General features: G+C 33.8%; 6 protein-coding genes across 9 annotated transcripts; 3 read left to right on the top strand and 3 right to left on the bottom strand.

Moving 5' to 3' along the window:
• Window positions 1–9,970: 9,970 nt before the first annotated feature.
• On the top strand, window positions 9,971–11,150 carry LOC133194394 (E3 ubiquitin-protein ligase arc-1-like). Its single transcript, XM_061330357.1, has 2 exons — window positions 9,971–10,936; window positions 11,118–11,150. The coding sequence occupies exons 1-2, from the start codon at window positions 9,971–9,973 to the stop codon at window positions 11,148–11,150; spliced, it is 999 nt and encodes a 332-aa protein (XP_061186341.1).
• LOC133195516 (uncharacterized) lies at window positions 11,022–12,587 on the top strand. Its single transcript, XM_061331378.1, has one exon. The coding sequence runs from the start codon at window positions 11,231–11,233 to the stop codon at window positions 11,810–11,812; it is 582 nt and encodes a 193-aa protein (XP_061187362.1). The 5' UTR covers window positions 11,022–11,230; the 3' UTR covers window positions 11,813–12,587.
• Window positions 12,588–16,003: 3,416 nt separating this feature from the next.
• On the bottom strand, window positions 16,004–22,341 carry LOC133194391 (uncharacterized). The gene is made up of 3 exons (XM_061330353.1): window positions 22,301–22,341; window positions 20,725–22,210; window positions 16,004–16,048 (listed from the first exon to the last, which is right to left on the bottom strand). The coding sequence occupies exons 1-3, from the start codon at window positions 22,339–22,341 to the stop codon at window positions 16,004–16,006; spliced, it is 1,572 nt and encodes a 523-aa protein (XP_061186337.1).
• Window positions 22,342–30,506: 8,165 nt separating this feature from the next.
• LOC133195512 (inositol 1,4,5-trisphosphate receptor type 1-like) lies at window positions 30,507–68,308 on the bottom strand. Its single transcript, XM_061331374.1, has 13 exons — window positions 68,264–68,308; window positions 36,607–36,711; window positions 35,759–35,951; window positions 35,003–35,125; window positions 34,562–34,737; window positions 34,115–34,279; window positions 33,476–33,668; window positions 33,155–33,241; window positions 32,872–32,999; window positions 32,600–32,765; window positions 32,241–32,401; window positions 31,650–31,811; window positions 30,507–30,789 (listed from the first exon to the last, which is right to left on the bottom strand). Exons 3-13 carry the CDS (start codon window positions 35,928–35,930, stop codon window positions 30,724–30,726), a joined length of 1,599 nt encoding a protein of 532 aa, XP_061187358.1. The 5' UTR covers window positions 35,931–35,951; window positions 36,607–36,711; window positions 68,264–68,308; the 3' UTR covers window positions 30,507–30,723.
• Window positions 57,949–123,250, bottom strand: LOC133195509 (inositol 1,4,5-trisphosphate receptor type 1-like). Of its 4 annotated transcripts, none has more exons than XM_061331369.1 (60): window positions 123,047–123,250; window positions 118,704–118,774; window positions 114,543–114,667; window positions 112,530–112,616; window positions 110,355–110,513; window positions 110,127–110,225; window positions 108,923–109,006; window positions 107,921–108,067; window positions 107,616–107,711; window positions 107,195–107,352; window positions 106,876–106,975; window positions 105,790–105,950; window positions 105,395–105,548; window positions 104,963–105,115; window positions 101,425–101,597; window positions 101,058–101,177; window positions 99,181–99,408; window positions 98,423–98,518; window positions 97,960–98,115; window positions 96,616–96,766; window positions 94,126–94,276; window positions 93,755–93,864; window positions 93,005–93,101; window positions 90,401–90,452; window positions 89,576–89,741; window positions 88,171–88,329; window positions 87,919–87,984; window positions 87,678–87,770; window positions 87,411–87,554; window positions 86,694–86,819; window positions 86,028–86,228; window positions 83,989–84,240; window positions 83,573–83,698; window positions 83,199–83,327; window positions 79,918–80,038; window positions 79,563–79,738; window positions 79,262–79,398; window positions 78,657–78,768; window positions 77,839–77,880; window positions 76,125–76,274; window positions 75,673–75,813; window positions 75,024–75,210; window positions 72,089–72,327; window positions 71,444–71,647; window positions 70,801–70,911; window positions 70,422–70,517; window positions 69,276–69,335; window positions 68,497–68,616; window positions 67,848–67,952; window positions 67,000–67,192; window positions 66,252–66,374; window positions 65,800–65,975; window positions 65,355–65,519; window positions 64,815–65,007; window positions 64,501–64,587; window positions 64,234–64,361; window positions 63,968–64,133; window positions 63,598–63,758; window positions 63,039–63,200; window positions 57,949–60,334 (listed from the first exon to the last, which is right to left on the bottom strand). In XM_061331369.1, exons 1-60 carry the CDS (start codon window positions 123,127–123,129, stop codon window positions 60,269–60,271), a joined length of 8,094 nt encoding a protein of 2,697 aa, XP_061187353.1. In that variant the 5' UTR covers window positions 123,130–123,250; the 3' UTR covers window positions 57,949–60,268. The 4 variants fall into 4 exon arrangements, with proteins under 4 accessions (XP_061187353.1, XP_061187352.1, XP_061187354.1 ...); XM_061331368.1 differs by lacking the exon at window positions 93,005–93,101 and adding an exon at window positions 91,323–91,425; XM_061331370.1 differs by lacking the exons at window positions 69,276–69,335; window positions 93,005–93,101 and adding an exon at window positions 91,323–91,425.
• LOC133194371 (uncharacterized) lies at window positions 102,626–104,378 on the top strand. Its single transcript, XM_061330339.1, has one exon. It carries the CDS (start codon window positions 102,627–102,629, stop codon window positions 104,376–104,378), a length of 1,752 nt encoding a protein of 583 aa, XP_061186323.1. The 5' UTR covers window position 102,626.
• Window positions 123,251–144,179: the final 20,929 nt, after the last annotated feature.

Here is a 144,179-nt window from a genome sequence, read left to right as displayed (position 1 = left end):
AATGTAGTGTGAAATAGTCCAGATACAAGTATACGAACATGTATCAGTTTGTATGTAACTCAAAGAACTCAGAAAACAGTTGCTATTAAGGGAATCGTCGAACTCAATATTGTTAGATTTCAGTTATCTGTTTTAATTTGAATACATGCATTTCAAGAAAGTCTGTGTATTTTTAAAATATTTGTTTAAATTAGTTAACTAATGAGTTTACATGTAATCCTCATGAAAATGGTTTTCACGTATGCTTTTTCAGATCGAAAAGGGGGGGGGGGGGTGGTGAATTTTGTGAGGTTTCTCATTTTTCCACTGGAAAGGTTGTATATGCTTACAGAAATTGAAGAAAAAAAAATTCAAAAGTATTGAGTTCCTTTGGAAGTTATTGTACAGTACATTGGAAGTTATTGTACGGCTAAGCTCCGCCCCCTAGAAGTTATAGAACGTTGGAATTCAGCCAAAGGTTTTCTATCTGATTTAAAGTATGGCTAACATCAAAAGGAAAAGTACCGCACCATGACACAATGAAATATATAGTCTAAGTTTTATTTATCATTATTGTATCACGAATCCGTGTTTTCTTCCTTTACTGGTAGTAGTTCATTAATTCTTGATACACCAAGGGGGTGGAGCATCCAAATGTACAATAACTTCCAATATCAGGAAGTTATTGTACAGAAAAAGTACAAAACTGTACAATAACTTCTTACCACATCACAGGAAGCCCCACCTCCTTTTGAATAAATTAAATCAATTTTAAAAACATTTTTATTACTTCTTGTAACATTAAACTGAACTTTGTTTGCCCGTAAATGTTTTTACATTTCACGTACTTTATTTTAGCAAGTCTTCATTCTTAAAAATTGAAAATTTTATGTTTTCCTCACCCTGTGGCATAATCGGCTCAGCTTGCTTAATCGCCCTCCCAAACCCGCGCTTCATTTTGCTGTCAAGAATTTTCCGGAATTCACTAAACATTGGGTCATTACAAAATGTTTTTGTCGAAGATGTTTTTATTTCCGAGGTGGCGCAATATCCCACACGATATGAGGTAGAGAGATCGGGGAGGGTATTCAATGCCATCTTTTCTCAGAGTTTCCACAATAAAACGCCCCAAGTAGAAATTCAACTGCTCTGCCGTCATTAAATGTAAGAGTGGTATTTCATCAACGGAATATACCATTACGTTTCTCCCACCATTCCTCGAAGACCTTGAGAGCCCACGTGGTATTTTTCTTGGTGTTAGCATTCTCGTTCGACGCAATCAATTTTTAAATTTCATCATCCGTCACCGGTTTTCCAAACCGTTCACCATTATCACCGGGTTCCGATTTCATTGGTCGAGGCTTTGGATCGGAAATATCAGCTACTGGGTCCACTGTATCTAGGTTGAAAGAACCAACTCGATACCAATTTCACTGTCTATATTTTCGGCACGATTTAAATTCAGCTTTTCACACAGACCCTCGGATATGGCATCGCAAACTCGTCACCGCCCCCTTGATTATCCATGATACACTCGATAAAATGTACTTTAACTATAACATAAATACCAGACGCTCGTAGCGATTGTGTAAATATCTTACATACTCCATTAATGTATTTCTTGTAAAATCCTTTCTATAGATTCGTAAATTTAAAAATCGCTCACGAATATGAAAAAAAAAGAGATATACTAAAAAACAATTAAGTGAGAATACTAGTATTCGATAGTTTTAGATCTTTATTTCAGAACTTTAATAAAATATGTTATCAATAAGGAAATATTTTATCGACGCAATAAAAAATAACATTTTTATTTTTTTGGAGCACTTTCGAAAATTAATTCACAATCACAAACAGCCATCTTCAATTTGAAACACTCGTAAACACGGAATGAATTATTAAAAATTATCACCAGAACATTTTAGCTATCAGTGTTGCACATTAATGAGAGGAATATCAGCGACATTTTCAAGTGTTCAAAATTATTTAAAAATATACATTTTCCAGCAAATGTATAGCTACATTTATAGTCTAAATTTGGCTGGAAAAACTCGTCGACCAACCCCCCCCCCCCTCCAATGAATTGCAATTTATACGCAAACCTACCTCTTATAGACTCCTATAAGGCGATGGAGAACGAAAGTATTTTTACATGTTCTTTTTTTTTGTTTCTTTCTTTTTTTAATTAGGTTTGAGAAATACATTATTGTTTGGACTAAATATCTGTTATTTAATTTTTATATATATTTTTTTTAAAGAAACGGAGAATCCCGAACCTTCAAATGTTTCCCCGTCTGGTTTGAAAAGGCGGATATAAGTTTTATTTTAAGTGAATATGTATCGAAGAACTGTGCTCGCCCCAGCGCGGTTGCACTGTCAACATAATACTTCTTCCAATACAACAGGCAATTTAAATTCAAAATAATTCTGATGAATTTCAAACGTTGCTTAGCGCTTCCCAGTACTTTCAGTACTTTGATTTTCTAAAGAATTTACATTTTAATATACTATATCTAAATAGGCTAAGAAGGTTTTAACTTTTTCTAACTTATCTAAAATATGAATTTACCTTAAACTTTACTGGCACCGACCAACACCGACTTTTGCTTTATTTTTCTGGAGGAGATCTGACGACGCCGCTTCGAGTTTGCTGCTTTTATACTGTGACGCAGTGATGCTGCGACTACGTCATATGTAAAATGTAAAACTCCAAAAACAATACTTTTATCAATAAACTAGGATAAACCAACCTACTAATAATACTCCAAAAGATCTATTTTATATAACTATAATTTTATAATTATTTTAAGCTTATTATTTCTAGAGTTATATATCCCGAAACTACTCGTCTGCCAATATTCCGGATATATTCATCTCTACCATACAGTTTCCGCAATTACTGAATCCCATGCATTTCCAGTTATCATATAACGACCGGTAATAAATAAATCTTTTGATGCTAAGTTCTACAAGACATTTTAATTTTAAGAGACACTCTTCTAGAATAGAGAGAAGTGGAAATATATACTACAGGTAAACGTAATCCGCGTAATCAAAATGAAACACTGATATATGTTGTTCCAAGTGTAAACATGCATCTTTAGTTCTATAACGAAAACATAACTATGAAACATACATTCTAAACAACACTAAAGGTTTGTTATGCAGGCGCAACACATTATACATTTGGAATAATATGTTTGAATTTTGAATAGAGACGAATATACATTTCCCCAACAATTTATTTGTACATTCAAGTACAAATACGTCCTGCCCCATACGGAAATATTTTTAACAAACTACTAATAAAACATCAACAAACTACCAACAAACTATACTTTTATGATTTGTTAAAGTAGTTTGATAGTATAGCATTTAATGAAACACTAACAAAGCACTGTTTCTAAAAATAACTAAAGTGGTTTGTTGGTCTTTCATTTCTGCTGATTGTGATTTCTTTATAGTTTGTTAGACTTGGTATCTTGCAACAGTGTTTTCTTAGTATAGCATTTGCATCTAACCACATGGGAAATTACTTTACAGACATGTTTAGGGTTGAATTATCTAGAGTTGTAAAAGTTTCCAAGAACAGCTTATCTCTTTACATCCAGTGTTAGACTATTTGCGCCAATTTTCAAACAACCAGCAGGTCAGAAACAAAGGAATTGGGGAAGGGACATACAAATTGTTAGTATATATTAGGTTCCTGATTGGAGAATAAGCAGCAACAATATATTAAAGCATGGATGTGGATACAGAAGAGGTATTTATTGCATGACATTAAGTTCTTTTTTACCTCAAATAAGGGTGGACTACAGTAAACTTCATTGAATGTGGATATTTGTGTTTTTATTGTGTTTTTATTTATTTTCAGACTGACTTATAATCCCTATACTAGCTTAGATAAGTTTAGTACTGGAATAAATGATGAATACTTGAAAATTAGACAAGAAAAGATCTTACAGAGTAAACGTTGTAATAAGGCGAGAAAAAAGAAGATATTGCAGCATTTAATTTCTATGCCAAATGGAGCAGGGAATATTTAAATATATGTCAGCTAAAATACAATTACATGAAAAACATCTTTTTTGTGAAAAATTCTATGAAGATGTGATTGGAGAATACGGTAAGTGGCCGTTGAGTTGAGAATTACATCTCCGAAACTAAAGGAACTTGGTGTTTAATGTTGGAATGTTGCACCTGCATTGACTAAACTTGTTGATCCTGGAATTTAAAATACTCTGTAACAGGAAGCGTTGAACATTTCAAAATGTGACTTGTTTAGATGTTTTTAAAGACTTGTGGATTTGTTGAGAAAATTCAAATTTAGTGTTTTGTTGATGATTTGTTATCAGTGATTTGTTAGTATTTTGTTAGAGTGGTTTGTTAGTAGTTTGTTGAGATGATTTGTTAGTATTTTGTTAGAGTGGTTTGTTAGTAGTTTGTTAGAGTGGTTTGTTAGTAGTTTGTTAGAGTGATTTGTTAGTAGTTTGTTGATATGGTTTGTTAGTAGTTTGTTGATGTAGTTTGTTCATGGTTTGTTATAGTAGTTTGTTAGCTCATTTGCATGTGATTTGCTATACTATTAAACTACTTTCAAAACATAGTGGTTTGTTAGTAATTTAATTCGTTATAGTAGTTTGTTTGCCCCTTTTTTCCGTATGGGGCACTTTAATGTCTTCTGAGTTCATTCAACTGAAATTTGTATGAAATGTGTTTTTGATGTACCGATAATTTAAACCCACTTGAATACATACCCATTTTTTTTTTAAATAAATAATTGCCGTGAACTTATAATAATGTGACAATTAATCAGAGATACACTAAAGAGACATTCCTTAGGTAATACCTCAAAATACGTCGCAGCAGGAGTTTATCGTTTTCTTTTAGATAAAATTCTAATGTAATGAATTGAAGCCCATTTCAAGCAGGAGTCACTGCTCTTATTCATAAGCCCTTTGTTATGTTTCATTTCATTCTAATATAATTTTTTTTTTATGCTTGTAATTGTTGTAAATATTAGTGAAAATTTCAATGACAACGTATTACGATCTCTACTACACTCAGTTTAACATATCTGTCATTCACATTTTACTCTCATAACCATCAGCAAAAAGAAACCAATTCAAACTTATGAATCCTTATGAATAGTAATGTGTTCAAAGATTGAATATGCTCTAGAACTGAAATACAAATTCACGGAGCATTCTTACATTAAAACAAGCTTATTATTCCGATATTTGGTAATATTAAAGTTTAAAAGGTTTGTATCACTATTGATTCTCTTTTTTAATACTTAATTCAGAAGTGAACGCAGCAAAGAATTTTTAAATGATTCGTTTTTAGCTCACCTGAGCTGAAAGCTCAAGTGAGCTTTTCTGATCACCTGTTTTCCGTTGTCCATCCGTCTGTCCGTCTGTAAACTTTTCACATTTTCAACTTCTTCTCAAGAACCACTAGGCCAATTTTAACCAAATTTGGTACAAAGTATCCTTGGGTAAAGGGGACTGCAAATGTAAAAATAAAGCGCTAAGTCCCCTTACAAGGGGAGATAATCAAGAAAAGACAAAAATAGGGCGGGTCATTAAAAAATCTTCTTCTCAAGAACCATTGGGCCAGAAAAGCTGAAACCTATTTGGAAGCATCCTGGGGTAGTGTAGATTATAAATTGTTCAAATCATGACCCCGGGGGTAGGGCGGGGCCACAATAGGGAATCCAAGTTTTACATTGAAATATATAAGAAAAACCTTTAAAAATCTTCTTTTCAAGAACCACTGGGCCAGAAAAGCTGAAACTTATATGGAAGCATCCTAGGGTAGTGTAGAATATAAATTGTTCAAATCATGACCCCCTGGGGGTAGGGCGGGGCCACAATAGGGAATCCAAATTTTACATTGAAATATATAGGAAAAATCTTAAAAAATCTTCTTCTCGAGAATCAGTGGGCCAGAAATACTGAAACTTATATGGAAGCATCCTGGGGTAGTGTAGATTCTAAATTGTTCAAATCATGACCCCCTGGGGGTAGGGCGGGGCCACAATAGGGAATTCAAGTTTTACATTGAAATATATAAGAAAAATCTTTAAAAATCTTCTCAAGAACCACTGGGCAAGAAAAGCTGAAACTTATACAGAAGCATCCTGGGGTAGTGTAGATTATAAATTGTTCAAATCATGACCCCGGGGGTAGGGCGGGGCCACAATAGGGAATCCAAGTTTTACATTGAAATATATAAGAAAAATCTTTAAAAATCTTCTCAAGAACCACTGGGCAAGAAAAGCTGAAACTTATACAGAAGCATCCTGGGGTAGTGAAGATTATAAATTGTTCAAATCATGACCCCGGGGGGTAGGGCGGGGCCACAATAGGGAATCCAATTTTTACATTGAAATATATAAGAAAAATCTTTACAAATCTTAACTTGACCTACACACAAGCATTTGGAAAAGGACAAAATAGTATCTACACTACCTCAGGATGCTTCCATATAGGTTTCAGCTTTTCTGGCCCAGTGGTTCTTGAGAATTCTCAAGAACCACTGGGCCAGAAAAGCTGAAACCTATATGGAAGCATCCTGAGGTAGTGTAGATTCTAAATTGTTCAAATCATGACCCGGGGGGTAGGGCGGTTCCACAATAGGGAATCCAACTTTTACATTGAAATATATAAGAAAAATCTTTAAAAATCTTCTTCTCAAGAATCACTGGGCCAGAAAAACTGAAACATATATGGAAGCATCCTGGGGTAGTGTAGATTCTAAATTGTTCAAATCATGACCCCGGGGTGTAGGGCAGAGCCCCAATAGGGAATCCAAGTTAAACATTGAAATATAGAAGAAAAATCTTTTAAAATCTTCTTCTCAAGAACCACTGGGCCAGAAAAGCTGAAACTTAAGTGGGAGCAACCATTGTTCAAATCATGACCCCGGGGGTAGGGCGGGGCCACAATAGGGAATCCAAGTTTTACGTTGAAATATATAAGAAAAATCTTTAAAAATCTTCTTTTCAAGAACCACTGGACCAATCAAGCTGAAACTTATTTGGAAGCATCCTGAGGTAGTGTAGATATTCTAAATTGTTCAAATCATGACCCCGGGGGGTAGGGCGGTTCCACAATAGGGAATCCAACTTTTACATTGAAATATATAAGAAAAATCTTTAAAAATCTTCTTCTCAAGAACAACTTGGCCAGAAAAACTGAAACTTATATGGAAGCATCCTGGGGTATGGTAGATTATAAATTCTTCAAATCATGACCCCCGGGGGTAGGGCAGGGCCACAGTAGGGAATCAAAGTTTTACTTTGAAATACATAAGAAAAATCTTTAAAAATCTTCTTCTCAAGAACCACTGGGCCAGAAAAGCTGAAACTTCTATGGAAGCATCCTGGGGTAGTGTAGATTATAAATTGTTCAAATCATGACCCCCGGGGGTAAGGCGGGGCCACAATAGGGAAGCCAAGTTTTACATTGAAATATATAAGAAAAATCTTCTTCTCAAGAACAACTTGGCCAGAAAAACTGAAACTTATATGGAAGCATCCTGGGGTAGTGTAGATTCTAAAATGTTCAAATCATGACCCCCGGGGGTAGGGCGGAGCCCCAATAGGGAATCCATTACGTCGCGGGTTCAAATCCCACTGTGGGACGTGTAGACCGGTCCTTTGGATGAGACCGTATAAACCGAGGTCCCGTGTCGCAGTAGGTGCTGGCACGAAAAAGATCCCTCACTGCTCAATGGCCGTAAGTGCCGAGTATAGGACAAAATTTGCAGCTCTCCACCGGCAAGTGGTGGCGTCTCCATATGAGTGAAAAATTCTCTAGAGGGACATTAAACAACATACAAACAAACATTTGGTGATGCATACATCTCCTTAGCTAATGCTCCCTAGTCCTTTATTTTCATGTTTATGATTCTTAATTTTAACATGATGAATGAGATCTATCACTGTTCATTATCTTCAGCTTCTTCATTTATTCAAATTGGACTAGGGTTAGGTAAAATACTTAATGGACAAAGATATTCATAGGAAAATCATGGTCCACATGGGCAGTAAAAGGCCACAAAAAAGATCAAATGTGAATACTGAACATATCCGTAAAATTTTCTCAGAATTTTTTGCTAAAATTATTTCCCCGGGAGTTGGGGTGGGGCTATTAAAGTTTTACAGAAGATGTAGGAAATAAAATAACATTAATAAACATATTCAGCACATATACACTTTGGTCATATTGTCAGTTTAAGCTTCAATATCTGCGTTTAGTGTGCATTCAAATTAGTTCAAGTAACCTCTCTAGACTAGGATGTGGCAACAATACTTTTTTGTTCCTCTTCACGCATTTCTGCACATATGGCAGTACAATCAAAGGCAAGGCAAGGATTCACACAATCATAAATAACATGCAAGGCTTTAAAAAGCCATGTCTCACTTTCAAGGAAATAATACAGTAAATAAATTTTATCATGATTTAAAGTATGAAAGGGCGTAATAAACTAAAATCTATGTAGTTTTTGGAGATATAGTTCTCCAAAAATCTGTTCTCCAATTGCGCCCCGTTGTTAGCAGACCTATTTTTGTATTTTGTATGAGACAGAACCTATGCACTTCTAATTTAGAAGAAGAAACACTTAAACTCGACATTTAGATATATCGACGACGTTTTATCAATTAAAAATAGTTATTTCCATTCATATGTAGACTCTATATATCCCTCTGAACTTGAAATAAAAGATACCAAAGAGTCTGACACATCTGTTTCATGTTTGGATATTTTACTAGAAAAAAAACATTAATGGAAACCTAACAACAAAGTTTTATGGTAAACTTGACGACTTTTCTATCGTCAACTTCCTTTATTTATGAAGCAATATACCCTTAACACCTGCATATGGAGTTTGTGTCTACCAGTTGATTCGATAGGCAACAGCATGCTCTACGCACGAACAATTTTCAAAACGAGGTATTGAAAAACAAGATATGAAACAAGGATATCAACAGTCTCATTCAAGGTCAGCATTTCACAAATACTATGGTTGACACAATGACCTTGTCAGCAAATACAATCTATCATTAAGTCGAATTTTGATTAACGTTTTTCATACTAATTGTTAGACCATTATTTACATTGACTTGTCTACGGATTTTACCGTTTGCCCGATCACATGGTGGATGACACGGGTTGACAGGAGATGCTTGTTCTTTATCTCCAAATTTCACTCGATATATCCTATCGACTTTTAGGAAATCTAGGACAATCCATTTTGCATTTTGAAAAACTTTACTTCCTACAACAAAATCAAATAGAAACTATGAAAACCCGAAGGACTCAGATGTTTACTTATATTAATGTCTATTTTTTAAAAAAAAAATATGCGATATAGTTTTTTAATTCAATATAAACTGAGTCATTTTTATGACAAGTAAGTAAAATATTCACCATGTTTGCACCATATGATAAATGTAATCTAAATATGATAAGGATTGAAAAATTTAAAATCAGTGAAGGAAAATATATGCATAGTAATACAAGTTTCACATTATGTCCGCAATTTCTTTTCAATCGAAATGTTAAATAATGACAGTTACAAAATCAAAGTACACGTGTTATAATTTGTTATTGTGTGAACACGAAAGAAAAGGCAAAAAGTTGTTGCAAAAGCGCAAGATAAAACCTAGTAAAGAAAATCATAAGAGAATTCTAAAGAACAGCAAGGTTGTATTCGGTATGAATCAAATATCATTTGAGTATTATGCAGACATATTTAAACATCTTCCTTTAAAGAGCAGCAGTGCTATGAAAATCCCCATCAGATATCTCACAAACTCTCATACTGTAAATTAACTTTCAGATAATTAATTCCATGATTTTTTTTATGTAAAGTGAGATTATATTGATAGACCTAGCATCATGTATATTTTTGAAAGGATTAATATGATATTTATTTACTTTCAGAGGATTGTGTTCCTAAGGACTAACCCTGACTAAACACAATGTTCATGATAATCGTCAGCACTCAGTTTAAAATACGACAGTGTTCTCAATGTCAGGGTGACACAGAATTCTACTGTGACAAGTGTAAGCATGACCTGTGTCTACAGTGTAAAGAGAGACATGTTACAAATTTTCCAACCAAATATCATAAAGTGGTTTTCTATAAGGCCCACCGTAGTGAAAAGAGCTTAATAAAACAATGTAAAATGCGTCAGTGTTTTCAATGTCAGGGGGACACAGAATTCTACTGTAACACGTGTAAACATGACCTGTGTCTACAGTGTAAAGATAGACATGTTATAGATCTAAGTACGAAACACCATGATATTGTGATTTACCTTGAAAAATATGAAAATATCCTAAAACAAGAGAAGTGTGTAAGACATCCAGACAGAATCTATGAAACGTATTGTCAATCATGTGAACTTTCACTCTGTTCCCAATGTAAAGAACACAGAAAACACCAAATACAGGACATTAGAACAGCCTATAAAACAAACCGTCAACAACACAGAGACTATTTCCACAATATAAGAAGTGAAACTCTTTATAACAGTTGCTTTTTCCTGGCAGGAATCAAAACTGATATGAAAGCTTGTAGATCAGAAATCTCTAACCGTCGTTCGGAGATATTATCAAAAGCCCAGAGACTAAAGGATCTCATTGACACCGTGGTGGTTGATATTATAGTCGGATTAAGAAAGTATATGTTGCATAGATTGCAAAACCAGAAGAGGAAAATGAAGAGACATCTGGTCAACATAGAGAACTATGAACATAGATCTAAGTGGTCAGGAATCAGACAGATAAAAATCCTCTTATTCGTAAAGAAAACCCTTGATCCTAAGATAAAAGACAACCTTAATCTAACACAACACGTCTTCCTCTCTCTGAGTAAGGAAATCAACACGGAGGATGTGATGAAGTTAGGTGAGATTCAAATAATACAGAAAGGTATAAGACAGGTAAGGAATGAATCTGTGCTGAAACTGATGTCTACACCTATGTTACACAAAACTGTAACCGTGGCAGATGTTAAGAATGTTATACACTTTTCATTTGTGACATCCGACCATTTTTGGATCAACGACAATAACAGTCTCATCTTGACAAATACAGAAGGTGAAACTGAACATCATCTAACAGATAGCAGTAGTCTTTGGGGAATACACACAGTGAGCATTTCCTGTGATCTTATTTATATCGATAAGGAAAACAACATAAGCAAGCTATCTAAAGATAAGGAAACAAAGTCTATAATGATGAAGAAAACCGATCCATGGATACCATACTGTATCTACTGCTCCCCCTCCAGTGGAGATCTACTAGTCGGGATGTATAGATTTGATACAAAGATAGGCAAGGTAACACGGCATAACGGCGTGGGACAACACATTCAGACAATACAATACAGCAAAACAAGTCAAGGACTGTATAGTAGACCTAACTACATCACAGAGAACCGCAATGGAGATGTTATTGTGTCTAACATTATTGGCATTTTTCATGGTGATGTAGTGGTGACAGACCACAGAGGAACATATCGCTTCTCTTACACAGGACCTCCATCAGGATCAGAACTATGCCCATACGGAATCTGCACAGACGCGCTGTCGCACATCCTTGTGTGTGATTATAACACCGACACAATACAGTTGATCGATAAAGACGGTCAATTCCTGACACTGATACTGACAGAACTACAGGGGATACACAGACCAGGGAGCCTGAGTTATGATGACAAAACTCACGCTCTCTGGGTAGGATCATTGAACAGCAAAAAAATGCGTGTATACAGATACATAGAGAGGCAGAACTATCCGACCTGTTGTTCTAATTAGTTTATACAATGCATGTACAAATTAACAAAAATATCTGAAAGGTATTATAATTAATGGTAGAGAACATCATTTGCCAGGTCATTCTAATTAATTAATTGCATACAGTTTCAAATCAAGTCAACTGAATTAATATTTCTAACATGCACAAACAGGAGGGAAAAGAACAAATGTGAAAGCATCCACAAACCCTTACAATACAAGAATTCAAAACATACAATTGGAGAAAAAATCTCGATGCTTTTAGATAACTTATCAATTTGAGACTGGCTTGAACAAGTTATAACTTTTTTCATGCTAATAATACCCCCATTAGGTTTGGATGCATACAGGTTAGAGATACTTGATAAATATTTACATGATGTTAAAATTATATGATGGAACTGATTCATCTCTTTGCTGCAAGATGTTTACGGATGCGAAAGTTTGGACAAGCGCAGTTGTTTTTATTTCTGGGTATCATCAAAAATCTTTACATACCTTACTCCTCCTAACCAACCCGCAAGAGACACAGTCTACAGGCTGCAGTGTCGTATGTTACTTGCATTTCCATCTACATATTGCTTTTATTTAGGGGAATTGCAGAATAGATGCAATCATATTTTGTTTCTTTGAAGCTCTTAAAGAACTAATTCTTAATGATTACTTTGGTACTTCTATTATGACAGGGAATTGTGGTAGTGAAGGAATTTCGGAAGATTTTCTTGATGAAGACTGTTCAGATTTCATCTCGAATTTCCCCTGTTCTTTCATGTAAGTCTGTAAAGCTCGCTGTGCTAGATGCCAATATTGTAATGCTAATTTAACATTGCACATAACTTGAGTATTTCTTTTTCAATTGATATAAAATTGCTTAATAAATCTTGTAAGCATCTTATGTTTGAGAGCAATAACAGATTGAATGAATATGGATAAAAACGGTAATCATGCTCATTGAAACAATACAAATCAGGAGCAAAGCAAACACATTCCTCTAAAAAATCAGAGGTGGGATCAATTGCCATGGAAAAATAACCATCCCCTGTTGCCGGTCACATACACCGTGTGCTCCATGTCAAGACCGGGTAATCGGAAAAATCCCAGGACAATTTAGTGTGAAAATAATCGCATTACAGTTAGTTTGTATTTGCTGACACAGTTATTGATACGGTCAGAGTATCTCATGAAAATGTTATTTTTCAGAGGGCATAACAGGAGTAATTTCCTAAGGAAATTTTAAAGGTCGCAGATCAATTTCGTATGTATTTATAGAATCAAAGACTTCTCATAAAAGCGTATTAAGGGAACTTTTTTCATCTGAATTACAAAAAGTTGGTAAAAACAAAGACTCTCTTTGAATTTGAAATCGTATCGTTAATGGTAAGGTAGAGTACTTGATATCGTTTGAAGGTTGGCCAAGTAATATAATATGTGGCGCAACTCAGGCAATCGGGCAATATCAAAGACCAAAATCACAGCAGAAACATCGACATGAACATTTAAGCAATAATAAGCAGTGATTTTTCTTTGCATATTATCCTTAAAATAAGGCTAATCATTTTAAGCGTCTATTAAAAACACCAAATAAGTTAGATAGGGATTGAAAAGTGGATTTGTTTGAAGCAAAACTTTCTACCAGTAAATCTTTGAAAAATCGAACACCATTGTACGTCTATACCAATATGTGCAGAGGGTCAATCGTGGACGGCGAGAAAAAAAAAAAAAAACTGGAGCCCAAATCGCCTTGGGATGCAATATTCGAAGTGGGGCAATATACGCCTGTGGAAATAAAATATATATGCGATCGATCAACATTTATATAACTACCAAAGAGGGTGTTCAAACTTTTAAAATAATTTTAAAAATATTTTAAAAATAAACCAAAATTTTCAACATGTATTTTTGAATATTATACAAGGCATATGTAAGGCGGTTGTGGGTATATAGGAGGAAGTCATTGTAATTAATTATTAACAAATCTCTTAAGAATTATTCGTTGAGCTGTAGGTTTTGGCCCTGTTAAAAGAAATAACTTACGACTAAGATACAAAATGTGTTTTTGCGAAATATTTTTGTCTTTAGATGTATTTTCAAAATATGCGTGTATTTTAATTTGGAAAGAGAGTGTAGGTAGCAATTTTAATAAATGTTGAAAACAGCTGAAAATGTTGATCTTTGTTGCAAGTTTTTTTGTAAAATAGGTTCCTTAACTCTAGGTTCTGGAAGAAATGGGATTGAGAAAAAATAGCAACTAAATGTGCACAAGTTTCAAAATCTCTATCAGACTTGAAGTTCAGACCTGCAAAACATAATTATGTGAGAATGTTGTTCCAGACTTCCGCACACAAGTGCAATAAACCCACGGTGTTCTTAATTATTGAAATGTACATACTTGAATAGGGCAAAATACAGAGCCCTGTAAACACCAGTTGTGTGATCTGGTACCTCGTAGGGGTACGTATCCTCTTTTGATCGGTCAGAAGGACCGTGAGTCATAAGTGTTAAGGATGTAAACGGAATCATTCTAGATCAAATGGTGAAAAAAATGACTTAACAATTGTGGGGAAATGTTAGTCAAAATATAACCCAACGATAATTTGTTGACTTTAAAGGAGACGGTTGAAAACCCTGTAACAACAAACTATTTCTCAGCAGCCTGCCTCCGTTTGAAACTGGTCGGTCTAAGAACAAGCTCTTGAATATTGAGAATACTTGGAGACTTAAACTACATATAAACAGGTTAGCGGAATATTACTACATTATTAAGTAAGGTGGAGTATGGGAAAGATGATGTTACCCCAATTGTCATAGAATTTAGTCGTAAGTTGCCTTTTAACGTTTATCGTCAGTAAAATATCCAAGTGGGAAGCAATTAAGGCAGACCTCTATTATGACACCTATCTCGAGTTTAAGGGGTATATTGAGTTGAAAAAAGAACAAAAACTAAACTATTGATTACTGGTCAATCGTTCTCATCGTAAAAACTCTATGGATATATAAAACTAATAAAAACTGATAAGTTTTCTTATGAACTTTAAGTAACTACAAAGATTTCAACAACCTCGTTTAAAGTCAGCATTTCGTAAATTCTATGGTCGTAATAATGACCTTGTAAGCAAATATAATCTTTCATTGAGTCGTATTTTGGCTGACTTGTTTCATACCAATCGTTAGCCTTTTTTTTATTACTGATTTTGACTACGGAATATCTCATTTACCTGATCAATACATAGGGCTCACGGCGAGGGTAACCGGTCAACAGGGGATGCTTACTCCTTCAAGGCATCTGATCCAACCTCTGGAATTTCCAGGGGTCAGTATTTATGCCTTCTTCAAAGATTAATATACTTGATTTTTTTTTTTTTGATCGATCACTGTCACATATTGATATTAAAATTAATATATGAAAATAATTTAAATCCTACAAAGAGTGAATTCTAGTGAGAGTTTTGGGAATAAGATAATTTTTAGAATGAATGAATATTAAGATAATCAATAGTAATCAACCTTAAATGTCTATTAGAACTATAGAAATTAGGGACAGATGAAACACAGACCTCTATAAACATCAGAAATGGAATCAGATGCCACGGAGGAGTAAGCTTCCACTGTCAATCGGTCACATCCGCCACGTTCCCTTTGTGATGATCAGGTAAACAGAAAAATCCGTAGACAATTCGGTGTGAAAATAATGGCTTGACAATTTTTAATAAAGAAACATCCTTCAACATTAGACCTAACGACAGCCTTTTTTTCTAACATGGTCATAGTATCAATCATAGAACAAAATGTTTAATCGTTGATATCCCTGTATCATCAACTTGTTTGTCAGTAGCCTGTGGTGTTTCAAAAAATATTTGTACGCATAAGACGTTATTTAGCATTAATTAAACTGTTAGACATGAACCCTATATGCAAGTAAAATGGTATGTTGCTGTACAAATAAAGGAAACTGATGACGTTAAAGCTGAAGTTATCACGTTAATTATATCCTTTTTTAGTTTGGCTTTTTTTCTAGTAAAATATCCGAATATGCAGCAGTTGTGCCAAACTTTGTGGTGTCCTTCATGCCGAGTTCAATGCTATACATCGAAACAACGTATACATGAAAATCATTCGTTAATTGATAAAACGTTATTAAACGCAATGACAAGAGAGTTTCATGTGGAGGTTATTCAATAAATTCTGGTTCGTTAGAATACAGCAAAGGTCTACTTATGAGGGGACACAATCAGTTTCGATGGGAATTCCTGTGAAATCCTACAAGAAAAACATATATGGTCAATGAGAAACTCAAGCATTTTGATAACAACTTTAGGGTACTAATGTAGATTCAGAATGGTTGATGACCAATGACTAGGTAAGAAAACTTGCGAGTTCCATTCTTATTCACAAAAGGAGTTGTCTATAAAGTGTTTAAAAGTCACAAGTTTTAACACTATTGATTCCGGTAATATTTTTTTTTATTTCAAATTTTCTTATTTTTTTAAATTGCTTTTATTTTTAAGCATCCAAAATTGATTTAAACCACTTCCTGGATATGTTGTTTCATCAAAAGCACTGTTGGGGTTTCTCCTTCATTGTTCATTGTTGTTCATATTTTCGTGAGGAGTTAAAGGTCTGGTTGGGCAGAACATTTGTTTGATCCCGATATGTATCTCTGTAATATTTTTTTGGAATATGAAGACAACGAATAGTAATCATGCTCATATGTCAATTTAAATAATGCAATTCAGGAGCAGAGCAAATTAAAAACATCAGAGGTGGGATCAGGTGCCATGGAGGTGTACGCATCCCCTGTCGATCGTATACACTCCTTGTCGTGATCGGAAAAATGGAAAAATCCGTAGACAATTCAGTGTGTAAATAATTGCCTAAAAATCTGTAAGAAAAGCATCAATCAGCATTCGACTTAAGATCAGACGATACGTTCCTCAAATATCTGTTTTGTATACCTTCGAATTACCTGGTATGTGGAAAATTTTCAAAATTTTAATTACCTTCTGATTTCTAAACTGGTTTCTTATTGTCTTTAAAAAAATGAAACACCAAAAAATGTTTTATTGGCTAATTAAGTTTTTTCCAAAAAGATTTTATAGGAAAAGCATCCTCTTGTATCTTGCACAAATGCCTGGTAAGGTACCTCAATTTTTTGCGAGTAAACATGTTGAAGTAGCAATACTTCAACGACAAAATCTTAGAAAAAATTATACATTATTGAGGAACGTATCGTCTGTCCTTAATGACAGATTGTATTTGCCGATAAGATCATGATATTGATATAGGACTTGCGAAAGGATTACTTTAAACGATACTTTGTATCATCAATAGTGAAGAGTAAAGAAAGGGGCTAGGTAGAACATTCACTGGAACGCACAATGTATCTTTGTTTTTAGGGATTTTTATGAAGTTTCGGAATCCAATATAGATATGGTAATTCAAATCCATTTTGGTTGTTGGGAATATTAAGAATGTTCTCTCTCTATTTCTCTAGAAATTTGAATATGTGTTTGATATCAGTGTACAATAATTACAGCGATGTCAGTATGCAATTAAATAGATTTCTCGGTAAATATTGTGAGGGCCCCAACAAATTATAACAGATTTAATTTGTTCATTTCAGCAAATAGAAGACGAACGAAATATGCTTTGAGACCTAAATAAGAGACTACCTTTTAACTTAAAGTTTTTTTTTAATAATTGTATTCACAAGTACACTTGCAGCTGGTAAATTGTAATATATTCAACTGGTCAATCGAGGTCAAATCAAGATAAAAACATAACCATCAAAATGGAAGCAACAAGATTGTTTTGAGTACTGTATAGGGGATTAATTTCACGGGTTGTAATTTTCATGTTTTTCTCTCCTCTGACATGATCGCGGTTTGATGAATTCGCGGAATTGGTATAAATTTAAAGTTACTTCCCTTGTCTGTATCCAGTTTAGCAAGAATGACATTCGCTATCGTCATGTATTAACTTCATAAACAATACACGGGGATGTTTAAATAAAGTGATTAGATTTGGTAATCAATTTATAATTGATCAAAACAATTGCCGTTTAACGTCTTTGACTATAAACATTTATAACTATATATATAATTATTATATTTACTATATTAAAGTTTATTGAAAAATTATTCACTGTTTCTTGAATTCACCGATTTATTAACACCGTGAATATAGCGAATATTTACACCGCGAGTTATTTTCCCCCTATACAGTATCTATATCTCTTTTAAACGATATCATTCAGGCAACTAAATTAAAATTCTTTACGGGCTGCTAGCTTAAAATGACGTCGTCAAAGGCAATCGCGCGCGGTTCCAGAAGATGTAATATGGTTTTGAATATGATGTGTCCCCAACAGAGATGAAAAAAATATAGAAGTGACACCATACACTAGAACGGTAGTAGTGAAGTTGTTTATAAATGACATAAGGGAGTCGAGAGCAGATTCACATTTGCATCGAATATAGTTAAGTGGAAAACTATTTATAAAATTCAGACTGTGAGGAAAGTTCTGGGTACGATCAAAGTCAAAACTACATTCTCTGCTTCTTACAATGAAATACGACCAACTTGGATCTGATGAAGAAATGAAGACACTGCTTAATTTAACTGGTCCCTGGGCCAAGAGGGGTTTGCCATTTGAAAATCTATGAGATGCCTAAGAGATATTGTGGAATCATTAGATTTCGTTGTGGCACAATATTCGTGGAATTCGTGGGTACCCTTCATCCACTAATTTTCATCCTCGACGAAGTAATGTACAAGGGGTTCAAAGTCATATTTTCCTTTTGTAGATATGATTAAATAAACGAAATTACGTCCCCACGAACCGATAAAATTCAAGCAATCCACAAAAATTGGTCACCACGAATTTTTATGATTCCACAGTACATGTTGAGCAAAAGAAATCATTACGTTATAAGATACGTGCAATACGCTTGCTTACGTGAGTTGACTTACACTTGCGTGAATTCTTCAATTTTACTTTATTTTTTTATTACATGTTTTATCATGAAAAATGATATTCATGATCATTGGCTATAGATTTTTAATATAAGATGACAAGAAAAGAACGTTAAATTAGCAAAGAGAAATTATATTGTTAACCCTATCTACAACATTTTAGAACAACCCTCGTACACTTACATTTATAGCAAAATAGAAGCCTTTCTAAGGAGGAAATTCTTCAAAATCATAGGTCAGTTTTAAATATTTTTTTAATATTCCCAACAATCTAAATGAATTTGAATTACCATACCTATACTGGATTCCAAACATCCACAAAATTAATACTTACAGATAAAGATACATAGCGGGTTCCAGTAAATGTTCTACCAATCCTCTTTCTTTAGTCCTCACTAAAATATTTACTGTAATGAAGGGGAAAATTCAGGAGTACTGTAACAACAATATATTATATAAGTGGTGTAAATCAGATGTGGATATTTAAAATCTCCAAGAAGCTTTTAGAAAATTTGAAATCGCAAATTTTTACCAAATTAATAACATCAAAACGTACGACTTTTCAACACTTTATACAACCATTCCATACGATAAATTGAAGTCCAGGCTTTTTGACATCATATACAGCTGCTTTTTTGATAAAAATAAAACTCGTACAAATACTTACATGTACCTTGTCATTGGTCATTTGCAAAATTATTTTGTTAAAACATTCTGATTGTACACACAAGTACTCTGAAGTTGATATTAAAAAGTTGCTTGAGTTTCTGATTGACAATATCTATGTAGTTTTTGAATATTAAGTCTTTCAACAATCTGGTGGATTTCGATCCCATGGGTAAAAAATGCGCCCTGATTTTAGCAGACCTATTTTTATATTAATATGAAACAGGATTTATTCGAAATCTTATACATGAGAAGAAAAAAATACTTGCTGTGGCCTTCAACTCGACATTTCGATATACCGACGACATATTATCTATTAACAATGGTTACTTCAATTCATATGTCTATCCGATGTATCCCAGTGAGCTTGGAATAAAAGATACCACAGAGTCTGACACAACAGTTTCATATATGGATATTTTACTAGAAAAAGACGTTAATGGAAACCTAACAACAAAGCTTTATGATAAACGTGACGACTTCAACTTTTCAATCGTCAACTTCCCTTACTTACGTAGCAATATACCCTTGTCACCTGCAAGTGGGGTTTATGTCTCTCAGTTCTCGTACTAAAAAAATTCTAAAATGAGGCAAGCTATTGATAAACAAGTTGATGAATCAATGATATCAACAGTCTCGTTCGAAGTAATTATTTTGCAAGTTCTATTGTCGATACAATGCCCTTTTTGCAAATACAATCAATCATGAAGTCAAATGCTGAGTGACAATTTTCATACTAATTGTTAATTAAGCCATTACATACACTTTGAATTATCTACGGACCTTTCCGTTTTTCCCGATCATGTAAAGGAACACACCCTTTACAGTTATAGACGTTTCTATATCTTCCACCTATTTCGTAGTGATACTTAATAATTTATAACATATACATATTTTGAATTATGTTTATAATTAAGAGTGAAGTAATTACATTGTAATATTAATATTTGTAAATGTTTAATAATTATATATATTATATATATCAAATATATGTATGCATGTGTATATGTATTTTTTTTAGCTTTATATAATCAATATACCGATCAAATAGTCTTGTTTGAGTGCATGTATCTAATCAACTATTTACAATTACCTAACAAATTGTCTTTCCTTATAATGTATTTATATAAACAAAATCTGTTTTCATAATAGGATCCAACCAAGAGAAGATGGGTTTTGTCATCATAACACAGGCCGCATGGTACGTCGATACCTTGTTGTCGAGTCAATATTGTTTTCAAAAAGTTACCATATTTGTCAATCATCTGTACTGTTTTGGTGTTATGATCACATACCATAATGTTTAAAAGCACGTCTGTACAGATTCCATGTGGTCGTAGTCCTGATCCTGTTGGGGGTCCTGTGTAGGAGAAAAGATATTTTCCTCCACGCCCTGTCACTACTACAGCACCTTGATGATAATCGATAAAGTCAGACACAATAACATCTCCATTGCGGTTCTCTGTGATGTAGATAGGACAACTATACAATTTCTGACCCGATTTTTTGTGTCCTATTGTCTGTATGGGTTGTCCTTTGTAATTATAACGTGTTAGCATGCCTTTACCTTTACTTTTATCAGTATTCCACATCATGACCAATATGTCTCCATTGGACTGGGAGCAGTAGACACACTGCGGTTGCCATGAATTTGTTTTCTCTATCAGTGTTTTACTTGTACTGCTATCTTTAGATAGTCTTTTAATGTTACCGCCCCTATCTATATAAATAAGATCACCAGCTATGTTCACGGAGTGTGCTCCGTTACTCCATGTATAACTCCATATATCTGCCATATAATGTAATGTGTCACCTGCTGTGTTTGTTAAGATGAGTTTATGATAATCATTGATCCAGACTAAGTTTGGGGTCACACAGGAAATGTGTGTTACCCCATTAACACCGGGCACTGTGACAGATCTGTGTAATACAGAAGCTGACGTCAGATTCAGCAGATCTTCATTTCTTACTTGTCTTCTTCCTCTCTCTAGGATTTTGATTTCACTTATCAATTTTATCATATCCTCCGTGTTGCTTTTCTCAGTCGAGAAGGATAGGTTGTGTTGTGCACGACTAGAGATGCCCTCGATCTTAGAGAAAAGGGCTTTCTTTTGGTATAAGAGGAATTTTACCGCTCTGTTTGCTGACTGTTCAGATATGTGTACATAGTTCTCTATGCTGGCAAGGTATCTGCTGATTTTTCTATTTTGTTCTGGTAATTTATTCATGCTATATCTTGTACATCTGATTTTTACATCACAAACCACAGTGTCAATGACGTCCTTAAGTCTTTGGGCTTTTCTTAACACCTTTGATTTAAGGCTGGAGATTTGTGTGTAACATGTTTTTATATCAGCTTTTATTCCTGTCATGAGAAAAAGATTGTTATAGAGAATCTCACTTCTGATGTTGTGAATGATTCCTCTGTGTTGTTGACGTTTTAATTTATAGGCTATTCTTATGTCCATAAGTTCATGTATGCGTTCTATACAACGGAAACATAGTGGTTCTTCACAAGATGTACAGAAAATTTCATAAATTTTTTCTGAATGTTTCACACAGTTCTCTTGTATTGGGATGTATTCGAATTTCTCACGGTAAATCACAACGTCATGGCATTTGGTGTGTAGATCAAAAACATGTCTTTCCTTACACTGTAGACACAGGTCATAATTACACGTGTTACAGTAAAATTCTGTGTTCCCATTGCATTGAAAACACCGTCGTATTTTTAACTGTTTGCTGAATTTTTCCATGGCGTGTAGAATGAAAGCTGTTAGCCTAAAATGATGAAACAAGATATTAAGCACACAGTGCATGATGCACATGGATGTGGAGGGTGAATGATCTTTACGTACAAAATCTGCTTACGGGGGGCGACTAGGGTTTCCATTGCGCAATACTTCACGCATCATAGTAAAATGAAGCGTATTTACTCTTTTAAAGCAACTATTTTCACATAATTAATAAAATTTAACAAAATTAAGATATTCAAGGTTAAAAAAATCTAATAATAGTTTTATATAACTGATTTTTAAAAAGATTTTTCATCCGATCAGTAGATTGACGTCGTAATAGTGTGTTTATGACGTTATGATAAACAGAAGTTCGTTAAGAGGGGGTCATAAAAATGTTATAAAAGAAAAAGTACAAGATATAAGCTCTTGAAATTTAAGAGTTGAGATTCTCACAATCATTTTTGTTATTTTTGTATAAATCCTTTTTTATCTTTCATATTTTGTACTACTCCATAGAAACAGGAAAATTGCAAATTGTTCAGGACTTATTATGTGAAAAAAATTTAAATGGGCAAAGAAAATATGAAATAGTTAAATTTGTTTCTGTTCATACACCAATATCTCTATTCAAAACATTTTACTATACGAAGATTGCGTTTCAATGTTTATGTAAAAAAAAGCCGAGGTCATTGATGAAAGTAAGTTGTTTGCACACATGCTAAAGGTCACAGCAGAAATAAGAATGGGAAAAAACCCAACCCATTTAGGCTTTATCAGTAGGAGGTAGCGAATCTCTCTCTCTTTCTCTCAGTTCTCTTACGATTTGTTTATATACTGAAACGCAACAAAAAAAACCCATCTTATTTTCACACAAATGCACTTAAACATACATTTTCTATCAAAGCTCACTTTGATCTAAATAATAAGCAAAAATGTTGAGACTTACCTGTAAACTTAATCTAATCCAAATATCGGAATAACACTTTAAACTTGTGGAATTTTACAATGCTATATGCATCTGTATTATAGAACACGATTCAAAACGATCTTTGTATTCAAAATAGCTTTTTTTAAAGGATAGTTACGAAAGTACCCTGAGAATTACAAAACTTATACATTAAGCAGAGTAAAGACCGCGATATCTTGGTATTGGATAGTTTACTGCTAATATTCACACTGACAAGAATTCTTACTGATAATAAACAAAAGAATACATAGACATAACGGCATTGACATAGCCACAAGTGTAATAGAGCGTTAAATTTAAAAATATATACTGAGATCAATAACTATTCTTTCTCTTTATCTATTAAATCTTTTCTATTGAAATATACAAATACATTTAAATGGTGACCTTGATACTTTGTCAGAATGAATAAAAATTATATGATGGATTTCGAAATCTCTGTTTAAATGTAGATCAGTAAAATGAACTCTATCCCTATGTCTTCGGTTATTCAGAGGGCATAGGGGATTATTGAGAATTAAATAGATTATATCGTAACTTTGTACTGGTTCAAGCTGACAAAGCATGAAACAATACAGTTTTAATGGATTTGTGAATGTTGTAAGGCTCATTATTAGGTTTTATTTTACACAGAAGAACTCTAAAATTGATATGTCATCATATGTCAGTTTTGAATATTTTTTATATTCCAAACAACCAAAATGAATTTGAATTACCATATCTATATCAGATTCCGAAGCTTCATAAAAATCCTTACAAACAAAGATACATAGCGGGTTCCAGTAAATGTTCAACCAAGGTTTTTTCTTTACTCCTCACTAAGATATTAACAGACGTGAAGGAGAAACTTCAAGAGTACTGTGCAACAATATATTCGAGAAGTGGTGTAAATCAGATGTGGATACTTAAAAATTCCAAGGAACTTTTGGAAAATTTGAAATCACAAGAATTTACCAAAATCAACAGCTTAAAAACTTACGACTTTTCAACTTTATACACAACCAATCCCCACGATAAATTAAAGTCCAGGATTTTTGATATCATCGACAGCTGTTTTCTTTTTCTTTTTTTCAATAAAAATGGAACTCGTAAATATACTTACCTTGTCACTGGTCATTCGCAAAATTATTTTGTTAAAAACATTCTGATTGTACACACAAATACTCTGAAGTTGACATTAAAAATATGCTTGAGTTTCTGATTGACAATATCTATGTGGTTTTTGGAGACCAGGTCTTCCAACAATCTATTGGAATTTCCATGGGTACCAATTGCGCCCCGTTATTAGCAGACCTTTTTTGTATTCATATGAAGCAGAATTTGTCCAAAATTTTGTACGTGAAAAGAAGAAAACACTTGCTGTGGCCTTCAACTCGACATTTAGGTATATCGACGACGTATTGTCTGTTAACAATGGTTATTTCAATTCTTATGTCGATACGATATATCCCGGTGAGCTTAAGATAAAAGATACTACAGAGTCTGACACATCTGTTTCATATTTGGATATTTTACTTGAAAAAAGACGTTAATGGTAATCTAACAACCAAGCTTTATGATAAACGTGATGACTTTAACTTTTCAATCGTCATTTTCCCTTACTTATGCAGCAATATACCTTCATCACCTGCATACGGGGTTTATATCTCTCAGTTGATTCGATACACAAAAGCATGCTCTACGTATGTGCAATTTCTAAAACGAGGTAAATTATTGACAAACAAGTTGATGAAACAAGAACATAGCAGTCTCGTTTAAAGTCATCATTTCGTAAGTTCTATGGTCGATACAATGACCTTGTCAGCAAATACAATATATCATTGAGTCAAATGCTGACTGACGTTTTTCATACTAATTGTAAGGCCATTATTTACACACTGAATTGTCGACGGATTTTCCGTTATTTCCCGATCACGACAAGGAGCACACGGCGGTTGTGACCGGTTGGCAGGGGATACTCACTCCTCCATGGCACCTGATCCCACCTCTGATGTTTTGGAGGTCCGTGTTTGCTCTGCTCCTATTTTGTATTGTTTTATGGACTTTTGAGCTTGAATACTGTTCGTTATCTCCATATATTTCATGAACAGATTCCTGAGTTTTTCGTTGGCAATACCCATGTATATAGTAAATATGGATTTTATAAAAAGATAAATAGAACATATTTTAAAGTAAATAGACGAGCAATTTCGCTCAATCAATTAAAAAAAAACCCATAAAACAGTTAATATGGCTTACTTAGTTTTCCTTTAAATTCTGATGATGTCTCGTATTCTGTAATAAAGAAAAAAAATAACTGAATTAATATTCTTATGTAACTGCTACACCTGTATAGCAGATCCTTCTTATTCTATAAATATTGTCTGTAAATCTGGAGAAGTACTATTTTCTATATTCTGTACAGCCAGTAACGGAACACTTCTTTATAAATGGAGATCTGACATATAGGGCCGGGATTGGTTTTAGTCTTTACAAAATGATTGTCGATTTCCGTTACGGACAATGACTTTAGGGTACATACATGTACAAGTACAAAATTCTTTTTTTCATAAATCATTTCATTCAGTATGTAGAGATTGGAGGAACCTTTTCATAGACATTAATTATGAAGCATGATATTGCCAATGCATTTTGAGTATAATAACTCAAAAAAATAAATATTTTTCTTTACTTTTCATTCTTCATAATGGTAATGTCTATAATCTGAACTCTTTTCTTGATGTGTATTTATTTAACAACACATTTTTATGAATAAATTATATACTGTTAAAAAAGAGACGAATAATAGGAAGAATACCCTGAAAAATAAAAATAGTTTTGTCATACATGCTTTTAAGATGGATATGATTTGTTTGAGTAAAATGCATTAATTTTTTAATGCTATTGTTAACTTGAGAACCATTCTACAAAACTCACAGAAAAAAAGACGTAATTTAGCAAAATTTAAAATCTGGTCTTTTAACACGTGCATTTTCTTCCGTTAGTTTGTAATCCACATCCGTCATACATTACTAAAGGTCAAACAAAAGCCGGGGTTCTCGGTTTTTTTAATCTGGTTTTCTAAAAATGGACGCTATTTAAAAATGTTGCATCTGAATGATGCATATTGCAAAAGGGAACTGGGTGACTGGAAGTCAGTTTGCCAGGCTACAATTGCAAGAGGTTTTGATATTGCACAAAGCACCATATCTAACCTATAAAACAGACACCAGCAGCATGGTATAAGAAATGATCGCGAGAAATATAGCAGACCATGCATGACATCAGCAACACGGGATCCCTTCAGTGGTTTGCAGAATTTTCATCAACATTCCACAATGATGTCGTCTACACTATTAGCTATCCCTGAACTACACAGAATATCAAACAACACTGTTTGCAATTGAATACGGTACACTGGAATTAAAGCCATATGACTTATTCATGCCAATGTTCTGACCCCACAACACCGCAAATATCGACTTCAAAGGTCTCAGACTAATAGAATATGGTCACAACACCGCTGAACAGTTTGGTTTAGCTACTAGTCCAAAATATTTATTGCAAAGCCTGAAGTAAGAGACCGAGTGCATAAGCTACGTAATGCACGTTTTAAAGAAAACTGCCTTCTAATTCGGTTTTTTAAAGATATGGTGAACTTGTTCACATTAAAATGCGTGACATTAAGTTTCACCATTCAGGTTCGCATGTTTAAATAAGAGTTGAAAAATGCAAAATCGATATTCTCACACAAGGTAATATTGTTGTTATATCGTGAACAAGTAATAAACCCTGTCCAGTTTCTTATCTGAAAAATATGTATATCAACTGCTGGTCTTGCTTTTCAGTTTAATGAGTTTATTTTTACAGCGATAACCTTTTTTAAAAAGGACAATGTTTACAAGTTATGTAAATCAAGTAAACCTTTGACCTAAACTTCTTTCAGACGCTCTTAAAAGTGTTAAAGAGTACGGTTTACCTAGTTTGATAAGTGTGTGTATGTGTGTGTGTGTGGGGGGGGGGGGGGGGGGCAACTGCAGCAGTTAACAACAATATTCCATATAAACTTTTTAAGGCTCATGGCAGGTGGCGTTCACAGAGAGTGAAAGACGGATATGTTTTAGATAGTTTAAACAATAAACTCCCTGTTACTTTGAATCTTGGATTCTGATTTCTTTAATTTCTTTTCCTGGTTAAAATATTCAAAACCTTCCTTGTTCTATATGTGTTCTGTTGTTTATTCTCCAAGATACCTTGAATAGAAATATTTTATGTTCGGATGAGTGAAAAGAAGGAGAACATAAGATCCACTTTTCTCAGTTTGGTTGACTTATTTTATTTTATTTATTTTTTTCCCTATGACCCCTGCTTTTCTAGTAAAGTGCTTTAACCACTGTGCTATCAACAGTCCATATATTCTTAATGCTACAATTTACATTTTTTTTTACAACTCTACACACACACACACACACACACACATACACACACACACACATATATATATATATATATATATATATATATATATATATATATATATATATATATATATATATATATATATATATATATTAGGGATGGCAATCGATTACAGAATTGCTAATCGGTTAACCGCAAGGCGTTCCGACCGATTAACCGGTTAATCGTATCAAAATGCACGTTTTGTTGACAATTGTTTTTCAAGTAGCTCTGTCCATATACACAAACAGACCCAAATAAGTCGATAGAAGTTAAAACAGTCGGTTAGTCTTGATTTTGGATCAGAAAAATACGGGTACATATTTTTTTATTTAAATTTCAGTAGCAAGAAAAAATTGAGAAAACCCTGAAATCTTTGCTAATTTTCCAGAGCAGATGTCACAAAAGTTCTTTCTGCATTTTCACTATGATAATCAAAACGACATGTGAACTCTAAAGCCCTTAATTTACAATGTTCGTTTAATAATTAAATTGGATTGAAAACTGAAAACGACAAACACACCAATTCACAGTGCTCAATGATTCAATTATTATCATTAAAGAATTACAGGACAGTCGGGGGTAACGACATGGTGTTTTCACGGTAATTAACACTACATAAACTGACCAATTACGCTACGGTCTCCATCTGGAGATTCATAATTACATGTACGTCCAAATTAGATCTGTTAAATCCCAAATGATCATCCTTTGTGCAGAGATTTCTTTTTTTTAAATAATTTTTTTTTAAAAATGTGTTCAATTCAACAAATATTTTATTTTTTCCGATTAACCGGTTACAGATTTTCTAATCGATTGCCATCGTTCCGACCGAGTAATCGGTTAACCGGTTACAAATTGCCATCCCTAATATATATATATATATATATATATATATATATATATATATATATATATATATATATATATATATATATAAAACAACAGCAAAAAGGTGGAAATGCATTTAATGGTGTTTTCTGACATAACGAAAATCATGACATCAGAGATACTTCGACCAGATCTAACAATACACTCACATTTACAGTTGGGGAAGGGGGGGGGGGGCAGGAAATATGAAACAGAGAAGAAATTACGATGTTAATTAATATATTAACATAAATGCTTTTTGATCGCAATCTAAACAATCTAAAATCATACATTGGAAGTATTTATATCAAACAAAATCAGGTCCTGCATTTAAATTGGTTAAATCAGTTACTGAATGTGTACATAAATTGGCGTATTAAAAATTTAGCGCAAACACCGGGTATGGAGTTGTTGGCGAAATCATGAATTAGCGCTATACATATCCGTGCCGTATATTGTATTTATGATTTCTTAGCGGATTCATGAATTAGCGCATCGTTGTCTGCGCCAAAGCCGCTAAATTATGAAGCCCGCTTTTTTAAGTACACATACCGTATTCAAATCAAAATACTTTCTGTACATGAAATGCCATTTCTTTGTTTATATTCATCAGAAGAAACACCTAAATGCAACTAATTTCCATCATATTAAAAGGAATATGTGGATATTGTTTTAGAACAAACATAATTTAAAACTCTTACATTTGTATTAAGTTAATTACAAAACATCCTTCAGAAGAAAATTACAATAAAATCTCTTAACTTGTAGATAAACAGTTACAATAATTCTCGGAAAAAAATCCTTAATCTAATGACAATACAGAAATGTATAGACTTCATTATATAATAGTCAACATAAATACTTAAATATAAATGTATATAAACTGATATTCTTATAACCTCTATCACAGACTAATTACAGTTTGTTTCTTAAGCACTTCATTTGCCTGACACACTGTGTTAAAGAAAGTCTATTTCAGTTGTTAACAAAATTAAATGTAGGCACACAAAAATGTTTATTTCATTCATCAGAAATTACAAATAAGTACATGTACATATTAAATGCTTTTTTTAACATTGGAATACTAAATAGAACCAGGGCAGCTTAGCCTATGTTTTAATTCTACATGCATATTATATAGAAAGAATAACTTGTGTAAGTGTCACATAAATGATGTATAATTTTTAATTATACAAGAAACATACTAATTATGTTAAGTGACTTTCATTCTTATACAAAAGTCTTCTAAACTAAGTAAAATTCTGTTTCTACACCTTATGTAACTGGCACTGGAAATATGCGCATGTCAACATTTATAGGATTTAAAGGAAAATTCACTGAAAGCAAACTTTTGGAGAACATAAAGGTTTTACATATGTATGTGTATGTTAACTAAATCATGCAAATATCATCGATAATTATTGATGATTAATGGCTTTAGATCCTGATCTGACCAGGCACCTATATTTCTTACATCCTATATATAGATAAATATCTGAGAGGTGATCTAAGGAATTTGCCAGGAACAAAGACTTATAAAACAATGCTGTGTGTGTTACCTCAAAGTATGATCATGGATAACATGCATGTCTACGAGCATTAGATCTGTAATGATTTTTTTAAAGCATATTAAATTAATCTATGTGTTCTATACCTTGTAATAAAAAGAATCTGTTAATGGAATGGACAAAAGGACATTTTTATGAGTTTTTTGAAATACCCAAAGTACTTTACACTATAAAATTAAAGAAAAACCCAAAATATATGCTGTGCTTTGAATTATTATTCATAAGTTGCTGGTTTTCTTAGAAAAATTACCTAGTTAGTAAATATAAAAGGCCTGCATGCTGCTGTCAAAAAGCTGCCATTTCTCTGTTTCATTGCACTACATGCATTTTTTGGCAAATTTCAATGAATGTAAGAATTCATTACTACAGTCAACATGGTCAAGTTTTCATAGTAAATATCAAAAAATATTTCATCACATGATATAATCACTTCTTCTTAATCTGAAAAAAATTAAAAACAAAGTGAAAGTCTCAGTTTGATTATAAATATAACAAATATTACCAATTTACAATTACAAAATGTTCACTGAATTCACAAATGAAATGGTTACATCTAACATGAAATGACAAGGTAAAGGGTCTATGATGGTGGTGGTATCTGAATTCAGATCTCTTGATATGCTTAAGAGTTGCTACTCAAAGCACCGATTGGCAAGTTCTATATGTTCAATGTGGCAGTTGTGAAATCAATTCAAAACCACCATGTGTCAAGTTCTACATGTTCAATGTAGCAGATGTCAAAAACTTTGTTCTTTTCTTCTGTTTAATCTGTTTTTTCATCTACAAAAATAAATAGTGTTATGATGTTTTATAAATCATGTACAAGTATGAACAGGAAGCTCTTTTTTGATCTGATCCAAAAGGCTCAAGTGAGCTTTTCTGACAGAAAATGTGTCCTCTGTGAACTTTTTCCATTTTCGACTTCTTCTCAAGAATCATTATGCCAAACTTTACAAAATCATCCTTAGGTGAAGGGGATTTAAGTTTCTTTTAATTAATTGAAGGGCCACCCTTCTTTCAAGGTGAGATAATTAAGAATTATTCTTTTAAAAATCTTCTCAATAACCAAGCTGGGCCAGAGAAGAAGAACTTATGTGAAATCTTCAGCACATAGTATAAGATTCAAGTTTGCTCAAATCATTACTCCTGGGGCTATGGAGAGGCTTAAACAGGCGAAAAGAGTTTGACATTAGAATATATAGCAAAAATCAAGAACAGCAAAGTCATGATTAGTCATATTTATGAGGAGCATCCTCAGATAGATGAAAGATGAAACTTACATGTATGTAGAATCTTTATTACATAGTGAAGATTAAAGATTGTTTCAATCATGACCCCAAGAAATAGGAAAATATAGGAAGAATCTTTAAAAATCATCTTCTCAACAACAGAAAAGACATGATTCAGAATATATTATTTAGTCATTTTATATGGAAACATCCTAAGGAAGTATAGATTCAAGTTTCTTCAAATCAAGACCCCTCGTTGTAGAGTTGGGCCACAATAGGTGATCAAAGTCACCTGTTTAGATAGGTTCTTGACCCAGTCGATGTGTATCATTTTGACCACTTACCTGTTTCTTTAAGTCGGTTAGTTGTTTAGATAGAATTTTTGACCAGTCTGTAACATTGACCACTAACCTGTTCCTTTAAGTCGGTCAGCTGTTTAGACAGATTCTTGACCAGTCGGTTTGTAGCATCCAGCTGGGCCTGTAGATTTCGGTAATCACTCTGTTCCCCCTCGCTGTCTTCAGCCGTCAGAGACATCGCTCGCATTCTGGGGAACCAGTCCAAATTTTTCTCCTACAGGCAAATCAAAAACACTAATGCATTATGTCCTCTCAATGAAAATTATTAGGAACAGATGATCCAGTAAATCTATTATATATATAAATATAATATATTACATTTATTACTATAAATGACGGAAATGTATTTTTGAACATTACTGTATATAATTTTATGCATTTCTTAGCCTTCTCATTTTTGTGTGTGTATATTTGCAAGACATTAGGCTTTATATTTGAATTTGTCTTATTGACAAAGGTGCTAAAAAGAATACACAGCCAAATATAGTATGTTTACATTATATCCAAGACAAGGACAAGATATTTAAGTTAAATTGAAATCAAGTTTTCCTAAATTCAATTAGTTTCTAGAGAAATTCAGTTGTAAACTTAAGAGATCCTTGGACAATTTGCTTAGACCATCTGATACGTAATGAGTGATTACCTTGACCATCTGGTACACGTAGCTCTCTGGTCCAGTAAATTCTGTATGATCCTTGACCTTGTCAAGGACAATGAAGTTTAGGTAATGCCACATATTGTGTTCCTTTGATTTGTGTTCATCAAAAGAAACCGATTTGTTGTCAAAATTGCTTCGATTTAGTCCTGAAAAAAAAATACCAGTAGAACTTACTTTTTGTATCCATGTTTGGAATATTAAATAAATATACTAGTAAATGGTTTATTAAAGACTTTTATCATCAATTGCAAAAGTCAAGACTTGAAAACTTCCAGTATATTTGAAATGAAATTACAATATACATATATATATGCATAAGAACTAAAATTAAACTGAAAACTTACCACAAATGAAACAAGTATTTTTGAGAATTTCATCTTTTTGCTGCTTTTCACTCCTGAGATCAGCAAACGTGTCGATGATGACACCAAAAATGAGGTTAAGGACGATAATGATGACGATGAAGAAGAAGAGAAGATCATAGACATCTCGGGCCACAAACAGGTTCTCCTACAATATAGTCAGAAGTTATTTAATTTTTACTTTTCAGTACATTTTAATGATATTAGCAGTACTTAACATTATTTGAGGATAGGATTTCTATGTGTATAAATACCCTGATGTCAGGTTTTCTGAGCAGGTCACCGATCCCCCCGCCGTTCCTGAGGCCATGGTTCAGGGAGGTCAGGATACACATAATCAGGGAATCACACACTCTCTGTTTACCATCTTCTGTTGTGTCAGCTGCCAAAAAAATTAGGAATGATGATAATTTTTTTCTTCTACATGCTATAATGGTGACAATTTTCAATGGGTGTCTTGTCAATCTACGGGAAGGGTATAATTATTTTTTGGCAAAAATTTTTTTTTGAATATTTCTGTGACATACTGACACCCACCTGACACATCCTGAGATGATCTGACACCCCCTGTTACAGCACTACAGTTCTGACTGTCACATGTACCATTATCTGTATCATTCACTGCTAAAAACAACAAAACATAAAGAGGTGATAGAGATAAACATGGGTGCTATTGTTCATTCATTACAGGAAAATTACTCGCTAAAAATTCCATTTACCGGTAATAAGAATTCAAAATGTAAGACACTATTCCTAGACTTTATAAATGTAAATGTATGCCTTAATTGTGACTGTAAAACCCATGTTGGATATAGAGAAAACAGACATGAATTTTACAAATTTTGAAACTTTTGATACCTTCCCCTATGAGTTGTGGTATGGGGTCAACCTCCAACAGGAAGTCATCCTGGAAACAGATGTAGCCAATGATGGAGAATAGATAGATAATGATGACTGCCAGAACTGATGTCAGGATGATTGAGCGGCCATTCTTAGTCACCGATTTAATCACATTCCATAACGTCTCCTCTCTGTTGATCACATCCAGTAACTATAACAGTAAACAAATACAAACTGTAACTATACAATACAGACTTCAAAAAAAAATTCTGAGCCACAAGTCAGTAGGGCATTACGCTGCAAACTGTACATAAGAGAAAATCACCTTATTTAATGTTGCATGTTTCATATATTTACAAAAGAGTAAAAAATTCAAATTCTTCTAATACTACTACAGAAATACAGTGTATTTTGATTTTCTGATATATATTACTCTTTTCTAAATTAACTATATATTTGTTATGATAAATTTCAATGACTTTATTGTATTTTATATATATATATATATATATATATATATATATATATATATATATATATATATATATATATATATATATATATATATATATATATATATATATATATATATATATATATATATATATATTATATATATATATATATATCAGTTTCCTTGTGATATTTAAGCCTTACCAATATACTATAGAAGAATTCGTGAACACACAGTCCTAAGATACAAAACACTAAATAGATGATGTGGTACATGAATCTGAAGTCTGTTAGCACCTGTCGGGGGAGCTTAGTGAACGTCCCTTGATTTCCCATCATACTTATCAAAAATATACCTTTGTTTATCAACTGTTAAAAAAAATTCACATACCTTTATTAACTATCAAAAATAATGGTGGTGATTTATTTACACAAGAAATTATCCTAAGATGCATAAATTTATGTCTCAATGTCTGGAATGCTTAAATCATGAAAAATTTAAGAAAATATCTATTTTAAACCTTTTCCTCACTCTCATCCAATATTTCAAAAATTTAGGTTAACATCTGCCATTTGAAACACAGAAGGTTATATTACAAATTATAAACTTTAAGATGACTTCAAGTCAGACATCATCAGATAAATACTTACATTAATAGCGCCTAATAACCACAGTGTAGTGTCAAGTCCCACAGAGAAAATAAACCGGAAAATCGTGGAAATAAAAATCGTCCTAATGGCTGCTGGATTAACGCCCACCATGGTCACCAGAGCCAGGGAACCAAACATGGCAGTCCAGATCAAACCAGAAAGCTTAGGGTCCAGTTCTGCAGAATTAAGTGAAAGAAAATTGTTAAGACTTCAACACATATAATTCTTTATACTTCCATGAACTTTTTTTAATTTATGGAAAATGAATTAATCATTTCTCTTAGGGAAAAATAATTGTAGACTTAATTTCTTAGAAATTCCTGTTTTGGTATAAATGACAATCATTGCAAATTTTCATCTGTTACTGTCAGTAATTTAAAATAAATAAAATTTTCTGTTCTAATTCTGCAGCTGAATTATTGAGACCTTTCTAGTACCCACCTTTCTTGACCTCTGTAAATGGGTAGAAGAACGCCACTAAGAAGTTGAGGAGCACAGCAAACTGGAAGGTGATGCTGCTCCATAAAGACATGTGACTACTGAACCACGACAGGTAGGGGTTAGCTAAATATAGAAAAGACGTGCTAAATTAGGACTGTTAAGGGTAAGCTATACAAAAATTAACAGTACAGTACGACAAAATTTGTATAGATAAGGGTTTGATAAATTATACATTTGACCTCTGAATTAAGACAGGTAAGGGCCATGAAAACAAAAGTTGTACGCTGACTGCAAACTTTAATGAATTCAAAATAACATGTACAGTCATGTGAATAACAATACAAAGAGCAGTAACTGTTCCAAATGATGTCTACATGGTACATGAAAACGCATGTAGAAGAACACTGGCTAAACTGTATGGCAGTGACTTTGACCTTAATTAACATAGAAGAGTTCATTACCTCTTACAATTCAACAATAATTACTTCGAAAATTCTCTGGTGAGCCTTGAACTTAATCATAGAAAGGTCTTTACAATTCAATAATAATGGCTTCAAATTACAAAAATGTAGTGGAAAGAAAAAAATGGACATAAATACAATGGAAATATGATGTATTCAATAGAAGAAAATTTCATCCTTTTCACAAATCTAATGCTCATTATTTAGATAATATACTGTAAGAAATGAGATGAGTTTTTGGATTTGATGATTACATTTCCAATATAAATTACTTGACAATTATAACATAACCCACCCCTCAGTTTTTTCTGCCACCTCATCTCAGCAAACATATCCTCCACTTTCTCAAAGAAGTCAGCCACTTTACTGCCCTGCTCGTCTCGCTCGGTGGTGTAGTAAATACGAGTCTTTGTCTCCTCCGTGAGATACTCACAGATCTCGGGAATCGGAAACACGATTCTCTCCATAGATCTGTCCTGTCTCACAATCTGTTCAGATATTCAACTTTGATATATTCTCTTACCAATACATTTAAATTTCAAAATGAACATTCTTATAATTTACTTATGGTAAAGATCTAGTAACATGTGTAAATGAGTTTAGACTGTCTTTCTGAAGCTAGATCCATTATGACGTCGTAGTTGATTTAAACTTAATTTTTCCCGTACTTCATGGCTGTAATAGAATTATGTAGAAAATGAAGCATTTTCATGGAATTCAATTTGAAATCATTTCAAAAGTAACCCCGATACCTATATTCAATTAAATATCATTTTAAAGTAGAGGTCAAGAAGATACGAAAAACCGTTTTCTGAGAGCCTGTGGGCAATATTGATACATTTCCTTTTTCTGAGATGTAAAAAACTCTGAAATGTATACCTGACTTTCTTCATTTTTCATTGAAAATGACAGTTTAAAACGTTTTTCCGGTGAGTTTACCTAAAATTTATGTCCCGATACACCTTATTTTACTAAGCTATAAAGGACCATTAAAAGAACTCGCCCCTCAAATTTGAAAAATGTGTAGGCACCTTTCATTTACTAGATCTTGACCTTAAAACAATCATTTGTATGAAAAATTTAAGGGATGAAATTGTAGTCACTGCAGGTAACTCAATGATACTGTAGATTTGATTTGTGTACCTCTATCTGAGCTGTGTGTTTCTCATAGAACTCCAAAGCCTGGTCCCCCCATAAGTCACCACTAGGCTTCAACAGATGGGCCAACCTCTCACTGTGTAGAGACAACTACCAATAAAGAAAACATACAAATTAAACATGGTCTCTTTGATTGATGGTCATGTGAAATGTACCGTGATTTATTATATTTCAAAAATGTGTCCATTAGCCAATTATTATTTCATTATGTGTCACATCCCTCTTACCTGTGTGGCCAGGATATAGATATTGTGGCCCACATCTTTGGGCGATGCCTCTTCCTTACCTGTGTGGCCAGGATATAGATATTGTGGCCCACAACTTAGGGCGATGCCTCTTCCTTACCTGTGTGGCCAGGATATAGATATTGTAGCCCATGCCTTAAGGTGACACCCCCTTCTTACCTGTGAGGCCAGGATATAGATATTGTGACCCATGCCTCAAGATGACACCCCCATCTTACATGTGAGGCCAGGATATAGATTTTGTGGCCTATGTCTTAAGGTGACACCTCCCTCTTACCTATGAGGCCAGGATATAGATATTGTGGCCCACATCTTTGGGCGATGCCTCTTCCATATCTGTGTGGCCAGTGTCACATCAAAATCATCCTAGCATATTTTTGTTAGTTTATTTTAAATTTCATGTAAATATCCCGTGGGGAACCCCTTCGTTTTAAATGTGTTATTACTGTACATATCCTTTACTGAACCTCAATTCACTGGACCTTAAAACCCGCCAGTCCGTGCCAGTTAGTTTGGACGCGGCAGTCCAGAGAGGAGGACGCCTCTATCTCCTCTTATATCTTTGTTTTTTACATGTATGTACCCTTGTATTCATGGCAGTGCTTGCTCTGGTGTGATATTATTTTTAGCAGTGTAATGGTCCAGCTTTTCTGAGGTAAGGCTTATATTTATAATTCTATTTTAGTTATTTCCTATATATTATTCATTTGTCCTAAAACATCCAGTCACCGCATTTCTCATCATTTTTTAGCATGTTTGTTTCCTTTAATTTGATTTCTATCTATAGTAACACGTATATGAATATTTCAAAGTACGATGTACAATTTCTTTCATGATAGTTTGTCCAAGTAAAATAGCAATTGGCAATATTGCATTTGTGTAAGAGTTGTATGTATAATTTAAACAACTCATTTGTGTAATTGAGTCTTATCCAAGACGTGTCCATTATCTATAAATCTGATAATGAGTGTAATGTGTATCTGTGTAAAGCCACTAGAGCTCGTAAGTAAAACTTGTATGTATATGTTAGAGCAGGTTCCATCCATATGTCAGAGTTTTTGTACAACAGTGAGGCCACCCAGTGCCTAAAGTCCGCCCATGGTGTGTAGTAGATAGGCCAGCCAGCCTTGGAACCTAGAGTCCATCCTCCAGCCTGTGAGGTGGAAAAGCCAGCGGCGAGACAGGAAATCACGACAAACAACAACAATGACATTTGTATATAGTATCATCAACGGCATATTCACCATGCGTTCACCATTCGCTCTCCGTTCACCGTGCGCTCGCGTTCACCGTTCACTCTCCATTCACTTTGCGTTCACCTTGGTTCAGCGTTCACTTATCGTTCAGTCGTTACTGTCATTGGAACTCCAAAGTGAAAGGACTTACCTTTTTTGTAAGTAAGAATTTACAGGATTTGAAATTAAATAATAAACATATCGTGTTTAAAGGATTATTATTTCATGGGAACAAATTATCTACAGTATGTTTTATTATTATTCTAACTTAGCTGTTAGGTTATTTATTAAATTACTCTGGAAAATTAATGTTGTTATAAGTATGTACGTATGTAGAATATGCTGAAAAATTGAATTTAAATACAGGCAATATACTGGTACTTCAAGCACTGCAACATTTTGTTGTTATGTTAAAGACGACAAATCGTTAATGGAGAGATAATAATCCATGCCAATTAATTTACCAAGTGAAGCAAAATTACGAAAGTATTTATTTATTTACTAACACTTTTTTTTTCAATTACTATAGATATACATTATTAGAAATAGTTCTGAGAATTATAAATAGTACTGAAGATATCCAGTTAATTAAAAATCTTTGGAGCTAATTAAATTGATAGTGGGGTTAAAAAATATTTATTTAAATGTAATACATTACAATTCATATATAAAATCTATTGTTAGAGAGAAAAAAATCCTTTCTTTACAATAACTTAATATGTTTGCCATTCGATATGATTAAGACCCCCCCCCCCCCCCCTCCCCGCTTTCCACCTAAATCGGTTACTTAGCATTTCCAGTACATGTATATTTTAATTAATATTTGTAAAGAAGTTAACGCGTAGCACAAAACATTTTAGTCTCAAAACAAACATGCATCTAAAAAAAGCCATTAAACAATAGTAGTTCAAAATATACACGTGTCGACGGTGGTATTTTAAATTAACCAGGGAGTATGTTTCAAATTTATGCCCTATGTATTTTATTTATTTATCTAATTTTTGGAAAAACTGGAATCAAATCTAGAAATGATAAAAAAAATGTTAAAACTTCTTGGAAATACTAAAGTGTAGCGCTTCGCCTTTGGTGTGACGAGACTTTCACACCTGCACAGTGTCGAATGATTTTGATTGACAGGACAAACACGTGGACTTCATGTGAACTTGAAGCAGGAAAATAAAAACCGATTATGACTGTCAAACAAAATGAATTTGTTGATAAAAAAAGGTGTACTTTCATTGCCTGATATATCTAGATAAAAAATAAGAATTTCTGTCTATACAGGTACATATACATGTACATGCATTTGTGGAAAGGGGGGGGGGCTAAAACGGAATCTCTCTCTCTCTCTCTCTCTCTCTCTCTCTCTCTCTCTCTCATTTGTCAAACAATCAAAAACTATGACACGTATTACTTAAATATCAAGTTCTGAAATTTTAATCTATAACAAATAATATGAATGCTTCTTTGTATCATCTTGTCCAAGTAAAATCATGGTGAATCGTCTTCAGATACATGTAGAAGACTGCTCAATAAATCATCATAAAAATAGACATGATACATAAATATATTATTGCATTAAATTTTTAAAATACGAGTGTATACATGCAATACATCCACAGACCGTAGCAAAATATTTTTAATTTTTTTCTCATTATTTTACACGGAATTGCCTGACACGGAAATACATGTATACTGTAGATTCCTAAATATACGCGAGGAATAAATTATCGTGTAATTACGCGAGAAGCACCACTCGCAAAATAAAATTACTCGCTTTTATTTTTATGGTGCTTTAATGTATGTAAAATCTCTAGATAAACAATACAATCAGCAGCAGAGCTAACACAAACCTTTAAAAACATCAGAGGTGGGATCAGGTGCCATGGAGAAGTAAACATTCTCTGTCGACCAATAACACCCGCCGTGTGCTCCTTGTTCTGATCGGGACAAGCAAAAAAATCATTTGAAAGTAATTACATTTTACTGAATTTAAAAAGAATGGTTAAAAGTATTATATATATTCAGAAAAGAAAATAAAAAGTGGGGGTCTGTAATGTTAATTTTTAGATATTACTAAAATAGTGCTAATTTTAAGCTTAAAATAGGGATATTCTTTTCTTGATTTTCACAATATATTTGCTATATTTATCAAATATAATGATAGAATTCATGACAGTTTATTTGATATATAATTGAGGACCAGTATAAAACAGTTCACTACACAAAATAACTCTGTGTGCAGACTGCATGTAAAAATAGGAATCCAAACTTAACATACTTTTAATACTTTGAAAGAGAAAAAATGATCATTTTCTTCTAAAAAAAAACCTTCCGCCACAAAATATAGTTCCACACTTAATGCTTTTGGTATGGAATTTTAGCATGGAGTTTTAACTGAATATAGTTTAATTGGCATTACAGAATCCAAATTTATTGTAAGAATTATTATTTTATTATGAATTTTTGAAATATAGGTTAAGATATAAATCTGCTCAAAAGCTCAGGAGCGAACCTCGTTAAAGCAATAATGCATATGTATCGCACTCCAGAATTTGAAATCTCCTTGTTTTAAATAACAAATCAATATTAAAAGGAGGCTGGGCTATTGAACAGCTCTTTCTCTCTCTCTAGAAATTTGGATGTTTTTGGCATAAGTTTAATACAATTAGAGCGATGTGAGTATGTTATTAAAAGATACCCCTCTAAATATTGTGAGGCCCTGAAAATTGTTTATCTTAATTCAGGTTAAATTCAATACCTACACAAAATTAAAAGGCAGCCTTTGAAAAATGAGTGGACTCCATAAATCAGCATGGTTTTATAGGGTGCATATAGAGTGGAACCACAAAAACTCATTAAAATTTTTCATAGCAATACAACTACATGAACATGTAACACAAGTGAACTTATGATGAAAATTTATTTTAATGAAAGTTAAGCAATAAACGGTGAATGTTTGTATTTTAAAAAATAATTCACGTAAGATCACATATAACAAAGGAGAGTTCGATTCACACAACTACACACACACACGTTTTTGTTCTAAAACTTGGAATAGTCCAGAGTAGAACTTTGATTTCCTGATGACGGAATGTCAAGTACATCTAATATTCGCGTCCGGGATTGTCCACGGCGGTTCTAAAACTCGAAATAGTCCAGAGTAAAACTTTGTTTTCCTGATGACGGAATGTCCAGTACATCTAATATTCACCTCCGGGATTGTCCACGGCGGTTCTTAAACTGGCCATTTCACACAACATACGACAATCACTCAAACTTCAATTAACACATTTGAGGCAAAGGACTGACACTAATTCCTTAAATGAATATTGAGTGACGATTTCCTTTTTATTGTCTAAACATTAATTGTTATATAAATAATTATAAACATATGTGAAAAATATGGATTAAAAATAATTCTTTTTATAAAATCAAATTTTTGCTACATTATAAATTAATTTTGTAAAATTTACTATGTGACACATGTATAAAGGGGGAAACATTCAGAACAGTAGGGCCAAAATGACTCAAGTAAATGTTTTTGCCCATGGGCATCTTGTTTTGAAAAGGCCTGGATTAAAATTATTTAAGTACTGTTTTTTTCTGTTATTCCCAGTAGTAAAGGGGGAGTTTCGATAAGGCCGTTTTTCGGCCCCTCACGAAATTTTATGAAATTTTGATATTTTGTAGAAAAACTTCTAAACTTCCTAAAAATATGAAAATAATTTATGTTACGCATTTTCCGGTCACGTGATAATTGAAAATTTAAGTATGCCCCCATTTCGTATATTTTGGGAGTAGACATTTTCATAGGGGGAAAGCGGTTTTTTTAACCATCAAAATCGTAAATGAAATAGGATAAATATGAATAAAGACATAAATTAACCAATCTCAACAATTTTTTTTTTTACGGAAAATGGTGTTTATCTTATGCGAATGTTTTTTTAAGGTGCGATATTTTTCTGGTGTGTCAAATGTTACTTTTCTTTAAAAGAGGATGGATTTAACTTATGAAACGTAAAATATATAGAAAGATTTAACATCATAATTAATCGACAATTTATACATAAACTATATAATCAATATTTAACATTTTCCCATACGAAAAATGCAAATGAAAAGATATGTAGACATGAGATAGGTGAATGTAAAAACGTCATATACAGGTATATGCACTACATTTTCATCAATAAGGTTATACAACTACATGTTTTATAAAAATATACCTTAATATCATAAAATTGAAATTAAATAACATGTTTTGAAATAAAAAGATTAAAAAATATTTTAAATACATACATGAATAAAAAGTTTACTTAAAAGCATCATATTGCTAGGTAAGCCAGTACATTGTAGGTGCAAGGTAAGAAAAATATTTTATCTGGCGTTCGCCACATAATTATTCGGCGGCCGCTAGAAAAATTGGCGGCGGCCAAATAGTTTTCCTGCGGCCACCACAAAAATGACTGGCGGCGACCAGAAACTTATCTGTTGGCCGCAACATAAATAACTAGAATCCGACAAATAAGTTCCTTGCGGTGTAGACATGTAATCTAATAAAACATAAATCTAAAGTTATGAGGTGAAGACCTTATGAAGTGAATTTTTGTATGAAGTGTAGATTTTATCTTTACTAATAAGGCATGAAACTCCAAGATTTGACTTCAAAGAGAAGTTGTAGATGTCGTTAAGATGGCTGGGGGGTTGTGGCCATTTTCAGACTATATTGATCTCCTTCAGAAGAAGAGCTCCATATAAAGATATACAAAAATGATCAAATTTTAAAACAAAAATTTATGAAATTTTTCTTTGCCAAATAATAGTTGACAGCTTAAGATATCATATCTAAAAAATTAAGTTATATCTGATGGTTAATTTGTTGACACTCCAGCCTACTTAAAGGCAGAGATTTTAAGCACCGCCTTCGAAAATACCTGGTCTGTGTACCTCTGTCAATCAAGTGAATTGAGGTATATCATTGGGTGCTACAATTTGATTGGCAAAAACACTACAATTTTATCTGGCGGCCGCCAGATATTTCAATGGCAGAAACTTATCTGGCGGCCTACAGATAACATATTTTTTTACCTTGCACCTACTGGCTTCTGTATATTGCAATGTATTTGATAATATGAATGATATTGATTACAGTCAAAAGTATTTTATCATGATACGTAATATGATGGAAAAATCTATAATGCATTAAATTTTCCTTCTCATTATGAAACTTATAAGTATTTGCCCACATAGATCTGCATTATGTTTTCAGCGTAACTGAGAGAATCCCAGCCAGGACTTATTTCCTCTCGCTTCTCAAATCTCCTTAGATACTTAAGTTTCTACACCATTTCTAGTCACTTCTCATTTAGAGAGTTCTAGAATTCATTATATATGATTTGCTAGAACAGAGCGCAGTTCGAAATACATGTGAAAACGCCAAAGATACGTGTTTAATCCGTAATCAAGCAGACATATGCCCCTATAGACATCCAGGCTTGAAACAAGCCACGTTTCCTATATCAACCACACATAAATATATGGGCGCCTCTCTAGCATGTCGGAGCGTGGATTTCTATTTACAAGAAAGTCAAAAATATAACTATGCATGATAAATAACGTTAAGGAATGGACTTGCTCTAAAACTTATTTTTTGTTCAGTCAGTCGGAAAATGTAAGAAAGATGCAGCATCTGAACCATGTCTGGTAATGTGCAATCCTAGATGCATCATCAATGCAAGTTTGGTCACGATGGGGCTTATAGTTATATAAGAATGAGACCAGCTTCAAAATCTTTAACCTGCTCACTTATTAATGAAATGTAGGTCATATCCAGCATCTGCAGCAATATAGTAGTGTGCATCATAAAGCAAGTCTGGTCAACAAGTGCTTTCAGTTGCTCTGCTCCAAAAACTTAAACCTGCTTTTAAAACATTTACTTGGACATTCTTTGGCTAAAAATCCAGCATCTGAAACCTGACTGGTGACAAGGAAACACTCTGGATCAGGTGACTCTGATTAATATAGGGCATAGATATACTTGAAAAAAAATCTGCTTCAAAAACTTTTACCTGGAACACCGATGCCAACGGTATTACGAAAGCTCCCCCAACTTAAGGAGGTGAGCTAAAAATGTGACGTTAACGTTATACGTTGGCGACAAAAAAAACTGTCGAAATGAAGATAGGATACGATAATGTTTTCTACTGTTAATATAATCGAGAATCTTCTTTGATTTAAAAAAAATGCTACTTTTGGCCTAGTATTTTAACACAGAGTCAGATCAAGAAACCAGGAGCTTCTAATTTTAGATATGCAAATTTTATGCAATTTTCATTTTTTGGATATGAAGTGCTCACGCGACACTCATCATATTTCAAGAAATTAGTGTGCAGAGTATATCTAATTACTGAAAAAAATTAGGTGAGTGTCCCTCATGCACTTCATATTCTAAACATCGATTTTTAAATGCCACCCTCTTATATTTTCCCATAAGCCTAATGTTAACGGATCTGAGGGTACATCTAAGTATGTATCAGCTACGTTGTGAATTCATCTCATATTAACCTCTGAAATGTAAATAACAAAAGTTAATATATTTTTCTTGAATTCTAAACTAGTTTTGAAAAAATAAATTGAAATTCATTTTTATGAAAAAAAGTGGGCCGCTGAGCGACCTTATCGAAACTCCCCCTTTATACGAAAACAAAATTTCTATGTAGAAATACCTGATGTCAGGGTTTCTGTTGTGTCAACATTCGCTGATGATATTAGAAATAATACTATGTACACCCACTTGAAATCAATAATTTTTTTCTAGCTAAATGGAGGGAAAAAAAAAAAAAGAATCCGATCAAACAAAGTCTAAATTACAATATCAAATTTGTTATTTTTCTGCATTGTTTTCTAAAAACAACAGATCTGTCAAAAATGGCACCAAACTGAGGTATAGGACAATGATAATGACAATTAAAAAGAAAAAAAGAAAACACCAAAGAGACACAAAATAAATATTTGGTCGTCTCATTCTCATTTATCATAATTCTCTGAAAATATCTAAATGTGCATCACTTGGAAACCGAATTCTAATTCTAATAGAGGCAATAAACTTTAATGTCAGGTTTTCAGAGCAGGTCACCGATTCCCCCGCCGTTCCTGAGGCAGTGGTTGAGGGAGGTCAGGATACACATGATCAGGGAGTCACTACCCCACTACCCCCCCCCCCCCTGTTTCCCATCCACCTGCCGAGTAATTGTTAATAGAAAATAAATAAACAAAACAGTGAAACCTTCACATAAAAGAAAACAAATGCTTTGTACCCCTTTATATATATTCCAATACAATAAGATGACTTAATAATGAATTAAATGGGCATCTACAGCTTTGAATTTGATCGTGATTTTTTTTTCTTTGCCTCAATATTAAAGCTGAACACGATTCGTAAAAGGATTTTGTCCGCCATATTCGACTGTTCACTCGCTAAATCTGAAGGCCCCTTTATAAAGCCGCTCACTTAGTCACTGTTCAGTGTAATCAGTCGTCACCTATGCCACACAACACTCGGTAGTGACAAAAAATAACTGTGTAATTCTTCTTATGCAGATTAAAATACCAAAGAAACTAACAAAAGTTGCACAGGTCAGCGCAGTATCCAAGCAAACACAACTACATGTAACTGCGCAAAAATCATAAAAAAGACAATGCAAGATAAGCAGCACGAACACGTGTCACCATTCCACGCCCGTACCCTTGACAATAAAGTAGTCAAGTGTAACGAATGAAGGGTATACCCCGGTGCTGATATCGTAGATAGTATTATTGAAAATGGCGTATGCCAATTTAGAAGTCGTGATCAGTTTTAACTCCTGTATTTTCATTTGAGATTTACTTCTATCCATATCTAGTTTTCACATTTACTTCGTACTTAAATATCTTTCTAATTAAAGACGCTATTGACCAATTAAGAACTCAGTATGATAATTCATAAATCTTTTTTATCAACTTTTAAAGTATTGTTCCACAATCACCTACACATAGTGTTAAGGTCTCCTCACTTAATAGGCATCTATACCACGTTTTGAGTTCGGTTCATTTTTAAACAGAGACATGCTACTGACAATAAGTTGATGTTACAGATTTTTTTAATTTATCTCTTTAAACTTGGCATTTTGTTTGCAACAATTCAAGTCAGGTTATTGTTTTTATACTATTTTGACTACGGATTACCAAGTTTAACTGATCAATTCATATGGCTTACGGCGGATATATCCGGTCGATATTTCCGTCAGTGTTTCCCCCGTTCTTAAATCATATTCTTCATTGGATTTACATATATGAGATTGAGAACTGTTTGTTAAATTCATTTTAATACTTCATATTTTATCGTTAAAATGATAGAATCATCACAATTTTTAATGCTATTTTCTTATCTGAACATCGCAAAATATTTTTTAGTCTTGGTCCTCGCTCTTATGACAAAATCATATAAATCCTATCTTACTGAATATTTACTCACTTCAACGGCTCCAGTATATGCTAGTACATTTACACCTTATAGTCTTCCAGAGGATCATTTGTAATATATATACATCATGTAAAGGCAATAAAAAGAATCCTTTTTATGTTTTTTTTCCTTACTCAAAAAATATTTCTTAATGCCTGAAACCTCTGAGCTTTATGAGATGGGTCACTGTTCTTTATTGTCATGTTTTATAACGTGATGATATTTGGCAATAATACAACAAAAATCTTAGCGCACATCTCATTAATGAAACTTTTCACATAATATCATTTTAAAGGCTAGAAATTCTTGATATTAATTTCATTTTTTTTTTTGTTGGAGAAAACAATCACCCATAGTCTCTTTGCTCTAAATATGTTATTTATTTTTGAGTCATTTAAAATCCACCTTTGAAAGACTTCCAATCAGTCACTGAGCACAACCACACAATAGTTTTCAATAGCTTACTGATCAATGTCCATATAGAAGACTAATCTCAGGAAAGAAGTATCTTGAGAAGAAAGTTCTTGAGATCTTTGTTTCGTTGATGTTTTCAGAAGATCAACATCGATTTGAAAGGACATATGAATTCCTTGTAAGTATCGTTTGCTACCTTCATGTATACATAAAAAAAGAAGTCGATCTTTCCTATTTTAATAGTCATATTGGTAGTTTTTAATGGGCGATTAACTGAAGTGATTTCTTCTCCTCTATTATATTGAAAGGCAGAAATATGTGTTACGATTGTTGTTCGACAAGTATGGAAGGTACATAGGTATGAAATTCAGATTTCATTTTATAAAACAAGCGTCACGGTGGTTTTAAAAATAATGAACAATAGCCGTTGCTTGTCATCATTTATTTACAAATAAAGTCATTTTTGTCTGTCAAAATTTAAATATCTTCGTCAACAATATCCCCATTATAAATATCAATTCATGTTCTGTACATGTTTAACTGATCAAATAACAAAAGATAAGGTAATTTGTGTGGAGTTACGTATGTGTAATATAATGCTCAAAAACAGCAGTGTTCAAATATATGTTTCTTTGGGGTTGTTTCTTTTTCAAAAGTCCTTTGTACAAAATCTTGCGACCTTTTGGTGATGTCATAAAAATATTGCTGCATCTAGTTATATATATATATGTATATAAATATATATATATATATATATATATATATATATATATATATATATATATATATATATATATATATATATATATATATATATATATCTGTGTTTGTGTGTGTGTGTGTGTGTATGTGTGTGTGTGTATGTATGTATGTATGTATGTATATAATATATATATACACTGAAACGCAACATCCTAATTTTAGGTGAAAAATTATATACAGGTTATAACTTTGTACTTAAAAAGTTAGGACATCTTCAACTTTGCCAAATCAGTAATTTAACGGTTGAATAATTTTCATTCCATTACCGGACTTTGATTTTGACCCCTCTTAACAGAAATAAAAAATGCATGATTAATAAAACATTTAACAATTTGGGTTTTGTAGGGTTTGTAGCTGTTAATCATAAGTATTGCACTAATATTCCGAAGAAAAAATCCTTCTTTCTTTTCCCGATGTGATGTCATTATTTCCTCAAAATGAATGAAAACACGCATTTTTATTGATCTTGCGGGAAATTCTCAAAATAAAGGTAAATGAGAGTTGCAGGTGCAAATATGTACTACATTACAACTCATCAGGCTCAATTCGTTTCATAAGCATGAATGACACTTCTCCGACCGGAAGTCCAAGGGTTACTAGGCTACGCCAGGTTAGAGCAAATTCGACCTCATTATCTGAAAAACAGGCACTTAAAAATGTCTAAGAATATTTCTATCGCTCAGATCAAGAGACCGATAAACCTAATGCATTGTAGAAATCGAGCTGCAATTGTTCTACGTGGCGACTAGCACGCTGTAATTTGAATGGTCGGAAGGGGGGATGATATAAGAGTTATGTGTCACTTTCTAAGGTATAAAATAACAATCAACGTTTAAATCAAATATCTTATGTCTGTAAATTTACTTTTTACCTTACTGTATTCATTTTCGAAGTTATCTTTAAACCCTAGAAACATACATTTGACGTGGCGTCATTACTCGTCAATGCCATCGTCACGGTTGGTTATTTCTTTTTTTTTTTAAATTATGCAATTTTTTTTTCATGCAATTTGATCAGTAAGCTTAAGGTTCTTTTTACTAATTTATTATCATCAGTGAATAACAAAAGTCTGGAAATATCTTCTCTTGAATAAATTAATACAGTAATTGTTTTTATTTTTAAGCTAAATGTTAGATTTTAAGCTGGAACAATATAAATTATGGTTTTACTATAGAAACACCAAAATGTATAATTAATAACAAATGATATTTTTCTAAGAAATTCAGTGTGAACAGGTCACACGACTAAAGAGAAAAATGATTTAAAAATGAATCTATTACGAAAAGAAGGTTTTCTTTTCACTTCTTACTTTTAATTATACTAAATAATCAATTAATTAATTTTGCAGATTGTTCTTTAAAAGATCTAGACGCTCCGTATCATGGACACATTAGAATACATCAATCAGTTAAAAGTCCGACAGTGTTCGCAATGTCAGGGGGACACAGAATTCTACTGTAACACATGTAAACATGACCTTTGTCTACAGTGTAAAGAGAGACATGTTGTTGATCTGGACACCAAACACAATGATGTTGTAATTTACCGTGAGAAATACGACTACATCTCAGACCAAGAGGCCTGTGTAAAACATCCAGAGAGAATTTATGAACTATTCTGTCACTCATGTGAACTTCCTCTCTGTGTCCAATGTAAAAAACACAAAAAACATAACATACTGGACATAAAATCTATTTATAAAATAACCCGTCAGAAACACCAAAACTTCATTCACAACCTAAGAAGTGAGGCTATATTTAACAGCTATTCTCTCCTTACAGGAATCAAAACGTATATACAGAGTTGTCAAACAGAAATCGCCAAACGCCAATCAGAGATATCAACAAAAGCCAAACGACTAATAGAATTTCTTGAAATTGAAAAATGTGATGTTAAAATCAGACTGGAATGTTTATTTCATGAATTGCAAGTAGAGAAATGGAAAATAAACAGGTATCTTGTCGGCATAGAAAACTATGAACACTGTTTTAACCATTTAATAAAGAAACCGATAAAATTCGTCTTATTCTCAAAGAAACATTTTGTTTCTAAAATAAAAAATTCCCCTGGTTTAGCACAACACATCCTATCATCCCTTTCTGGAGAAATCAATATAGAGACTGTGAATAGCATTCTGAGTGAAATTCAAATTATAGAGATAGGTAGAAGACAAGTAGGAAAGGAATGTTTGCTTAAACTTCTGCCTCGACCAGCCCTACTCAGAACTGTCACAGTCGCAGGTGTTGCGAAGGTCATACACTTTTCCTGTGTAACAATGGACCTAGTTTGGATTAGTGACTTACTTAACAATCTCATCTTGACAAACACAGAAGGTGAAATACTACATCATCTGAAAGATATCAATACTGAGTGGGGAGCACACACAGTGAATATAAAACGCGATCTTATTTACATAGACAGGGGTTATAACATTAAAAAACTGTCTGCAGATGAAAAAACAACGTCAACTTTGATAAAGAAAGCAAAATTATTGCAACCGCACTGTGTCTACTGCTCTCCTTTTAATGAGGAGTTATTGGTTGGAATGTATAATACGCATACAAGAACAAGCAAAGTAATACGGTATACTGACAACGGACAACAGATACAGACTATACAACACAACAACGCAGGTCAGGAACTGTATAGCAGTCCTCGTTATATAACGGAGAACCGCAATGGAGATGTTATTGTGTCTGACTATAACAATGGGGTAGTGGTTACTGACTATGGAGGAAGACATCGTTTCTCCTACACAGGACCTCCGTCAGGATCAGAACTAAAAGCACGTGGAATCTGTACAGACGCGCTGTTACACATCCTAGTGTGTGATGCTAACAGCCGCTCAGTACAGATGATTGACAAGGACGGTCTTTTCCTGTCCGAGCTGAAGCTGATGCAACAACATGGAATATTCTGGCCTTGGAGCCTAAGTTATGATGACAAAAACCACCTTCTCTGGGTTGGATCAGCCAATAACAACAAAGTTTTTGTGTATAGATACGTAAAAAGACAACTTGAAGAATATATGGCAGATCATTGTAATAAGTTATTCATACCTAAAAATATTGTACCATTTCACAGATTATTTGATGAGTGTAAACATCAATGCAGACACATGAATACTTGACATGTAATTTTATAAGTTATGTTTATGCACCAGTGTTTATCCAAGAAATTAGCAAAAGAGTGGCCGATTTCACCCGTAAATTTCATTTAAAATTCCGATCAAGGATGCGTGTTTAATTATGGGGTATGCAAAGCAATTTAAATCAAGTTTAAAAGACACATTTATAATTGTTTTAAACAGTCCTTTATATATTGCACACTAAAGAGTACTGATTTTGTGGTATGTTTGAGAAGATCTGCCATTTAGTCTAGAATAAAATAATTTGAAATGTTCTGTGTATAACTCAATTTGTGATCAAATCAGGCATTCAAAACAATTTAATAGGCAATGATGATTCCTGATTATTACAAAGAGCAGACGGCGGTTGAGACCAGTTGACAGAGATACTTACTCCTGTAGGGCACATGATCCCACCTCTGTTTTCACTGGACCGTGTTGGCTCAGCTCACATTGTTTTTTTTTTTTTTTGTTTTTTTTTTTTTTTTCAAATGTACATTTTAGAATGATCAAACAGAATATACTTGAGAAGTTGTATCAATAGATGGGATCAGGAATTGAGGGTAAAATCTCACTGTATTGGCCATCAATGTAAACTTTTTGTTTGGGTTAGGGTTAGGGTTATTCATATGAGTATAAAAACAGGTCGGCTAATTAACCGGATGTACTAAAAGCATACCCGTGGATTTATATCATCAAAAGAATAATACCTGAACTAATACGTATGGATGAGAATAAAATAGTGCTAATACTGATTAAAACGCCACCGATATATCTTAAAGTCGAATAGATCATAGACGTCACAGGAAGAGAATAATTGCTTTACAAGAACACAAAAAACAATACAGTAAGTACCAATAGAGATAAGTTGGAAAACCTGGTCTCTAAAGACTACATATGTATACATTGTGTCAATAACAACCTTCGGTTTCATTTTAAATATAAAAAACGATGTGCATACTTCTAATGCATCAAGAAGTACTACAAAATCTGTTAACAATCATCAAAATGCATGTTTTTTTTTGTTTGTTTTTTTTGTTTTTTGTTTTTGTTTTTTTTGTTTTTTTTTTTTTTTTTTTTTTTGTTTTGTTTTTTTTTTTTTTTTTTTTTTTTTGTTTTTGTTTTTTTTTTTTGTTTGTTTGTTTGTTTGTTTGGTTGGGTTTTTTTTTTTTTTGGCTTTTTGGCTTTTTGCCATTTTCCTATGTGACGTCATCAATGTCAATTTAAGGTTGAGTATTTTTAACACCGATTTTAGTGCACAGTTACCAAGATAAACTTTAACCAAGTTTTATAATTTTCGGCCACTCAGTCAAAAATATTTCGCATTTTATGTTATCCTGCGTTTTTCTTTTTTCCTTTCAGTATATTTTTTTCTTATTTTATTCGTCAGGGTTAGGGGTAGGGCATTTCTATTCATAATTTGTTTTGAGTTTTCTTCCTTGTTTAAAAAGACGTCAAAAATGAGTAATCCTGTTTCAGAATTTTTCAGCTATTACATTTTCTCTTCCGTTTAAAGGTCTTTAATTGTTATTATTCTCTGTCCGACTTTCTTTTCGAAGCCATGACATGGAACTTTAAGATGTAGTAAGAACTACATCTTGAAATATTTTTCATTATTTTTCATTTTATCATTATGAAATACGAGATAACGAACAGTAATCATTTAAACAATACAATCAGCAGCAGAGCTAACACGAACCTTTAAAAAATATCAGAGGTGGGATCAGGGGCCATGGAGCAGTAAACATTCTCTGTCGACCAATAACACGCGCCGTGTGCTTCTTGTTATGATCGGGAAAAACGGAAAATCCGTTGAAAATTTAGTGTGTACTGTTGAACCATTTTAATACATGGGGATCAATCAAAATTTTACTTGTTCGTGGGGATGTATTTTTATGGGTTACTCGTTTTATCGGTAGATTCAATAAATCAATACGCTTACTAAATAAATGTTTGTGGGGATGGGTGACCCACGAAATCCACGAACATTTGCCCTCAGGACCAATGATGAATCCACAGTAAATAATGTCCTAACAATAAGTATGAAAAACCAGTCAGCATTCGATTTAATGACAGATTGTATTTGCTGACAATTAAGGTCATTGTATTGACCATAGAATGTGTGAATTGATGACTTTAAACGAGACTGTTGATGTTCTTGTTTTATCTGCTTATTTGTTTGTCCATAGCTTGCCTTAAATTATTTTAGAAATTGTTCGTATGTATAGCAAACCCTTGCATATATTATTAAATGAAAGACATAAACCCCATATGTTGGTGATAAGTGTATATTGCTACATAAATAAGGCAAAATAACGATAGAAAATTTCTCATGTTCATCAAAAATTTATGTAAGTAGAGTTAGGTTACCATTTTTTCAAAAGGTACGTGCTTTTATTATTTCGCAATAGAACTGCGAATGATTTATAGTATTATAAATTTCAGCAGCTCCTGTTCTTACAAAATATGCACATCATGGACCCGCTAGGATTCAGCAGTGTAAAGTAAGACAGTGTTTACAATGTTATAGGGACACAAAGTTTTACTGTAACACGGGTAAACATGTCCTGTGTCTATTGTGTAAAAAACATGATATTGATCTAAATATATACCATGATGTTGTAATTTACCGAGAAAGAGATATATACATTCAGAAACAGGAGGTCTGTGTGAGACATCCAAGCAAGGTGTACACAATGTACCGTTATTCATGTAGACTTCCTATCTGTCTTCAGTGTACAGAACACAGAAAGCACAAAGTGCTTAACATAAAAACAGCATTTGATCTTACAATATAGAGAAATATACCATCATATCAGAAGCGAAAGGCTCTTTAACAGTAATTTTATCATGGAAGGAACGAAAACCGATATAAAAATTTATCACACAGAAATATCTTACTGTCAATCAGAGATATTTACAAAAGCTGAAAGACTTAAAAACCTTAGCATCATTGCTATAGATGATGCTGTATGCAGTCAAAAAAGTAGTTTTACTCATATGTTAAAACAACAGAAAAGAACTTTGGATAGATACCTTGCCAGCATAGAGACTTTTGAGCACAGATCTGAACAAAAAGCATTCCGACTAATAAAATTCCTCATATTCCTTAAGAGAACACGTGCTTTGCTGATAAAGAACACTGCTAATATTACACAAAACGCCCTCCTCTAACGGACCGAGGAAATCAACATTGAAGATGTAATCAAGTTGCTGAGTGAAATCCAGATCACAGAGACCGGGAAAAGACATGTAAGAAATGATTGTCTGCTCAAATTGATGCCTTCACCCGTCTTGCAAAAATCTGGCTTCGTGACGGGTGTTCGAGGGGTAGAACACGTACATGTCACTTTTGACATTAGACAAGGTCTGGGTTAAGGACTATTACAATAACAATCTTATCTTGACAAACACCGCAACAGGAGACGTGTTACATTATCTGACAGAAGTCGATAATTCCTGTGGAAGGGGAAAACATACGGTGAACATTAAAATGGTGCTCTTGTTTACATAGACACTGCTTTTAACATTAATATACTATTTTCGGATAACAAAAGAAAGACTATTAATAATGGTAAGGCAGTCGAATTCATATGGCTTCCACAGTGTGTCTTTTACTCTCTTTCAAACGGAGATCTACTGGTGGGGATGTATAGCACAGATACAGATAAAGGCAAGGTAAATCGCTACAACTACACAGGACAACACATACAGACAATACAACACAAAAAAGGTGAAAGACTCTATGATTCACCTCAATGCATCACAGAGAACCGGAATGGTGATGTTATTGTGTCTGACTCTGGTCAGCAAGCTTTAGTGGTGACAGGGCGTAGAGGAAATCATCGCTTCACGTACACAGGACCTGGACGAGTACTATGGCCACGTGGAATCTGTACGGACGAGCTGTCAAACATCCTGGTGTGTGATCATAAAAATGACAATATACAGATGATTGGCAAGAATGGCCGCTTCCTTCGAATGATAGCAACAGAAAAACATGGTTTAAAGCGACCAAGGAGCTTGAGTTATGATGACGTTACTCATCTTCTATGGGTTGGGTCTTGGTGGAACAACAAAGTGAGTGTATATAAATACATAAACTGAAGGGATTATTATACAGATCAATAAGATATTGAGTTATATTTTTATATACATGCACGCACCAAACTCTTACTGTTGTGTATTTTGGGATGCTTTTGATACGATCACCACAATTATTATTATCATTATTAACAAAGGAAAACATCATCAACCGGAAATAAGATTTATTGACACACCAAGTTTGGCTTTCCAGAAAGCCTGAATTGTCACTTCTTTGGCTTTATTGATGTCACAGAATAAACAATGGGATGTATTTTTTTTCTCAGCTTTTACAGTAGTAGGATGTGGGGGGTTTTTTTGGTATAAAGAGGGTGGGGCGGCCAGAAAAAAAATTGACAGCTTACAAGAACAATCTTTGACAAGGGAAAAAGGGGTGTCCAAACTCAAAAATCCTATTTCGTGGAGGGGATTAAAACACATTTTTTTTCCTAATACATTTCCATGGGACGAGTTGACTATGCTACAACAGAAAGTTGAAAGGAGGCAGCTTTACAATGAACATTTTCATCTAAAAAAGTTATGCTTGGAAAAAAAGTGGGAGGGGCGGTCCTCCTGATTTTATGTGCCTGTATCATTAACCTGTGTGAAAATATCCTTTATCCATATTTAATATTTTCAGTAAAATATTTGTAGAAAAACTATAGCCACTGAGCAATATTTGTATTTAAAAAAAATAGTGAACAATTGTTCTGCAAGAAGATGGGTTAAACCCTAAGCGTTCCTTTTGACTTTATTTCACAGCCGCTTACTCTTAAAGCAGCCAAGAAGATTAAAAGCGCCTACTTAAACTAGTCAGGCGTCAATTGATTTCCAAAGATTTTACTCGGTCTTATCTTAATAAGTAACTTGGCTATCGAGATGCTAGTAATTATCAAAGGAAAAATAAACCATTACTGCATCATACCCATTTGTTGCCCATATTCAAATTTTAACGGTAATCGGCTATATAGAACACATGTTTATTATACATGTAAGTACATGTACACACTATTGGGGAGAAAAACTAAAATAAAAAGGCCATCAATTGACTTTTTCTTGCGATACACATATAGCATTTTTTAAAAAAACATTGTACCTTATCCAAAGAAATTACGCTCACATGCATTTTAATAGAGGTAAATATATTTTTATTTCTATTTGTATCATATAAAATTAAGCGTGAAACCAATCATTGCACCCCTTGAAAACAATAAAGCTTTGCCTCGTGTGATTTATTGCGCTGGCCTGAAGTGCCTTATGTTTCACCATGGTCAACCTAAAACTCAGTATAACCTCACTTGTACTCAATGCAGGAATACAGGGCCGTTCAAGGTAATATCGTTGCTATATCGAGAACAAGTAATAAGCTTTGTCCAGTTTCTTATCTGAAAAATATATATATCATCTGCTGGTCTTGCTTTTCAGTTTAATGAGTTTATTTTCAGAGCCGTAACCTTTTAAAACTAGAAATATGTCCATAGGACATGAATTCCCCGCCGAGGATATATTAGTAATGCAACATTTTAACACAAATTGAGAAAAGTGAGGTCAAGGTCAAAGGAAAGGTCAAGGTGAAAAAATATTGATGCAGTTGAATAGCTTACATCAGTATGTATCAGCATATGACGTTTGACACTAATTTAAGAAAAGTGAGGTCAGTCAAAGGAAAGGTCAAGGTCAAAAAATATTGATGCAGTTGAAAAGGTTACATCAGTATGTTTTACCATATGAAGTTTAATAAAAATATTTTGAATGGTTTCTTTAAAATTGAGTTTAACACTAATTTAACAAAAGTGAGGTCAAGGTCAAAGGAAAGGTCAAGGTCAAAAAATGTTGATGCAGTTGAATAGCTCTCATCAGTATGTATCAGCATATGAAGTTTGATAACACTATCTTGAATGGTTTCTTTAAAACTGAGCTAAAAACTTATTTAAGAAAAGTGGGGTCAAGGTCAAGGGAAAGGTCAAGGTAAAAAATATTGATGCAGTTGAATAGCTCTCATCAGTATGTATCAGCATATGAAGTTTGTTAAAAATATCTTGGTTTCATTAAAACTGAGGTAAACACTAATTTAAGAAAAGTGAGGTCAAGGTCAAAAGGAAAGGTCAAGGTCAAAAAATGTTGATGCAGTTGAATAGCTTACATCAGTATGTATCAACATATGAAGTTTGATTACACTTTCTTAAATGGTATCTTTAAAACTGAGCTAAACACTAATTTAAGAAAAGTGAGGTCAAGGTCAAAAGAAAGGTCAAGGTCAAAAAATGTTGATGCAGTTGCATAGCCCTCATCAATATCTATCAGCATATGAAGTTTGATAAAAACATCTTGGATAGTTTCTCTGAAACTGAGCTTTGAACAGAGCTAAACGCAAAGTGTGACGGAAGGACAGACGGAAGGACAGAAGGACGGAAGACGGACATGACAAACACTATATGCCCCGGCCATATTCATGGCGGGGCATAAAAAGGCGTTTTCAAGTTATGTAAATCAAATAAAAGTTAGACGTGTTCTAGAGAGCTTCTTTCAGACGCTCTTACAAGTGTCGGTGAGTACGATTTACACAGCAACTGCAGCAGCTACCAACAGTATTCCAGATAGACTTTAACTTCTTTTGCTGGTTAACATATTCAAAACCTTTCTTGTAGAACTGATTGATAGGCGCTCAACACATATTTTATGTCTGTGTTCTGTTGTTTATTCTCTAAAATACTTAGAATAGAAATATTTTATGTTCAGATGAGTGAAACGAAGGAGAACATAAGATCCACTTTCCTCAGTTTGGTTATTTTATTTTTTTTTTTTTTTTTTTGTTACAATTATTTTTGCTATGGCCCCTGCTTTACTAGTAAGGTGCTTTAACCTCTGAGCTATCAACAGTCCATATAGTCTTAATGCAGCTTCAATTTACATTTTTTTGTACAACTATATATATATAATAATAAAGAAACACGTAACAAAGGTGGAAATGCATTTAATGGTGTTTTCTGACAAAACGAAAACCATGACATTTGAGATACTTCAACCAGATCTAACAATACACTCACATTTATAGTTGGGGGGGGGGGGGGGGGGGGGCAGGAAATATGAAACAGAGGAGAAATTACTATGTAAATTAACATATTAACATAAATGTTCAATTATTATATCTAATCCAATCAATTTTAAAAGCCAAATAGCAAGTGCCTGTTTTTGAAATCCAAATTATAAGGCAAAAATACTTTTTGAATTCTAAACAATCTAGAATCATACACTGAAAGTATTAACATCAAATAATATCAAGTTCTGCATTTAAATTGGTTAAATCAGTTACTGTATGTGTACATAAACTGGCATATTCAAAATTTAGCGCAATCACTGGGTATGGAGTTGTTGGAGAAATCATGAATTAGCATTATACACATCCGTGCTGTATATTGTATTTATACATGATTTCTTAGCGGATTCATGAATTACAGCATTGTTCTCTGCATCAAAGCCGCTAAAATATGAAGCCCGCTTTTTTAAGTACACATACCGTATTCAAATCAAAATACGTTCTGTACATGAAATGCCATTTCTTTGTTTATCTTCATCAGAAGAAACACCTAAATGCATGAAGTTCTAAGTTCCATCATACTAATTTAAAAGAAATATGTGGATATTTTTTTTTTTAGGACAAACATAATTTAAAACTCTTAAATTTGTATTAAGTTAATTACAAAACATTCTTCAGAACAAAATTACAACAAAATCCTTTTTAACTCATAGATTAACAGTTACAATAAATCTTTGAAAAAAATCCTTAATCACATGACAATACAGAAATGTACACAGACTTCATTATATAATAGTCATAAATATTTAAATATAAATGTATATAGACTTATATTCTTATAACCTCAGCTATCACAGATTACTTACAGTTTGTTTCTTAAGCACTTCATTTGCCTTACACACTGTGTTAAGGAAAGTCTATTTCATTTGTTAACAAAATCAAATGTAGGCACACAAAAATGTTTATATAATTCATCAGAAATTACAAATAAGTACATGTACATAAATGCCTTATTAAACATTGGAATACTAAATAGAACCACGGCAGCTTAGCCTATGTTTTAATTCTACATGTATATATTATATAGAAAGAATAACTTGTGTAAGTGTCACATAAATGTATAATTCTTAATTATACAAGAAACACACTATATGTCTAATTATGTTAAGTGACTTTCATTCTTATACAAGAGTCTTATAAACTAAGTAAAATTCTGTTTCTACTCTTTATGTAACTGGCATTAGAAATATGCGTATGTCAGCATTTATAGGATTTAAAGGAAAATTCATTGAGAGCAAACTTTTGGCGAACATAAAGGTTTTATGTGTATGTTAACTAAATCATGCAAATATCATTGATAATTATTGATAATTAATGGCTTTAGATCTGGATCTGACCAGGTCCCTATATTTCTTACATCCTATTGCATATAAATAAATATCTGAGAGGTGATCTAAGGAATTTGTCAGGAACAAAGATTTCTATAACAATGCTGTACACGTTACCTCAAATTATGATCATTGATAACATGCATGTCTACCAGCATTAGATTTGTGATGATTTTTAATGCATATCAAATTAGTCTAATAGTATGTGTTATATGCCTTACAATAAAAAGAATCTGTTAATGGAATGGACAAAAGGACATTTTTATGAGTTTTTAAAATACCCAACGTACTTTACACTGTAAAATTAAAGAGAGATCTAAAATATATGCTACACTTTGAATTATTATTCATAAGTTGCTGGTTTTCTTAGAAGAATTACCTAGTTAGTAAATATAAAAGGCCTGCATGCTGCTGTCAAAAAGCTGCCATTTCTCTGTTTCATTGCACTACATGCATTTTTTGGCAAATTTCAATAAATCTAAGAATTCATTACTACAGTCAACATGGTCAAGCTTTCATTGTAAATATCCAAAAAATATTTCATCACACGATATACAATGTAATCACTTCTTCTTAATCTGAAAAATTTTAACAATGTTAAAACAAAGTGAAAGTCTCTGTTTGATTATAAATATAACAAATATTACCAATTTACAATTACAAAATGTTCACTAAATTCACGAATGAAATGGTTACATCTAACATGAAATGACAAGGGTCTATAATGGTGGTGGTTTCTGAATTCAGATCTCTTGATATGCTTAAGAGTTGCTACTCAAAGCACCGAGTGGCAAGTTCTCTATGTTCGATGTGGCAGTTGTGAAATCAATTCAAAAGCACCATGAGTCAAGTTCTACATGTTCAATGTAGCAGATGTCAAAAACTTTGTTCTTTTCTTCTGTTTAATCTGTTCTGTCATCTACAAAATACAGTTTAATGATGTTTTATAAATCATCTTTTAAAAATCTTCTCAATAAACAAGTTGGGCCAGAAAAGATGAAACTTATGTGAAATCTTCAGTATACAGTGTAGATTCAAGTCTGCTTAAATCATTACTCCTGGGGCTAGGGAGAGGCTAAAAAATATAGGCGAAAAATGTTTTACATAGGAATTTATAGCAAAAATCTTTAAAAAATCTCTTTCTCAAGAACAGCAAGGTCACGAGTAGTGATATCTACAAAATACAGTTTAATGATGTTTTATAAATCATGTACAAGTATAAATAGGTAACTCTTTTTTAGCTCATCTGATCCAAAAGGCTCAAGTGAGCTTTTCTACATGTAATAGAAGAGTTGCCGACATCCGTCATCTGATGTGTTTCATCTGTAAACTTTTCCATTTTCGACTTCTTCTTGAGAACCATTAAGCCAATATCAGCCAAACTTTACACAAATCATCCTTAGGTGAAAGGGATTCAAGTTTCTTCAATTGAAGGGCCACTCCTTTTTCAAGGGGAGATAATTAAGAATAATTGAAAATTTAATGGCATCTTTTAAAAATCTTCTCAATAAACAAGTTGGGCCAGAAAAGATGAAACTTATGTGAAATCTTCAGTATACAGTGTAGATTCAAGTTTGCTTAAATCATTACTACTGGGGCTAGGGAGAGGCTAAAAAATATAGGCAAAAAATGTTTTACATAGGAATTTATAGCAAAAATCTTTTAAAAAATCTCATGCTCAAGAACAGCAAGGTCATGAGTAGTGATATTTATAAGGAAGCATCCTCAGATAGATGACAGATGAAAATTATGTGAAATCTTCATTAAATAGTGAAGATTGAAGTTTGTTCAAATCATGACCCCAGGGAATAAGATGGGGCCACAATGGGCAAAGTTTTACATGGGAATATATTGGAAATATCTTTAAAAAATCATCTCAAGAATTTTCAAGAACAGCAAAGCTATGAATATATTAGTCATTTTATATGGAAACATCCTAAGGAAGTATAGGTTCAAGTTTCTTCAAATCATGGCATTTGGCTGTACAGTGGGGCCACAATAGGTGATCAAAGTCACCTGTTTAGATAGGTTCTTGACCAGTCGATGTGTATCATTTTGACCACTTACCTGTTCCTTTACGTCAGTCAGTTGTTTAGATAGAATTTTTGACCAGTCTGTAACATTGACCAATAACCTGATCCTTTAAGTCAATCATCTGCTTAGAAAGGGTCTTGACCAGTTGGTTTGTATCATACTGATCACTAACCTGTTCCTTTATCGCAAATCTCGCTTGAAAGTTTACACTTCGACCGAAATTGCGTTGCGTTGAGTGATGACGCTATTTGATTTGACAATTGAACAATTTGAATCACCAGTTACATTTTATAAAACATGCGTTTTAATTGGTTGATTAGGACCCGCCCACTCTCGTGGGTATCCTTTGCCTACATATAGTTGGAAAGCGTCCAACGGTCTAGCCAATAGCCATGTTTGATGGTCAAAAACTGATGTTGACTTTTGAACTAAAAAAAAAAAAAGAAACAAACCAGAAAATCATATTTCAGCATGTGACATTCCTTTCACATACGGTACATGTATTGTTCAATGACAAAAACTGTTTTATCCTACAAGTATCTGCCGATTTCCTCTGCAATAAATTGACGACATTTTCCATTTTCGGCGTTCGTTAAAATTGAATAGTCTGTGACACTTTTCGGCGCACTAAAAATCTTTTTCTCTATGTTTCAGTCCCTAGTGATTGTGAACAAGTGAGCTTTACATATTGTGTATGCAAAACCAAGCAAATTGAAAATTCGGGTATTATTGTATTTAGCATACCCAACTGATACCGGAGCATTTGTTATTGAAAAAGTGTATTCATAGCTGGTAAAACACACGTGAAACATCGGAATTATTCAAAATGTTACTGTTTTATTGCCACAACTGTCGAAAATACCATGTTTCAAATGTGCGTGTGCTACTGCATACCCATTTTAACGGCCGTCATGGCAATAAACAAGCGCTAGAAAACTCGAAATACTTGTGTTTTTTCAGTGCAATTTTTACTGTAATGGCGAACATTATTTATGTATTCATTATAAAATAATAAATATCATATATACTTACATGTTAAAAATAAATAATCAAAAATATATATCCACCGAATCCAGGGACCTATATATTAGTACGTTTAATTCTATTGATGTACTGAAGAAGAAAACGAGGGAAAAACGGCCGTGTTTTTCAATCGCAGAAATATGCCCCGGTGTACATGTACAGATATATGAAGTCAACTCCTGCCAGTCCTTCAGAGATTTTATTTTACGGATTACCAACACTCACAATCTTTTAATAAGGTATTGCATCGTCCCACTTATTCACCAAAAAGAAAATACTTCAGCTTTTTTGCCCGTTTTTCTATCTTTCTTGGAAACATTCCACATTTTCGGCAATACATTTGAGAATGTAGGCGGACCTAGAAAAAATGCACCAATCAGATTCTTTGTTGGATTTCGCAATGGTATGTCAGTCAGATTCAATTGCATTTCAGGCAGATCCAACAGTGTTGTCACTCAACGCATCACTATTTCCGTCGTAGTGTATACTTTCAAGCAAGATTAGCGATAAGTCAGTCAAGCTGTTTAGTTCTTGGCCAGTTGGTTTGTATCATATTGATCACTAACCTGTTCCTTTAAGTCGGTGAGCTGTTTAGACAGGTTCTTGACCAGTCGATTTGTAGCGTCGAGCTGAGCCTGTAGATTTCGGTAATCACTTTGTTCTCCCTCGCTGTCTTCCGCCGTCAGAGACATCGCTCGCATTCTGGGGAACCAGTCCAAATTTTTCTCCTACAAAGCCAATCAAAAATACTAACGCATTATGTCTTCTCAATGAAAATTATTATGAACAGATGATCCAGTAAATCTATTATATTTAGCAAGTACTATAAATGACGGAAATGTATTTTTGAACATTACTGTAGATTAAATTAAGTGCATTTCTTAGCTTTCTCATTTTTGTGTGCATATATTTGCAAGACATTAAGCTTTGTACTTGAATTAGCAGAAGTTGTCCTTTTATCAAAGGTGCTTAAAAGGATACACAGCCAAATGTAATATGTTTACAGCATATTCAAGATTTAAATTAACATCAAGTTGCCATAAAATCGATTCATTTAGTTTCTGAAGAAATTCAATTGTAAGCACTAAAGATCCATGGACCATCTGATACATAATGAGAGACTACCTTGACCATCTGGTACACGTAGCTCTCTGGTCCAGTAAATTCTGTATGATCCTTGACCTTGACAAGGACAATAAAGTTTAGGTAATGCCACATATTGTGTTCCTTTGATTTGTGTTCATCAAAAGAAACCGATTTATTGTCAAAATTACTTCGATTTAGTCCTGAAAAAAAAAAAAAAAAAACCAGTAGAACTTACTTTTTTTTATCCATGTTTAGAATGCTAAATAAATATACTAGTTAATGGTTTTAATATTAAAGAATTTTATCATCAATTGCAAAACTTGAAAACTTCCAGTATGTTTGAAATGAAATTACAATATACATGTACATGTATATTTGCATAAGAACTAAAATTAAACTGAAAACTTACCACAAACAAAACAAGTATTTTTGAGAATTTCATCTTTTTGCTGCTTTTCACTCCTGAGATCAGCAAACGTGTCGATGATGACACCAAAAATGAGGTTAAGGACGATAATGATAACGATGAAGAAGAAGAGAAGATCATACACGACTCGGGCCACAAACAGGTTCTCCTACAATATAGTCAGAAGTTATTTAATTTTTATTTGTCAGTACATTTTATTAGCAGTACTTAACATCATGTGAGGATAGAATTTCTATGTGTATAAATACCCTGATGTCTGGTTTTCTGAGCAGGTCACCGATCCCCCCGCCGTTCCTGAGGCCATGGTTGAGGGAGGTCAGGATACACATAATCAGGGAGTCACAAACCCTCTGTTTACCATCCTCTGTTGTGTCAGCTGCCAAAAAATATAGGAATGATGATAATTTTTTCTTCTACATGCTATAATGGAAACAATTTTCAAAGGGTGTCTTGTCAATCTACGTGAGCGGTGCAAAAATTTTGTTTGAGTATTTATTTGACATCCTGACACCCACCTGACACATCCTGGGTTGATCTGACACCTTCTGTTACAGCACTACAGTTCTGACTCTCACATGTACCATTATCTGTATCATTCACTGCTAAAAACAACAAAACATAAAGAGGTGATAGAGATAAACATGGGTGCTTTTGTTCATTCATTACAGGAAAATTACTCACTAAAAATTCCATTTAATAAGAATTCAAAATGTAAGACACTATTCCTAGACTTTATAAATGTAAATGTATGCCTGAATTGTGACTGTAAAACCTGTGTTGGATATAGAGAAAACAGACATGAATTTTACAAATTTTAAACTTTTGATACCTTCCCCTATCAGTTGTGGTATGGGGTCGACCTCCAACAGGAAGTCGTCCTGGAAACAAATGTAGCCAATGATGGAGAACAAATAGATAATGATGACTGCCAGTACTGCTGTCAGGATGATAGAGCGGCCATTCTTAGTCACTGATTTAATCACATTCCATAATGTCTCCTCTCTGTTGATCACATCCAGTAACTATAACAGTATACAAATACAAACTGTAACTATACAATACAGTCTTCAAAAAAAAAACTCTGAGCCACAAGTCAGTAGTGTATTGTGCTGCAAACTGCACATAAGAGAAAATCACCTTATTAACGTTGCATGTTCCATATATTTACAAAAGAGTAAAAAAATTCAAATTCTTCTAATACTACTACATAAATACAGTATATTTTGATTTTCTGATATATATTACTCTTTTCTAAATTAACTATATATTCGTTATGGGAGTTATGATAAATTTCAATGACTTATTGTATATATATATACTTATATATATATATATATATATCAGTTTCCTTTTGATATTTAGGCCTTACCAATATACTATAGAAGAATTCGTGAACACACAGTCCTAAGATACAAAACACTAAATAGATGATGTGGTACATGAATCTGAAGTCTGTTAGCACCTGTCGGGGGAGCTTTGTGAACGTCCCTTGATTTCCCATCATACTTATCAAAAATATACCTTTGTTTATCACCTGTTAAAAAAAATCATATACCTTTATTTACTATCAAAAATAATGGTGGTGATTTATTTACACAAGAAATTGTCTTAAGATGCATGAATTTATGTCTCAAGTCTGAAATGCTTAAATCATGAACAATTTAAGAAAATATCTATTTCAAACCTTTTCCTCACTCTCATCCAATATTTCAAAAAGTTAGGTTAACATCTGCCATTTGAAACACAGAAGGTTATATTACAAATTATAAACTTTAAGATAACTTCATGCCAGACATCATCAGATAAATACTTACATTAATAGCGCCTAATAACCACAGTGTAGTGTCCAGCCCCACAGAGAAAATAAACCGGAAAATTGTGGAAATAAAAAATGTCCTAATTGCTGCTGGATTGACCCCCACCATAGTCACCAGAGCCAGGGAACCAAACATGGCTGTCCAGATCAAACCAGAAAGCTTAGGGTCCAGTTCTGCAGAATTATGTGAAAGAAAATTGTTAAGACTTCAACACATGTAATTCTTCATACTTCCATTAACTTTTTTAATTCATGGAAAATGAATTAATCACTTCTCTCAGGGAAAATAATTGCAGACTTAATAACTTAGAAATTCCTGTTTCAGTATAAATGACATTCATTGCAAATTTTCATCTGTTACAGAATAATCACAACAGTAATTTAAGTATCACTAAAATTTTCTGTTTTCCAATTCTGAAGCTGAATTATTCAGACCTCTCTAGTACGTACCTTTCTTGACCTCTGTAAATGGGTAGAAGAACGCCACTAAGAAGTTGAGGAGCACAGCAAACTGGAAGGTGATGCTGCTCCATAACGACATGTGACTACTGAACCACGACAGGTAGGGGTTAGCTAAATAAAGAAAAGACGTGCTAAATTAGGACAGTTAAGGGTAAGCTAAACAAAAATTAACAGAACAATACAACAAAATTTGTTCAGATAAGGGTTTGATAAATTATACATTTGACCTCTGAATTAAGACAGGTAAAGGCCATGAAAACAAAAGTTGTACACTGACTGCAAACTTTAATGAATTCAAAATAACATGTACATGTGAATAACAATACAAAGAGCAGTAACTGTTCCAAATGTCTACATGTACATGAAAACGCATGTAGAAGAACACTGGCTAAACTGTATTGCAGTGACCTTGACCTTAATTAACATAGAAGAGGTCATTACCTCTTACAATTCAACAATAATTACTTCGAAAATTCTGTGGTGAGCATTGAACTTAATCATAGAAAGGTCTTTACAATTCAATAATAATGGCTTCAAATTACAAAAATGTAGTGGAAAGAAAAAAATGGACATAAATACAATGGAAATATGATGTATTCAACAGAAGAAAATTTCATCCTTTTCACAAATCTAATGCTCTTTATTTAGATAATATACTGTAAGAAATGAGATGAGTTTTTGGATTTTATGATTACATTCTCAATATAAATTACTTGACAATTATAACATGACCCACCCCTCAGTTTTTTCTGCCACCTCATCTCAGCAAACATATCCTCCACTTTCTCAAAGAAGTCGGCCACTTTACTGCCCTGCTCGTCTCGCTCGGTGGTGTAGTAAATACGAGTCTTTGTCTCCTCCGTGAGATACTCACAGATCTCGGGAATCGGAAACACGATTCTCTCCATAGATCTGTCCTGTCTCACAATCTGTTCAGAAATTCAACTTTGATATATTCTCTTACCAATACATTTAAATTTCAAAATGAACATTCTTATAATTTACTTAAGGTAAAGATCTAGTAACATGTGTAAATGAGTTTAGACTGTCTTTCTGAAGCTAGATCCATTATGACGTCATAGTTAATTTAAACTTAATTTTTCCCGTACTTCATGGCTGTAATAGAATTATGTAGAAAATGAAGCATTTTCATGGAATTCAATTTGAAATCATTTCAAAAGTAACCCCGATACCTATATTCAATTAAATATCATTTTAAAGTAGAGGTCAAGAAGATACGAAAAACTGTTTTCTGAGAGACTGTGGGCAATATTGATACATTTCCTTTTTCTGAGATGGAAAAAACTCTGAAATGTATACCTGACTTTCTTCATTTTTCATTGAAAATGACAGTTTAAATTGTTTTTTCGGTGAGTTTACCTAAAAATTATGTCCCGATACACCTTATTTTACTAAGCTATAAAGGATCATTAAAAGAACTCGCCCCTCAAATTTGAAAAATGTGTAGGCACCTTTCATTTACTAGATCTTGACCTTAAAACAATCATTTGTATGAAAAATTTAAGGGATGAAATTGTAGTCACTGCAGGTAACTCAATGATACTGTAGATTTGATTTGTGTACCTCTATCTGAGCTGTGTGTTTCTCATAGAACTCCAAAGCCTGGTCTCCCCATAAGTCACCACTAGGCTTCAACAGATGGGCCAACCTCTCACTGTGTAAGGACAACTACCAATAAAGAAAACATACAAATTAAACATGGTCTCTTTGATTGATGGTCATGTGAAATGTACCGTGATTTATTATATTTCAAAAATGTGTCCATTAGCCAATTATTATTTCTTTATGTGACACCTCCCTCTTACCTGTGTGGCCAGGATATAGATATTGTGGCCCACATCTTTGGGCAATGCCTCTTCCTTACCTGTGTGGCCAGGATATAGATATTGTGGCCCATATCTTAGGGCGATGCCTCTTCCTTACCTGTGTGGCCAGGATATAGATATAGTGGCCCACGTCTTTGGGTGACACCTTCTTACCTGTGTGGCCAGGGTATAGATATTGTGTCCCACGTCTTTGGGTGACACCTCTCTCTTACCTGTGTGGCCAGGATATAGATATTGTGGCCCACGTCTTTGGGTGACACCTTCTTACCTGTGTGGCCAGGATATAGATATTGTGTCCCACATCTTGATGTGACCCCTCTCTCTTACCTGTGTGGCCAGGATATAGATATTGTGACCCATGTCTTTATGTGACACCTCCCTCTTACCTGTGTGGCCAGGATATAGATATTGTGGCCCACGTCTTTGGGCGACGCCTCTTTTCCCTCTTCTTCATCATCATCATCAATCGATGCTTCCTGGTGGAACGCATTCTTGGCGATGTCAACCTAAATGATCAGAAGTCAGTAATTAAACACAACATTTCAGTAGTGACAAACATCAACAGTACAGGATTGTTAATGATGGCAAATAAACCATAGTTATTGTGTTAGCAGAATGGAAATATTGCCAATGTTGAAGTAAATAAAACAGATTTTAATTGGTAATTATTTGTTAATATAATTGATATATAATTATATATAACGGATTAGGTAATGTTACTTCAGAATCTATTAAATGAAAGTGTATTAGATAAAGTGATGAAATGAAAATACTACACTAAATAGTCGTAAATAATGCAATTTGAAAATGAGGCACAGACAAAAATAATTATGCATAATGAAATACATGTAATTTTTTTTTTTTAATGTAAAAAATAAGTGAAAGATACAATGTACAAACAAAATACAGATACTATTATATAGTAATGATACAACTGCAAGATTTACAAACCGACATATAAACTTTTTTTTCAAATTATGCCTGAAAACAGAATGGCACCACTCCATAATTCTCAAGAGAGTTAATTAAAAATAAATCATCAACAAAAATCAAAAAACCACATCAATGCATTTCATGATAAACCATAAAAAAGAGACGTAAAATAAAATTCTACATAGGACCATGCCAGATAAAATGCAGAGAGCTACAGGGTGTTATTGTTGACCTTGGAGACAACTGATCCATCCTGTGTAGCCAGCTTAAAGACCACACCTAATGACTCCACCTGTCAGGAGTAACAAGGGACATCACTCTGTCACACAGTCACACAGGAGTTACACAACTTCCCTCTCTTTATATATTAAGCTATAATTTTTTCTTATTCATTTATGACAATAAAAAACAGAGAAAATGTTATGGTCACTGAAACAAAAAGCTTACTTTGTTTTGTCAACAACTTATTTTTAAAAAATTTAAGGCTAGAAATTCATCAGATTTTGTGTCATAATTCTTCAAAACAATTTTTGTCTGGTTCTTCTAGCTCAGACTCATTCAAAAGTGATATTTGTTTAACCACCAAATTAAAGTTACTAGATACTTACAACATCTAATAATTTTTTTTCTACAGAAATCTATTTTATATTTTTAAACTCTAAATGGGAGTTTTGAAATTAAATTTTAATAGACAGATCTCTGTTTTAAAATTTTACAATTTTTACCAACTCTGATTCACCGACATCCAGAAATGTGCCTGGAATGTGCCCACAGGTTTAATGCATGGCTATAAAATTCAGTTTTATCAACCAAGCAGAGATTGGGTTCACTTGGTGGAAATCTAGATTAACTATAGATTCAGTAAGATTACTCAGTTTAATTTTTTTTTTTTTTTTTTTTTTTTTTTTTTTACACTTTTGTCTAGAAAAACTCATAATTTGATCTAAACCCCAATTCACTACACTATGAATTCCTAAAAATCATAAAAGATTGAATCATTTCTTTAGATAGGTATCAAATATGACTGTGTACTAATAATATGTAACTATTTCTTCAATTAATAATGTATAATATTCTTGGTTTTCATTTTATATACTATGATATGTGTATGTTATTAAACAATTAAGCAAGCAGTATTATTTTGAATCAAACAAAACAACATAAGATTGGGTTAATACATAGTTAAACAGAGGTATATTATTGTGTTACAATACAAAGCTTAAAAAAATCAAATTTAAATGACAAATGAAAATATGTGTAAATTTAAATTCATTTTCAAATTTCTTGGACAAATAAAAATTAAATTTGCTGTAAGTATATTATATAAAGCATGTTAAGAAAAACTGGCATTACTGAATAAATACAGTGTACAGTTTACCAGTTGTTTTGGATTCATGTTGTATAAAATTCTCTCAGCATTCTCACTGTCATGTCGACTCTCCATAATAGCCAATAGACACTTGGAGGCGTTATTCTACAACATAAAATTAGATTTTAGACATTTCCAGTTCAAGTTTCTATAAAAAAAAAACCAAACACATTCCTTATTTTACCACAGAAACCTTATGTTGAGAAAACTCTTCCAAATGAACTACATATTTGATGGTGACTTAAAAGCAAACTCGGACACAACTATGAACTCTGCTGTTACAATAAATCAGTATTAAGAATGATCTTGTGGTAGTTAATAGAATAATGTTGTTACAATAAATCCCTTTCACAGACTCCTTGTATCCCTGCTTGTTTCTGCCGCCTACCTTGAGCTCCAGTACTAGAGCCAGTTTGTTTTTTCCCAGAGGGTTGATTTCATTCAACAGCAGCGCTATAATGATGTCTATTCCGTTACTCTCATGCATAGCTATGGCATTCTACAAAACATTCAATATATTCAGATCATTTATTCCAGCAACTCACTATTTTACAAAACATTCAACATATGTTAAATCCGTGTTACACCTGTGTTATATATGGCTGTCATGTATCATGGCTGTGTTATATTTTGTTCGTATAACCTGTGTTATACCTGGTTGTCATGTCTGTGTTATAATTTGTTTGTATAACCTGTGTTATACCTGGTTTTCATGTAACATGGCTGTGTTATATTTTGTTTGCATAACCTGTGTTATACCTGGTTGTCATGTAACCTGTGATATACCTGGTTGTCATGTCTGTGTTATATTTTGTTTGTATAACCTGTGTTATACCTGGTTGTCATGGCTGTGTTATATTTTGTTTGTATAACCTGTGTTACACCTGGTTGTCATGGCTGTGTTATATTTTGTTTGTATAACCTGTGTTATACCTGGTTGTCATGGCTGTGTTATATTTTGTTTGTATAACCTGTGTTATACCTGGTTGACATGGCTGTGTTATATTTTGTTTGTATAACCTGTGTTATACCTGGTTTTCGTGACAGGGTCCCTGACAGTACTCTGTCAGACTAGTAAGAGCCTGTATGATGAGGTCTACATTGTGTTCGTTGATGTACAGTCCCAGCAGTCCCAGTCCGCCTGTCGTACTGCCACAGATCGAGTCCAGAAACTGCAGCGTCTCACAAATCAAATTGTAGGGTTTAGCATGGTTTGCTTGGTGTCTCAAAAAATTCTATAAAGGTTAAAAAAAATCATGCCCTTATCTTTCTAACTATATGTTGGTGTTACCGTTGTTCACAATACAATGCCATTACTAATTTTTTCAATGCCATTACTAATTTTTTCAATCTCGATAGATGCTATGGTTTATTTCAAATGGCACTTTGACTGCTTTAGTTTACTTTTCCATGAAATTTACTTTACAATTTAAAGTTAATTGTAACTTTATGCAATCATTTTTCAAACCATCTTGTTTTCTCCTTTTTTCTTATTATATTTTCTTTTTCATAGGTAATAAACCCTCCCTCCCCCTGTAGAATATCAGCTCACCTGTACAATATATCAGTTCACCTGTACAATATATCAGTTCACCTGTACAATATATCATCTCACCTGTACCATATCACCTCATCTGTACAATATATCACCTCACCTGTACAATATATCACCTCACCTGTAAATCAGAGTTGTGGTTCTCACACAGAAGCTGCAGGAAACGTAGAATGTACTTCATCAGAGCCACATTAGGGGGCAGTTTCTTTTCCTCCTTCTCTTTATTGGCTTTCTCTAGAGCAGCTTCCTCACTCCCAGGGTGAGGCCCACGCCCCTCTTCCTGCTCCTCACCCTGACGGGCTGCACGACGAAGTCGAAGCAGACCCCCATGCTCATCTTCACCATCCAATCGCCTTAAACCTTGATAAACAATATGCATTGAAACATAGATGCAAAGCCACAATGCTAATACACTATTCAAAATAGCACATTCCAAACATAGGGGATTATAAAGAAAATAAAGAGGCCCATGGGCCACAATGCTCACCTGAGTCAATATGGCCCTGTTGTTCTTCATCAGCAGATTTTCCTCCTATATATTCATATGTAAAGTTTTGAGCGCCTGTCACCAAACTTGAATCTATACTACCTGAGGATGCTTACATATCAATATGACTCATCATGGCTTTGTTGTTCTTGAGAAGAAGATTTTTTAAAGATATTTCCTATACATGTTCTATTGTAAAACTTTGATCCCCCATTATGGCCCCACCCTACTACTGGAGGATGCCTTGAACAAACTTGAATCTACAATACCTGGATGCTTCCATATCAATATGACTAATCATGGCTTTTCTGTTCTTGAAAAGATTTTTAAAGATTTTTCCTATATATTCCTATGTAAAACTCTGATCCCCCATTGTGGCCTCACCCTACCCTCAGGGGTCATGATTTGAAAAAAAAATGAATCTGCACTACTTAAGGATGATTCCATATTCAATATAACTAACTGTGGCTTTGTTGTTCTGTAGAAAAAGATTTTAAAGATTTTTTTCTATATATTCCTATGTAAAAATTTGATGACCCATTGTGGCCCCACCATACCCCCGGGGGTCATGATTTGAACAAACTTGAATCTACACTACCTGAGGATGATTCCATATCAATATGACTAATTGTGGCTTTGTTGTTCTTGAGAAGAAGATTTTTCAAGATTTTTCCAATATATTCCTATGTAAAAATTTGACCCCCCATTGTGACCCCACCCTACCCCTGGGGGTCATGATTTGAACGAATTTGAATCTACACTACCTGAGGATGATTCCATATCAATATGACTAATTGTGCCTTTGTTGTTCTTAAGAAGAACATTTTTCAAGATTTTTCCTATATATTCCTATGTGAAACTTTGATCCCCCATTGTGGCCCAACCCTAACCCCGGGGGTCATGATTTGAACAAACTTGAATTAACACTACCTGAGGATGATTCCATATCAATATGACTAATTGTGGCTTTGTTGTTCTTGAGAAGAAGTATTTTAAAGATTTTTCCAATATATTCCTATGTAAAACTTTGATCACCCATTGTGGCCCCACCCTAACCCCGGGGGTCATGATTTGAACATACTTGAATTTACACTACCTGAGGATGATTCCATATAAATATGACTAATTGTGGCTTTGTTGTTCTTGAGAAAAAGATTTTTCAAGATTTTTCCTATATATTCCTATGTAAAACTCTGATCCCCCATTGTGGCCTCACCCTACCCCTGGAGATCATGATTTCAACAAACTTGAATCTACACTACCTCAGGATGATTCCATATCAATATGACTAATTGTGGCTTTGTTGTTCTTGAGAAGAAGATTTTTTAAGATTTTTCCTATATATTCCTATGTAAAACTTTGATTCCCCATTGTGGCCCCACCCTACCCCTGGGGGTCATGATTTGAACAAACTTGAATCTACACTATGTAATGAAGGTTTCACATAAGTTTCAACTTTTCTGGCACAATGGTTCTTGAGAAGAAGATTTTTAAAAGACGACACCAAATTTTCACCAATTCTTAATTATCTCCCCTTGGAAGAGGGCGTGGCCCTTCATTTGAAAAAACTCGAACCCCCTTCACCCAAGGATGCTTTGTGGCAAGTTTGGTTGAAATTGGCCCAGTGGTTCTGGAGAAGAAGTCGAAAATGTGAAAAGTTTACAGACGGACGGACGGACAGACAGCTAGACAGACGGACAGACGGACTACAGACAAAATGTGATCAGAAAAGCTCACTTGAGCTTTCAGCTCAGGTGAGCTAAAAATCAGAGGGTAAAAAATATGAAAACTTATACAGAAATTCAATTAGCAATCATATGCATGGCTATATTGGTTATTTTTTATAATTCATATTAAAGGTCAACTGAGAGTGTACAATAATTCCATTCCATACACTTCAGTCTTATAACAATGGTCTGTCTGACTAATTAATATCACAGGGCAGTCTACTATAATTTATATCATTTCACTCCTTTATTGTTAGTTTCCCTCCCCATAAACCCTACCCCCATTCCTATTTTTTCCAGTGCCCCTCCCCTTACCCCTTCTGTTCCTCCTTCCTTTTCAGTGTCCTTACTCTTATCCCCTCTGTTCCTACTTTACATCCAGTGCCCCTCCCCTTACCCCCTCTGTTCCTACTTTACATCCAGTGCCCCTCCCCTTACCCCCTCTGTTCCTCCTTCCTTTTCAATGCCCCTCTTACCCCCTCTGTTCCTACTTTACGTCCAGTGCCCCTCCCCTTACCCCCTCTGTTCCTCCTTCCTTTTCAATGCCCCTCCTCTTACCCCCTCTGTTCCCCCTTTACTTTCAGTGTGTCCTCCCCTTACTCCTTCTGTCCCTCCTCAATTTCAGTGCCCTCTAACCCCCCTCTGTTCCTCCTTCACTTTAAGTGCCCCTTTCCTTCCCCCCTCCATTCCTCCTTCACTTTAAGTGCCCCATCCCTTACCACCTCCCTCAATCTTCCTTCCTTTTTATTGCCCCTCTCCTTAATCCCTCTATTCCTCCTCTCTTCTTAGTGCCCCTCTCCAACTCCCTGTTCTTCCTTCCTTTTTATTGCCTCTCTCCTTACCCCCTCTGTTCCTCCGCTGAATGGCTGCCTCTTTGTTTTCCTTCTGTTCATCTGTATTCTTCTCACTCTCCACTGTGTTGACAGTGATGCCTTTGATTTCCTCCCGAGCCTTCACCATTCTGTTATAGAACACTCTCAGGAAAGTTTCTGAGTTCTTATCTTTGGTTAATCTTCTGTAGATGGATTTCTGGAAAAGATTGGGATATCTGGATGACGATGTTGTTTGATAGCCTTAAATCATGTGGCAGAGGGATAATGGCAGTCACTGTAAATTGCTGGAGAAATGCATAGGGAACACCAAAAGGAAATAATATTAGAAGTACATGTAAAACTGCATTTTCATTCCAAGTGAAACATTTTTGTCTAGGAAAATCTGTACAGACAATACAAACTGTAATTATCCCTTGTTTAACTATTGCCATTATTTATATGTATATACTCAGTACCTGTATATCTGTGTTGCCCCCCCCCCCCCCCCCTCCAGTAGGGCTATCCCCAGTTTAACGGTCTCCTGGAATACTTTGTTGTTGGTGTACTATATTGTTATATATACCTGTATATCTGTGTTGCCCCCCTCCAGTAGGGCCATCCCCAGTTTAACGGTCTCCTGGAATACTTTGTTGTTGGTGTACTATATTGTTATATTTACCTGTATATCTGTGTTGCCCCCCTCCAGTAGGGCTATCCCCAGTTTAACGGTCTCCTGGAATACTTTGTTGTTGGTGTTATTTGTTTCTCTGATGATCAGATCCACTATCAGGTCCACTGCTCCCTCTTTCTCTAGCCCACACTATACACAAACACAGAGTCATTTAACATACAAACATGGAACGTTTATATCTATCTCCTGTTATCAAAATTTATATTTTGAAAATTCTAATGGTTTTAAGAAGGAATTGACTTAAAATAATTCATAGACCAAAATACATATTTTTTTTTCCCATTTACTGCACCAGGTACATAAATTGTTTGCTGGGAATAATTTCCAAAAATTTTCCAAAACATGTCATTTTTAATGGCAATTCCTACACCACTTGACAATATCTGCTATTTTAATTTCTGTCACATCAAGTTTTAGTACAAACCCATGTCACTGTTTACCTGAACTTCTGTGAGGGACTTTCTTTCCCTCCCTAAGGCCATATTCCTGGACCCTCCATCTCCCCCTCCTCTACCCCCAACCCCATCTCGACCTCGGAGGGGGACCTTCTCGTAGTACTGGGCCAAAAGGCTTTGTCTCAAGGCCTCTCCCTGTAAAGAAAATCCATCGTATTATAATGTTAAACTGAGTACACTCAATGACATAAAATGGATGAAAGTGTGAATAAATGAAATCAAAAGATGTCATAAGACTGAATTCTGAATCAAAAGATTCTACAAAAAGAGAGAATATTACACAGATGAGCTGAGTTTATAAATCACTTGTCTTTTATTTTTAATTTTTGTTGTTGAGATCATTAAGAACTAATGCTACATTAATTTCTTATTCTTTCACTGTGACCATAAACTCAACTCAATCTACAGTTGACCAAGAGAACTAGAATTTTACATTAGACATTCACAATTCACCTGGTGTTACATGTACTAGACTACAGAACATGCCGAGATTCTAGAAATTCTGTTCCATATCAAACTACCGTGGTAGTACATGTACTCAAGTTATAAAAAAAGGTTTATATTTAGCTATGATATCAGGCCTTACAGTTTATGTATTCAAATATATCCAGAAAATGCTGAATGAAGGAAGAAGAAATCTGACTACATTTAACAGTTACAAAGGACATATGTACAGTATATAACAGTAGCTACAAACATATGGTAACACATTCTTTTACACTGTATAATACTTCAAATTTAACACTACGTTGTAGAAGGTTATTCAGCTAAATAACAAAGTATCATCTTGACTAATGAATCTCCTTCAATCTCAGATTTTAACTGCCATTATTAGTAATTCATTACCAGTAAGGGAAAAGTAATTCATTGTGATATATCATGGCTATATAGATTTTTAGGAGTTGAAAATCCTTTTCTATGAGTTATTTACATTACTACAAATCTATATTAGATGTTCCATAATGAAGAGGTAAACTCAGTGAGCTTCATAATAGGAAAAATACCAAGCTGGTGTTAACAGTATACTACTTTGAATTTAATGCATATTACATTTGATAATACAAAATTACAGTACTGCAAGTTATATAATAATAGTGCACTAAAATCTGAAGTAAGAAAGTCTATGTATTAAAAAAAGCGTAATAAAATCTAAATCTACACATTTGGTGAAAGAGAAACCCGAATTCAATAAACTTGAATTAAGTGTGCATTGCTCTGGAAGAAAAAAAATGTTTCAACAAATACACTAAACCTTATATATTAGTCAAAATGGTCACTCCTGACTTAAACTATGGAAATAAGCATCATTCATATGAAAAAAAAATCCTTTCTTGTTATAATTTCACCGTTGAAAAGTGAAACCTTTATTTTTTTTACCTATTTATTAAAAAGTTTCATGGGGGGAAGTCTTCATATTTAAACATTATATGTCAATAAACACGAAGCTGTGAAGAAATGACATCTTAAGTATATACATGACATTGTAGAAACTGCTTAGTCTGAATAACAACAAAAAATGAAACTCATCGTTTCCATTTTTTTTTTTTTTTTTTTTTTTACAATGAAATGTAAGGCTAAAGCTAAGCTAGGCTCAATATTTACGGACAGTACACTGTCCTACAGAACACAGTGAACACAGTCTAGATATAAATGATAACAGTCCACCCCTTAATGTGCCCCTTTAAAGCATGCATCTTACCCTGCGATGATCGTCTAATTCCTTTTTTGTCTTGTTATCCAGCTGATGAGAAAGCAATGGCAAACAAGACACAATTATTAATGCCGCAAAGGAAAAAATTCATTACTTGTAGTGCAAAAAGATTCTTAATAAAGCAACAGAGGGAAATGAAACTGTACATCACCAAACTTTTGCGACACCTTATTTTTGTGAGATAGGTTATTGCTGTACATATCCTATGCTATTAAAATTATACACGAAAATGAATGAAATTTTAGCGAGCAGACTGTCTCATGTAAATATTTGTAAATAAAATTCTCACAAATAAAAAAGTGATTTACAGTAATTAATAATAGCTAAGAGAATGCTCATTTCCTACAAATTCACAAGTTTGTCTGAATATATTCATAGTTACTTTTGTTTTACCTACAGCTGATTAACAAATTAATTAAATTTACAGACATCACTAAATAATATCTTAAATAATATCTAAATGTGCATATTCTATATAAGAAGTATGTATATTCAAAATAAATATTTTATCAGTGATAAATTTTATGGTAAATGACACAAAACAGAGGAGGTGCAGGTTTGAGTGGTGTACACAGAATTTTAAGATTTGCTACTAGCTTCTATAGGTAACCCTCCCCAAATGAAAGGTCACACAAATGAAATGATCTTCTCTCTTCAATCTTTACATAAATACTTGATTGGAATATGATTGCTGCACTTTAATATTAAGATTAGAAATCATTTTGTAACTATTTACATTTCAATCACAATATCTCCAAAGCGGAACATATTACAGTGTTATAAACTGAATGGGAGATAACTATTACCTTTTCTCCGTATTCGTTGTCTACGGTCATCATTTCACGAAGAGTCTGCAGGACCTTGATACATAAACTCTCCTCTTTCTCCTCCAACAGACACTTGGTGTGCCGAATTAGTCTGAAATCATGACAACGGTGAAATTTAGAACAAAAATCCAGACTTTCAGTGAACCAGAAATATCATGAAAAGAATAGCTAAGTTCCATATCACACTAAAATTCATAATTTATTGACTTAAAAAAATTAGAGCAAAATGCACTTCTTTAATGTTTAACAACAAAACAAATTGCAGAAACTATCAGTGCAACATAAACTGTACAGTAATTTGTCCACTAATTTTTAGTATATAACTGAATTAAAATTCAAGAAGCAGTTGGAGTAAACAAAGATTAATCACTATATCTATACTGTATACAGTTAATTTTGCCTCATGATATTTTCACCCTTTCACACTTGCAAATGATTTCCCCCAATTTTAAATTCACCCAGGCACAGTTGTATTAAAAGAAAGATAACTCTGCATCTGTTGAATTTACAGCATTTTGAAGTCAAGGTTGAAAGGGTAAAAAATAAAACAGGGGCAAAGATTATATTTAAGATGTATAACTGACCTTGATATGAAGCCTCCAATCTCACACTTAGTGCCAGCAGGAAACAGAGCCTCCGGACAATGTAACACATCTACAAGGACAGATAACTCAGCCTGAACCAGGGGACGTAACTGCTTCTCCAACAGTACAACAATGTCCTGAAACAAAATTTATGATTGAAAAATGCAAACCATAAAACAAATTATATCTGAAAATTAATTCATCAATTGAAAGAAGGCAAACATTTTATTAAAAAAAAAAAAAAAAAGACCCTGTATGAATATCCAGGTTTCACTTGCAAAAAGGACATCAAAATTTATACCTGTAGACCCTCAATTATATTGCGATAGTCCCTGGACACTGAGGCTATAGACTCGCGTTTGTTGAGTTTTGAATTGATCCATAGTTTCGCTTTGTTCATCACATTGTTGGATTTCTCAAACATTTGATTGACTTGACTGTCCAGGTCTACAGGAATGGCTATTCCTCGGTTTTTAGCTGTAAATAAACAAATTGAAATCTTCTTATACACTGCACAGGAAATTAACTATTGTGCAATTAATGCATGGATATATATAGTCAATGAGATTCTTATGCTCTACACACTGTGTAAACAATGAAATCTTCAAGCAATAAAATATTTATAACCAAACACAACAAAAACTCAGTGATATTACCGATGTCAGCTAGGCACTTAATGCAGGTCTCCACGTGGTACTTCTGAGTGCCGGTCAACCACGGACAGTCGGACACTCGAAACGCTCCCTGTAACAGCTTTACAAACACAGGTTGCCTCGACTACAACAAACGCCCACACAAAGACAGATTAGTGGCTGCTCTAACATCACAGACATTTTATACAATCTTATTTAATTCAATTTTCAATGCCCTGTGGCATGCATATACACACTGTACATGTATTATCAAAATAAAAAGAAAAGAATTCAACCACATTCTCTGAAATATTAGATACATGACTGTATAAACTGAGCACTCTGTTTGTCATTCAAAAGATTTAAAATCAAATATCAAGTCAAATTCATTACAATGGAACTTTCTTGTATTGTTCAAGAAGCAAATAAATTTTAGATTAAAATACATTTTTAAAAAGTGCTATTAAAATTTGCTAAAAGCTAGGGGCATTCATTAACATAAAGAAAACTAAAGCAAAAATGATTTTTAGATCTTAATCCAAATTAAGGTTTGTCAAGGTCATGCATTTCAGGGGGTTTCAATCTGCACTATAATTAATTCTTCACATTTCTGACATCAACAACAGAATTCTAACTTCAAGTTAAAAAACTCCATAAAACTTAAAAGCAGGCCAATCTAAGCATACAGTTTCAAAAAAAAAATTAAATCCAAAGAAAAATCAATTCTTTCTATCAACAATTACAAAACAAATAATTTATGCAGTTAATCACAAAAATAATTCACAGTCATGCACAAGATACACCTATAAATTGTCCATTTTCTGGCAATAATATTAAATGCATGGAATATTATCCACAAAAAGCACTGTAGCCATGTCCATAGTATATAATTATACATCTCTGATTAAAATAAAGAATACAGCATCAAACCAATACATATAATAGATTAACAATCAAATCTCAATTTTACACTAAAACATGAAACACTCACTAATACTTCATGTTCATAAGTATACCTTAAATTCCTACTTTAATATACATGTACACTTACAACTTGTATCATACCCTTTCACTGTCATCAGTATCACACTTGTAGTTAATATAGATTTACAATTTATAAATATAGGCCCATGGGCCACAACCCTCACCTGAGTCCCCTATCTATTCCTGTCAATGACATATGAAAATCCATATGTCCAATGAATTATTTTGGCCCTCAACCTAAAGTCCATGATTAAAATGATTTTAAATTACACTATTATGAAGTAAAATTTTCAACTACTGCAATAACATTGCTGTTCTATTAAATTCTGTACAAATCTGTTGTTCCCTTTTAAAGACAAACCCTTGTCAATGGGGCCATGATTTGGACAAATTTTATTCCATATCATCTCTGTGGATCTTGTATACTCATTTAAGTCAAGCAGTCCTGCTCTTCTTGAGAAGAAAAACTTTCTCAGTTTTTCCCCCCTCACATACCACAAAATTTTATATCCTACCATGGCTCCTTAATTCCTATCCCTTGGAACCAAATTTTAATAATCTTTATTAATACACTAATACAATAAAAAACATCAATTTTTTGCACAGTGGTTCTTAAGAGTACTCACTTCCTAACTTTTGGTCAATAATCTCACTTTCAAAGGAGCATATTACATGTAATTAAAATTTCATCCTCTTCAATCAAGAATGTTGCCAAATTTGGTTGAAAGTGGTCTATTGGTTTTACAGATTATGTTTAAAAACCGTGTCATGAGCAGTATATAGAGCATACAAAACAAGCAGAGAGACAGTTGCCAAGACTAAAATCCACCCAGACTCTTAGTGACACTGGATGTGTTGATTCAGTCTGAAATCATGACAATGGTGAAATATAGAACAAACATCCAGACTGCCAAGACAAACTTTTATCAAAACAGCTCACTTTAACCTCTAGCTCAGGGGATCTTTATAAAATACCACAAAACAAATTTCAAATAAGACGCACACAGTGATTGATTTGACATTAATTAAGACTAATAACATGTTTCCATGTTGATCTTTAAACATTCAAAATACAATTATATCAATGTATCCTTTAAACTACTGACTTATGTCTTACTGAGTACGTTTCTTAAATAAATTAAAATGATTGTGGTGCTGCAGGGAATTGAAAAGCACTCTGTGGATTTAATTAAGGAACAAATAGTAACTAATAATGGTGAGCTGGTCAGTGAGAGGAGAATTACTCTGGCTACATACAAGTCTAGTGTGAGGGAAGACTAGTTTCACTGAGAATAAGAACATTAAACAAATCAGTGCAATGTGTTTGGTTTTGTAAAATCAAGTCAGTACTAATGCATCAAAGGGGAATAAAGACTGAATTTATCCTATGCACTAGTAGTTCTACTTTAACATCAGAATAATGTAGTGTGTGAGTTCTAGTTCTGTAGTATCAGGTGCTATTTTAATACTTCAAGGGAGATAACTAGACTTAGAAGAAGGCATAAACTGTACCTCCCCTTCCTATTCAGCAAAGAAGGAAGAAAAATTAAAAGAGAAATATCTATGATCAGAATAGCTTGGTACATTAAATTACGTCTTAGTAGTTTGTCAAAAGACAAGATAAAGTATGCAAAGAAAAAGGCCTCAATGTTTAATTGCTGATCATTAATGTTTAAATATGAAATATACATGATATTAAATAGACAAGCAGAGACTGGTTTGTTCTGCTTCACTACGAGATAATGTTTAGCTGGCATGAAAATAAAAACCTGCATTCGTACATACATCCTGGAACAATAAAGCACTACAAGTTTAGACTTGTCACTTGTACAAGTTAACAATTCTACTCTAAAACAATTAATCTGTAGTATTTGTAACTGTCCACTGAAATGCTCTGGCTTTTAAAATTTCTTATTTCTGCACTCAAATTAAAGCTCCAGTCAGGCGAAGAAGAAGAAAATTTCAACACAATGTGGGTTCTTCCCCCTTGATGAATATTTTTTTTTTATAGAAACTTCTTTCATTTCATTGGACTTGACATGACGTTAAATATACAGTATTCAAGTCAAACAATTTCAACAAAAAAGATATCTGGACAAGTAGAAGTAAATAAGAGACTGTGTATATATAATATATATATATGTACACTGACACACACAGACAGAGGGGTAACACATCCAATACTTACTGATCTCTGATAGAGGAAAAGAGAACAAATATAAGATACAACAACCAGGAGTACTGACTTATAGAGATAATCTTTGTTTACATTAAGACCAACATCTACTGATTCGCTTCCTATGTTTCGGGATGGAACTTACTTGTAATGTCGTTGTCTGATCGGAGAAGGGTGAGCTGAAGAATGTGTCTATTACATTCATTATGGTGACCGTCACGTAATTCTCCAGGGCAAGGTCTGCGTGTTTCCTGTCCGTGGTTGCTGTTGAAACCTACAAAATTACTCTTTATGTTACACATCTCTTTCATACAATACATCATTTAAAAATCTAGTATATAAATCACACAAATGTAGGGTAGAAAGATTCAAGACAATACAAACAATAGATTGTGTAACACAACAATTTTATTTGTACCAAAGAAAAGCTCATATGAATGGTTTTCTATAAATATGACAAAGAGTTATCTCCCCTGCCCATGAACAGATCACAGCTTTTTTCTGTATAGAGTTACCTACCCTGCCCATGTCATCCAGGAAGTCCTGGAACAGTGTCCACATGTGAGTACTGGTGTAGATTTCCTTCACTTCTACCTCCGTGTCAATATAACAGTGGTTCAGGAAGTTTATGTATGCTGTCTTCACCTACAGATAAAATGGCATCAAACAAATCATATCAAAATCAACACAAATTCTGTTCTTTGCTGTCTAAATGCAAGTAATTTTACTTTTTCTGCATGAAATACATTATAATGAAGACTCCTTTGTTATACCTTTATTCTTGCATACAGGATTCATATTGAATATAATTCTCATGTAATTAATAACATGTAGCACAGATCTGGTCCAAAATGTCTGAAATTTTATTTTTAGAACCCATTACAACATTGAGCACAACTGAATGAAAATCATACATGGCAGTGGTGCCTGCTTACCTCTGGAATACAGTCCTTATGAGTGACCACTCTAACAATATCATCCAATGGGAGTAGAGAGTGACACTTGATCTCGGTATACACATTTTTTCCCTCTGTACACAGGGCTAATAGCTGAACCAGGTTAATGTGGTAGATGAGAGGGCTGGCAGGATCACAAAGGTCGTGCTCAGATCGCATCAACTTCTCAAAGGTCTCAAAGGAAGTCTTATCATTGTAGAATAGGAGGACCTCCTCACCGACATTCACCAACTAAAAATACAGAAATGTAGTGATTATAACTAAAGGAGGTCTTATCATTGTAGAATAGGAGCACCTCCTCACCGACATTCACCAACTAAAAATACAGAAATGTAGTGATTATAGCTAATGGAGGTCTTATCATTGTAGAAAAGGAGGACCTCCTCACCGACATTTACCAACTAAAAATACAGAAATGTAGTGATTATAGCTAATGGAGGTCTTATCATTGTAGAATAGGAGGACCTCCTCACCGACATTCACCAACTAAAAATACAGAAATGTAGTGAATATAGCTAATGGAGGTCTTATCATTGTAGAATAGGAGCACCTCCTCACCTACATTCACCAACTAAAAATACAGAAATGTAGTGATTATAACTAAAGGAGGTCTTATCATTGTAGAAAAGGAGGACCTCCTCACCGACATTTACCAACTAAAAATACAGAAATGTAGTGATTATAGCTAATGGAGGTCTTATCATTGTAGAATAGGAGCACCTCCTCACCAACATTCACCAACTAAAAATACAGAAATGTAGTGATTATAACTAAAGGAGGTCTTATCATTGTAGAATAGGAGGACCTCCTCACCGACATTCACCAACTAAAAATACAGAAATGTAGTGATTATAGCTAATGGAGGTCTTATCATTGTAGAATAGGAGGACCTCCTCACCGACATTCACCAACTAAAAATACAGAAATGTAGTGATTATAGCTAATGGAGGTCTTATCATTGTAGAAAAGGAGGACCTCCTCACCGACATTTACCAACTAAAAATACAGAATTGTAGTGATTATAACTAAAGGAGGTCTTATCATTGTAGAATAGGAGCACCTCCTCACCGACATTCACCAACTAAAAATACAGAAATGTAGTGATTATAGCTAATGGAGGTCTTATCATTGTAGAATAGGAGCACCTCCTCACCGACATTCACCACCTAAAAATACAGAAACGTAGTGATTATAGCTAATGGAGGTCTTATCATTGTAGAATAGGAGCACCTCCTCACCGACATTCACCAACTAAAAATACAGAAACGTAGTGATTATAGCTAATGGAGGTCTTATCATTGTAGAATAGGAGGACCTCCTCACCGACATTCACCAACTAAAAATACAGAAATGTAGTGATTATAACCACTGTAAAACATCATATTTATACTGTAATTCAGATTTATGGACTTCTGTGAATAAGTGAGAAACATTTTTCACTATTATTTTGGGTTCAGTATTTTTTTAACAGCTAGTGCATCATCTAGAATTATATTCTGTATGTATAGATAACTAGAGTCCGTCTTCTTTCATCATCTAGAATTATATTCTGTATGTAAAGATAACTAGAGTCCGTCTTCTTTCATCATCTAGAATTATATTCTGTATGTAAAGATAACTAGAGTCCGTCTTCTTTCATCATCTAGAATTATATTCTGTATGTAAAGATAACTAGAGTCCGTCTTCTTTCATCATCTAGAATTATATTCTGTATGTAAAGATAATTAGAGTCCGTCTTCTTTCATCATCTAGAATTATATTCTGTATGTAAAGATAACTAGAGTCCGTCTTCTTTCACAGTTGATTCTGCATTTCTGATTTAGTGGCTTTGTACTTCAAGGAAATTCAGGATTTTACTACACAGACTGTCTAACTAAATAAACAGATAGACTCTTGGTCTATCAACTAAAAAGATACATGAATCTTAGACTAACAAATAAATACAGAGACACTGACTAAAAAATTAAATACAAAGACATAAGCTAAAAATTAAATACAAAGACATTGTTTAACAATACCTCAGCCATCACCATATCCTGGGTCTTTTTGATGTACTCTCCTTCTGCCTTTACAACTGTCTGTAGGAACTTTAGGTAGGGCACGTGTCGGCCCTGAGTCTCTATACAGTGGACAAAGTGCTGAATGACACGCTCTGTAACCTCGTTACACAGGCTCTTGTTGTCGTGGAAAATAGCCGTCATCGTCTCAGCATCCAACAGCTAAAGGACAGGAAAGATCATTTTATCTCTGTCTATGATATCATTATAAAGAGTTAGGTTCACTATATACTTAAAATGGCCCTGTAGATATACCAATTTATTGACTAACAACCCTATGTTCCATTTCAAACATCAAGATAAAGTAGAGACTTAGTGCTTTCATTTCCTATTAAAAAAGTTTCTTCTGAAAGTACAGGTATTGGATAACAGGCTTTGTGAAATTGCAATGTTCTTGAATTTTAAAGAAAAAAGGTTTACAGTGTATTTGAGTACTTTCAGCAAAGAATAAAAATATGAATTATGAAAAATATGAATTTAATCGAAGGGTTAGGGTTATAGAATTTTTCAGGACATAGGGAAAATGACACAATTCATGATGTCATAATGCATTGACTAGCCAGAAAATTACATCATTTTTGATAGATACACAGAAACCAAGGGTCTAAAAGATACTTGAGTTCTTACCCCTGGGGTGAGGAAGAGTTCTAGATACTGGTGCAGTAGAGCCTGGTTTGGAGGATTAGCCAGACAGAAACTCTGCAGGAACTCGTGAGCATACTTCATCACTTCATGCATTCTCACATCCTCAGTCTACAAGTAAACATATTAACACCCAGCTAGTTAAATAAAATCAGAAAATTTTTATTACTAACAGTATAAGAAATATGTCCGCTCTCAGATTGTAACATTGAAACAATTTCCCACAATTTGTTTGTTTTCTGAGTTTCCAATTAGAGGCAAAATTATTTTAATATGATTTTTTTTTTTGCTGTTGACAGTTTTTGTTCTGAAAACAAATCTTAAACAAAACTTTTATGGATGTGTGTGACCGGACGGTACAGGATGCTCACTCCTCAATAGCACCTGATCTCACCTCTAAATTTTGAGGTCCGTGTTTGCTCTGCTCCAAATCTGTATCGTTTCATTGGCCTTTGAGATCGAATACTGTTCGTTATCTTCATATTTAAAACATTCACATCTTGAACTGAATTAAGATAAGGGCAATGCAAAGCAGAGCACCCCCCTCGCAATAGCACAAATGATGATTCCAAATAAAAGTAATTATTACTTCTTTTATACACTAACTAATATACTCACAAGTGAGTTACTATACACCCTCCACTTTGTTGCAAGGGGATAATAAAAAGCTACTCCCATTATATACATGAAAATTTCTCTTACTGTTTCATAAGAAATCTGCAGTAATTCCAGAACAACATTAGGAGCGCTCATGTTCCTCAGTAGTCTTTGTTCATGTTTCCGCGGTTTCTTAACACCAGGCTCTGCTGTGTCCTGGATACACAGTTTAGTCAGCCTCAACAAGATCTGTAATGATTAATGAAAGATCTAGCTGTCAAACAGATGTTCATTTTTACTAAAACAATATGACAAATCTACTTGCAAGCATTCAAATTTTTTTTAAAATTTAATCAGCTTAGGCAGATTTACCTGTTTGATTTTTTTATAGTTTTCTGCTGATGTAGGATCTATTGGTGGTCCTAAATCTAGGTCAATAGCTGACCCCCGCTCTCCGGACAGGTTCTACAAAAATCAAATACAAAAGTCTTTAAAATAAAGTCAATCTACTCGTTCACTATGTGTACTCGACATTTTGCCTTTCACTGTTCATTCTTCTAGGTCAACATCCTGCACTTACATCCAGTGTACTTACTACATCCAGTGTACTTACCCACATGGACAGCTGATGTTTGGATTTCTTCTTTCCTTCTCCTTCACCCTTTTCTTCTTTGTTCTCCTTTAACAATGATTAAAAAACACATACACTGTATATTCCTAAGTTAATAATACTTGAAATAAAAAAAAAATCAATCTGATACAAATGCTGCTATTTGAAGAACACTATATTTTTCTGAGAAATGGTTACATCATCTACCACCCTGCTCTTACATTTAACACCCCCTTACATCTTATAAGCCCTTACCTTATCTTCCCCATTATTTTTGTGTTTTTTCTTGCTGTCGTCATGTTTGACCTTGTAGACCCACAGTTCCGATTTCTCAACAAGATTTCGGAGTTCATCTAGATCAGTCTTTATCTGTTTGTAGTTCTCCACATCACTGGCCGTCACCAACAGCTGAACCTGTAAAAGACGATGGAATGAAGTGACCATTTGAGATTTGTAGGTTTTACACACCTGTTTGATTCTGTGGGTTTTATAAACCTGTTTGCATGATTCTGTGGGTTTTATAAACCTGTTTGATTCTGTGGGTTTTAAACACCTGTTTGATTTATAGGTTCTATAAACCTGTTTGATTCTGTAGGTTTAAACACCTGTATGATTTTATCGGTTTTACATACCTGTTTGATTCTGTGGGTTTTAAAGAATTGTTTATATTGTAGGTTTTACCAGCTGTTCGATTCTGTGGATTTAAACACCTGTACAATTTTGTAGGTTTTACAACCTGTTTATTTTGATATTTTGACACACCTGTGTGTTTTTGATATTTTTACTAGGGATGTCAAATCGGTCAACTTTTGATGATCGGTTACTCGACATTTTTCCGATCGAGTACCCGGTAACTCAGTAAAATTAGAAATGTTAATTTTTAATTGTTAATTTGTTAAACCCCAGGGCTGTTTTTATCACCTTTTATGAATTTATATAAACATGGAGTCCAACGAAATGATTTTTGGTACTAAATTTATTTATTAAATAAACACAAATGACGCAATGAATACATAAAAAATTACAAATGTTTAGGATCTATTTCATCAATGCAAAAAGAGGATAATCTGTTATGCAGGTTTGTAATGATTAGACTAGCGAAAGAGAAGAAACGGCCGTTGTTGGGATCACTAGTCTAATATTTTTTCATAGTTGGTTGTTTCCCTCGTATGCACTAAACTTACTATGGAAACTGACTTTAAACATTTTTTTGAATCTTTACGTATTTTGGAGTGGGATGCAGCATTTCTATGCACGTCCGATTTTGCTGCCGTATATTAACTAAATAAGGTAAAAACGATTTGAATATAATAGACCATACTTAAACAATGTTTACTGAAAAACAATCATTGAAGCCATCCAAAAATTAAGGACCACAATAGGTGAGAACTGCTGTGTACCAGATGATTGGTCATTAATTACCGTATATACTCAGCCATAGGTGATATCGGGTGTTTTATAGGTGTAGATGACGACACGCTAATTACCAGTATGCATATTTAAGTTATTTTTGATAAATTTTTGATAAAAATATGTACTTTGAAATAAGAAAAAATACACATCCGAGTAACCGAGTGCCATTATTAGTATTCGATACTCGGATGTTCGATCGAGTACCCGATTAACAGGGTACTCGTTGACATCCTTAATTTTTACTCACCTGTTTGAATGCCATGAGAACCTCCTGCCTCTGACTGAAGTGTCTGAACAGAAGCTGTAGGGCCCCTGACACCAGGGTCGGGTAGTTATGCATCACTAGATTTAGTAACACCCTCAGGAACATCTTCCCTCCCTGCTCGTCCAGGTCCAGCTTGGAGGTCTCAGCACTGATCAACACAGAAAATAATCTCTTATGACGATATAGAATGTATTAGGGCATTAGTTTCATTTATTGCAGTTCTATATGAGGCTTCTACCTATCAATATGTATCTTTATCTGAAATAAGCTTCAAAAGTATCAATTTTGTATGTTGTTCTCAATCTGCAGAAAACATTACATTATACATACTGCAGATTCCTTATGTTATAAGTCAAGTACTTTAGATTCTAAAATGACTCACTGACTGTTTAATCCTTAGATGATGAACTTGTGAGTAGATTATTAATCAAAAGTTCTAACGCTTATATCAGAAATATGACAATAAAGGGTAAGACTAGTAATTTTCTTTCACGAGTTGGTCTGTTCATAGAATACATAGTAATATGCATATGTTACGAAATCTATGGTAACAAGAGTATGATCATTTCATAGATGCAAGTACTTGTCTTCCTTTCTCCATAAGAGTTCATTCAAACACAAAAAGAAATACTTCTGATAATAATCACCCCTACCCCCACCCCCCTCACACACACACACAGATGCACATGCAACCTCCTACAGTAAATTTCTGCACTTTTGACCTTTAAAGTATGACCTTCACCCAATATGAAGTCTCCCACAGCTCAATAGTTATGACCATGAAAAAAACAAGACGTAAATCCTTACTTTCCTCCAAAGATGTCCTCTGCTTGCTGTCCAATACTGTCCAAGTCTAGGCCTACAACAGGAAACAGTCAAGCTTGTGACTAAGTAAAGTCTCTGATAAGTTGATAAGGACTTGTCAAATCAATTCAGATTTTGTGTTGTGAAGAAAATAAAATTTGTTCAGCATTGCCAATCTTAACTAAGCTCAAAAATGCTTTAAAATGAACAATTTGAGTAGAAAGAAAGTCCGTAGAAATTAATATAAAGTAAATTGTAGCACATTAAGATATTCTGATAAACCCAGATTTATAATGAAATTAAAAATGCCACTAAGTTAATGCATGCAGTGCAATTCAAAGACGAAATAAAGTGCACCAAATAGATTAATTGCCAAAAAAAAAGACGAATGAATAAAGAAAGATATGAATATGCATAAACTCCAACTGAATATTTGTGTCTTTTGATTCAGAATATGAAGGGAAACTTAGTTAAATTTTTTAAATAAAAATAATAAAAGGAAACAAATTGATTCCAGAATATTAAACTACTCTGAATTAAATGGATTGTAATTAATCCACATGAAGGTCACAAATAAGTACATATGTACCAGACTGTGTGCATAGGACGTTAGTACAGATATTGATGCTTATGTGGGCAGAATAGATAACTCTAGCCTAAAACAATATCAACCAAATTAAGCATTAAGTTACACATATTCCTAATTAACCATTGACAACAAATATACGGGAGCAGGGAACCAGCACAAAAATTGGCCACTACAACATCATATTCCTCTGAACTAACAAAAGCATTTTGATTATAAATTCTAAAGAAATCCACCCCTTCATTAATCCTTAATTTTTTTTACTTTCATTGATTAAACTGAACATTAATAAGAATTAGTTCAGAGGAAATTCTGGTCATGAAACAGCTGAGAACCCACAAATAACGTCGGACTTTTCGTCTGCTGGCTGCTGCTCGATCTGACATTTAAACATAGAGAGAATCCATGTGAGGCGGTAGTCCAAACGCACCTGCATTAAGTACTGAAAATAAACCACAATAAAGCACATCATGTACTGTAAAAAACCCAAGAGCACCCTCACAATAGGCGAAGGGATATACGAGGGGTTATCAAAAAGTTCGTGGACTGATGCGATAAAATTAATACTATGTAGTCTGTGCTCACAAAATTTATAAGGAACATAAATCAACAAAAGTTTAAGAAATGTTGAAAGTTTTAGCTTGATACGTTGATTATTTGCCAAATTATTTTAAAATAAAAAAGACATTATATGATCACCCAGCGCTGTCGCTGATTAGTTTCATGACGTCCGATAACGTAAATGTTTCTCAATGTCCGCTCTCTCTACATCATACACTTATTGATGAGATTACCTGGAGTTGTAAGTAAGGACTTAAGCCTGTCTTGTTTATATGACTACAATGTCATGACCAACTGCTTCCAATGCATATACATAATACTTTTTATTGTAAATGAGTCTAAACATAGGGAAAGATCCTCACTTGATTATGCCAGAATACTTAGCTTGTTGGAGTTCATATTCTACCACTAACTTTTTGACGTGACTGACCTTTGACACCCTGACTACAAATCGACATTAACTATGCATCTTTCATCTTTCTGAATCTTTTTGGGTATTTAAAACGAGTACTCTGGATGCACTTTACTTTTCTGTAGCCCATTCAAACATTCCCTAGGTCTATACCAGTTTTTCCAGGTGCGAAACTTTATAGAATGTTGGAAAAAGAAACCCCTCCCCCCTTTTGACGTCATATTCAAGCAGTTAATTGTTTGGACAGTCTATATAAAATTTACAATAAAATTTCATAGAATTTGGAGAATGGGATAAAAATAGCAAAATTTACGGAAAATTTGTGTTGTACCAAAATGCCTCAATTTGCGGGATTTTTCTATGATAAATGCTCATATTACAAGAGTTTTTTTCAGTTACACTCAGGTAGAAAAAACGTCATATTTGAGGTTGCGCCGCCTAGACATACCATTGCTTACAAAAGCATTAACAAATTATTTGAAAAATAAATTTTATGATGTAAGGTTTATTCTATAGATAGAAAAGATGATGCTAACTAAATGTGTAAAAATTCATTGAAGTACCTAAAGTGGTTTTAATTTTATGGCGCTAGTCCACGAACTTTTTGATAACCCCTCGTACAGGTACATAAGAGAAATATGTGTTGGTACATGCTTATATCTTGAATATGGTTTTATTTATAATAGGATCAATAATGCATTTGGTAGTCATGTCAGCATAAAAGGGAGAGGTTATGTTGACAGGCAACAAGGTCAAGTCCATATGCTATGCAGCAACCTTATACACACAACCCAACATAAACACCTGAAAATCAACAGAGCTATATGGGAGCAGAGGGTCATGACCTTTTCACCTTGACCTAATTACTCTTTTGAACAAAAGGGAAATTAAGTCTTTGTAATATATAATTATCATATTTCCTGATGTAAATTATTCAATTGAAATATATCTAGAATGTTATGAAAAGGTCATGACCTGCATTTTTTGTTCAATTTTGTTAGTTGTAGTGAAGCATAAAGCAAGTAATAGATATTCTGGCTGTGTTTACCATCCGTGTCCCTTGGTGCGTTATTCTCATCAAATTCTCGTTTAAATATTGAGAGAAGACATGTAATTCTGTAATCCAGTCGAACATCCAAAATAAACTGAAAACACACTCAATGAATTCAAAATCTGTACCCATCAGACATTTAATGTATATGAGATAGAGTAACTTTTCAATGTGTACAAAAAGGGCTATTTTCAGATTTTTGTCCAAGGATAATGCAGAGAATATTGCCTATAATTACTGAGCAAACAATATTCTGATTTCTCACAGCATCATTTACTGCATTACATTAAATGACAAGGACAGAACAGGGTTATAATTGTTTGCAATTCTGAATTGCAAAGGCATGAATTTTTCCTTGATGTTTTTTCCCAGTATTATTAAGAATATTAAGTGATCTAGCTAACTAAAATTAAGAATTAAAATAAACATTATGATGAAAAAAGATCAACAGCCATAACAACAAAGAAAATTCTAATAAAATGTTTAGGAATTACTGAGCATCAACAATAATTAATTACAGAAAAAGTGCATGTACATAATATAAATGAGCCCTCTTCTAATAAAGACTTAATATATATTAAATCAATGTAACCAAACATATATAAATAAATAAATAAAAATAAAAAGCCATCATAATTTTTAATAGCTGTGTTAAGAGTTAATTTCTTTAATCTGATTTTATTTTGATATATGTATATAATGCTTTGGAAACTGACCAGAGATTATATAGTTTGTGTGTAAAAATACCTTAAGGATTTCTATAATTTTAAGTTTGGTATCCATGACGATTGTATCCACTTCCTCTTCGACCTTTTTAGTGGCGGGAATCACCTCTGATATGATGGTCTTGTCAGGTTCTAAGGAACATAAAGAAAGATGAATGAACTTGTGATGATATAATAATAATTATTATCATAAAAACTTGGGCCTATCATTTTGTGAACCTATCTTACATCATTCCGTAAATACAAAGTTTATTTCTATTCTAAGCCTTAATTTATAAAATACACTAAAAATTCCACATCTTCTAAGTTTCTGAGATCTGGACAGCATAATTTAAAATAGAATAGAAGTCTTTATGTCAATAAAAAATTATATCACATTTTTGGTCCACCTACCGTCCCCCACAGAGACTACCGGTCGGGCGGCGGGGGAGATCTCTTTCTCGGGGATGGTGTCCAGTATACTTAGCAGTGTCTTCGTCAGCCTGAGGAGGTCACTGAACGAGTAAAAACCAAAGTAAATCAACTGCTTGGCAAGGTTAACCACCTGTAACAAAGAACAAATGGCAAAGGTCAAGGTTATGTCAAGGTTACTGATGAATGTTAAGGAATCAATTAATATTAACCAGATGCTACTCTCCTATTTTTATATATACAATCATGTACATGTAAATATTACAATATTTAAATAATGCCAACAGTAATGTTTGAAGTCTTGTGTTTAGTATAAATATTGCCTAAAAGTTCTGCAGAACACTGTGTTTTTAAGAATCAGTTATCATGATAAATATATGCTGTCTATAAAAGTCAACCAGGATGAATTGTATTAAATTGACCACTGGCCTATCAAGAACATTACTGGAGTTCATGGCCACAGGTACCTGTGGACAGGACCCCCCCCCCCCCCCCATTATTCAACCCCGGGGCTTGTTGGTGGAATTTTTTTCCACAAATTATATTAATTGCACTTATTCATCATGTGTACCATAGGAAACTAGAAATATGTCCATAGGACATGAATGCCCCGCCAAGGGTATATTAGTAATGCATCATTTTAACACAAATTGAGAAAAGTGAGGTCAAGGTCAAAGGAAAGGTCAAAGTCAAAAAATATTGCTGCAGTTGAATAGCTTACATCAGTATGTATCAGCATATGACGTTTGATTCAGAAACTAATTTAAGAAAAGTGAGGTCAAGATCAAAGGAAAGGTCAAGATCAAAAAATGTTGATGTAGTTGAAAAGGTTACATCAGTATGTATTAGCATATGAAGTTTGATGAAAATATTATGAATGGTTTCTTTAAAACTGAGCTAAACACTAATTTAAGAAAAGTGAGGTCAAGGTCAAAGGAAAGGTCAAGGTAAAAAAAAATTGATGCAGTTGAATAGCTCTCATCAGTATGTATCAGCATATGAAGTTTGACACTAATTTAAGAAAAGTGAGGTCAAGGTCAAAGGAAAGGTCAAGGTCAAAAAATGTTGATGCAGTTGAAAAGGTTACATCAGTATGTATTAGCATATGAAGTTTGATGAAAATATTATGAATGGTTTCTTTAAAACTGAGCTAAACACTAATTTAAGAAAAGTGAGGTCAAGGTCAAAGGAAAGGTCAAGGTCAAAAAATATTGATGCAGTTGAATAGCTCTCATCAGTATGTATCAGCATATGAAGTTTGACACTAATTTAAGAAAAGTGAGGTCAAGGTCAAAGGAAAGGTCAAGGTCAAAAAATGTTGATGCAGTTGAATAGCTCTCATCAGTATGTATCAGCATATGAAGTTTGTTAAAAATATCTTGAATGGTCTCATTAAAACAGAGCTAAACATTAATTTAAGAAAAGTGAGGTCAAGGTCAAAATAAAGGTCAAGGTCAAAAAATGTTGATGCAATTGAATAGCTTACATCAGTATGTATCAACATATGAAGTTTGATTACACTATCTTGAATGGTATCTTTAAAACTGAGCTAAACACTAATTTAAGAAAAGTGAGGTCAAGGTCAAAGGAAAGGTCAAGGTCAAAAAATGTTGATGCAGTTGCATAGCCCTCATCAATATCTATCAGCATATGAAGTTTGATAAAAATATCTTGGATAGTTTCTTTGAAACTGAGCTTTGAACAGAGCTAAACGCAAAGTGTGACGGAAGGACAGACGGAAGGACAGAAGGACGGAAGACGGACATGACAAACACTATATGCCCCGGCCATATTCATGGCGGGGCATAAAAATCGTGAAAACCCCAAAATAATCGTTCACAAAAAATTTGTTTACGTTGCACCCCACTGGTCTTTCTGGGTTTAAAAACGTATTTATTTTATTTTAACCTTAAATGTCGGTTAACACTGTCTCTACATATATTTCTGTCTTAGTTCCTACTATCGGATTGACCCTGCATCTCATAAGAATCCCACAATTTCTCCTTAAACAGCATTGCAGTCAGTGCATTGAAAAATCCTTAGGTAAACGCAACAGAAGTGCATAGAGAATATATATTACCTATTATGATAACACCCGAGAGAGATTATTACGTCAGGCCAAAACTCTCTCAAAACTCTCCTGTCCACAAGCACCTGTGTTCATGGCATATAAATAAATCATAAAAGTAACAGCTGATACAAGTTCCCCTGATCATGAAGTACTACTACTTAATTTACAATACTGCCAATCTACCTCCCCCTTTCCCTCCCCTCCCCAGACAGTTTGTGATTCTTCTTACCTCGTACCTCAGTTTGTTTTGTTTCTTGTCGTCTAATGCTTACTTCGTACGTCAGTTTGTTTTGTTTCTTGTCGGCTAATGCTTACCTCGTACGTCAGTTTGTTTTGTTTCTTGTCGTCTAATGCTTACCTCGTACGTCAGTTTGTTTTGTTTCTTGTCGTCTAATGCTTACCTCGTACGTCAGTTTGTTTTGTTTCTTGTCGGCAAATGCTCCATCATGCGACACCACATTTAGCAGGTAGTCCTCCACAAAGAGAATAGTGGAGGCAAACTTTGGCTTCACTCTCTCTTTTTCTGGGTCCTTACCAATGTTGGACTCATAGCTGTAACACCAAAACTGACTCAGTACTTGTGGTAAACAATAAAAATTGCATGTATTAAAAGTGTATAATTATATTTTGAATGGTTGCTTTCAGACACAATGATGAGATTATTCCTTCTAAAATATTATGAATTTGCTACAGATTTTATCACACTGAAATTATTTGCTCAGGATGTGATTTCAATGTGAAATTCAAGAGTAGTAATTGTAAAAACAAATAATTCACTATGTCTTGTAATTCAAGTTAGAATTGATCTACATGTACATTAATGAATAGACTACACAGTCACTGAGAATTATGAAAATCTATGTAACTGATATAATTTGTAAAGTCCCTATGGACTTCTTAGCAACTTTACAGAAAGACAGTTTAAAAATTATATTAAAACCTTTATTTTACAGTGTCCAAAAAACCAAGCAGTGTATATGTTAGATTAAATGTTATGAATGAGGAAAAAACCAAATGACACAAGTCAGACTTGGATACAGCACAACTGTGTTAGTCATGTTAACTAACTAAAATCTACTTGTATGCTGTACATTGACAGTATATATTGCACACGCAGAAGTGACAGCTTGAAAAACATATTATATATCTGACAGTTAAAACTTTAAACACTTGAAGGATAAAAGTGAAGTCAAACAGTGTTTCTTAGTGATGGACGTACTTCTCACTTTCAATATTATCGTATCTGAAATACAGTTAATTCTCTGTACTAAGAGATCCACAGATCATTCCTCATCATTAATTCTATCTATTTGAACTCTATTGATTATCCATAATATATTTATAATTATGTGTTAAGAATCACTTGACTTCATAAGTCTCCCCCCTCCACACACACACACTCCTCCAAAAAATGAAGCAATGATATAATTTAAGATCTACTTTTGATATCAACCAATCACCAACACTGTGAGTGCTGCCAATATATAGAACAAAGCCTTCTTCTTAATGGTTGCAATCAGTCAGTTAGCAATCTTTTTACAAGTGGATTAACATATTCATGCAACAGATAACAAAATTTAATTTAATGAAAAATTCAAAAATACATGTAAGACAACAGATATTCAAGTTCAATCAAAATCATCAAGAAAAGTTAAAATGCTAAAAATACTGAAAAATAAAAACATTAGAATCTAACATGATATCCAAAATATCAGAACTGGATAGAAATAAGGGAGATAACTCACTCTTCTATAGAGATCTGAGTTGGGATCTCAGACCACAATCTGGCGTACTTGACAGGTTTGATAATTTCCTGGGGGTCACGGTCCACGTGCATGTGTAACATCAGACGACAGAACGAGGCTCTCAGGTCATAGGGAAGTATCTCATCTGACATACACCTTATATAGAAATATTACAGACTTGTTTCTGACATACACATTGTTGATATATTAAATATTTCTTAACACAGACAAATGTATCATTATTTATCATTCCAAAAGTTTATATTTTTTCATTCATTCAATAACCAACACTAGAAATTCAGTCTTAAAATCAATATAATATTTTACTTTTAAAATTATCAAACTTTCTTTATACATCGACAACTGATTCACTTTATCATTAAATAAGACACACAATTCTAATGAAGTTATCTCAAATGAAGTTAACTTTCAGGTAATACCTCTACGGGATGTCCAAGCTCACCTGAGAATCAGATCAATTTCCAGATCTTTGGAGAGTTGATTAATGGCAATGTATTGACGATCCAGACACATGTGTGAAAACAGATCTAGTTGATGCCTGCATACAGAGTAACAAATCAACATGTGAACATTCAGAATAAATCTTCAGACTAATTCTGAAAAGCTAGCTGCTAAAAAATGAATAGCTAACTACTTCTTAAAGTTAGTCAGAAACTTGAAAGTTCTTGCATTTGGTCTTTAACACAGACCTGTGTTATTTATGTGCATGTAACCTTTGTAGGAAAACATCACACTTTATAGACTTTAACCTGGGATGCATTAAAAGCAGTTCATGTACACACTACTTTGTACTAATACTTATTAGCACAGTAAAATCCATGCACACTAGTTTGTCTGTAAAATGAATTTCCTCAGAGTTTAGTTTTACCTGTAATACCTGAGTACAGCTCAGTCTTTGTTGCCCCCATCCTCCTTCTTTGGGTCACTCTGAGCTGAGTTTTACCTGTAATACTCGAGTACAGCCTTTTCCTCTGAGCTGAGTTTTACCTGTAATACTTGAGTACAGCCAAATCCACATCACCTCCTTTCCCTTCCCCTCTGGGTCAATTACTCTGATTTGAATTTTACTTGTAATACTCGATTATAGCCTATTCCTCTGAGCTGAGTTTTATCTGTAATACTCAAGTACAGCCGAGTCCACTGAGCTGAGTTTTACCTGTAATACTCGAGTAAAGCCGAGTCCTCTGAGCTGAGTTTTACCTGTAATACTCCAGTACAGCTGAGTCCTCGTCGCCCCCATCCTCGTTCCCCTTTGGGTCACTCTGAGCCTCGGCTAGTTCCTGGATACTCTTCTGTTTAGGTCCGTTCCCCCAGTCCCAGTATAACATCACGACCTCATCCTCCTCAATGGTGACGATCGGCTCCGAGGCCGGGATTCCATCAGCCGTCTCTACCTCCATCTCCACCTCCATCTGTGTCTTCTCCAATCTAAAACATAGGGGAGATAATTCAGTACAGGAGTATATAAGAGAGAGGATCATTAAGAATTCACGTTAGTGTTTGACATGCATATAAATGTACCGTTCATTTCCTACTTTATACAGAACTGTTAGATTATTGAAGACAAACTGTTAATGACATTCTTTTTCCATGTTATAAATTAGTATGTATGTTAGATTAAGTATTTTAATGAGAACTGGTGGTTATTATTGAGATTTACATCCACTTTTAACTGGAATCCAGATTATATGATCAACTCCATAGGAATCCAGAGAAGATTCATTCTGTTGATTTCAATTCACACAGCAAAATAATGAAATTGTCAACATATTCTGTTCCATTATTTTAAAGGTTTACAATTACAAAACACAGACTGATTAACATAATGCTGTCATAATTTTATTGACAGGAAGTATCTCATTTTGTAAATATTTTCCCCAGTACATACTGACCATCCATCAGCTAGCTTGTAAATGAGGAGATCACAAAAATGGCTCTCAGAAGCTCTTTCTGAATTTTAACCTCTACTCAAAGATAAGCAAACTTGTACATTGTTAACTGAGGACAAAGCTTTAATTGATTCTCTGAAGCTCCTTCTAATATAAAATTATCTAGAATAATTCAACTCTGTATTGAACAAGGACCTTTTTTTCTCTATGAGCTCTCCAACATTGAAGTAAATACATGTATTACTACCCCGGTATGTATAAAACAAGACAACCTTACAATGTGAAATTTTGGCAAGATGGCTTTTTGTTGCCTTTTCTTCAATCTGGAGAAAAATATCCTGGAAAACTTTTCATCAAACCCAGGGTATTTACCTTGTCACCACCTTACATCAGACAGCACTTTGATCAAATTGGCAACAATTAACTACATTTTGAATTCAGTCAATTTCAGAATGATGGCGTTTTTGCCTATACATAGAATTTGTCTGAGTTGTAAAGACACCAAGACTGTTCCTCTCCTACAGGTTTGGTATAATATGATTAAAAAGGTCATGTATAATAATATTATGTGATTAATAATTAACATATTTGTTAATTATACATTTACTTAATGAGGACATGCATACATGAAAACTGAAAGAAGTTAATGTCCTATAGGGTATAATACTGACTCAAGGATAATCATGTCTGAAGGAGCACATTACATAATTACAAACTACTAGAAAGATAATCAATAAATTGAACACTCCTACAAAATAAAGGAATTTGGATACATAAATATGATTACTGAATAAAAATCTAGACATTATTGTCTTGATGTTTTGTTCTGCACTACAGATTCATGCTTTTCATATTTGTAGAAGCATACTTTCAGAGAAAATGTAGAATACTAAATACTAAGTTTAATTGTCTCTTTGATACAAATGTAAATACTTACTTAGGATTTTTTCTCTTAGTTTCCGTTCTAATGCAAAATTTACATAAAATGTTTACAAAACATTCAAGTGCATAAAGAAAATGAAATTCAGATTCCACACTGCAAATTTTCTACATGCGGAAATGTAACACAAAATGAATTCCAATGGAACATACATGTAACTAATTATATACAGGAAGATGATGTAGAAACACAAGAGACATGAAACTGTAAGACTATTTAGTGATGTTGACTGTTGCTATGGTACCAACCTTGTTTCTATGAGGATGTCCTTGTTTTCCTCCAATAGAAGACAGTTACAGATGAGGTCTTGTGTAGCTGGGATGGCCACATTGTTAGAGACACACAGCACATAGAGATAATCTAAAAATCTACAAAGCACAGATTTCACAGATATACATGTATCATTCATCTCTTGATAGTTGCTACAACTATCAAATAAATGTTCAGTTACAAAAAAGTCATTTTAAATTGTGTCATTATCTGATATGTACGATATACATGTACATAAATTAAGAAACATTTTTTATGAGACAGTACATAATGGAATGCAAAATTGTAAAATTAATCCTTTTTTAACAAATGCAGTTCATTTGGTACTCCTTCTAAAGGACAAACCTAGGTTTTTTGTTCTTGCGGACGAGACTAACAAACGTCTCTATTTCCTGTTTGGTGATATGGGCTTCCAGCAACTTCCTGTTGTTATTTAACAGGGCCGTAATCGTCTCCTCTGCCAACACGTCATAACCTATCTGTTTCTGCATGAAGGCAAAATGTTTGGCAATATACTCCTGAAAAATAAAGAAAATGGATTGTCAATGTACTTACAAATAAAATAAATAATGACATAATTTGGCCTCTTACTCATAAAAACTGCACATATACATATAAGAATATATTAAAATTCTTTTTAAAAAAATGTTTAAATCAAAATATTTCAAATTTGATGATCCATCAGAAAAAATCATATTCTTAATACATATTGATTAATTTGTATAATTTTTGGTAAAAAAAAATCCATTATTTGAACTGATTAGTTTTACTAAATAATTAAACTATAAACATACATGCAGAAGAAATAAAAACCATTATATATACATGAACATGAATATTCTAAATGTAAAAAAAAAATAATTATAGTATCTCACTGACAACTCTCCTTCAATAAATTAAAAAAAAAAATTCTTTCCTCATAATCAAATAAATTCATTTCTGTAAATTAGATAAAGTCTCACAATTAAGGTGTGAATTTTTAAGTATCCCTAGATTGATCAATTAAATCCTTGCATATTTTCCACCTTTAATTTATACCCAAGCTAGCACTGTATCTCAGTTTCCCCACAACTATATAAAAGTATAATTACTTAATTATCTTCTCCTAGCTAGTATACACAGAAAACTGCATCCAGTATCAAAACTATATACTTAATGAATTACATAATTATTCTTTTAGTGTAATGATAAACAATCTGATAATATTGTTAATACAAATTAATAAACAGGACCATGTAAACAACTGCAGAGACAGCAATTACAGGCTCCTAGTTCTCCTGAGACTGACATGAGACAGAGGGTCTCAGGTAATGGGGAGCAGGTGCCCCTCCATGTATATAAAACCTTGCCTGGTCAGTCTCCAGCATCAAAACCTTGAATCTCACAAAACAAAAAACAAGCAATCAAAGTATTCTAAACTTTTTTTCAGAAAGTTCCTATAGAGTTGACTGTGTGTACTCCGAACTAAGATTACACAAAGATTTCAATAAATATCATAGAATTAAGAAATCTTTTTTTGTAATCTGTTTAACAAAAGAGACTTCAACATGGAAGGTGAGTTTCCTCATCCTGGTTTCAGGGGCATCCCCGAGGGTCATCACATCTACAGTACAGGTCAGAGGTACGTCCAGCATCAGTATCCAACTACACAAAGGTACAGCACCTACCCAAAAGTCCAGCCCCAGTATTACAGGCACAGCTTTCCTCCTCAACAACACATCACAGTCCGAGAGAAGACCTACTCCCCTCCACCCATCACATTCCACCGAGATCAGACAAATACAGCATTCCACCCACAGAGCAACATATCAACCCAGGTGCCAGCATCCTTCAACTTCTTCAACCATCTGCAGAGTAACCCCATGTTTGGACAACTCCAGGAGATACTTGCAGAGGAATGTCTTCATTTCAACCGTCCCTCCACCCTCATCCAGACGGTGACCCAGGATTACAGTGGATACAGTGTGTCCTGCCAACAGAAGCTCCAGATCCACAGATCTCATCCATCTACGGAGTTCAACCACAGAGCCAGCTCCAACCTCCTGTCAGATCCAGCTCATCCTTTCTACAGTTCCCAGTGTGCTTCAGTGTCCCAGTGCATGTCTGTGTCAACCTGTGCTTCCTTGGGATCAAGTGACCAGTCTCTTCCACACACAGTACCATCATCATCAGAGTCAACATCATCTCAAGCATCATCACGATCAATGAAATCCAGCAGGCGTGCCCTCGTCTTCAACACCACACCCGACTCCAAAGTCATCAGCACCTCACCTCAAGGTCAGACGTCATCCGCCATCTCTCCCAATACCTCTCAGCTCAACTCCAGCAGCGACAGTTCTTCATCCGAACAAGAAGTGGATTCTGGGATTTATGTTGACACCAGCTTATCCTTCCAAGTGGACAGTGGCATGGACCTCCTCCAGCAGGCCAGTGACTTGTGTGGGATTACTGAAGAGGATATCACTCCTCTTCTTAGTGACACATCATCCATCAGTGATAACAGCCAAAGAGTCAGCCCTCCTTCTGCTGTGTTGCCTACAGTCCCAGTGCTGCATGAGTTTGATACCACACGACACGAGACCGTCTTCAACTCAACCAGCTCTTCCCACTCGAGCCTTAGTGACTACAGCCCCATCAGAGGAGATGAGATCTTCATGACCACCCCAGAGGAAGTCCTGCCCAGTAATGCACTGAAGAGAAAGAGAGAAGAATCCGAGGAGCCAAACAGCAAGAGAACCAGAACAGATTCCACAGGCCTGGACTCCACCCAAGTGCTGACCTCCTGGTACCAGAGCCACATCCAGTACCCTTATCCCACAGATGAAGAAGTTCAAGAGCTGGTGAAGATGTCAGGACTAACTCACAAACAAGTGAAGAAGTGGATGGCCAACAAGAGAGTGCGCTGCTTCAATACCTTATCCATCACTGGAAATCAGCATCCAATCAAGTTCAAGAACATCAAGAAGAAGGAGACACCAGCTTTCCAGCCCATGCCCTCCGAGTCACGAGATATCCTGAATCAATGGTACACCGCCAACCAGAGCCATCCCTACCCCACCGAGGCACAGAGAGAGGAGCTGGCTGCCAAGACAGGTCTGACCGTCCAGCAGGTCAAACGCTGGCTGTCCAACAAGAGGAGTCGAGCCAACAACACCAGAAGACAGATCCCCAACTACTTCATCAATAAGTTCCCAGAGTACAGCCAACAGGTGGAGCTGGTCAGCAGGAGTCGGGAGTTCCTCAGGATGTCCAAGAGGAGACAACTGGATGATGCCCTGGACTGCCTCAGCAGGATGTGAGAGAATCTGAACTACATTTGTTGTTTGAATCATGTATCTCTGTGAACATTTATTCTGCTTCACAACATGTATTACTGTTCATATATCATTACTATTTATTTTGGTCATTGTAAATAATCATATCTATTTATTATAAAGCCATATCATTTGTAAATAGTCACATTTATTTATAATTCATGTCATTTGTAAATAGTCACACTTATTTAGTATAAATCATGACATTTGTAAATAGTCATATTTATCATAAATTATGTCATTCTATAAAATTCATATGTATGAATTTAACATTACACTTGTATTTGTAAAAGAATGATTATGAGCAAAATAAAAGGATACATTATAACAAATATGGGGTTTTTGGCTTTTTTTTATGCCCTCAGGATTTTTCATGAGGTTTTAAATTGGAAAGGATAATGTAATCAAAGATCTCTCCATTGTTTTCTTCTTCGAAGAGATTTTGCAAAAAATGCAAAAATGAACATTCCAATACGTGAAACAATAACAGAATTGATAGCTGTGTTTAGTGATGTGGTATAACATTCATATATCTGAATGATAACACAGTTTAGATATTTATTTGTTACCTGGTTTTTCCTGTAATCTTGCTGTGACAGCCTTAGAATGTGGTAACACAGTTTACAGATTTGTCTAAATGGTTGATGTCTTTGGTGTGCCAACTCTTCCATCTCTACAATGGGATTCTTACCACCAAACGGAGCCTTCAGAATCTGAAACACCTGTAAACACACAACAAACAGCATAAAAATCTCATAAAAAAAGATCTAATGGTAAGTACAAGTAAATGTACAATTTTTAGTCTTTCAAGAGTTATTTCCCTTAGAAACACATTATCTTTTCCAATTCATTGTACCTATTTGCTGCAATACTTTTTCAACTGTATGGAATTAAAATAGTGCAGCTCATTTCTATTACTCATTTTCCCTCATTTTAATCTTCTTAACATTAATTTTGTTGAATTTCCTGACCCCCTCCCCCCTCTCTTCACCACGCCTCACTTGTTTGAGGATGTTCTGTTCTCGGAGCAGTTTCTGTCTTTCCCTACAGTCTTTGGATTTTGTCATCTCCACCTTCAGCGGGTCCCCTGTGGAATTGTGTGACTCCTGCATCGTCACAAAGTAGATCAGATCAGACAAGAGCTGAGTCACGAACCTGTAATAAGTCACAGCATGAAGAGAATTCTGTAAGCAATGGAATAAAGTTTTAATTAAACTACAGTAACAGCTTTCATGTAATCAAGCACTTAAATGCCACATACACTTCTTCTTTGTAACTCAAAACTTGTTTATATCTTTGTAAATTGACAAGTTACTAATGCATAAAATGGGCCTTTGAAGAGAAAAATCATGCTAATTTCCTATAAAATATAGACAATATTGTACAGGACAAATACTTCTTTTCATTCTGGGTGATGGAAGCTTTCTCCAGTTTGCTTGCGATGTCTGAAAGAACTTTACTGGCATCGTTAGCAAAGTCCAAATCTCTGACTTCCTGTGGGGAAACTGGTACCACAGCAAAGGCTTCCCTGTCCTCCTTAATGGAGGCACACCCCACCTAGAACGAGTAAGATCTATATTTATATTGCCACCGAAGGATCACCTTAATGGAGGCATACCCCACCTAGAACGAGTAAGATCTATATTTATACTGGCACCACAGGATCCTCCTTAATAGAGGCTCACCCCACCTAGAATGAATAAGATCTACATTTATACTGGCACCACAGGATCCTCCTTAATAGAGGCACACCCCACCTAGAATGAGTAAGATCTATATTTATACTGGCACCACAGGATCCTCCTTAATAGAGGCACACCCCACCTAGAATGAATAAGATCTATATTTATACTGGCACCACAGGATCCTCCTTAATAGAGGCACACCCCACCTAGAATGAGTAAGATCTATATTTATACTGGCACCACAGGATCCTCCTTAATAGAGGCACACCCCACCTAGAATGAGTAAGATCTACATTTATACTGGCACCACAGGATCCTCCTTAATAGAGGCACACCCCACCTAGAATGAGTAAGATCTATATTTATACTGGCACCAAAGGATCCTCCTTTATGGAGGCATACCCCACTATAGGTTTAATATCAGATAAAGCATGCATGTAGCAACAGAAGTAAGAAAACTGACGAAGTCAAACAGGGTCCTGCTCTACGCAAGCATCAATAATTTTGACATGGACCTTTATGTAGTAAAAATAAAAAAGTACATTAACTCAATCTATCACATTTAATAAAAGTGTTGAAAGATAGACAAACCTGATGTTAAATTACAGTTCTCCCATTCTGATGCAGGTTCTCATAAAAATCACATATTTTTTTTTTTTATCTCTACACTTGCTCTATTTTCCTAAAGATTAGCTAATATTTTCTCATGGCTACTTCTTTTTTCCTGTACAATAAGTCTACAAATATCTCTTTATTGCTTTATTCATCTGACGGAATTACCAATGTGCTGATCTTACCTTCTTTCTGATTGGTTTATCCTCCTCTTTATCTATAGCTATACTTGTAGAGTGGACCCAAGTGTTAGTACACAGATGATGTAGACGGACATAGGAATTCCTACAAACATAAGGAATAAATACAAATTTGAAATAACTTTGTACGCATTCTTATGATTGAAATTTCTTGATATTTGTGAAACAAAAATGTCCCACGCTGAAGATCAAGTGCCTTACAAAATGTATCACAGGATATGTTCGATCTTTCATATTTTATAGTGAACCACTTTTAGGGTTTGTAAGAACATAAGAATCTGGAGTTGTCTTCTCCTATTTTTACCTTGGTACATAAGTGTCTCTTGTAAGTGATGTAGGATCCAGTTCAAATATTGTAGCCACATCATGACCATGGGGAACAGACACCAGGGTGAAGACGGAATTCGTAGGGGGCCCTCGTAACTTATTCCTCATTGGGTCACTCGTAGGGTCCTTGTCCACCTAAGCAATAAAAATCACAAAATAACAAACCCAGAATTAAAAGTCTACATTGTCAAGTCTTTGTCACCATGCTCTTTGAAAACTTTAAAACTCTAAACTCCCCATACAAAGCTCTGGCAAATTTTATTCAAAAAAAAAAAATTTCAAAATCTGCTTTAATATCTAACAGATAATGTCTTGGTTTTATAGACAAATCAAACTGAGAACAGAATCATAACACCCCCCCCCCCTCCATATAGACTTGATCTTTATATTTGCCTCACCTCTGCTGCTAGGTATTGTCCCGTGGCCAGATGTTTGAACCTAAACAAGCTCATCCACTGCCCTGCTCCTCCACGACACGGATCATGCTGCACCACCTGTCAAACAAAAAAACTTTAATCTTTCTAACTACTTATCTTAATATATCTTAAATCTTTATAACTTTGTAAATTATCATTTTGTATTTTTTTTGTCATGACATCATATTTGTATATGCACAATTCTTATCTTAAATAACACTTACTTTTTCTTTTTTATAAGATCAACATTTGTTTACACTATTATGGTGGCGACACATTTATCCTACCTCTACTTCCCAGAGAGCCTTGGAGCTGGTGGCGGTGGTAGCCGTGGTTCTGGCGGTGGCCCTTAAGAAAACATACTGCTGTTTCTTGTATTCATCCCCCGTCAGAAACATCTGCTCCTCGGCATGGAACAGCCTCACTACATCTCCCTATTAAACATATAGGTAGACTATATTTACTTTACATTTCTGAACACAAAATGGTTCTCCTACATTTCCCTTTATACAGTTATGAATTCACCAAAATTTCCGTTTACATATTTACAAGTAATATATCTAAACCTAAATTTTCTGTATCTTATTTATATTGTATCAATGAAAAAAATTTTATGACAAAATATTTGTTCTATGCTCAATTTGCAAATTAGAACTAAGCTGAGTATTTTCAGTAAACCCCTGAGCTGACTCAGCTGAGTATGTTCAGGAAACCCTGCCCCTTTTTTAAGGAAACCCCTATCCCTTTGTTAAAGAAACCCTATCCCTTTGTTAAGGAAACCCCTACCTCTTTGTTAACAAAACCCCCACCCCTTTGTTCAGGAAATCCCTACTCCTTTGTTCAGGAAACCCTACCCCTTTGTTAAGGAAACCCCTACCCCTTTTTTAGGAAACCCCTACCCCTTTGTTAAGGAAACCCCTACCACTTTGTTAAGGAAACCCCTACCCCTTTTTTAAGGAAACCCCTACCCCTTTTTGTTCAGGAAATCCCTACCCCTTTGTTCAGGAAACCCCTACCCCTATGTTAAGGAAACCCCTATACCTTTGTTCAAGAAACCCCTATACCTTTGTTAAGGAAGCCCCTACACCTTTGTTCAAGAAATCCCTACCCCTTTGTTAAGGAAACCCCTACACCTTTGTTCAAGGAACCCTACCCCTTTGTTAAGGAAACCCCTACACCTTTGTTAAGGAAACCCCTACATCTTTGTTAAGGAAACCCCTACCCCTTTGTTCAGGAAACCCCTACCCCTTTGTCAAGGTGCCCCTACCCCTTTGTTAAGGTACCCCTACCCCTTTGAGAACATCCTCCATGTTTTCCTTGAAGTCCATAAAGAGAGTCATCTTCCAGCAGGTAGAACAATTCACAGAATTTACCTACAAATAAATACAAACTTGTCACATAAAAGCACATGATCTTCAAAGAGACTGACTTATGGTCTGTCATTGTATTACTTTTATCTGCAGTAAAGCTTGAATAATTTTTTTCTATTTAATAATATCAATTTTTTTCTCTTCTTAAATAACAGAAAAAGCAACCATTTTAACTTAATTTGAATTGTACTAGTAAATAATGATCATAAATGCTTTTTAATACAATTGTGTGGTACTTGCTTAAAGTTCTTTATGATTTTATATCAATTTACACCTGATCAGAAGACTGGATTACACATACATGTATTACTAAAAATACATTACAAATCTTTGTATAATTTTAATTGAAAGAATAAATAACAGAGTATACATCCCTCATCCATGACATTAAAAGCAACAGAGGGAAATTTTGGATTCACAAAAAATATCTTTAAAGTTTTATTGACTAATTCATACAAATATAACAAAGAATCACATTTTAACAAGCTTTGAATTTTATGATATCTGGATACACTGGTTATATTTTTTAAACACATTATATTAAAATGATAAAATTCAACATAGTGCAATTTTGATATAAAACTTCTTTTCAAGTATTGTGTTTATAAATAATTTCTTACAAAATTTTATTTTTTATCTCTGATTGTTTACAAGAAAATGACAGAGGAAAGAACAACCCCACCAGCAAGGGAGATAATTCAAGATTTAAAAAGAAATAGAGCACCATTTTTTCTCTTTCATCTGGATTCATTCCAACTAGGATAGCATTCACCTAATGGTGGAAATATACAGAATTATGTTGTAATACCTTGATGCATACACTACTAATTATATACCTACACCTAACTGATAGAAATTTGAAACCATTTTCTGCATATCAAAAAAATTCCAACTAAACTTTACCATAAAAGATATGTACAGCAAAAAAGATTTTCCAAAGAAATTCAACAATGGAAAAAAATATTAGATTATTTTATCTACATCATACTTCAACAAATCTAAAGTGTGGATTTTCCCCCTAAAATTGTCTCCTTCTGTCTAAGATAACTGACCAGAAAGGTCAACAGACACTCATGTCTACTGATCACAGACCCAGTTAGCTGTTACAGTCATTTCTACTGACCTCCTTACAGCCCTGTTTGTCTGGGAGGTCATAGTTGCTGGCGTGGAGGGGCTGGGCTGCATTCACCGGCTTCAGAACCACCTTATCTCCGACCACCACCTGTAAGACAATCATAACTCCGGTACACAGGCATTTCTGTGACATAATGATCAAAAGATTATTCACAACTGTGTAAATCATAATATTTAGAAATGCTGTGCAGAACTAATTTTCTAGTTCTATACTAACCGCGTCCCCTGACTGCCTGAGTTTATAGAAGGGCTCTATGTAGAACCAGGATCCCTCGTTCCCTTGGATGTCCAGAGTCACCCTCATGGCGTTCTTCTCCAGCAGGGCTGGGAGTCGTTTGTTAACGGTCAGGTATTTGTTACTCTTAAGATGTAGTAACTGTGTAAAAAAAAATAAAACCCAACATGTACTCTGTAATTGACAAAACCTTAAGATGTAGTAACTGTGTAAAAAAAAAAATAAAACCAAACATGTACTCTGTAATTGACAAAATAATCGCACTGCATATTATATACACATTTTATCATCTTTATCACATTTACCTGGTATATAAAGAAAGACACAGAATTATAGTAGTATTTTACACACTTTTCAGTCTATACATACATGAATAAAACAGGTCCTTATAAATATTCAACATTTTATTTTTTTTAATTTCAATTCAGCTTATTTAAAACTTTCAGTAATTATTACTGAAATTGAAATTAAAAAAAAACCTAATATGTATAATATTATCTTCTTTTAATTATCTAACAATATACATGAAAATTGAGACTTTGGATGTCATTGAGCATTTTATTTCACAATAGACATGGACTTATTACACCTACATAAAAACCATTTCTCCCCTCTACCATCATTAGTGTAAATCTTGGCAAAATGTACACTTTATAATATGCTGTCCAAGTGTGTAAAACATTTCTGAGATTTAACAGACTTTATATATGTTTATTTGATTGAAAACACCAATGTTATGTTTGTTTTTAAAACTTGGCAGATCACCTAGTGGCTATATTACCAGAACTAAAACATAATACACAAAACAGACAAAGTGTGAATTCTACAAATAATTTTTATCTGTTTTATTCCTTTCTTCTGAGCTATCTGTATTTTTCAGAACTTGAATCAGGTTACCTGACAACCGGCTTATAACTATTACACAACTGCACTACCTCTCTACCTCTCCCCAGGTTACAGGTATTGTGATACTTTTACCATTAAACAACAGTTATTAGACAGATATATTTGGATTCCTTTAAAATGATAGTAATGGAAAAGGAATGGTGAGAAAATTCTTCTTTATACATCTCCACAAATTCTGACCACCTCTCAACCGTGTATGCTTTTTGAAAATAAGGGATGTACAATATACCTGTGTGATATTTGTACCTGTTTTTTCCTTTCAAGTGTACAATGCTTTAAACCAAGTTTTATAAACAGTAACTTTCTTAGTATGCAATTTTAATGTTGAAACATATAGATGTAGAGGCACTTTTTTTTGCCTTCTCTATGTTTCTAATTTTGCTTAATTTATAGACATAATTATCATTTTCTGATGGAAACTTCAGTGACTTCCCCATCCTTGCAAAAAAACCAGCATTGGAGGAGTCGATCTAGTTTGCAAAGGTTAGAGCTGCAGAGAGTGGTTTATAGGCACACCTCAGAGATAGTAAAGGTTATATGACATTTCATACTGTACTGTATTCCCCAGCTGCTTTTGTACAGTGGAGTCTTGAAAATCCACACCCTTGATTGTGCAGATTAACCAAGCATCCAGATTACTCAGACATACTTGGTAAATCTAAATTGCTCCCTCAGATTTCATCTGGTAGGTGAAGCATCCAGATTACTCAGACATACTTGGTAAATCTAAATTGCTCCCTCAGATTTCATCTGGTAGGTGAAGCATCCAGATTACTCAGACATACTTGGTAAATCTAAATTGCTCCCTCAGATTTCATCTGGTAAGTGAAGCATCCAGATTACTCAGACATACTTGGTAAATCTAAATTGCTCCCTCAGATTTCATCTGGTAGGTGAAGCATCCAGATTACTCAGACATACTTGGTAAATCTAAATTGCTCCCTCAGATTTCATCTGGTAGGTGAAGCATCCAGATTACTCAGACATACTTGGTAAATCTAAATTGCTCCCTCAGATTTCATCTGGTAGGTGAAGCATCCAGATTACTCAGACATACTTGGTAAATCTAAATTGCTCCCCACAGATTTTGTCTGGTAGGTGAAGCATCCAGATTACTCAGACATACTTGGTAAATCTAAATTGCTCCCCACAGATTTTGTCTGGTAGGTGAAGCGTCCAGGTTATTGGAGTCTGGCTTCACTGTACTCTGTTTATACAGTATACCCCAGAGATATTATTGATAAAGGTTACCTGGATGACATTTCCATACTGTACTGTGTTCCCCAGCTGTTTTTTGTACTCTGTTTCATTCTGTTTCTTTTCCAATTCTGCTGCACTCTAAAATCAATAACCAAATATATATATATAATGTAAAATTGTTTTTCATTTCAGAATACAGGACTCACATAATTACACAGGCTGAAAGGGACCTAACAGTAGTAAAGATTTGTCTTCGTTTATTTCAAACAAAGACTCTGACTGTTTAATAAATTACATATCTCAATATAGGGGCAGTGTGCAAAACTAACTTTTTAAAGCTATAGACAATTGGTATACAATAATTTGAAATTCTATAGACCTGAGAAATTTCCTATAGACCAAAAAAATTATATATCTCTGTTTTTATTTAATTGTATATTTTTCAATGGCTTATTCCTTTTTCCCCACACTGCATTATTTTATGAATTGGCATAAGATACATGGAGGTTTATAACCATGATTATTAAGAAATGATTTTTTTTTAGGGGGGGGGGGGGTTACACTTTGAACAGTAAATTTATTATGTTGAATTTTACAGATGCAGGGAACATTAAAATTTCTAAGAAGACTTCAATTTTTGTTAATGAAAACTTGTGTGAATAGGCAAAAAAATGTGTTTATTGTAACATGTTGAAGAAAAAAATTCTAGGCTCTTAGGATTTTTTTTTCATTTGCCATATTGGTTTAAAAAAAAATTAATTAAGCATATTGCTGAAAATGATGATTTTTTATCATTTTCATGTACTAGTTAATCAATAGTCATGCATAAATATCACTGAATTTAACTATCTTTCTATCCCCTTTTGCAAAGGTGCAACCTATAGATTAAAGAGTGAACATTGATTTTTTTTTCATGTTAAAATTTAAAATGTACTTTAATTATATTTTTTATGTGATATAAATCAAACCAATACCCATTCTTTGGTTTACTGAGTCAGGAAATAATTTTATGGGATATTTAGACGTATCTACAATAAACAGAGGAATTGAGGAAATTCGGACTACAAAAAAATTATGATCGTGTTACGAATAAATAAAACATGAAGTACTGCAAAATGGATTAGATGAAGGAGATTTATGAACAATAGAGCATTGAAGCTTAAGTTTTTCTTTGGCTGAAAAGTTTTATTGAGTAAAACAGCCAATTTTACTCTATAGACAAGTCGGTCTTGAGATATTCATCTTGCTATAGACCGGACGCATTTTCTATAGATTTTGACTATCGGTCTACCGTTAATTTCACACACTGTATAGGGGCAAATATTTAAAAGCTATAATATTTTAAATATTCTCTTCTTAATCATTCAAGACTAAAGGTTTTCAATGTTTCACAGCCATAATGTCTTGAACCCTCTACTCTAAGTATAGAAATCCAAATTAGGGGGGTTCAAAATTTTGCAACCATAAGATTTTATCATCCCCCCCCCCTCCATCCCCCCCCCCCCCCAAAAAAAAAAAAACAAAAACAAAAAAACCCACTGCTATGGATATGTGGAAATGAATAAATAAAAGATCCACAAAGATAAGTTGTTGCACATATAAATTCTATATACAGAATAGCTATCCTTTTCTCTTGTATTCTGATTTCCCTTGTGGAATAATCACTTAGAAAAATCATATGTGATCCTTAAGATTAAAAAAAAAAACCTGTCAACTCAGTATGTCTCATGCTTTTAAGTAACTTATCCTAGTTTTATAGCTATAACATGTAACTGCAGTGGACGTGGAATTAATTATGCATTATTACGAAATGAAACAGCAGTAACACATACTAGACCATACATGTATGTTCGCAGGCATCAAAAACACACAAGTACTAGAAGACTCAGCAAGTGTGTGACCATAAAGAATTTATCCTAACATTTTTTTCCTTTTCTCAAAGACAATGTTTTAGAAAAAAGAAGGAAAAAAGGCAAGTCTTAAACTAAAAGATATATATACATGTATGACCAGTTGACAACCACATTATCACACAAAAACAGTACAACACAGAGATGTAATTACATGGAGTTTTTTCAGCAGGACAGTGTCCGAGCATGAAGTGGTCGAGTTTGTTCCTGAGCGCTGAGCCTGCCAGAACTGTTTCTGTGCCGAGTAGCGGTTATTTGGACAGATCTTGAATAGGCAGTCTGAAAAATAAAATATGCTTGATATCAAAAATTATTATTATTAAAAATGGCATTGTATTGAACAATCATGGTCTTCTTCTTTCAATCGCATGGAAAGTCGACCACTAAATAATACAGATGGGACTTTTAAGGTGGTTAATTAAAACTTTTCTAATTTAATCAATCAATAAAAGATATATATACAGTAGAACTTGTGACATAAATCACTACTTATAAAACCAATCAATTCACAGGGGTCCCTTTGAGGAGTTTTATAATAACCCACAGATGTGATATATCTTATAAAACAGTCACATATTGGTCCCCATTGAACACAAAATCCTGATAGACTGCTGCCCACATTTAATCACATCAATCTTTTAATACTCTACTGACTATAATTTTACCCTTTACAGCATTTATAAAGTACAACAAATCATTGTTTCACAAAGTTTTTATTTAAAACGCAATTAATCTTTGAATTTTGTTCAGTAAACATTATACATCGCTGTCTGACTGAGATGGCGACTTCCTGAGATTACGCTACAGAACACCGAACATAGACTGAACCAGGAAGTCCTCAGGAACCGAGACTTTAAGTGCCAGCTACTGGGCGAAAAAAAGATTTAGCCTCTGGAAGATTGCTCTCTCAGCTTTGATAATGTGACAAAGGGCTCGAAAACAGAGATGAAACAGAGAGCCTCTTGATTGTGTGTGTTTACACTTATTGTATACAATGCCGTGTATTAGCGGGATTATGTAACATTACAGTGTCATTCATTCTCCATTTAACATCAAGTCATCTAAACATTGCTGCATTGTGATTGCAGTCGACTCTTAAAATACCACAGATACCGCGACATGCAGCAGTAATAAAATATATAACTCCAGAACCATTGTTTATTACTGATCTATGTACTGACTATGCTGCACTGCCTTAGTATAATTTTTCAAAAAAACTTTTTTAACATATTCATTGAAGTTCAAATTTCCTCATTAAACATTTCAAAAAAAAACAAAAAAAAAAATTAAATATTTAAAGCAAACCATCACACATACCCTAGGTAGCAATTTTAAGAGTCAGTAAATCTTTTTTCATGTTCATGAAAGCTATATTTTTATTTTGTTTAAAACTGAAATACCAGTCAACATCCAAACCAGTAATAAACTAAAGTTTCTTGAATTTCCGACTTCAATTTTTTGAGGGTGTGCCCCCCCCCCTTTTTATGTTAATTACTATCAATGCATGGTCATGATCTGGACCATACAAGGTTGTTTATGAAAAAAATTTCTTGTGTCAATTACATTGTAAGTGCTAAAGTCTGAAATATTTTAAGGTACAAGATATGTAGACTAGCAATGACATATAAATTAAACATCTTCCAATAATGATTCTCATTTCAAACAGAAGAATGCTGCAATTCTTCATTTTTATAAATTAGATTTAAACATAATTTTGTTTTCAAAACTCAACATGCTGTTCATGTGAGAGAACCCTGATTTGTCCTTTATAAACTTTCATGCCTTATTTACAAGACATTTTTTGTTTACACAAATAAAACATAAGAGAGAAAAAATATCAAAGATTTGTTTATTTTCAGAGAGAAAAACCAGATCTGAAGAAAACCAGATCTCTATGTCAGTGTAGCAAATGTCTGCCTCTGTTTCAGTCAATTACTAACTTGCCATTATGGAGTGCCTTTAACCCATTAACTAGGTTTCTATCTCTGCCAAAGCTATTGATATCATTGAGAAAAATCCTATTACACTGCTACATCTATCATTATATCATCATTAGCTACATGTAATACTTGCATGACAAAATGGATTGCTGAAGAAGTTACTGCACTGACTTCAAAGTCATCTAATAACTTACAAAATTTCACACTATGTATTACATTTTAGCTGGGGAACATATAATTCCTCTTCTAAACTTTCACGGTGTTTGTTCAATTCTCATTCCATCTTTCCTACTACATTTGGTACCACTGTCCTTCCCTGGACTTAAAGCTTACAGGTGAAAATCCTGTCAAGGCCTAAAGAATACGGGTTGTGTGTCAAAGTGAACAGATGTGTTTATGAAACACTGATGACCCTGTATGGCAACTTATAGCAAAGGTTAAACTTTCTCAAATGCAAATCAAATATGTCTGGTACCCAAAGTTAAGGTCTTGTCTCAAGGAATATATACCTGTGAAATAAGAGAGCCGTAGCAGCAACCATTGAAAAGATATGGAAAAGGTTTTCAAAAGTAATTCAAACATCAAGGTCAAGGTCAAACGGTCAAAATTAATGGTGCCTAAGGAAAGGCCTTCTCACAAGAAATACACATCTGAAATATGAAAGCCCTAGCACCAACCGTTCAAAAGTTATGGCCAAGGTTAAAGTTTTTTAAAAGTAGGTCAAACTCCAAGGTCAAGGTCAAAGTTGTTGGTATTCAAAGTAAGGTCTTGTCACAAGGATTACATATGTGAAGTATAAAAGTCATAGCACCAACTGTTCAAATGTTATTGCCAAGGTTAGTTTTCCAAAAGTAGGTCAAACTTCTAGGTCAAGGTCAAAGGGTCAAAGTTATTGGTATCAAAAAGAAGGTCTTGTCAGAAGGATTACATAAGTGAAGAATGAAAGCCCTAGCACCAACTGTTCTAAAGTTATGGCCATAGTTAAAGTTGGGTAAAATTTTGCAAAACTGGGTCAAACTCTAAGGTCAAGGTCAAATATGATGGCACCCAAAGAAAGATCTACACAAGGAATACACATGTGAAATATGAAAGCCATTGCTCCAAAACAATCAAAAGTTATGACAAGGTTAAAGTTTCCACAGACAAACAGACAAGGCAAAAACTATATGTCCCCAAATTTTTGATTATGGGGGCATAAAAAAGAAAATTTAAGGAGGGAGTAATGCAGTAGTTTGCACTATATGAACCGTGGATATCAGCCTGGATAGGGATAGGTCAGTGGCTATAGTATCTGATCTGAAGTAATGCAGAGATCCTTGGTTCAATTCCTGTTCTAGCCATAAACTTTCATTGCTTTCTTTCCTTCATCGATCAATTTTGAGCCCATATACCTGTTCTACAATCCATTCAGACAACCATAAAGTAGTATCTGGTTGCCCAGTCTTCAGGTTGTCCAAAGAATTTCAACCTTGGACATAAACAACCACACTGCTGCAGCTTGAGGTCACATGACAAGAAGTAGCAATATATTCAACCTAGAATCTGGACAATTCTTTGGCATCAGTAGCACAGATTTCTAGTAAAAAATATCAAACTATCAATTTATAATGCATGTCATCTAGACATCCTACAGATCTGTCAATCTGTTGTCTGTATGAAAGTTAAGGTGACACTATAGATAGCAATTAATGTTTCTACTTTTACTGTAAGCCTGTGGTGATGTTCTATAGACAGAGATGTATCTCCACTCTCCAGCACTCATTGACAAACAACCTGGAGATCCTGTCTGTGTACGTGAACACTGTACCATATCACCTACATGTTCAACATTACAATAATAGCAGTGCTTGATTAGAACTGACGGGAAATGAGTTATGTTTGTAAACAATGAATACTATAGGGTCGATAGACAGCATGCACACTGTATACATGTGAATGATTTTATACTTATATGTTTGTAACTCTGTACTTATCCTAGAATACTTACAGACTACACTAAAGTGTGATTAAGGATGAAATGACAAGGAAGTCGACTTTAGGCAATATTTTTTTTCTACTGTACAACTCAGAATAGCACAATTTTTATCAAGAGCAGATCTCCACCATTAAAAAAAAAAAAAAAAAAAAAATTGTGCCATTACACCCTAAAACCCTCTAATCTGAATTGATCTGTTTTCTGCATAGAACACAGGTACCGGTAAGAAAAAAAGTATATTAAAATGTCAAAGTATTGAATCAATCTCATATCCTTGTTTTGGGAGATTATAGATTGAGGGTAAAATCCCACAAAATTTCATATTCCCCACATCCAAATAAACTTTCAATGAATGTCCCTGCTCAGGAGTTGAGCATATTTTAAGCTGTTCATTTTTTACCTCTGAATTTCTTGGGTGGATTATTGAGGTCCCCAGCATCAGGCTGCACAACACATCTGTCATCAACCAACCTGTAACAAACATAAGATTTACAGTCACAACTGTAAACTATCAAACACATCTGTCATCAACCAACCTGTAACAAACATAAGATTTACAGTCACAACTGTAAACTATCAAACACATCTTTCATAAACCAACCTGTAACAAACATACAAGCTTTTAATATATAGTCACACTGTAAACTATCAAACTGTAACAAGCATAAGCTTCATAGTTACAATTGTAAGTCTATTTATCTGATTAACAAAGTAAAGTAACATGCTATGTATAACATTAAGCAACCCCATAAAACTTCCTGTACAATGTCACATCATAGATGATCTAATCATTGAAAGCACAAACACAATTAGTGTTTTATTACCAAGTAATTCATAAACGGTCTAACCATGGATCTACCTTATTATCAAGTCTGATAATGTAACTTTAATAAGAAATATATATACTACTCTAATTCATTCCTAACATTCTCATTATACAGTCAAATCTCATTATCTTGAAACTCAATGGGGCCACAGAAAAATTTAAGAAAAAGTGGCTGGGACTTTCAACTCGCTTGGACATATTTATCTATGATTTTCACGATATTCGAGTCAGATACTGTATCTAAAACCCTACAAACAGTAACTTAATGTAAATCTTTTGGCTTTTAATGTATTAATATATCTGGGTATCTGATTATCATGGATTTATTTAAGATTCTGCAATATGACAGTTATTTTCCCTCTTTGTATCTTTGTATGTGATGTTCGTTACAAATACATAACAGCAATTTGTGTACATTCTTTGGTTTATAGTGAAAGAATTCAACAAGTGTCAGATAAACGCAGTGAAACTTAATATATAAGATGAATTACAGGAGCTTCAACTCTACCATGCTCAATCATTTTACAACCAAAACAAAGCCTCAATCTCTAAATTTGTTTGTACAATCTCATCTTGATTTTTACGCCTCACTTAAAAATGTTAAGGCATGAAGGCATGAGAATTCCTAAGGAATCGCTCTAAAAATCTAACAACAGTACACCTATCTGGAAGACTCCAAAATTATGCTGTAAACATGGTATAGAAGGACTACGTCACGGCAGTCTGTCATACTTATCTAGAGCTGACAAATAGGTCTTTAAATCTCTCCTAACTTGTACAGTATCCTGTATCTCATATTACCAGAGATATCAAGCTAACATCCCACCCACACCACGGTGTGAATTACTGGTCAAATTCCCACTGCCCCCACCATGTTGACACTAAATTATGATAGATCTCTTTCATCAACAAAAACACTGTCTAAAAATAAAGAACAAAAAGGGTTTTATAAATATTAAAACAAATCAGTCAGTTTAGTTCTAAAGGCCAAGGATTTTAATTCCAAGAAATTTTCTCTTCCATTATTAATTCTTTTCATATTTTGATTTTTTTTTTTTAAATTTTGTGCATATGTTTAATATTAATAAGGATTTTTTTCATTTACACAGTATTGGAAAAACATAAACCAAACTGTTACTTTAACTTCAACATGTTCAATGTATAATCTATTTGAATAAAACAACCCCCAAAAATATATATATGCATGCTGACTGACCCAATTATCTGGAGAATCTGAGATAGTAATAAAAGAAAATCCTATCTATCTGTAATGAGACATGCATGAGAGGAACCTCAAATAAAAATACAGCTCCAGAAATTCCAGGCAAGTACGTCATCTTATTAAAAATTAGAGGAAGCATAGAAAACTGAAAAATTCAATTTCACTTTTCAGCCTTGTAGATAAATTAATGGGATCCTTGTTTGGGGCCCCTTTTACAACTCTCCATCTAAGGACAGGTTGTAGAGGACACCCACTGACTCTGTTAATTGTCACAACAGGTATGCTGCCCTATACACTGTGTAACAGGTACATGTCTTTCTAAACCAAGTAAATTTCTTGTTTACATTCCTATGACGGATCAATACTTAGGGGGGTTGACTCTCATAAATTCTGATTTGTGGCATAATAAATTCAGAAAGACGATTTTGATTTTAAAAGTTTTGGAATATTTTATCTCTTTTGATGTTTACTGGTGACTTAAGGGACACACCCAGTCTACATCTTGTACATAAGCACAGATATATTAAGGACTGTTTTATATCAGTATTCAGAAATATCTACAAATTAAGATAAAGTCTCCCCACCCTCTTCCCAATACATCCAGAAAAGAGTACATACACTATTGAATATTAAATGAATAATTATTACACCAGCTTCAAGGATTCTCCAAAATTTTCCTAATACTCAGGCTCAGAAAAGAAGAAGGAATTAAGGCTTGCAAACCTATTAAGACAAATTAATTTTTAGAGTTTGACCAGTGTTTTAAATGTTAACATGGTTAGCTAACATTCAAACTTTTGTTGGATAAGTAATTTTTAAAGTTATTAATATCCTTAAACTAGCTAGATCTAAAACCACTAATGCTGAAAAAATTATTTGACCAGCAACATTTAACTTCGATAGCAAAATGTCCAGTGAAAAATGAAAGTAATTCCCAGTGCAGATAATCAGGTACATGTATTTAAATTTCCATAACATCTAACTTTATGTTCTCTTGAATGGGGGGAAAATAATACTAAATAATGGGTATCAAGAGTACACAAAAAGACTTATTTGTCATAGTAAAGGGTACTTAAATTCATTAAATCAAAATTACATTGATATATATGTACACAAGATTGTAAGGTGTTAAAGTTTTTGAGATTTAATAAAGTTCATATTGTTGACACTCATACTTTACTCTGGGGGGATACTTCACTCAGTACTGCTGAAAATGAATATCTCTTCTCTATTGTTCAATCATATATTCAGCATTCAGGCAGTTTTAATTGATTTTTCTAAAAATGTGTATAGATAATAATTTAGCAGTATATGTTTCTATGTTGTGAGTAAATTTACTTTGTACATGCTGTTGGACACGTCTGATTGAATTTTTTGTGATATAACATGTAGGGAGAGGGCGAATTAAGTTTTTAGAACTTGTGCCCAATCACATTGTATATATTTATTGCAATAAAATATGTTCAAATCAAATCTAAGGTGTTAAAGTTTATCATCTGTGTACAGCATTCTATCTTACAAGTGTCTTAGATCTCACTTTAATATGGCTCTTTGGAAAAGCCTAAATATTTCTCTGCAAAAATTATTTTATTGCAATAACAATTTCACACACAGAATCGTATTGTAAAATGCTGCATTGTAAGATAGAAAAAAATTATCAACACAGCAAAATAATCTGGCTTTGTTATTTGTACTTGATCTACAAAGTTAATGAATAGTGCTGAGAGCTAATGGCCATGATTGAAGACTACACCTGGTATATGTCTCATTGATTGTCATTGACTGGCCTTATATTTCTCTGGCCTATATAGAGCTAAATTGTTCTGGTCAGTTCAGGGCTGTTAGATAGACACCAACACATTAACACTTTAGATGCAGTATAGTAAAACATTAAAATCGTTCAGTCTGGAATTGCTAAAAGTGAATTTGCCTGATTTGTAACCAAAAAAAAAAAAAAAACCAATATGATCATGTTTAAAAACAGTTTTGAAAACAATGGTTTGTTAACATAAAAACTCACCATTTTTCTTAATTTCTATCTGCTCCTTTGATTTGGAAAACCATTTTATTTTCATTTCACAAAATATCCTACCCCAATCATTATAAAATTTCATGCCTCTCTCTTTAAAAGGTAACAGGAATATTGCAAATGAAAACACAAGAAGTGAAACATGTTAAATTAATTAAAAAAAATAATAATAAAGGAAAGTTCAAAAAAAAAAGGGGACATGGTTCAAAAGCCTTGAAATTCAGACAATATATTTAATCATAATTTTTTTTCTCTAGAACACTGAATATTTTATATATAAATTGTATTGATAATGCTAAATCTCAAGTCCATTTTTTTTTTCTAGAAATTTCCTAAAATTTAAGATAATACTGAATACCTACATGACCCTAATCATCTCACAACAATAATTTAATGTATAGATTCCTCTATCTTCTTGGTTCAGCTGCGCCTTGTATCAAAAACTAAGGTCACAGAGTGTTTCCCCAAAGGGAGACTGATTATGTAAGCAATGCTTCTATTTCTGGATTATTTATATCTGGTAGGAAACAACTCCCTATAGATGTGAAAATTGAGAAAATTCGAACTAACTGTGACACAATATCCCACATTTCACACCCGATAGATAGTAAGTAGAATTTCAACACAATCCGTTTCACAGAAACTGCTCTTTTATGACATGCTTACCCTAGGGTCGAGATAAATCCACTGACACCCCCCTCTGCATACAGAGACACGATGTCTCCAAAGTGAAGAACTGTCGCCGACATCTCACTGATGGTTGTCACTCAACCGTCTGCTTCGCGCGATCTGACATTTTCTCACACAATCTAACAGTTTCAACTGACACAACACGTGCGCGGATAATATTTAACTCTCTTACTATTGTTCAAGGAATTGTCAGCTGTTATGTGCTTGACATAATCTTTCTAACTCCTTAAGTAAGCCTAGTGCTATCTCAAAAGAAAACACATTCACCAACCAAGTTGTCTCTTCCGCAAAAACTATGCGCAGCGCCCCCTTGTGTTGATTTTTTAACGGTATTTTAGCGCGAAATACAAAATAAATGGGAGGCTCCTCTTGATAGAACTAAGAATTTGACAAGAGATTTAAGGATGTAAAACATATATAACAGAGGCCTGTTCAACAGAGCGAACGTTCACGAGCGCTCGCCTAAATTCCTTATCTTTCCAACAGAAATGTTCGCGAGCGCTCGCGATCGTTCGCTTTGTTGAACAGGCCTCGGGAGATGGGGCTACATAATATAGAAGTAGATCCGGGAGGGGGGTTACGAAGCATGAGATCGAGATAACAACATCAGAGTGTATGTGATACTCAGAGAGAGAGAGAGAGAGAGAGAGAGAGAGAGAGAGAGAGTTAATACACGATATGCTAATTTATCAGACAACATACAAAATCTTTTTTTTTTACATTTACAAAATAAATGTAACAGGAAACAGTGGCGGATTTAAGGGGGGGGGGGCGCACCCGGCGCGCGCCCCCCCTAAAATTGTCAAAGTTAGCGTAAATCATAGTTTCGTCGAGAAAATGTAAAAATTTCTACTTGGTAGACCTCATTTTTACCCTACAAAATCTCTAGAATCCAGGAGCTTCCGGGGGCTTCGCACCCTGGACCCCCACCAGGGCTTCGCCCTGGACCCACTGGGGGCCTCAAGGCGGCCCCCAGACCCCCTGCCTACTTTTTGCGCCCCCTCTAACTTCAAATCCTGGATCCGCGCTTGGGAAAGGAGAAAATGTATGGGTGGACCGGGAATCGAACCCGAAGCTCCTGCATCACTAGTCAGGTGCTCTAACGACTGAGCTACCCAGGCCGATATCCACGGCCCAATCCATTACATTAACAATGCCTTACATATTGCATACATAAATGCACTTTTCATAAAAAATCTTAATGTTTCTTTTCTTTTTTTTTTTTCTTTTTTCTTCGTAAGATCAATAACATGTAAATATAATCCTATCCAAGTTCCTTAATCAGTTAATTAATGTTAATAAAATCTGCGCACTCTTGCTTTCAATGAAATATTTTCATTAGGTTCAGTCCATACACTGTACGTACATGTATCTCTTATTCTTATGATGTATAAACCGATATCTTGTTCATTATCTGTATTTTTTAATTAGCTGTATGTCCTGACCTTGACTTGATCTGTTAAAATAATATTGCGACCAAAGAAAACCCCTCCTCTCCCACTATGGCCAATTTGACCGATGACGCGTAAAAATACGATATCGCAATCAAGAGGCCCAAGGGCCTTAACGGTCACCCGAGTATAATGATAAAAACAAAATAAGCTGATAAATGAAGCTATGTTGCCCAAAAGCAAGAGAAATAGGATGACCAGGGATCAGCAAAATATTGATTTTAATTAGTATACTAAGTTAAAAAATCTGATCTTTTTATCTGCCTGTACTTTCCCCCATTTGTCACTATCCCAATGTAGACAAATCAAAACAATAGTTCTGGAGCACTGTTAGTTAAAAGATTTCACTCCCCCTCACATTGTCCTCTCTTGATCTTTGAAGATTAATTAATGTACAATTATATGGTATTTTTGTCCCATTTTCATTTATCTATTATTTAAAAGGCTAACTGACCATTAAAAACTATGAAAGTACTTTTTGTATACTAAATATTATAAAAATTCTTGTATAATTCTATTATTCAATTGACCTTTTCAATTACATTATTTACATATACATTGATTAATTATCATAATGATCATAGGTGAATAGCAAAGGAGAATAACTTCTTTCAGTAGAATTTAATAAATTGACTAAAGGTACAGAATTTCAAAATCTGGTAAAAACCCTTGCATATTGCAACGTTATATACCCTGTTTGCCTCCTAGATACCCAGGAGCAGAAAAGAAGAAGAAGATTTTCAAAGAAATATAAATCCATTTTCACTATAGATTCAATATAGTCCCACCTTAATACTAGAGCTCCTGACCCAGGAGCCAAGGTATTCAAAATTTTGGAAGAGGTACCCTTGCTCATCATAACCATGCACTTAGTATGTTTCCTTAATAACAATGGGCAGAGAAGAAGCTTTTCAAAGAAATAATGCATTTCTACTATATATTCAAAAGAACCTCACCCTAACTCCAAAACCCCTGACCCCAGGGTTATGGATTTTAAACTTTTTGAAATGACATCCTTAATTGCTCATATAACCATGCAATTAGTTTTTCTGTTAAATACCCAGGGACAGAGAAGAAGATTTGAAAAAAAAAATAGTAATGACCCTAGGGTCACAAATTTAACAATTTTGGAAGAGACATTCTTGCTCAATATTAACTATATGCTTGGTTTATCTGCTTTATACCTAGTAGCAGATAAGAAGATTTTCAAAGAATTAATGCATTTTCACTTTATAATCAATAAAGCCCACCCCCCAATCCTGCAGAACCCCTCACCCTGGGGCCACAAATTTCACAATTTTGGAAGAGGCATCCTTGATCATTCTTAATTACCATGCACCTAGTTTATCTGCTTTATATACAAGGGAGAAAAGAAGATTTTCAAAGAATTAATGCATTTTCCCTATATGATCAATTAGAGCCCCACCCTAACACCAGAACCCCTGACACTGCGGCCATGAATTTCACAATTTTAATAGAGGGCTCAATGCTTATTTCAATCATGCCAACAGTTTAACTGATTGATGTCCAGGAGTAAAGAAGAAGATTTTTAAAGATTGCACTCATTTTGATGGTTTTGGCCCCATTCCTAAGGCCCCAGGGGCAGAGATCATGAAATTTATATTTTTTGTTCCCCTTTACTTGTAAATGTTCTATGCCTAAATTGGTTAAAATTGGTTCAGCGGTTGCAAAGAAGAAGCTGAAAATGTTCAAACGACGGTCGAAAACGGATAGCAATAGGTCACCTAAGTGATTCATTATTGTTTTTCCAGAGTATAAATTTCAACTTCACCAGAGATGCGAGGCCCATTGTCAACACTCTGATGTCATCACTTCGAGGGGTGAAAATGTTCAATGTTACACTCAACTACATGCAATATTCATTATATTATACTGAATGTTTTATACAAATACATATAACAGTGAACCTTGCGCGCAAAAATTCTGCGCAATCACTATTTTTTTAGAATATCACCCGTCGTCAAGCAATGTCAACTGTTGCTATGCTGGAGGGCGTGGCTTCATTATTCAGCGGGTAATAGTGTTTTTTAACAAATGTTTCTAGACGAATCAGATTCAACTAATTTACATGAAAGTATAATATTATGATTTAGTGTGGCCTTGCTACTCTTGAAAAAGACTTCTTCCAACATATTCCCCTGTAAAACACTGATCTCCTTAAATTTGTAGCTCCACCCTATTTCCCCACCCAACCCCATGAAGCCGTTATTTGAAAATAACTTGAATTTATATTACCTGAAGATGCTTGCATATCAATATGACTAATCATGCCCCCGTTGTTCTTCTGGAAGCTTTTAGAACATATTTTTCTTTTTCCATATAAAACTTCTTTGTCTTTTTGTGGCCACGTCCATTTCCATTTAAAAAAAACAACTTGATTCTACTTTACCTAAGGATGTTTCCATAAATATAAATATGAATAATCATAGCCCTGTTTTGCTTCAGAAAAAGGGTTTTTAATCAATTTTCTCTTTATTTGCACATGTAAAACTTTAATGATCTTTTATTAATTTTGACATCACCTTTACCACAAGACGAAAGACCATCTTTAAGCAATCGCTTAATGGTGGCTTAATGGTAGCTTAATGGTGCATGGTTTATAGAAGTTAATTCCTTTAAGCCACCATTACGCCACCTTTAAGCTGCAGCTTAATGGTGACTTAATGTCTAAACTTAATTAAACCACCTTAACGCATCCGTTATCAAGTCTTTAAACTAACTAAGTCTTGCTAAGTTTAAAGTTGTTTCAATATCATTTACGCAAAATCTTATTCAATTCATAATTTTGTCTCGCTGTTCCTAACATCTTTGTCAATGCGTATGGAGAGCCACGTTCCGCTGCCAAATTCATAGGAAATATTGTAATATAGAGTCATTTTCTTTTGAAAAAAAGATATAATATTATCTCTAAGTCTCTTGATTTTTCTTTAGGTAGAGAAATGTTTAAGATATAAAAAAAATAATATATAGGTATAGTTTATATTGCCAATCATTGAATTCTATCATGAATAATTTGAATTAATCCGTGGTTAAATGCCATTATTTTTTTTTACCTTTTAAAATAATGCAGAAGTAAGAATTATCAAAATATAGTCGGTCTTCAAGGGTTGTTATTTCAAAATCGATTTTCATCAGAACAGTTGATCAGATTAAACATGACATTCGACCAGATTTATACACATTGGGAAGCAGGGTAAAATAAACAGTGTACAGTATATTGATTGGTTAGACAATAGACCTTAATTAGGTGTACCCACCAGTCCCCGGTCAGCTAACAGGAAACTATACACAACGTACAGTGACAGATTTTGATGATCAATTATTTTTACAAAACTTCAAATTTAACCCAAGCATATAACAAATTAAAAATTATGATTCTAGGCACAGAGACAATTATTCTGATACCGATTGTGAAATAAAAAGAATTAAAACTGAAGATGATATTTAAAAAAAAATTATAAACGTAAGTGTTACGCTAAGATTGTCAATTATTTAGATACAAAACCGTAATTATCCGCAGCATACATGTATTTAAAAGAACTATAATCTGTTTTTCCATCATACTCTTTCGATGATATATTCCTTTTTAATAACAAAATTGTGTTATATCTGTTGAATTTCAACCTTTTCATGCTAATAAAACTGAGAATAACAGAGCGAGGAAATCATAACATAAATCAAAAAGTTGTTTTACAGCGAACTCCACGGTAGGACATATGAACGTGATATAATTTTTTTTAAACATAACTGTATAAATATAATTATTTATATTATTTATTATAAAGATATAAATGTAAATATCAATACACATTCCAGTCCACACAAAGCAAGCAAACAAAAAGTATTTTCTTTTGTGAATGTATGCTTATATGTGTTTGTGTGTGTTTTAAATATATTTTTTCTTTGAGTATCAATCATTCGATCAGCTATGGGATAAGTTCGGGGTGACATAAGCTATTGTTTGCAATAGCAGACTTTCTTGTATTTTGGATTGTTGTTAAACTTTTCCCTCACGTTACTTCGGTTCCTTCATTTACTCAGTATCAAATCTTGTTGCACTTCAGAAAAGATTTTCAACATATACTTATTCTATGCATCCAAAATTTTAGGAAGAGCTATGCATCGAGTATTATGTTGGGCAAGTACTCCAGGGTCATCCCTACCCGCACCCTCCGACGACACCCCAGCCCTCCTTTACAGGACACCACCAGCCGTCTTCCCAAAGATGATTAGGCCACTGCGTAAAATGAAAGAGGAGTTCTGGAAACCAGGGGCTTTTTGTATTAAAACAAAACATATTTCGACCCCCATTTCACCCCCCTAGGGTGAAAATGAAAATTTCAAAACCTTATTGCACATTTACAGAACACCGTGAAATATGTGGAGATAACGAACAGTATTCAAGCTTAAAAGTCCATTAAACATTTCAAAATAGGAGCAGAGCAAACACGGACCTCCAAAACATCAGAGGTGGGATCAGGTGCCATGGAGGAGTGAGCATCCCCTGCCGACCGGTCACACCTGTCGTGTGCTCCTCGTCATGATCGGGAAATATCGGAAAAATCCGTTGACAATTCAGTGTGTAAATAATGGCCTAACAATTAGCATGAAAAACGTCAGTCAGTATTTGACTCAATGATAAATTGTATTTGCTGACAAGGTCATCGTATCGACCATAGAACTTACGAAATGATGACTTTAAACGAGACTGCTGATATTCTTGTTTCATCAACTTGTTTGTCAATAATTTACCTCGTTTTAGAAATTGTACATATGTAGAGCATGCTCTTGCGTATCGAATCAACTGAGAGATATAAACCCCGTAAGCAGGTGATGAAGGTATATTGCTGCATAAATAAGGGAAGTTGACGATTGAAAAGTTAAAGTCATCACGTTCATCATAAAGCTTGGTTGTTAGATTACTGTACATGTACCATTAACGTCTTTTTCAAGTAAAATATCCAAATATGAAACAGATATGTCAGACTCTGTGGTATCTTTTATCTCAAGCTCACCAGGATATATCGTATCGATATAAGAATGGAAATAGCCATTGTAAATTGACAATACGTCGTCGATATATCTAAATGTCGAGTTGAAGGCCACAGCAAGTGTTTTCTTCTTTCCATGTATAAGATTTTGGACAAATTCTGCTTCATATGAATACAAAAAAAGGTCTGCTTATAACAGGGCGCAATTGGTACCCATGGGAATTCCAATAGATTATTGGAAGACCTGGTCTCCAAAAACCACATAGATATTGACAATCAGAAACTCAAGCATATTTTTAATGTCAACTTCAGAGTACTTGTGTGTACAATCAGAATGTTTTTAACAAAATAATTTTGCAAATGACCAATGACAAGGTAAGTAAATTTACGAGTTCCATTTTTATTGAAAAAGCAGCTGTCAATGATATCAAAAAGCCTGGACTTTACTTTATTTTGGGGAATGGTTGTGTATAAAGTTGAAAAGTAGTAAGTTTTTAAGCTGTTGATTTTGGTAAAATCTGGTGATTTCAAATTTTCCAAAAGTTCCTTAAAATTTTTAAGTATCCACATCTCATTTACACCACTTCTCGAATAAATTGTTGCACAGTACTCTTGAAGTAAATTTCTCCTTCACTACTGTTAATATCTTAGTGAGGAGTAAAGAAAGAGGCTTGGTTGAACATTTACTGGAACCCGCTATGTATCTTTGTTTGTAAGGATTTTTATGATGTTTCGGAATCCAATATAGATTTGGTAATTCAAATTCATTTTGGTTGTTTGATAGCTGCAGAACTGTAGCTCTCTGCTCGAGAAAATTCGGACAGGCAAAGCAGAGAGCTACAGATCCAAGCGTTGTAAAAACCTTCGATTTACGCCGCCGCTTTTTTGTCGCTCGCTTCGGCTATTATTTCTTGTATTTAATGCTTTCCCCTGCTTTAAAAGTGGTATCCAGTAATTATCCATATATATTACTCCTATTCCTGGCACTTTATTTACCTTTCAACAGTTCCAGACGGCCGTAACATCAGTTTAAAAAATGCATTCCGACGTCGACGTTGGTGTCATCCTGAAACAACACGCCCGAGTTTTATTTATCTCATTTCTTTTTTACATACATGTTGTATTCTAATCTTTATAGACAATATACGTGATATTTAAACCTCCTGAAATTTTAATTTACATTTTCTTGACAAGTGTATGTTCTTTGAATTACTTCTTTTCGCACAACCCCCAATAACATGGACGTCGGAATGGGAATTTTTTAAACCGACATTTCAAAAGCATAAATGGCTGTTTGAGACCGTTGAAAGGTAGATAAAGTATCAGGAATAGGAGTAAAATATATGGATAATTATTGGATACCACTTTTAAGGCAGGGGAAAGCATTAAATACAAGAAATAATAGCCGAAGCGAGCGACAAAAAAGCGGCGGCGTAAATCGAAGGTTTTTACAACGCTTGGATCTGTAGCTCTCTGCTTTGTCTGTCCGAATTTTCTCAAGCAGAGAGCTACAGTTCTGCAGCTAGTTGTTTGAATATTAAAAATATTCAAAACTGACATATGATTTTGAAGAATTTCTTCCTTAGAAATGGAACTATAAGTTGGATTACCACTTGTAGAATTAAATCCAAGTTCCTCTATACATTTAATATGATGAGCCTTACAAACAAAGACAATGTTGTTACCTGCTTTGCCAGCAGGGACCAGTACGTACTGATCATGTAATCTATCTATTTCTTTTTTCACTTCTAGATTATTGAATACAGAAGGATGGATGGTTCTCATATTGCCCCTCAATCTTTTAATGCGCGATTTTAACATACATCTGATACATTTAATCCATTCTGGCAAAGTGTCAAGGTCTCCTTTTTATGTCTGGCACATCGTCTGGCGTAATCCTCTACAGAATCCATAATATTTATGAAATTCCGATGCCATTTGAAGGATCGGGGTTCCCTATATTTAGGACCTTTTAAAATTAGTGATCTAAGGTCCTCATTATTAACTATATTTACGTCAACAAAGGGACAGAGTAGAGTTTGGTGCGAATATGATGTAGACCTAATTGTTGATTTACCTTAGGTAGTAATGAATCAATAGAGACATCGTGTATTAAAGGTTAATTGTAAGACCGATGCCCATGACTACGCTTACGACTCTGTGTATGGTTAAAAAGTCCCATCACATTTACATTGTTACACTGTGGACTGGAAAGATTTCCAACACTATCGACATTGTCATCTTTCAAAGGATGATTAGGCTACTGCATAAAATGTAAGAGGAGTTCTGGGAACCAGGGCTTTTTTTGTATTAAAAAAAAACGTCAATTTTCGACCCCCAGGGTAAAAATAAAAATTCCGAAACCTTATTGCACATCTACAGGACACCACCAATCATCTGTCAAAATATAATTAGGCTACTGCGTAGAATGTAAGAGGGGTTCTGGGAACCATTTTTTTTGGTATAGAAAACGTCATTTGTCGAACCCCATATGACCACCAGGGTAAAACTGAAAATTCCGAAACCTTATTGCACATCTACAGGACACCACCAATCGTCTATCAAAATATGATTAGGCTACTGCTTAAGATGTAAGTGGAGTTCTGGGAACAAGGTCATAGTAGAAAAACATCATTTTCGACCCCCATTTGCATCCCATGGTGAAAATGAAAATTCCGAAACCTTTTTGCACACATACAGGACACCACCAATCATCTTCAAAATGATGATAAAGTTACTGCGTAAAATTAAAGAGGAGTTCTGGGAACCAGGATTTGTAGAAAAAAAATCATTTTTGGCCCCCATTTTGCCCCTAGGGTAAAATTTAAAATTCCAAAAACCTTATTGCACATCTACAGGACACCACATATCATATTCCAAATGATTAATTGGTTACTGCTTAAAATAAAAGAGGAGTTAGTGGAAGAAGAAAGTGTGACAAAGGGACGAACCAGGGTTACAACAATATATCAACACTTTCTTTAGAAAGTGGGATATAATTAACACTATGTGATGAAGTTTCACATAAGTTAAAACTTAATTTTTGTAGAGGCTCATGTATGATAATTATACCTTGAGGGGTATGTCTTGAACTCGACTTAATATATTATTGCGACCGAAGGATTTATTTAACCCCTTCTCTCCCACACCAGATTTGACCGCTGGCGCGTAAAAACACGACATCGCAAAAATAAGTTCTAAGGTATATATCTGTAGGCCTATATTAAAATCCTGTAAAAATTATATGTCTTACACGTCGGTAATTAAATAGTTTTTTTGTGTTGAAGACATCCATCACTTTTTCAAAAAGGTGCATTTAAAAAAAAAAAAAGAAAAAAAAAGATGATTTTCCCGACCATTGGTATTTTTTTTCCAATTTAATTTAATAAAGAAAGTCTGATATATGTCAAAAGCATATTTTCTCTGCTTTTAAAATGTGCAAAAAGTATTATTTCTTTAAAATATTTTGTAAAACAAAAATGTTCTTGCATGTACATGTATGTGTTTTTTCTCGTTCTCATATGTAATATCTAAACGAAACTCAGATTTTCCTGCATTTCTGTATTGAAATAGGGAAACAAAATACAGCTAATGAAAATAGAGAAAATATTTCCTTTTCTGCAAATCTTCACTGGTCCTCAAACTCTCAATATTTTTGCTAGCGCTCTCGAGCGCTAGCAACTACGTTAGTCTATATTTCTGGAATACGCATGCTCGACTTCACGGTTGGGCATTCTGGAAAAACTACTGTAGATAGACTGTGCGATAACAATTTCGTTTTGTCATATAAATAAGATATGATGAGAATTTACACTGGCGTTTCCTGTCTGATATGTGCGATATACATTTCTTACGTTAGAGACAGGCAATACCAGTCTAGATCCGAATTCTGAATTTTTTTTTTTATTTATTGTCTAACCTACACATAAAAGTACAAGAAAAACTTAGGTCATAAAATGCCAAGATTCTAGACATCTAGCTTTCCACACAGTTATACCACCTTCCTGGATAATTTCGGCAAGCTCGAAAAAAAATCTTTTCAGAGTATGTCGGAAAGACATGTCAGTTTAGTTTTTAACATCTAAAAATATATATGATCTGAAGTTTCGTTCTTTGTTGTCTATCCTGCACGTAAATGAACAAAAAGTAACAGTTACTCAGGTCTTATAAAACCAAGACTGTTATTTCTAAAATATTGTCATGAATACCTAGCTTTTCTAATCTACCATCACTGATTTAATATTAATTTTCCGGCAAGTTCGGAAAACCGCCGCAACCTCGGATATGTTTACCGAGCTTGCCGGAAAGTTCCGAGAAGATGCGATTGCTAAAAAACAGTACCACACTGGAATATTTTAAACTAGGTGCTCATTGGTTCTACTGACCTTTTTTTCACCTCCAAATTAAAATTACAGCAGAATACAGAATGCTTAAAGCACAGTTAGGAGTTATGCCATTGCACACCGACGTGAAGCCCACTCTTAGATTCACCACTCTGAATTTTGACCCCCCCCCCCCCCCCCCCCCAGTGCTCCAATGTGCCTTCCAATTAATGATTAATCGATTCAGCAAATTTAACAAATGGTTCAGATATCTTCTGTATTTTATTATGCTACAGCGCTAGCTCACCAATCTCTTTAAGAGATAAGCTTGTTTAATATACGATAGTCTGATTTTTAGATTAATGTAGGTCCGTTTAATGCTTTTGTAGGTATAATTATTCAAAATTTCCCTTTTTCAACATACATCATATACAATCAAGAAGTATCCTGAACTTACAACAAGTGATTCACTTTTGTCCTTTGCTTTCCTAAAATTAGATGTAATGAGCTTAAACTTTAAACATTTTAACTGCTGTACATCCCTTTTAATATTATGACCCCATATGTAGATCTGACTTTAAAATATGATGAAACGAATAAATGTGTCTAAAATGAACAAAAATGGAGAAATACTCTCCGAAAATAGAAAAATCACCCTGTTGCTTAGCAACCCCTTCAAAGTCATTTTATGTAGAATTGAACAAAAGCTATGCGAGTAATGTAGTTCAGTATAATGTCCTTTCATGAGTATATTCCAAATTTCCGATTTCAACAAAATGTTTAGCCTGAAGATTAAAAAGTGTCCAAGTAATTATAATTAATAAAGACCCCCCCCCCCCCCCAAAAAAAAAAAAAAATAGGCAAACAAACAAATAAAAGGAACCCCAATGAAAAAAAACAACAACAACAACAAAAAAACACAAAAAGATAGATAGGAATATAGTAGAAGGAAAAACTATTTTCCAATAACTTGTTTTTATAATCAATATCTCCCTTGGGTTTGTTTGTCCAACAGCTGTATGCTACCTACATTTTAATGTACATTATAATGTAGCTCTCCCACTGATAATTTTTCTAGATATTCTTAATTTAAAATCAAAATACCATCATGCAGATGTCTTTACACAAAAAATCAGCATACATTACCAGGAATTTTAAACAGATACATGTATCAAATGATAAAAATCCTTGAATTTACTAAGAAAAATTGAGCAAAAAATAGTTTTAGCTGGTGTTTCCTCATAATTTGACTCAGAAAAAGGTATACAGGATTACCAGGCATCATAAAAGTCGCACAAAGATCCTTCAATTACTGGAACACTTCAATTATACAGGGAATAAGAAATACATTGCGTATGGCCTTAAAAATTGTCAGTCTGTGTACATTTTTTTTTTTTTTTTTTTTTTTTTTTTTGCATCTGAAATATTTATCGGTATAGATTACCGGGTAATCAAAGTATCAGTATGAGTAATTTTCCTGAATCAGCACTGGCCTTTATTGCATGACACTTAAATGAAAAACAGAAACCATATAAAAACATTTACCTTTAGTTATATTGCTCAGTCGACTTGATTATCGGTTTTGTGACATTCTTCAAAATATCTAAATCTTTATTTGAATAAAACAATACATTAAATATAACAGAGAATTCATTGTTTAAAGTGCGGGGAATATTTTAATGCAATAAATATTGTGATAGACCATACCCATGTCATTTATCAATTTTCAATCTAAAGTTGAAAGTGGATACATGACTTATTTATCATGTAATCATTTTCATCTTTTAGATTAAAAATTAATAAACGGCACTTGTAATTTACTCGGACAAAACCGGGCTTTTTTTCCGGGGGTTGGGGGCGTCCTAAGTCAATTTCCTCCTACGATAACTCTCCTTACCGTTTGAACAGGGGTGCATGTTTACCGGGGGGTTGTCGTTGTTCCAAGGACATTTTCCCGCTACTTTTACAAGAAAATTTAATAATTCTGAAAAAAAATCCAGAGAAGGGGGGAGGGGAGTCCGACCCCCCTCTATATCCGCCCAAGAGTTCTTTGGTTGTAAATATCGTGATCCGAACTCAGAGTGTAGCTTTTGAACCAAACTTTCATGGTGATTCAACAAGGTGATCATTCTGATAAAATAATATGAGTTGGTTTTTAAACATGTTATTAATGAAATTTAATACATGTACATGTATATTAAAATTTTTATCAGAAACAACTTTCAAAACAGCAATCCAAATGGCAATCTAATATTTGAAAAATATCTGCACAATTACGGATGTACTGTGTTATTATGGCAGAACACGGCATTGAACAATACGTTGCGATGTTGCGAAATTCGGTTATTAATGGCACAATTCTGCATGGTGTGTCGTGCTCCCATTGCGCATCGAAACTGGTCCCTATCATGGGAGACCAATTCCAGAGAAACATCTGTAGTCTTTGTGATCTGAAGGAAGAAAACGACGAACTTCATTTTCTATTAAAATATGTAATGTTTATATAAAAGGACTGGCGATAAAATCCCCCCGTCCCCAAAGAAGTTGGAATTTCAAATTTATATTCAACATTGATTTGAATAGTCTAATTAAATATCTACTAGCTCGTTTACCACATCAAGCTGCGAGTTTCACATACAATGCACATGCATATAACATAAGACAAAAAATGTGTTTGTGAAACACTGATGATCCCGTATGATAAATCATTGCTAAGGTTAAAGTTTCTCAAATGCAAGTCAACCTACAAGGTCAAAGGGGTCAAGAATATTAATATTGATACCCAAAGAAAGGCCTTTTCACACGGAATATACCTGTGAAGTATGAAAACCCTTGCACCAACCATTCAGAAATTATGGTCAAGGTTAATTTTTCAAAAATAGGTCAAGATTCCTGGGTTAAGGTTATGAGACCAGAAATGATGATACTTAAGAAAAGGCCTTGTCACAATGAATACTCTTGTGAAATATGAAAACCCTAGCACCAACAGTTTAAAAGTTATGGCCAAGGCATAAGTTTGTCAAAGTAGGTCAAACTCCAAGGTCAAGATAAAAAGGTCATAAGAGTTGGTACCCAATGAAAGGTCTTGTCACAAGGGATATACATGTGAAATATGAAAGCCCTAGTTTCAACCATTTATTCAAAAGCTATGGCAAAGGTTAAAGTTTTTCAAAAGTGGGTCTACTCCAAGGTCAAAATCAAAAGGTCATAAGTGTTGGTACCCAAAGGAGGAACACACATGTGAAATATGAATGCCCTAGCACAAACCGTTCAAAAGATATGGCAAAGGTTAACGTTTTTCAAAAGTGGGTCTACTCCAAGGTCAAGATCAAAAGGTCATACGTGTTGGTACCCAAGGGAAGGTCTTGTCACAAGGAATACACATGTGAAATATGAATGCCCTTAATCAAACCGTTCAAAAGATATGATAAAGGTTAAAGGTTTTTTCAAAATGGGTCTACTCCACGGTCAAGATCAAAATTATTGCACGTAGAAAATTTCAATATAAAGCGTCATATTGAGACATTCAATTTTAAGACTAGAGTTACTGTCCCTGGCTGATGAGCAGATTTTTTTTATGTTTAAAGACAAAGTATTCTCGAAAATATAAAAACAAGTTTTACTACTAATTAATGTAAAAGAAGAAAGCTTTTGCTTTAAGAGTAAATTCAAGTAAGGCATTCTGAAAGTATACCACTTTTTTTTTTTACAGTTCATAGATGAACTCCTATTTACAGTGTATCCCTATGTACATGTTATCATTTATCATTGCTGTTTCTCAACCATAATAAAAGAGTAATCATTTTCATATCATGTTTTTTAAAATGTTCTTTGAAATCTTAGAAACGGTCTTGTAAGAAGTAGACCTTTGCACCTCATGAACGTTAAAAAAAAAAAAAAAAAAAAAAAAAAAAAAAAATAGAAAGGTCGAATTTCCTTTAATCTTGCCCTAAATACCAAAGTTTATTGGCATAAAATGAAATTAAAAGTGATATGCGAATATCTTCTGATGATATTTTATGCTTTTTAAACTACATGTAAGTACATGTATTAAATATAAATATCGCTTGGATGCCAAGATATACCTTTAATATATCTACCTTCTATTACCCTTTTCATTCTTAAATATATGTTTGTTAATCAATATGCATAATTGGTGCTTTTATTCACGTTTCCTAAAATTACATTACGGATTTGATAATTTTTCCTATATACATGTAATTTGATGAACTATAATGTTGAACACTAGCTGAAGAAATGCAGAAATAACATGGTTATATTCAATTTAACTACTTTGTGAATTCAGTGGGTTTTTTTTCTTTCAGAACGGATTACATGTACCTCAAAAATTTGTATGTATGAACTGATTTAAAATTTGTTCGAAATGAACATGAAGAGTCACACCTCCGGTGTTGTAAAAAGGAACGTGAAATTCTACAACCAATAATTTAAGTTTAGAAAACAACAAAATATTGTATTAATTATTATTCTAGTAAAATGTTTAATCAGTTTCATCCTTTTCATCAAAATCTCTCTCAGCTACATATCTGTCGCTCACTGTTTTGGTGAAAAATGAGATGGACGACCATACAGATATTGCATAAAACTCTCAATTTATTATGGAGGAAACCCTTTGAGTGAGATTGTAATAATGTGGATTTACATTTCATATCTGGAGATTTAAACAATGAAAATTTCAAATATATCGCATAATTTCCAAATAGTTGGCAAGATCAGCTGTAGGAGAACAACTTTAGTTATGGATTCTTGAAAACGACAAGAAAAGAATATAGTAGGATAGTAAACTTACTGAGCCTGTTAAAGTACTCTTTAAAACAAAAGAAAGATTTTCCTTATAATTGACACTTCTTACGCATTAAAAATACTAGTACTTATTTGAACGGGGCCCGGTTCAGGTGTTCTCTATTACAACTCCTCTCTTCCCAAAATGATACTGATCCTTACAAGCTTCATTAAAATACGCAAAAAAAGTACAACAGATCAGATGGGGAAAACGACACATTCATAGCCGTTAAGATATTAGCCAGCCATCATTCATTTAATCTCTGGGAACTAAAAAAAAGAGGAACTAATGAAGATGAAAGTACAATAAAATATGCTGTATTTAGGGTTTATATATCCTCTGTTTACTCATATAAAATGTTGCTTTAACGCGTATGATTTTCTAAAAGAAATATATTTTATAAGTTGAATACAATTTTAGCATGATTACGTATGACGAATTCTCTATCCCTTAACCCTTCATAAGAAGGTATACATTAGTTTTGTCGTCAAAATTTAATAGTATTGGAGAGATCACGTGACGGGCTTACAGGTATGGACGTTACCTTTCGAGCTCCGTATTTTTGATCAATTTTCTTGGATTTATATTCCGCATTTCAAATTCTATGTGGCTTATATAGACAAATAGGCTATATAGATATAATTTTCTGTGAATTTCCTAAAACTGTTGGATTTATGTGCATTTATATTTCTTGTTTATTTGTACCTGAGTCGGTGAGTTAGTGATCAGCGATTAGTGCTCATTGAACAATGTCGCAAATCTTAAAGCCTGTTTATTTAAAGAACAGTGAAATCCTTGCTCCGAAGGAGGGCAAGATATCTAATTTTCTACTTGTGCAGTGTGCTACAAAGGTTGTCGGTGATACCATCCGGTGTATTCAATTGGATAGGGATTTGTGGCGGATCTATCTGAACACAAAAGAGGGAAGAGATGGTCTTCTTCTGCAGGGCTTAGATATTGGGGGCCAACATGTCAGGGTGTATGACTCTAATCCCTATTCAACAGGCCTTGAAGCTCCCGATGACAAGTCTTTAAAAATCACAATTTGCGGCGTCCCTCTATCAGTGGATGATAGTGCCGTGTTCGAAATGCTTTCAAAATTAAAAGTCACACCGAAAACTGAAATATATTATGAAAAAATTAGAAATCCGGAAACAAAGAAAATGACCAGTGTTTTAAACGGAAACCGCTTTCTGTACATAGAACCCTTGCCGCCTAATGCATGCTTACCCAGAAACGTGTATTGTGCCGGGCTTAAATGTAAGCTGTTTCACCAAGACCAACACATAGACAAACCAGCACTCACGTGTACTAATTGTTGGCAAATTGGGCACAATATAGGTTTCATTGCGAAAACGAGCCATGTTGCGCAGTATGCAAAAAATCTGGACATAAACCAGGGTGTGAATCATGTGATTTCTACATTCCCGTAAAACCAAAAAATTTGGAAACTTTTCAGGGAGAAAACAATGTCTTGTCAAATTTCTTCCCATGTGAGTTAAAGATTTTCGGAGAGACTTTTAAGTCGGCGGAGCAAGCCTTCCAAACAGCAAAGGCGCTAAGATCCGGCGATGTTGTTGCAGCGGAGCGCATTCGTAATGCCAAGACTGCCCTAGAAGCAAAACGCATCGGCAATCTTGTCCAAAAATCAGATCAATGGAAAGAAACGGAAAAGGGAGTCATGGAACAAATCATCGCAGAAAAGGTAAAACAATGCGATAAAATGAGAGACACACTGAATTCCTTTAAGCCGTCTGTGTTCTTTGGACACCCAGTTTATGATCCTTACTGGGGAACTGCCCTGTCATTTGAAGAAACAATCAAAACATCACCAACGGCCTGGCCAGGAAAAAACATGATGGGGGAGATAATTGCTTGCGCCGCCGAAAACCTTAGAAAAAGCAGGAAAAAAAGATCAACAGAGAAACGGTAATTAATAAGTTAAAATGAATGAACAAACTGAACTTTTCTGTATATGTCAGTTTTAAAGTTTTTGTCGTTAAATGCTCGCGGGCTTAATGACTATTCTAAGAGGCAAACTTTATATGATTGGCTTAATGATATTAATTGCAAAATTGTTTTTCTACAAGAAACTCATTATGTAACTGACAAAGAAAATATTTACAATGCTAGATGGCATGGTTCAAACTACCATTGTTTTTCTAATTCATCTCATAGTAGAGGGGTATCTGTTTTATTTCATGAAAGTTTACCTATCACTGTACATAATGTACACAAATCAGACGATGGAAGGAGAATATTAATTAATATTGAGTATGAAAAAAATGTTATAACTCTAGTTAATATATATGCACCAAATTCAGAAAATGAGAGATGTAAATTTTTCAAAAAACTTGCATCATGGGTTTCTCAATATTGTTTAAATGAACAAAACATAATTTTAGTTGGGGATTTTAATTCCTTGTACAATGCAAAGAACAAATGTTCTAAAATGATTAATGATTTAAAGTTTAAATTTCGGCTGATAGATTTATGGGAAAAAATTAATCCTGAAAAAGAAGGAAATACATGGTGCGATTCAAGTAATAAACCTAAAAGTAGAATTGATTACATATTCACTTCGGAGAATTTATGTTATCCGGTTGAAAAGATATTACTTAGAAAACCTCCAGATGTTTCAAATACTAGAATGAGCGACCATAGATCATTTATTTTTTACTGTACTATATCGAAAAATAATAGAGGTAATGGTTACTGGAAAATGAATACGTCGATTTTACAAGACGTGGAATTTTGTAACATTATTAAAAACTTCTTTGAAGATCTACCTGAAAATATTAGCAACCAAACAGATCCACAAATAAGATGGGAAATGATCAAATATCAAATAAAAGAGCTATGCATTGAATATTCTAAATCGAAAAACAAAAGCGTAAAAAATAGAATTAAACGAATAGAAAAAGAAATTGAAGAAATTGAAATGTCTAAGTCTGATGATATAAATATGATATTTAAAAGAAATTTGGAAAAAGAACTAGATAAGTTATATGCATATAAATCAAAGGGGGCCAGGGTGAGAGCCAAAGCTCGTTGGATTGACGACGGAGAAAAAAACACATCTTATTTCTTAAGATTAGAAAATAAACACCAATCACAAAATGTCATAAATAAATTATCAGTGGGAGATAACTGTGTTTATGAAACTCAAGACATTTTAAATGCACTAAGTTCCTACTATGAAAAACTATATTCGTCTAGCAATATATCAGTAAACGATATTAATCAATATTTGCAAGAAACGGAACTTACTAATTACCTATCTGATGAAGATAGAGAAAATTGCGATAAAATTCCTGAAATTGAAGAATGTGCAGAAGCTGTATATAATATGAAATTGAATAAATCACCGGGATTAGACGGAATTCCCGTGGAATTTTATAAGATGTTTTGGAAATATGTAAAAGTTTATTTATATGAAAGCCTATTGAGATCCTTCGAGGTAGGCGAATTATCATTTACGCAGAGATCTTCTGTTCTATCACTCATACACAAAAAAGGGAGCTTAATAAATCTTGATAACTATCGTCCTATTAGTTTAACAAATTGCGACTATAATATAATAGCCTTCGTATTTGCAAAGAGACTACAAATGATTATGGACAAACTCATTAATAAAAATCAAACTGGATATATCAAAGGAAGATTTATTGGTGAAAATGCAAGGTTAATACTAGATATATACGATTATTGTGAAGAAAATAATGAAGAAGGAATACTATTGTTTACCGATTTCCAAAAAGCTTTTGATTCAGTTGAATGGAACTTCTTGTTTCAAACTCTTAAAAAATTCAATTTTGGAGAAAATTTCCTAAGATGGATAAAAATTTTATACACAAAACCTTATTTTCATGTTAAAAATAATAACTGGTTAACTAAAAAATGTACAATGTCAAGAGGCATTAGGCAAGGATGTCCCGTCTCAGCATTGCTCTTTCTTTTTGTTATTGAAATCATGGTATTAAAAATAAATGCCTCTGAAAGTATACAAGGTTTCAAAATTGGACACTCAGACGAAATAAAATGTTTACAACATGCAGATGATTGCACTTTGCCAATGAAAAATACTGAATCCTTAAAAGCGTCTATTAAAGTTATACAATCTTTTGGGAAAATGTCTGGTACTAAGTTAAATTTAGAAAAAACAGAGGGTATTCTCTTGGGACCCCTTAAAAACACACGAGAAGATATAGAAGGAATTAAAATGACAAATAAACCTATTAAATCACTCGGAATTTTCTTAGGACACGACAAAATATCTAATAATGAAAAAAATTGGTTGCATAAGCTTAAAGAATTCGAAAAAATATTAGATTCATGGAGAACAAGAAGCTTAACTTTTTTCGGAAAATGTACCGTTATTAATTCACTCATAGTGTCTAAATTATTATATGTGTTTACAGTTCTCGAAAATCCAGATGTCGAATACATTAAAAGTATAAATAAAATTATTTACAATTTTTTATGGAATAAGAGAGAGAGAATTAAACGCAATGCACTTATAAGGCCAATAAATGAGGGTGGTCTTGGTTTAATAGATATCGAATGCAAACTTAAAAGCGTAAAAGCCGGATGGATCAAAAGGCTATACAATGAGAACTCTACGCTTAGAATTTTTTTAGATAACGCATTAAAAAGTTATGGAATAAACTTTGAATACCTATTACGTAGTAATATTATAAATCCGAATGATTTCAACGTTTTAAACAAATTCTCGAAATTTTACAAGAATATTTTCTGTAGTTTTAACGAATGAAAATCGTTATCACCGCGTAATAAAATTACAGAAAACTTATGGTTAAACAGTTTCATTAAACACGACAATAAACCACTATATCTAAAAAACTGGGCAAGAAGTGGTGTTCTATACGTAAAAGATCTGTTTACAACAGAAGGTATGAAAGATATTACGGATGTAAAAGAGATCATTGAATCAAAAAGTAATTACTTATGTGAATATCTAATAATGAAAAAAGCAATTAAAAAGCTAAATATAGATTACTGTAATGTAAAAAACACTAATATACAAAAACCCTATTTTTATTTTCAAGGAAAAAGTAGAAAACCAGAATTTGAAAAATCAGGATTTTATTATAAAATTCTACTTTCTAAAAAGAAGCAAAAGCCAATAATGGAAACGAAGTGGTCAAAAGAATTCAATATAACAAATGGTCAATGGAAAAATATTTATACAGCTAAGATATTAAATGTATTTGATAAACAGATAGCAGAATTCAATTTTAAACTTTTACATAATCAGCTGAACTGTAATTATAATGTAAGTAAATGGAATAAAGAGGTGGGGAAAAATTGTACAAGTTGTGGACAAGTAGAATATATTGAACATTTAATTTTAGAATGTTCGGATTCAAAAAGATTATGGGAAAAAATATCAAAAATATTGAAATTAAATATATCCTGGAAAAATATTGTTGTAGGATTTTTTAATGAGTTTAACGAAACAACAAAAATTTTTAATAATGTCATATCAATTGTAGGTTA

Source organism: Saccostrea echinata, unplaced genomic scaffold, assembly GCF_033153115.1.
Source record: "Saccostrea echinata isolate AGI-Se365-2 ecotype Australia unplaced genomic scaffold, CSIRO_AGI_Sech_v1 ptg000029l, whole genome shotgun sequence".
NCBI lineage: Eukaryota > Metazoa > Mollusca > Bivalvia > Ostreida > Ostreidae > Saccostrea > Saccostrea echinata.
The sequence above is the reverse complement of the archived record's forward strand: the minus strand, read 5'-3'. Positions and strand labels throughout refer to the sequence as shown.

Excerpts from the sequence above, each read along its gene's own strand:
- LOC133194394 (XM_061330357.1), top strand. The coding sequence starts at position 9,971 with ATGTTCATGATAATCGTCAGCACTCAGTTTAAAATACGACAGTGTTCT. Across the intron at positions 10,937-11,117 it reads TACAGAAAGGTATAAGACAG|ATAGCAGTAGTCTTTGGGGA; the intron begins GTAAGGAATGAA and ends ATCATCTAACAG.
- LOC133195516 (XM_061331378.1), top strand. The coding sequence starts at position 11,231 with ATGATGAAGAAAACCGATCCATGGATACCATACTGTATCTACTGCTCC.
- LOC133194391 (XM_061330353.1), bottom strand. The coding sequence starts at position 22,341 with ATGCGTGAAGTATTGCGCAATGGAAACCCTAGTCGCCCCCC. Across the intron at positions 22,211-22,300 it reads GGAAACCCTAGTCGCCCCCC|GCTAACAGCTTTCATTCTAC; the intron begins GTAAGCAGATTT and ends TCATCATTTTAG. Across the intron at positions 16,049-20,724 it reads ACGTGCTTTTAAACATTATG|GATTTCACAGGAATTCCCAT; the intron begins GTATGTGATCAT and ends TTTTTCTTGTAG.
- LOC133195512 (XM_061331374.1), bottom strand. The coding sequence starts at position 35,930 with ATGGAGAGAATCGTGTTTCCGATTCCCGAGATCTGTGAGTATCTCACG. Across the intron at positions 33,669-34,114 it reads AATTCTTCTATAGTATATTG|TTACTGGATGTGATCAACAG; the intron begins GTAAGGCTTAAA and ends TTACTGTTATAG. Across the intron at positions 33,242-33,475 it reads ACCACAACTCATAGGGGAAG|CAGTGAATGATACAGATAAT; the intron begins GTATCAAAAGTT and ends TGTTGTTTTTAG.
- LOC133194371 (XM_061330339.1), top strand. The coding sequence starts at position 102,627 with ATGGAAGGTGAGTTTCCTCATCCTGGTTTCAGGGGCATCCCCGAGGGT.
- LOC133195509 (XM_061331368.1), bottom strand. The coding sequence starts at position 123,129 with ATGTCGGCGACAGTTCTTCACTTTGGAGACATCGTGTCTCTGTATGCA. Across the intron at positions 88,330-89,575 it reads TTCTCATGGCATTCAAACAG|GTTCAGCTGTTGGTGACGGC; the intron begins GTGAGTAAAAAT and ends CGTCTTTTACAG. Across the intron at positions 63,201-63,597 it reads ACGTGTACCAGATGGTCAAG|GAGAAAAATTTGGACTGGTT; the intron begins GTAGTCTCTCAT and ends TTGGCTTTGTAG.